The following is a 106,936-nucleotide window of genomic DNA, read 5'->3' on the forward strand; positions in this document are numbered from 1 at the left end:
ACAGAGAGGAAGGGAAAGAGATAGTCAGAAACATCGATGAGAGAGAAACATCGATCAGCCGCCTCCTGCACATCCCCCACTGGGGATGTGCCCGCAACCCAGGTACATGCCCTTGACCTGAATCGAACCTGGGACCTTTCAGTCCGCAGGCTGACGCTCTATCCACTGAGCCAAACCGGTTTCGGCTGCTCTTTATTTAAGTTCATGTACTCTTCATTTCTGACTGGTCCTTTTTCACACCATTGAGGTTCTCACTACATTCATTGGACATCTTTATAACCCACTGGAGGCCTGATGCATGAAATTCATGCAAGCATAGGCACTCACAGCCCCAGCTGTCTTGGCCCTTGCGGGCCCGGATGCTGCCACCCTCTGCAGGGTGATTGATCATGGAGCCCCCCGCCCCCATCGATAGCCCTGCAAAGGGTAGTGGCAGCCCCGTGGCCACGCCCCCTGCCCACTGGTCATTCCAGAAGGTCATTCTGGGAGGTCATTCTGGAAGGTCGTTCTGCCGCCCGGTCTGTTAGTATATTAGCTCTTTATTATATAGGATGTTATGAACTCTGCAACTGGTAGATTACCTGTTTCCATTTTGTTTTTCTGGAGTTCTGTTCTTTCATTTGGGACATATTTCTTTGTCTTCTCATTTTGGCATCCATCCTGTGTTTGTTTCTATGGATTAGGTAGAGCTGCTATGTTTCCTGGGCTTGGTAGAGTGGCCTATAGTAGTAGGTGTTCTATAGGGTCCAGTGGCATAGCCTCCCTTATCACCCCAGCTGGGCACTTGAGTGTGCCCCCCGTGTGGCTGTGTACCCCTTCTCTTATAGTTGAGCCTTGATTGTTGTTGGCATGCCAGTGGGAGGAATTTACCGTGAGGCTCATCAGCTGCAAGGACTAGCTACAACCACTTACCACCAACTTCCAACCATTGGATTGGATCAGCTGTGCAAGGGTCCACCCCACAGAACAGGACTTACTTCAATGGGGCTCTGGTGCCTACTCAGTCTGCCATTTGAGTGTATTGTTTATGGAGGTGGTTGGGTGGTGGTGCTTGACATGGTCTGAAGCTGTCTACTGGGTGCATTGGCTCTGGGGCCTCCCTGGAGGTGCAGGCCAAATTCAGTCACTGCTTGTGACTCACCTGGCATGAGCTACAAACAATATGCACATGGCTGCTACTTGTGCTGGGCTTGGAGGTGCCCAGAAGAGGCCAAGCTGTGAACCAAGGCCAGCTGCTGCTAGTGTCGAGCCTGGACCACTTAGTGAGAGGGATGGGGCATGGCCAGGCCAAATGCTGCTTGTTTGAGAGATTTTAGGAAAATCTAAAGCATGAGCCAAGACAGGCCATTTGTATGGAAAAGCCATTGGAAACAGCTTGGATGGGCCCGAAAGTTGGGTGTGGTGGGGTCTCAGGAAATCACCAGGACAGGGCTAACAGTGTGAGCCAGGTTGATGGAGTCTCAGATATGACACCCACCTCCAGCTCTTTGGGAGAGGAACAATGGCCTCTGCCAGCACTTGTGTCTGGGAGAAACCTGGCCCCCCAGCTCTCACCCTGATACAGGACAATTCAGTTCCTCCTTGTATGGCTCTGGTGCCTTTCAAGCTGCTGCCCCTGTGCTGTAGCTAGAGGGAGTGAGTCTGAGTAAAGATCATGTGTGTCCCTTTAAGAGAAATGCCTGGGACTTTAGCAGCCTCCATCTCCTTCAGCATCAGTCCCCTGTTTTTTACAGCCAGAAGTTATGGGGACCCTGGTGTGGGGCTGGTATCCCTTTCTCCTTAGGGGGAACTCCCCAGCCGAGATATCCATCCCAATTTTTATCTGCCACACAAGGCTGTGGGAGCAGCCTGTTCCTTGTCTCCATCCCTCCTACCAGTCTCAATGTGGCCTCTTCACCTTTAATTTCCTAGTTGTAGGACTTCCATTTGGCTAGATTTCAGGGGTTCTGAATCATGGTTGTAATTTTGACATGGTTGTGGGAGGAGGTAACACATTTACCTATGCTGCCATCTTGACCTTCAGAAGTTGTAGCAACACAATTTTGGAAGACGGACAAGTGATAGCTGATTTTGTAGCAGGAGGGGGTAAAGCCTGCAACATGACTGCCTGTTAAGGAGAGGGACAGAGAAACTAAGAAGTAAGCCATCTGACACTACAGAACCCTCGAAAAGATCAGGAATTAAAAGTGGGGAGAGTCTGCCAAGTGATAGTGACCCAGAGACTTGGTCATTGGGTGGAGCTCTGATTCAACCTGCCACTCTCAAAACAGAACATGCCATCATTGCCACTGGAAACAGTGCAATTAGAGAAATATTGATTTTTATTTGATCTTAGAGAGGAAAGGGGGAGGGGGGAGAGAGAGACAGAGAGAAACATCAATTTGCTATTCCACTTATTTATTCATTCATCTGTTGATTCCTGTATGTGGCCAGACTGGAGATTGAACCCACAATCTTGGCGTATTGGGATGACACTCTAACCAACTGAGCTACCCAACCAGGGCAATATTATTTATTTAAAAAATAAAAGATTGGCCAAAACCGGTTTGGCTCAGTGGATGGAGCGTCGGCCTGCGGACTGAAGGGTCCCAGGTTCGATTCCGGTCAAGGGCATGTACCTGGGTTGCGGGCACATCCCCGGTGGGAGATGTGCAGGAGGCGGCTGATCGATGTTTCTCTCTCATCGATGTTTCTAGCTCTCTATCTCTCTCCCTTCCTCTCTGTAAAAAATCAATAAAATATATTTTTAAAAAAACTTAAAAAAAAAAAAAAAAGATTGAGCCCTAGCTGGTTTTGCTCAGTGGATAGAGCATTAGTCTGCCGACTGAAGGGTCCTGGGTTCAATTCTGGTCAAGGACACATGCCCGTGTTGTGGGCTCCATCCCCAGTAGGGCATGTGCAGGAGGCAACCGATCAATGATTCTCTCTCATCATTGATGTTTCTATCTCTCTATACTTCTCCCTTCCTCTCTGAAATCAAGAAAAAATACATTTAAAATAAATAAAAAATAAAAATAAAAGATTGGAAGCAAATAAAGTGGAATGTTAAGATTCAACAGTATGGTAGGTACATGTTTTCTCAACTGTGTGATTTAAAGATCTCATTAAGAAATCTACTTGAAAGAATGAAACACATGTAACATTCACTCAGTCAAGCTTATTGAATTTATTGTGTGCTCAGCACTGTTCTAGGCTGTAACATGAGAAAAATTACAAAAGATAACAAGGGAAAAATATACTCCGCGCTATACTGATTTGCAGGCATTTCCATGTCGCTTTGTAAAGTGTTCCTAGGTTGTTTTGGGGTATGTGGTCTCCTCCTCCATGTCCCCCGAAAGCTTCCAGCACTGTTGAAGTATGTGCCACAATGGACGTCCCCTGAAGAACAGGGGGTGGACAGGAAGGGTGGCCTGCTGATGGGTCAGAACTGAGGTCTTCTAAAGGGGAGACATGTTGAGGGAAACCACCAACCCTGAGGGCTCAGGGTCCTCAGTGAATCACAGGAAGGCCAACGTGGGGAAGCCACAGAGAGGCCCTGGGACCCGCACTCCCCCTCCTAGGAGATGTGCTTGAAGTGCTCACTGTAAGAAAAAGATGCATAGCTACATGCTGTACCGGGTGCCGCCAGGCTCACCTTCTCCTTTCCTCCTGACTGTGCTAACACCAGGCACTAGCACCACCAGAGGCCAGCGGGGAAGTCTAGTGCCCAGTGAAGAAGTGGTAAAGGTCCAACATATAACCTATGATGCTCAAGAGAAGGGGGGACAGTGGGGACAGAGGTACCAGCAGAAGGGACTGGTCTGTGCTTGGCCAACGCCCTGGGCTGGGCTGCTCCCTGTGCACAGGGTATTTTATTTCTATGCAATGAGCAGGGCTCTAAATGTTCAGAGTGAGCAAAGCTACACAGCATGGGAAGGAAACCCAAGACATGCAGGCCTTTCTAGTCCCAGACCAGGCATGTCCCTGTGCCTGCTGTGCAAGGTGCTGAGGAATACTGGTGGGAGGCACAGAGCAGGCCCAAGTCACCAGGGCCATGCCACACGTAGATGCCAGATGACATCAGAACACACAGGCAAAAAGCTCTATCCACTTGGCACAGGCATCTCATGCAGGCCCCCAACCTGAATAAGAACAAGGGCTTGGGTCCAGCCAGCAGCCTTGCCAAGGATACCTGTGCCCTCAGGGTCAGATCCAGTGGAACCCTCCTGTGGATGACAGAAGCACCCCAGCCAGGGATGCAAGCACAAGTGGAAGTGGCATCTCACTGGCAACATGGCCAGGCAGAGGATGCCTAGGAGGGGAGGGTGCCCAAGGGCATGGCACCCTCCGTCTCACCCTCGGCTCAGAGCCAGATCTCCTCACTGCTCACACTGGACACTCGGTAGATGTAGCCCAGCATTGGGAGACGGATGAAGCCTGCCGGGTCAGAGATGCCCAGGAGTCTCAGTGACCCTCATCCTTGGAAGTCGGGAAGCTCCTCCCTGCCCCTAGGGACTCAGAGGCATAAGTAAAGGGCTGAGGAGCAGGGGAGGAGGGTACCTCGGCTGGTGAGGAGGCCGCCGGGCTCTGAATCCAGGAGCTCTGGCTCTGGCCGGCTGTTATTCCAAGCCGTCTGTCGGTCTGCTGGTTTCCCTGTTGGGTGACAAAGGGGGTGGTGCCAGGACAAGGAGTGTGCCTAATGGGGCCTTGCCCCTCCGAAGTACCAAGGTCTCTTTTTCTCTTAGAAGCATCTCTGAAGCTCAATTGATTAGAGCATCGTCCCAATACACCAAGGTTGCTGGTTCCATCCCCGGTCAGGGCACATACAAAAATCATCCAATGAATGCATAAATAAGCAACAAATGGATGTTTCTCTCTCTCGCTCCTGCCCCCCCTCCCCTTCCGCTCTCTCAAATCATTTAAAAAAAATAAAGGCAGCACCTCTGAAGATAACACGGGCCACAGAGGGTCCTGGCTGTACCTCTGGAGTCCGGAGCGAGGTCGTTGAGCTGAAGGTTGGACGGGAGGGACATGTTCTCCCGGGGCAGGCGCACGTTGTTGAGCTTCAGGTTGTTGGAGTCACTGCAGGGTGGACAAAGCCTGGGATGTGCCCTGGCTCCGGCAGGACGAGTCCTGCTTTGGAGCCAGTTCCAGGACAGCAATAGCTGCGCCTCCATTCAGCCCAGCTCCCCAGCCCAGGGGCAGTTACCTAGAGAGCAGAGATGGGCGCCGGGAGGGGCCTGAGGAGAGAAACCATACCACCACTTGAGTGTGCCCTCCCACACCGGCCTTTGCCCCCTGCCCTTCCAGGCCCAGGACTCTCAGGCAAGGAGTCTCTCAAACACCAGCCCTGGCTCTGGGACCAGAAATGCCGTTCCCAGTGCCTGGCCCTGCCTCCTGGATTACCCGAGGCCACACCCCGGAGACACCTGTCCTGCCACTTGTCAGACGACTTGTTCTGCCCGCCCCTACTTTCTGCCCTGCTGCTCACCCTGCCCTCCTCTCCACTCTCCCAGCCGCCCATCACCTTGGCCTTACCTTTGGTCGTCTTCTCTTTCCTGCAGACCAGGCAGGCCACTAAGGTGCTGAATGCCACCAGGGTGCCCAGCGATAGCCCTCCGGCTACAATGATGCCCAGCAGTGGCACTTCCACCCGAGTGGCCAGGAGTCCTGCAGGTGGTCTTTTGGTTAGGTCCCAGGAAGGCAGGGCCCCCAACTCTCAGATGCCACAGGTCCGACTCTGTCCTCCTTGCCCAAGGTGGCTGGGGACACTCACTCACAAGCCTCATCCCAAGGGCAGCAAGTCCTCCCGTTTCTGTACTGACGCTCATCGCTCACCTTGGGCTGGGAGCGAGGCACTGGTGACCCCCACATCGTTGGCAGCGACCACAGAGAGGTTGTGTGCCAGGTTGCGAAGCTGCAGCTGCACTGTGTGGTTGGTGAGCCAGGGGTAATGCTGGGCATCCAGCACCAGGAAGTCTGAGGTGTTGGCAGTCACCGGCCCATCCTGGTCGATCCAGGTCACATTGGCAGGCGGGTTGGCACGGACCAGGGCAAAAAGAACCACCAGGAGGCCCTGGCCCTGAGCTTCCTGGTACTTGGCCCCGACCTGGGCAATCTCCGGTTTAACTGGGGCAAAGCAGAGGCCAACATGCTCTCACCACAGCTCCTCGTACTCCTGCCCTTTCCTCCCAAACCCAGAGGGACTTCTAAGGGGACACTAGACACTAGGATGGCTATGTCCACCTCAGAGGCAGCATTTTGTAGTGATCAAGAGTACAAACACAAGGCCGGTCGGTGTGGCTCAGTGGTTGAGCATCAACCTATGAACCAGGAGGTCACAGGTTCGATTCCAGGTCAAGGCACAAGCCGGTTTGGAGGGCTCGATTTCCCCAGTGGGAGGCAGCTGATCACTGAGTCTCATCACTGTTTCCATCTCTCCCTCTTTCTTCCTCTCGAAAAAGTCAATAACATATTTTAAAAAAAGAGCATAAACCAGCCGTGGGCCAACTACGGCCTGCGGGCGGGCTGGATCCGGCCCGTTTGAAATGAATAAAACTATTGAAAAAAAAGACCGTACCCTTTTATGTAATGATGTTTACTTTGAATTTATATTAGTTCACACAAACACTCCATCCATGCTTTTGTTCCGGCCCTCCGGTCCAGTTTAAGAACCCATTGTGGCCCTCGAGTCAAAAAGTTTGCCCACCCCTGGCATAAACACTAGAGCCAAAATGTATGGATCTGAATACTGGCCGTGCTTCTTACCAGCTAGCGGTGTGATCTCGGCCAGATTGCTTAACTTCTCTGTGCTGTGTTCTAATTTGTAAAGTGGGGACAACAACAGGGATTCGCTCATGGGATTACTGTGAGGACTGAAGTTAGTTAATGTTTGCAAAGCGCTCAAATGTGTGTTCAATGTCCTGTCAGACCACCTGCTAGGTGGGTGCCGGGGTCCCCGGGCAGAGGACCTCGCCCCTGCCCGCCTCGGGGACACTCACATTGCACATTGAGGATGACCGAGGCGTTGGCGGCCGGGCCACGGCCCGGGTCCTGCAGGGAGCAGTTGAGCTCATGCTGGGACCGCTGCGCAGTGACAGTGAGGGTGCTGGTGCCCCCCGAGAAGGCCTCCCCGCCCACACGCAGCAGCCGCGAGGTGCTGGCCTCCTGCAGCTGTCCATCCAGGTACCAGGCCAGTCGGGGGGTGCCGGACACCCCCGCCACTCGGCAGGTGAAGGGGTGGCGTTCATTCTCCCGAAGTGCCCGCTCAGCCCAGGCCTGGCCATCGATTTGTGGCGCCAACTCCCCCCAACCTGGAACACGACAGAACGTTCTGGGTCGGGCTGGCACTGCTCTGTGGCCGAGGAGGCCCAGTTACCGAGGGGCAGCCGGCGGGGAGGTCTCCCACAGGCCGTGGCTGCACCGTGGGCACGTGGGTCGGGAAACCCAGCGCCGGAGCCCAGGGCCTGAAGGCGCCCCAAACCGAGGTGCAGGCAAGGAGGGGAGAGGAGGCGCGGCCCGGAAGTGCCTGCAGAGGGGTGTACCTGAGCTCAGGAGGGCTGGCAGGAGCAGCAGTGTGTGCGGGAGGGCGGCTGGGCCTGCGGGCAGCGCCATGGTGGCCGCGGCCGGGCTGCCAAAGAAGGGGCGGGCCTCGACACTAGCCAGGTGGGAGCGGGCAAATGTATTCCTCCGGAACTAGGTCTCCAGAACAAAAATAAACCACGCACGTAAGCCAATGTAGACCGACCCAGGGGGCGGAAGGCAAGGAGGCGAGCAGCCACGCGCCGAAGGCCGAACTGACTCGCCGGCGAGCAGGCACAGCTCCGCAGCCCAGCCCCGTGCGGCCCGCCCCAGGCGCAGGCCCCCCCCGCGCCCCTCCCCCGAAGGGGCCGCCGGCTCCAGACCCCGTCTCGCCCGCCCCCCACCCCATCCTTCCGGCTGCGGAGGCGAGGGTGGGCTGAGGAGAAGGCGGTCCCGCCCGAGGAGGTCGCGAAGAGCGCCCACCCCGCCTCCGGGCCCTCACCTCGCCGTCCGCCCAGCGCAGCCGCAGGCAGTGACGGACGCCAGCCAGGCGGTGCCGCGCTGGGCTGGACCAATCAGCGCCGGGGCCGGGGCCGCGGCCGCCTACTTCGCCCCGCCCCGCCCCGCCCCGCCCCCGGCCCCTGCCGCGCAGGCGCTCCCGCCCTGGGCGCCCGAAGCCCCGCCCCCGCCCCCTGCCGCCTCTCCCCGGCTGCGCAGGCGCCCCCCGCAGCGGCGCAGAAACGAGCGGGAGACTGGCGAGCCCGCAGCTTTATTGGTTCGGGCGCCCCTCCCGCCCGCGGGGCTCAGCGCGGGGTGCGCTCCCCGCGCAGCTGCCCCATCACGTCGGCCAGCATGCGGTTGCACAGCGCGGCATACGGGTTCAACAGCACCAGCTGGCGCCGCGCGAAGGGGCTGCCCAGCCGCGCCGCCCGCTCGAAGTCCCGGCGGGCGTCGTCGTCCCGGCCCTGCAGCCGCGCCAGCAGCCCGCGCTGCACGAAGCTCTGGCGGGCGGCGCGGCCCCGGCCGCCGCTCAGCGCCACGGCGCGCTCCAGGTCCTCCAGGGCCCCTGCGGACAGCGAGGACAGCCGGCGCTCAGGCCTGGGCCTGGGCGCGGGCCGGGCGGCGTGGCCGCTATTGCATCGCACAGATGGGGGGGACCCGAGAGCCCGAGACTCGCCCTGGCTCCTGGCCGCGGCCAGTGGTGGCAGAGCCCTCGCCCCCCACACCCAACACCCGCACAGCTGGGGCTTCCGGAAGTCACCTGTTCCTGAATCCAGCCCGGGGCTGGCCTGTGTCTTCCACGTGGTCGTGGTCCCCCACCTACCACGTGCCGGTGACCGAGTCCCACAGCCCCAAATAGTTGTAGTTTCTTACAAACACAGGCAAGTCCTTTTCTCTTTCTTTTTCCCTTTGAAGGCTTTTCGCTCCACTTTCCCGGCGTGTGACTTTTTTGACAATGAGGAAGGGTTCTCCTTCCGTACTGCCTTTTTAAAAGGCTGCCTCCTGCAGCCCCTGCAGGGTTGGAGCCGCAGCCTAGGCGTGTGCCCGGCTGGAATTGAACCTTCCCCGTGCACGCCGCGACCTGGAGGGTTCAATTCCAAATTTGGGCGTTTTGGAGGCAGCTGTCCCTGCTTAGCTCACTCCCCACGTCCCTGGCAGCCCACAGGCTGTGCCTTCTCCACTTCCTCCCCTCCATCCAGCGAACTCCTACTCATCCCTCAGCCACACCGGCCGGGCTCCATTGTGTGATTTTTAAAACAGCGTTCCTCCACTGACCGCCTTTCCTCATTCTTTATTTCCAGCGTCTTCACCATTTTGTATCTATTTTTTTTTTTTTGAAGGGGCCTTGGAGCCAGAGCTGGCCTGCCGCATTTTATTTTTATTGTCCTCATAAAATACTGGGCCTGTGAACTCCGCCTGGGGAGCCTGCGGCATCTGCTGCAGGGCCCACCGAGCTGCATTTCTGGGTTCTCATTTCACTCTTGTTCTCTGTAGTCCAGACGAGCGACCCCGCCAGGGTGGTTGGGGAGCTCACCGTCCTAGCAAGGCTGAGCTGCCTTCTGGCTGTTTTGGTCCCCGGAACCCAGCGGGGGCTCTGGACCTGGGCCTTTGAGCAGCTCCCCGATGGCAGCGTTTCTCGGTTTCCCTCAGAGGAGCTGGTCTGGGGGAGTGGCAGGCCTCCAGGCGAATGGCCTCTGGTCCTCTCTGGGGTTTTGGTCAGTAGGCTGTCTCCGGACTGTTACAGCCCTGCCGGACCCTGCCCTGCCTGGGCCAGGTGACACCAGCCTGGAGGAGGGACCCTCGAGGTTCTTCGCTGTTCCCATAATGGAGTCCAGACCCCCAGCCTGGCCGTACTGGTCCCGGGAGCACGCCCACCACCAGGGGGCTTAGCAGTCTACTAGACTTCGGTGGCTCACCACTGGTCGGCCTGCGCTCTGGTTCCTAGCATGGCCCCTTTTGTCCCACTGTCCCCACTCCGGCTAGAATGACCTAAATGCCACAAGTCTGATCCAGTCACTCCCGGTTAAAATCCTTTAGTGATTCCTGTTTCCTTCCAGGCCCTGCCCCATCCTTCCACCACTCCCTGGTCCAGTCAGCTTGGAGGTATGACATTCCCTGTACTTTTCTTTCATGCCTTTCTGGACCTCTACAGGCTGTGCCTTCTCCACTTCCTCCCCTCCATCCAGCGAACTCCTACTCATCCTTCAAAACCCACTCATCAGGAGCAGATGCTTCTCAACCTGTTATGGTATTGTAATCATGTCTGTCCTGGCGCCTGGTCTGCAAGCTTGAGAAGCAGTATCACTCGGAGCCCTGACACCTGGTTCCAATCCCAGTTCTGCTACTCCTCAGCTGTATGAGAGCAGCATGCTACCTGACCTCCATGCTTCAGTGTCTTCATCTGTAAAACGAAGGTAAGACTACGTACCTTCCAGGGTTGTGAGAATTAAATTAGTTACTACAGCTTACATGTAAAGTGCTTAGTGGCTGGCACATAGTAGTTGCTGTATCTTTTATCTTTGTGTCCTCAGCACCTGGCCCCTTATTACAATAGTAGATTCACATGAAATGTTAAATAAATAAGTGGAATGCAATCTAATCTGACTTTCACAATAGCCCAAGAGGTTAGCAGGGACCATAATATCTCTCTTATAGGTAAGAATGCAGATTGCAGAGGGGTTGAATGACTCCCCACCCCCAAACCCCAACCCTACAACCACTTCATCTCAGGTCTGTGCATGGTAGGGCCCCTTCTGTAGAGGCTCCAGGGCACCTCCCCTCACCTGCCACGTCTCCCTGCAGCCGCCGGGCCTGGGCTCGGTTGTTGTAGGCTGACGCCCTCTCGGGCAGCAGGTTGATGGCTTGGCCAAACCTCTCCAGCGCTGTGCTGAGGTCACCAGCCTCTGCTGCGGTCACTCCCTGCAGCTCCAGGGCCTTGGACTGCTCCAGCTGTGCTTGCGGGAAAACTCCACCTGTGCCAGGGAGGGAGCCAGGAGGGGGCAGGTGTGCAGTTGGGAGCAAGAAGCAAAAGCCACCTCAGGCTCTGGACACGTGAGCCGGAACTGCCTGGGCTGAGGGGTGGTCACAGCTGGAGTGAGATGCGGTATTTGGGACGGGGCAGCTGAGGTCACCCAAGGCTAAGAGCTAGCACTGCCTAAGCCCCAAAGGAACCTGGGAATGAAGCTCAAGCTCCTTAGCCTGCAGCTAAAAGGACTTGCTCAAGGCCACACAGCCTGTGAGTTGCACAGCTTGGATTTGAGCCCAGGTCCTTTCCTGAGTGTGCCCGTTTTGCTTGACTGCACTGCCTCCAACACTAAGGCCTCCGTGACACCCCCAGGTCATGAAAATCCCTCCCCACATATCCCCAGCTTTTCAGCCTGAAGTCTCAGTAAGGCTTAGGCGTCACCCCTTTAGAAACAAGGACATAAAAACCTCGATGGGGACCCCAGTCCCCAGTCCCCAGTCCCCAGTGGGGACCGACGGAAAGCCGGAGTGCACTGTGGGAGGATGGGCTCAGAGCTCTTGTGATGGCACGCGGCACTGAACGCTCGCTTAGCTTGGAACCTGCAGCAGAGCCCTGCCCTGCCCTGGTCCGCTCTTTGTGGTGATGTATTCTGTTACGACAGTGATGTGAGAGCTTAATGGCACCCTCCTACCCAACACAGTGAAGCTTGGATGATGGGGAGAATTGAGTGGTGAGGTACATTCAGAGGTGTGAGGGCTGAAGGACTGAGACAGGCCCTGGCCCTTTCCTCTTGGCAGTGACTCTTGTCAACCCCCCGTCAGTGTTCTAGGGATTTTCCGATCTTTAAGGCCAATTTCAATCATTGCCCAAGGGTCTGGGGCAAACGTGGGGTTTTGTAAGATCACCTACCTTGGCCTCCCCAGGAAGGCCCGCAGACCAGCCAATGTTGAGAGCTATCCTCCAAGGTCAAATACTCACCTTCATCTTCCTCAGCTTCCTCTCCCAGGTCCAACCCAACAACGTCTCCAAATGGGGTGTCGGGGTTGAAGATGGCCTGCAAAACTGCCTGATCGTTTAGCGTCCCCATGGCGCTCAACTCCAAACTCCAAAACGGTGACTCAGGACGAGGGGGGGGAGGGAGCAGCGGTGGGTGGGGCTGAGCTCTGCAGCCAGTGGATCGGAGGGAGGCTGTTTGAGGACCATCCCCATGAAGAGGAGTGTCCTGTTCTTTTGGTTACAGGGCAAACTGGACGTCCTCTGGCCCTGGGCTCGTGACCCTGGCCTGGCAGAACATTTACAACTATTTCTCAACCGCCTCCCCCACCAGCACTCCCGTCCCAGGAGAAACAGTAAATACATTTTCAGGCTTCAGGTGGAGGGGAGAGAGCCGTGCTTTTATTCTATTCAGGTCAGGAGGAAACCAACAGAAGCCAGGGCTTGACTACCCATGGGTCAGGGAGGGTATGCAGGCAGTAAAGGAACTGTTTCTTTGTCCTCTTGAGCCTTTCTTCAAGTCCAGAATTAGGTGAGAGTAGACATCTTTGGTAAGGAAAGGAACTGCTGTGAAGAGAGCCGGTGTGGGAGGCAGAGGACTGTGGCAGGCATCCTGTTCCCCTCCCCCAACCCTCCGCCCAACGAAGCCAAAAGAAAGGTCCACCACGTGCAGCAATAAACTTGACATGTTTATTAATTAAACTATCACTTAAATAAAAAAAAGTGCATAGAAAATAAACATGTTTAAAAACTCCTTTTTTTTTTACAACTATGTACACTTTTTACTTTTACATTCAGTCTTTCGTAGAGAGCTTTCAGCATTATTATTTTTTGAACTATTAAAGTTATTTTCCTTCATCCCTGTCACAGGGAGTTAACACTGATGGACTTTAGACACATTTTTTTCCCTTTTTTTTTTTCTTTTTTCTCTAACCAGAAGCTTGGAAGAACACAAGGAAAGAAAAAAAAACAACAACCGAAAGATCTGTTATACATGATAAAGGCATCAAGAAATGTCATTTTTAGAAAAGAAGCTTGTCATCTGTTGAGCTTTTGAAACAATTATTCAACTACCTGTATTCACTAAAGAGACTGTTAAAACTTCAATGAAAGAAACACCACGAGTCTATTTTCTTGGTTGAAAGACAGAACTAGAGTACCTGGGGGCAAGATACCAGGAAAGCACAGAACACAATTTTCCCCTCAATGCAGGTGGTAACCCCAACATTCATAACCAAAAATAGAAAAACAAGGAGTACAGATACTGCCTGGCAACATCCACTGGCAGAAGAGCATCCAGGTGGCACCTCCTGCGTCGCCGACCGCTGGGCCCGCTGTCCGCCTCCCCGTGTCCGGGCCTCCCCGCCCCCGAGCATCAGAAGGGCCAGCGGCTTTTCCCGCCGCCACTAGCAACTGGAACACACCCCTATCTATAGTGTTAAGAGAATGAAAGCCATGGACTGCACGAGGCTTTGTTACACGGTGCATTACTATATTAGTTCCTATATATATCATATTTATACTTATTTGAAAACCAAAACACAAAAGTTGCAAGTTTAGAGAGTGAGTCTTGACTGGTGTTCGTGATTCGGCATAAAACCATCTGCTCAATCACCTTGTATTGCTTTAAAATGGAGACGAAACAAAATCACACCCAGCCCTTTGCAATGACCCGCTTTTCCTTAAAAAAAAAAAAAAAAAGGAAAAAAATTTTTTAACCTAAAATACCCCAAATCAAACTTAAAAGTTATCATCTGACAAGGTTTGGACCTTTAGTAGTTTCGGATATTTGATTGAACGTCAGTCCTTTAGAAAGATACATTCATTAAAAGATTTGTGTTGTGTTGTTGTGTTTTGTGAAATCCAGGTGCCGCGTGGAACTCCGCGTGGCCGGGGATCTGCAGGCAAGCAGGGGGGGCCCGGATCGCGGCAGAGGAGCCTGGGCAGAGCAGACCGCTGCCAGGGCTGCCCCTAACTCGTTACTGGTCTAAAACCAGGAGGGGTTGTGCTGGAGGTGGTGGACAGTAACAGAGGGACCGAGTTCTGGTCAAGGGTCAGCGCCGCAGCTACTCTGGTGACACAGCCGTCTCTGCCACCAGGAGAGGCGGCCACAGCAGCAAAGCCGGTGGGTGCCCGTGTTCACAGAGCCACCCAGGTCGCAGCCTGTCACTCCTCAGGGACATGGGGTGACCCACCGCAGTACCGTCCACACTTCTGTGAGGAGACGCCTTAGCTCACTTTCAAAACAAATTTGGGCGTTTTGGAGGCAGCTGTCCCATCTTCTGCCTGCTTAGCTCACTCCCCAAGTCCCTGGCAGGTTGGCTGAAGTTTGGCAATGAACTCGAGGCTGAGCTGTGGGAGGGACTTCTCGTTTCCGTGGTTATAACCAGGGAGGGAAAGGCCAGGCAGACCACCTGCAGCCACAGGAGGAGACAGATTTGGGAGAGGAGGGGCTCACAGTACGCGGCCTAGCAGAGCAGTAACTGGATCTGCTCAGCTGAGTCTCCCCCACCCCAGGCTGGCCTTTGGTGAAGTCGTGACCCATCAGTGCATTAATCATTCCAGTAACAAATGCAGCTTAAGGTTTTCTTCTAAAAAAAAATTAAAAAAGTAATTAAAGGATTTACAAAAACCTCACACAGTGCAATAATAAAGGAAACCAGACAGTAGTGAACCCTCGGGCCACCATGTCTTGTTCACGGGCAAGAGGGAGGGAGGGAGGTCTGGGTGGAGTGCCTTCTCCACGTCCCAGGGCGGTCTCGGCACCCTGGCCACAGTGCTGGGCCCCGCAGGCAGGGGAACTGCAGCTTTCAGCAGAGCCACCACACGAAGTTCTTAAGGGCACGGGAGCCCGGGAGCCCAGGGCGAAGGCACAGCAGAGCTGTGAGCCGGCAGAGCTGGCGGAGTATTGCTTGGCTGGACTTCCCAGGGAGGGCTCCGGGGAGAAGGGACTACACGCTCTGAACCCTCGTGCGGACGAGGAGGAGAAACAGATCTGCTCCCTCGGGAGCAGTCAGGCTGCTTCAGCTTCAGTGGGGTCTCTGCAGGAGTGAGGGCTCAGCGGGCAAGGGGGGAACGAGGTGATCTACGAGGCAGAGGGTGATGGGGGTGTCAGGTGCCATCTGCTCGGTCGCTGTGAAGCGGGAAAGGAGATGAGCACGGGTCACCGCTCGGGGCCAGTGCAGGAAAGAAGAGGAGGGCCCCAAGGGGCTGGGTGACCTTCCTTTCCTTTTATTGTCGAAGAGCAAACCCAGGAAACGTTTATGTCAACAGGGCACAAACGAACTACACACGAAACAACAGAAACTTCCAGGGGGAGCTGGGCAGGAAAAACCAGACTTTGCATGTACAGCTGAATAGTTTCTTTAACTTCATCCTATGAAAATAAAAACTTATTTAAAACCGATCTTTTAAATTAGGATAATACCACGGTTTAAAAAATAGCCTTGTCATTAAGTGCTTCTCCCTATGAAGTGCTTCTCATAGAAAAATATACAAAATATATTTACATTTATAAAACCTTAAATAGTAAACTGTAAACAGAACAGAGTAAAATCTGATGACTTAATTTAATAGGTCGGGACACGGTCTTGGGGAGGGAGGAAGCAGAGGGTGCGGTGGCCACATCGGAGGGCGCAGGGCAGTAGTGTCATGAACTCACTTAGCCGTGGAGTTTGCATAGGTGGCAGTCCCCTCAATGCAAGGTGCTCAGTCCCCAAGGTTTGGGCCTTGAAATCTGATTAGTGTTGTGCCTTCAACTGGACATGGACCCTTTAAAGATCAAGTCTTCCTATGTCGTCACAAAGGGAAAACGGTCACCGTGGCCTAGGAATGGGGCCCAGGGGCACCCTGGCCCGATGCTCTGGTTGCTGCATGACTCGACTATTGAAACCACCTTTCCCTCGTCTCACATATCAGGCTCCGGACGTTTCTCTAAAACTCTCAGCGGAGTTTTGAGAAAACGCCTCATTCTGTCTGGTTCTGGCCAAGGCCTCCTGTCCACCTCCCACTGGGAGTGCCTCCAGGCTCAGGGGACGTTCGGAGGCGCACAGTATGCCCACAGGGAGTGTCCTTGAGCAGGAGTCACGGTCTCCTCCCCCCAGAGAGAATGGGAAGGCAGTGGAGGCCGAGCAGGGAAAACGAGGGAGGAGGCGTGAGGAGGGAGGGGGAAGCCGCTCCTGCGGTCAGGGAAGGGAACTGGCTGAGATAAGGCTCATGGGGACGGACTCCCACTTACAGCCACAGGCTCAGTGTCTGGTAAGTAACTGGCACAACCCCAACACAGCCTTCAGCACCAAAGGTGCTGAGCATCCCCTTTCCCAACCCGAAGCGAGTGCTCCCTGGGAAGGCAGGGAGACCACCCGCCTCCTGTTTGTTCCCCGACGGCTCCAGCTGGGCCCGCCGGCCAGCGGTCAGGGACCAAACCGCCCCCACCCAGGGCTCTGCCTGGCCCCTGGCTGCAGGGCCTGGGAAAGGGCCACAGAGAGGACGGCCACTTCTCTCTGAGGAGAGGCTCAGGCCCAACCTCCCAACGCAACGAACCCAGAGCTCCTCCCAGGCAAGTCTGCTAGGGACCCCTCCCCATTTCTGAACAGCACACAACCAGGGGGCCCCAGCAGAAGGCAGGTCCCGGATCTTCTCCGAGACCGCCTCTCCCCCCAGGACTGTGATCACATGTCTAATGTGAATACGGGACACGGGGCTCAGCCACCTGGGAGGCCCCGCAGGCCCCAACTCCGGGCTCTGGCGAAGGTGGCCCCGGTCTCGGCACTGGGAGAGCAGCTTCAGTTGAGGAACTTCCGGCATTTCTTGGCGCCGCAGTTGCAGGGCAGCTTGTTGCTGGCATCCTCGATGGGAAACTTGTAGTCGTAGGTGAGCTCCTCCCCGCGGTAGATCTTGCGCATCGCGAAGATGACGATGTGCTTCTGCCCGTCGATGTTGATGACCCGGGAGTAGCAGTTGGGCTCGCACGAGTGGTTGATGAAGCGGGCGGCGTTGCCATGCATGGTGGCGTCCACCACCTCGGAGTCGTCGATGCGGAACATGTAGCAGCCGATGCCCTGCATGCGAAGGCGGGCACCGGTTTAGTACAGCTCAGATCTGAGAGCATCTCCCAACCTGTTTCTTTTAACTGAGAAATACGTGTTTTTAAAATAATTTTTGTTAACCCTCACCGAGGAGATTTTTCCATTGCTTTTTAGGGAGAATGGAAGGGAAGGGGAGAAACACTGACATAAGAGAAATACATCAAACGGTTGCCTTCCACACTTGCCCCGCCCAGGGCCGGGGATCGAGCCTGCAACCAAGGTGTGTGCCCCTGACTGGGATCTAACCGGAGACCTTCCATCTGGGGGCCGATGCTCTATCCACGGAGCCAAACTGGCCAGGGCCCAACCTTTTCCTGATGTGATTTATAGTTGCTGCTGCTGAACATTTCTTCTGGTATAATTTCCAGATTCCTCCCATCTCTCAAGACACTTCCATGATGAATTCCTAGGTTATAGACTACTGGTGTCAGAACCACACAGCAACACAATGCCCAGGTTTCCCTTTCCTGTCGGCTGGAACATCACAAAGAAAAGAAAAAAAAGAAACCAGTAATGTTCCAGCCGACAGGAAAGGGAAACCTGGGCATCGTGTTGCTATGTGGTTCTGACTCCGAGAGCCATTCAGACAAACCTTCAACAAGTATTTTGTACACAAATCCTTAGAGTAGATTATGAACTTTTACTGGTCCCACCACAAATTTCAGAGGATATAGAAATGTTGAAAAAAAAAAGTGTCTTTGAATCAATAAAGTACTATTTTTAAAAAATTGATCTTTTGAAAGAGAAGAAGGGAGAGGGAGAGAGAAACATTGATGTGAAAGCACATCGATGGGCTGCCTCCTGCATGCCCCCAACCAGGGATCGAGCCCGCATCCTTTCCGTGCCTGGGACGATGCCGACCAACTGAGACACATCGGCCCGGGAAATACTATTTATTCTTTGATCTAGAGATAGTTATAGTTGGTGGGCACTTTCTATAACAAAACGAAAGAACAGGAGAGAAAGTGTGAGACGCACCTTGCTGTCATAGTACTTCTCTCTCTTGTCAGTCTGGATGGAGCGGATGACATTGCCGGCGTACTCGATCACCATCTCACCCGCATCGATGTTTCTCTTACAAAAGAGACCCCGGCCATGGATGGGAGACCTAGGACAGGAAGATGGACAAGATCAGCCACACGTCCTGCAATAAGGTTAATTGTATGAACACATGAACAATGAGTAACATCCCCTGTTAGTCCCCCAAGAGGGACCGACACTTGGGGAAAAAAGAACCTGGCCCCACCTGATCTGAGGGCAGGAACTTTCTGAGATGGCCAAGGACAAAAGTGCTCTCCATTCTGCATACAGCCACTGACGCAGCAGCAATGGGAAGCTTTGCTGGGTTAAATGCATTGTTCAGTGTAAGAACTGCAGGACCCAGGGCTCAGGTTCAATGGCTGTTACCTACAAACCCAGCTTCCCAAGGGGGGCACGCTCCAGCAGTGGGTCCGTTCCGATTTTGGAAAAGATCACTAGTTTCCTAGCAGTCTCTCTAGAATCTGCCATACCTGTAGACACCAACAGCCTCTTTAGACGTCTTCTTTAAGTGCCGGAAGCGCATGGGCATGGGCAGGTCCATGCTAGTCGCCCTCCTAAGGAGACAAGGGTGTAGTAATGAACTCCTCTCAGTTCTGAGTCAGACTGAAGGGTCCTGGAGCAGAGGCTCAGTGCCAAGCAAACAAGTACCTTATAAAATTAGGACTCTTTTAAATACTTTCTTTTTTTTAATCCTCACCTGAGGATATTTTCCAATTGATTTTAGAGAGAATGGAATAGAGAAAGGACAGAGAAATATCGCTGTGTGAGAAACACATCGACTGGTTGCCTCCTGCACGCCCCCTCTCCCCTCCGACTAGGGCCCAGGCTGGGAGGAGCCTGCAACCAAGGTATGCGCCCTTGACTGGAATCGAACCCGAGACCCTTCGGTCTCCAGGCTGGCGCTCCAGCCACTGAACCAAATGGGCTCGGGCTAAAACCTATCGTGTTTTCTGACCAGGGCGACTCCCGTGTGCAGCCAGAGCTGGCAGAGTGCACTACGGCCGAAGAAAAGAAAACGGACACCGAGAGTTACTTCCTTTCTCCGCGAACACGCAGTCCCTGCAGCGGCTCCTGCCACTTCACCGCATGACCTCAGTCCTCTGCGTGCTCCCGGGAGTCAGGTCCGGCCACACAGCGAGGAGCCAGCAGAGGGAGGCAGAGTCTGCCAGCGCCCACCCTCCCAGACTCACCGGGCCGACTTCAGCTGCACCTCCTCCTCCTCCTCGTCGTTGGGGTTGTACTCAGGCGGCTGCCGGTGCTTGGAAGCCAAGAAGTTAAACATGTCGAACGCCGACTTCCTGGAGCCAAGGGATTAGAATACATTTAGAGAAATAACTCAATTGAAGCAATAGAAGACGCAAACACTGAACATCTCCCGCTTATGTGGGAAAACAATTACATCGTCAGGTAACAAACTCGGACCCCAAGCTGCTTCCAGAAAAGGACGGGACTTGCCTCAGGTGCACCTCGGCCCGGGCTGAGCCGTGAGGGTTCAGGGGCGGCTCATTGGCCTCCTCCGGTTTGTGGAAACGGAACTTGTAATTCCTACAGTGCTTGGCGCCCGACAGCTGCTCGGTCAGGAACACGACGGCGTCGTGCAGAATCCCCAGCATCCGCAAGCCATTCACACCTGCGGGCAGAGGCACGGTGAGGAGCGGAGCAGGTGTGCACGGCGGCCGCCGGCCCAGCCAGGGAGCACCCGCGAGGCCGCTCACGGGCGAGCTGAAGACCAGCCAGTTCCATTAGATGGCCACTCGAATGATGCGGACACAGCCCTGGCCAGTGCGGCTCAGTTGGTTGAGCACCATCCCATGCACTGAGAGGTCACGGGCTCGATTCCCAGTCAGGGTGCCTGCCCAGCTGGGGGGGCTCAATCCCCAGTAGGGGGTGTGCAGGAGGCAACTGATCAATGTTTCTCTCTCTCTCCCTTTCCTATCCCCTCCCTAAATCAACCAAACGTTTTTTAAAAATAATTGATTTTCCACAGAAAGGAAGGGAGAGGGATACAGAGTTAGAAACACCAATCAGGTGCCTCCCGCACACCCCCTATTGGGGATGTGCCTGCAACCAAGGTACATGCCCTTGACCGGAATCGAACCTGGGACCCTTCAGTCTGCAGGCCAACGCTCTATCCACTGAGCCAAACCGGTCAGGGCCAATCAAACATTTTTAAGTAAAGTTATGCGAATACAGATCTATCAATATGGACAACATTTGTGACAGATAAAGTGAAAACAGCAAATGAAAACTATGGACTCTTATCTCTGCTCTGTGTACACAGAGATGCCACATGCATGACTTCACTTTATGGTCCTAGTGACCACAGGGGCCAGAGTCACTAGCTTCATCTCCAGAGAAGTAAGCCGAGGCTCAGAGAGCGTAACCACCACCCCCGGCCACGCAGCTGGCGCGGCAGAATCTGAGCCGTGGACGGTATCGCTCCAGCCAGGCTCCCTTTCTTTCTTTTTTAAAAACATGTTTTTATTGATCTCAGAGAGGAAGGGAGAGGGAGAGAGATAGAAACATAAATGGCAAATAAGCTTCCTATTTAAACCAGTCAGGAGGTGGGGTTTCTATAACTTGAGGGATAACGGCGACGGTGAGTATAGAGAAGAGTCGTCACAGAAGGCGGAAGTCTGCAAGGACTACCGGAAGGCCATTCCCGGCCGAGGGACCTGCAGGGCCCATGGTGTGCTAATGCGAAAGCACATGCACTGTCAGCAACGAGAAGTCCTTGGGGTACATGCTAACAACTCAGCCTTCACGTTCCCAAGCCCAGAGGTTGTGGTTCATGAGCTGGGGGTGGGAGCGGCCGGGGAGAGGTCAATGGGAGAAAAAGGAGACTCGCGTAATACTTTAAACAATAAAGAATTTCAGTTACAAAAAATGCTGCAATCAAAAGACATAGGGTTACCCTAGCCAGTTTGGCTCAGTGGATAGAGTGTTGGCCTGTGGGCTGAAGGGTCCCAAGTTCGATTCCAGGCAAGGGCACATGCCTGGGTTGCGGGCTCGATCCCCAGTGGGGGGTATGCAGGAGCGATCAATGATTCTCTCTCATCATTGATATTTCTCTCTCTCTTCCTCTCTGAAATTAATGATGATAATAATAATAATAATAATATATAATAAGACAGGGTAGGTGAATGGATACAAAAACATGACCCAACTATATGCTCTACACAAGAGATCCATCTCAGAACAAAAGACTCACACAGAATGAGAGTGAAGGGATGGAAAACATGTTCCATGCAAATGGGAAAGAAAAAAAAGCTGGGGTACCAATACTCATACCTGACAAAATAGACTTCAAAATGAAGGCTCTCATAAGAGACAACAAAGGTCAATACATAGTACTGAAGGGATCAATCCAACAAGAAGTTATAACGCTGGGAAATACATATTACCCAATGCAGGAGCACCTAATCACATACAGATGGAGTTAAGTGACATTTATGGAACATTTCACCCAAAGCTACAGAATATACATTTTTCTCAAGTTCACATGGGTCATTCTCAAAGATAGACCACATGTTAGGACACAAAACAAGTCTCTAGTTCAGGAAGACTGAAATCATATCAAGCATCTTCTCAGATCACAGTGGAATGAAATTAGAAATCAACTACAGTAAAAACACCCAAAACATTCAAACACATGGAGGCTAAATAGCATGTTATTAAACAATGAATGGGTTTATAATGAGATCAAGAAAGAAATAAAAAACCTTCCTTGAAACAAATGGAAATGAACACACAACAACCCAAAATCTTGGACATAGCAAGAGCAGTCCTGAGAGGGAAGTTCATAGCACAGAGGCCTACTTCAAAAAACAAGAAAAATTAACAATAAACTATTTAACCCTACAACTTAAAGAACCAGAAAGAGAACAAGAAAAGCCAAGTAGAAGGAAGGAAATAATAAAGATTAGAGCAGAAATAACTGACAGACTAAAAAAAAAATATCAATGAAACCAAGCTGGTTCTTTGAAAGGATAAGATTGAGGAGCCATTAGTCAGACTCATAAGAAACAAGGACCCAAATAAATAAGATTAGAAACAAAAGCGGAGAAGTAAGAAAATACTATGAACAACTATATGCCAACCAGCTGGACAATGTGGATGAAATGGACAAATTCCTAGAAAAATACAGTCTCCCAAAACGGAATCAGGAAGAATCAGAAAACCTTAATAGGCCAGTAACAACTGATGAAACAGAAGCAGTAACCAAAAAACTCCCAGCAAACACAAGTTTCACAGAGGAGTTTTACCAAACATTCAATGAAAAACTAACACCTATCCTCCTCAAACTATTCCAAAAAACTCCAAGAGGAAGGAACACTTCCAAGCTCTTTTTATGAGGCCAGCATTATCCTAATTCCAGAACCAGATAAAGTCACTTCAAAGAAGGAGAATTACAGGCCAATATCCCTGATGAACACAGCTCTAAAATCCTCAACAAAATATTAGCAAATTAGATCCAGCAATATATTAAAAAGATTATACACCATGACCAAGTGGGATTCATTGAGGGATGCAAATCTGGTACAATATTCGCAAATCAATAAACGTGATACATTGCATAAACAAACTGAAAGACAAAAATCACACGATCATATCAATAGATGCAGAAAAGCATTTGACAAAATCCAACACCCATTTTTTTAAAAGAAATGTATTTTACTGATTTTTCAGAGAGGAAGGGAGAGGGATAGTTAGAAACATCGATTAGAGAGAAACATCGATCAGCTGCCTCCTGCACACCCCCTACTGGGGATGTGCCTGCAACCAAGGTACATGCCCTTAGCCGGGATCGAACCTGGGACCCTTCAGTCCGCAGGCCAACGCTCTATCCACTGAGCCAAACCGGTTCGGCTTCACCACTCATATTCAACTGAAAATCCTAGCCACAGTGATCAGACAAGAAGAAATAAAAGGCATCCAAATTGGAAAGGAGGAAGTAAAACTGTCCTTATTCGCAGATGACATGATATTGTAATAGAAAACACTAAAGACTCCACCAAAAAACTACTAGATTTAATAAATGAATTTGGCAATGTAGCAGGATGCAAAATCAACACCCAGAAATTGATGTGTTTTTCTTTAATACACCAATAATGAATTCTTAGAAAGAGACACTAAACAAATAATCCCATTTACTATTGCAACAAAAAAAGTAAGATAATTAGGAATAAACTTAACCAAGGCGGTAAAAGACTTGTACTCGGAAAACTACAATTAATATTTGATAAAGGAGGCAAGAATATACAATGGAGTCAAGACAGTCTCTTCAATAAATGGTGTGGGGAAAATTGGGCAGATACATGCAAAAAATTGGAACTAGAGACCACCAACTTACATGATACACAAGAATAAGCTCAAAATGGATAAAAGACTTAAATGTAAGTCAAGTCGTGAAACCATAGATATCCTAAGAGAAACCAAAGGCAGCAAAATGTCAGACATCTCCCACAGCAATATGTTTACCGATACATCTCCTAGGGCAAAGGAAACTGAAAAAACAAACAAATGGGACCACATCAAAATGAAAAGCTTCCACACAGCAAAAGAAACCATCGCCAAAACGAAAAGGGAGCCCACTGTATGGGAGAACGTATTTGGCAATGATACAACTGGTAAAGGGTTAATACCCAAAATATATAAGAAACTCATACAACTTAACAGAAGGAAGATAAACAATCCAATTAAAAAATGGCAAAGGACCCAAACAGACATTTCTCCAAAGTGGACATACAGAAGGCTAAGAGACAGATGAAAAAAAGCTCAAAGTCACTGATTATCAGAGAGATGCAAATGAAACAATAATGAGGTATCACCTCACACTTGTCAGAATGGCTACCATCAACAAATCAACAAATGACAAGTGCTGGCGAGGATGCGAAGAAAAGCGAACCCTCCTGCACTGCTGGTGGGAATGCAGACTGGTGAGCCACTGTGGAGAACAGTATGGTGTTTCCTCTAAAAATTAAATATGGAACTCCCATTTGACCCTGTGAACCCACTTCTAGAAATATATCCTAAGAGACCCGAAGCACCACACAGAAAGAACGTATGCACCCCTGTGTTTATAGCAGCACAATTTACAATATCTAAATGCCCATCAGTAGATGAGTGGGTAAAAAGCTGTGGTACATTTACACCATGGAATACTACGCAGCAGCAAAAAAGAGGCATCTCTTACTCTTTGAGACAGCATGGAGGGGCCTGGAGAGTATCATGCTGAGTGACATAAGTCAGTCAGAGAAAGACAAGTGTCACTGATCTCACTCACATGTGGAATCTAATCAACAAAATATATCCAGAGCCAGTGAACAGAATGTGGAATCTCAGAGGGAAGGCGGGGAAGAGTGGGTGGGTGGGTGGGTGGGTGGGAGGTAATCAACCATAGAACTTGCATGCATGTCTGTGTAACCCATGGACACAGACAACATGGTGGTGAAGGCCTGGAGCGGGGGTGGGCTAGAAGGGCTCAATGGGGGAAATACTTTCAATAATAAAGATTGAAAAAAAGAGAAGATACTATAAAAAGTGCTAATATTCAATAATTTCCCTGAATTCGGTTCCAAATCCCTTCAGTCAGGATAATGCTCTTCACTGGCACATTAGGTACATTCGGGTACATAAATACATAGCTACATGTAAATGAAGAGCTGCCAATAATGCAAGACTCATTATATATTTTTTTAATATTCCTTTACTGATTTCAGAGAGGAAGGGAGATGGGGGGGGGGGGGGGAGAGAGAGAGAGAGAGAGAGAGAGAGAGAGAGAAACATCAATGATGAGAGAGAATCACTGATCGGCTGCCTCCAGCACGTCCCCTACTGGGGATCGAGCCCACAACCCAGGCATGTGCCCTTGACTGGAATCGAACCCGAGACCCTTCAGTCCGCAGGCCAACGCTCTATCCACTGAACCAAACCAGCTAGGGTAGGTTCATTATTTTAATTAATCCTCACAACAAAGATCGAAAGTTGGATTAATATTATGACCTTATAGATACGGAGAGCCAGACTCAGAGAAGTTAGTTAGCTGCAAACAATATAATATCGATAGCAACAGGGCAGAAATAGAGCTTGAACTCAGATCTATCTGCCTCCAGAGCTCAGGGTTTCTTACATTGCATATTGCAGCACAAGACATGGATAAACCAAAGAAATCTTTGTGCCACTAGAGAAAGAAAGGGCCAGACTATTCAATCTGAGGAGGAGAACACTGAGCCAAACCCTCCAGTAGAATTACACATTACCAATAACTAGTTCAGAACAACTAAGGACGCATTTAATTATAGTTCATCCAGTGACAACCAGTTGGTGAGAGCCAGACCCATGAACCCTATTTTCTTGCCCCCAAAATATCTCCCTCACCATCTGCAAAAAATGGGAGGACACTATCCATACAGTAAAAAGTCACAGAATGAGAGCAATTATTTGCAAACATGTATCTAATAAGAGATTAATATTAAGTAAGCCAAGTGTCCATTGACGACCAATGGATAAGCAAAATGTAAAATACGGACACAGTAAAATATCATTCAACCTTAAAAAGTAAATCCTGACATATACTACAACATGGATGAACTTTGAGGACATTATGGTAAGTGAAATAAGCAAGTCACAAACCATATGATTACATAAGGTGCTTAGAGTAATCCAACTCAGAAAGCCAAAAAACACAATGGTGGTGGCCAGGGGTTGGGGCGAGGAGAAGACGGAAGAGTGACAGGCAGCCACGGCTGTACAACACTGAGAACGTAGTCACCACCACTGAATTCTACACTTCAGAATGGTTAAGACGGTAAATTTTACGTGTGCTCTGCCAAAATTCATTTGTTAATAAAAAAAAAAAAAGATGGGAGTGCTGAGGCCACGTTACGGCAGAGCATGGTATTAAGTGAAGGAAGCCAGCCCCAGAAGGCCACATATTGTACGATTCCTTCTTTTTGCACTGGATGAACTATAATTAAATTTGAACAGTCGTTCTGAACTGGTTACCCCTCTAGTTGGACAGCCTAGCCCTGTCCCACGTACGAAATACACAGCAAACCCACCGACACAGAAAGTGGATTTGTGGTTGCCAGGGGCTGGAGCTGAGCAATGACTGCCGATGGGCACGAGGTTGCTCTTGGCGATAATGGAAATGTCCTGGCGTGACACAGACAGGACGGCTGCTCCTTGGTGAGCATACTCAAAGCCACCGAACTGTGTGCTTTAAAGGGTGAACATACAGTAAAAGAATACCGTCTCAATAAAGTTGTGAAAATTCATTTTTTAAAAAAGAATGTTGCTGTGGGTTTTGTTTTGTTTTTAGAATCAACTCTGTAACGTAGACCGAGCTACCAGCATATTCTGAGCAGGAGCAGAACGAGCACCCGAGCCGTTACCTGCAAACGACAGCTGCTTCAGCCGGGCATTGGATCGCGCTTCCTGGACTTTGTCTGTCAGCGACTTCCAGGCATCTGTGAGGAAAGACAGCGTTCCAGCAGCGTCTCGCACCCGCGGCGGCGCCGGCACTGCCCCCAGAATCCCGCGGCGGGAAGCGCACGCTCCTGCTGCGGCAGGTTTGGTTTTGTAGTTTCAATCCGTTCAGTGCATGAGAAGCTGAGAGGGAATGTCTTTCTCGAGAAAGGACAGAGGGAGGGAGGGGATCCAGACCGCCTGAAATGACGAGTCCCCAGAGCACTGCCACCCCGCGATGGCACCTGGACCCTAAACCCAAGTGCTGGTGTTAATTCTGTTCCCTACACTCTGACCGATGCAGTAACAATGAACAGCTGAACAAAGACTGTGGGGACACCGTGACCTCTCAGCGCCTTACAATGACGAGTTGTAACTGGAAGCCTGCACAGCCCCCCTCAGCTCGCCCCTGAGGTCCCATCGTCTCTCACTGTCACAGAAGTGAGTGAGGCGTGGTGGGGAGCAATCCATGTGGATTTCAGACTCAGTCTAGTTCTCTTAGCACCTTTCTTTCTTTCTTTCTTTCTTTCTTTCTTTCTTTCTTTCTTTCTTTCTTTCTTTCTTTCTTTCTTTCTTTCTTTCTTTTTTCGTTGTTAATCCTCACTCGAGGATATTTTTCCATTGATTTTTTAGGGAGAGTAAATAAGAGGGAAAGAGAGAGAGAAACATCAATGTTAGAGAAACACATCGATTATTGATTGATTGCCTCCTGTGAGTGCTCTGAACAGGGCAAGGGCCAAGGAGGAGCCTGCAACCAAGGTACGTGCCCTTAACTGGAATCGAACCCAGGACCCTTTGGTCTGCAGGCCAGCACTCTACCCACTGAGCAACACTAGCTCGGGCTTTCATGTTTTTTTTTATAACTCTCGCTGACCCACAGTGACCTTCCTTCCCCCTGAAACTCCTCTAATACCTGTTGCCTACAGCACATTCACTAGTCCTTCAACAGCTAATGAACAGCTACATGTTAGGGGCACAAAAATGTTAAATCTCTATATATGAAAGCCCAGCGACTATTACGGCACAACCAGAACTGGTCGCTATGACCTGCACTTGCCACCAGGGGGCAGATGCTCAACGCAGGAGCTACCCCCTGGTGGTCAGTGCACTCCCACAGCGGGAGCTCTGCTCAGCCAGAAGCCAGGCTCGCGGCCAGTAAGTGCAGCGGCGGTGGCGGGAGCCTGTCCTGCTTCCAGGGCAGCGCTAAGGAATGGCGAGCCAAGTGGTAAGGAGCGAGCAGGCAAGGAGCGAGCAGGTGGGTGGTTAGGAGCAAGGGGTCCCGGATTGTGAGAGGGCTGGATTGCAAGAGGGTGCAGGCCAGGCTGATCCCCACCCCCCCACACCCGCATGAATTTTGTGTATCAGGTCTCTAGGAAGAACATAAGCTTCAAGCCCTTACGGGAAGCTGCCTGCTGAGTAAGACATAAAAGTAAACAAACGTTTATAGAGGTGAGGGAGAACAGCATTCAAGATGTACAGGAAGGCCCTGGCCGGCTTGGCTCAGTGGATAGAGCATTGGCCTGGGGACTAAAGGGTCCCAGGTTTGATGCTGGTCAAGGCACATGCCCGGGTTGGTAGCTCAATCCCAAGTGGGGGGCGTGCAGGAGGCAGCCGGTCAACGATTCTCTTCTCTCATCATCAATGTTTCTTCTCTCTCTCTCCCCCAGCTCCCTTCCTCTCTGAAATCAATTTAAAAAAAAGAAGAAAGAAACAACAACAAAACAGGAAGTGGTAGGAGAAAAGTGAGAGACAAGCAGAGATCTCATGTGCTATGCAGGGTGTGTGTAACGTTCAAAACATAATCTGTATCCCTAACTTTTCCCATAAACCACGGACTGTTTCTCAAGAACACTAACTTCTAAGGACAAACCACATGCGCAAAGCCCCCCCCCACCTCCCAGCACAGCTGCACAGCGCTGCCCTGCGCGGGGGCAGCCCGAGCAATCCACTCGCCTTCAATGCTCTCCGCACAGATCTGGAAGCCGTCGTCACTGGAGATTTCAAACACCAGGCCTTTCTTGGGCTTCTTCTCAGTGATGCTTTCCTTGCGCTTCTGTTCCTGCTGCAGCCAGAGCATGAGTGGCGAGCTGAAGCCTCCGTCTTCCTCCTCCGCCGCCTTCGGGTCTGCAAGGGAGAGCGCAGAGCGTCAGCGGCTGCAGCAGCAGGCCGGGGAGCCCAGACTACGCACGCCATCTCGAAGCCAGCGGCATCCAGAACAGGGATTATCCCAGACAGGCAATCAAACGGAGTCTCAAGGAGGTGCGCTCGCTACTCAGGCCATAGCTACACACGACTGACTACCAGCAAAACCAGAAAGAATGGTTTGAACAGTCACGCTCTTTGTGGCAGAGCTTCTAGGATGACAATTGGATAGCTTTTCAGTAAGTGACTGCCCTCTGTAGGTTAAAGTAAAAAATAACACTGCTAATGTGTATGAAGCAGTGTGTGCCAGGCACTCTGCCACTCTCTCAGGTACGGTCCCTTGATTGTAACTCACCAGCCTCACAGAAGTCCGAGGAGTAGGTGAGGGAACGGAGGCAGAGAGCTAAGTGGCCGAGCGCCCAGGCTCAGGCAGCCATAGAGGGCAACGCCGCGCCTGAGCTCCTGCGGCTCAGAGCTGCACGGTCGGCCCCTGCTGTCCTCCCACACAGAGACCGACCCACCTTCTCGAGGATCAGCCAGGCAGCCGTGTTCCCACACCCCAAAGCTGGTGTCCAAGCAGTTTCCCCACCGGGTTCTCCTCTGGGGAAGACAGGCCCTTTAATGGAAACGGGCAAAGCCTGACCCCAGAGCTCCCCAATCGGAACAACATGACCTGCTGTTCACTGACCGATCAGCAGGACAGGCCGTGAGGGCTCTGGAGGCGTACCTGGTGGCACAGCCGAGTCTGGCTAGCTTACAGAGGAAGACTGCTTCCCGGCTTTCCTCAGTGACAGCCAGGGGTGAATGAAGTCAGGTTATCACGAGCTATTTATTTACTTTTTATTTTCATTATTATTTTTTAATTCTCACCCAAGGATATTTTTCCATTAATTTTAAAGAAAGGGAAAGACAGAGAGAAATATTGATGTGAAAGAATCACATCGATTGGTTGCTTCCTGCATGAGCCGCGACCATGGCACGGGCTGGGGAGGAGCCCGCAACCGAGGTACGTGCCCTTGATCGGGATCAAACCCGGGCCCCTTTGGTCTGCAGGCCGACACTCTATCCACTGAGCCACACCGGCCGGGCACACTAGCTATTTGCACCATACTGCTCCTAAAGCAAGTCGAGCAGGAGCATAGTAAAGGTTTCAGTCTGTGTCCTTTCCTGGACAGACGGCCACAGAACATGTAGTGGACGAGCACGGGACAGAGATGCTGTGAGGCTCAGGCTACAGTTTGTTCCCTCACTTCACTCTGTGTGACTGTGGGGGGGGGGGGGGGTTTAAATCTAGAAAAATCAGTAGGTAACGTAGGTGATTTTTACAGCACGTTTGGCTGTGAAATTCTGATTCGGACCAGTTGCCCACCCACATACCTGTGCTTTCTTGTTCATTTGCTGGATTTTGTGTTGTCTGAACCTCAGGAAGAACAGCCATTTGCCTAAAAAACACACACACACACACACAAACAACCCAAAACACAAGTGTGAGATTTATCAGCGAGGACTTCAGTTCAAAGCTAAAGCTGTGCCAGTCCCACAAAGCCCCTGCCGGAGACCAGCCCCTGAACGAGGACCACCACCCGCCACCGTGCGGCACCGACAGCCATCTTCTAGGCCGGCGGTCGGCAAGCTCATCAGTCAACAGAGCCAAATATCAACGGGACAACGACTGACATTTCTTTTGAGCCAAATTTTTTAAACTTAAACTAGGTAGGTACATTGTTTTTTGTTTTTTTTTAAAAATATATTTTATTGGTTTTTCACAGAGAGGAAGGGAGAGAGATAGTTAGAAACATGGATGAGAGAGAAACATCGATTAGCTGCCTCCTGCACACCCCCTACTGGGGATGTGCCCGCAACCAAGGTACATGCTCTTGACCGGAATCGAACCTGGGACCTTTCAGTCCGCAGGCCGACGCTCTATCCACTGAGCCAAACCGGGTAGGGCAGGTACATTGTTATTAACTTCATTAGGGGACTCCTAAGCTGGCCTTTGCTAAAAAACGTCCTCAATCTGATCGAGGTACGTTCGCTGAGGTCGACCCCTTCCAACTCTGCCATCCACACTCGTCTTGTGTATTTGTTTCGTCGATCTCCTTTCTGAAAACCGACTTCTGCGCGTGGGCCATGAAGTTTCAATCACACTGTACGTGCGCGCCCGCACGTGGTATTTTGTGGAAGAGCCACACTCAAGGGGCCAAAGAGCCGCATGTGGCTTGCGAGCCGCGGTTTGCCAACCACTGTTCTAAGAGATTCCCCCCCCAAATACTGACATTAAATTTTTATTTATTTATTTTGTTAATACTCAACCAAGGATATTTTTCTACTGATTTTTTAGAGTGGAAGGGGGAGAGGGAGAGACAGAGAGAAACATCGATGTGAGAGAGACACATCGATTGGTTGCCTCCTGTACACACACCGACCAGGGCTGAGGAACCTGCAACCAAGGTACATGCCCTTGACCGGAATCGAACCCGCAGGCCAATGCTCTATCCACTGAGCCAAACTGGCTAGGGCGACATTCAACTTTTACTTTTGGGGTTGTAGATTGTGTCCTTACATTTTTTCTCACCCTTAATATTGGGAAAAGGATTAAAGAACACTTGCTAGAAGCAGTTCTGGAATCACTTAAGAGCAGCTTAAGTTGGCTGCTTTCGGTTGCTTCCCACAATGGGCCCCAACTGGGGATTGAACCCGCAACAGTGAAATATATACTAAAGGGGATAGTTAGGTAAATTACTGTAGATCACACACGGGAGCCGGAGGCCGCCATTAAAATATAAAGTGCATCTATAAACACTGTACAGAAATGCCCACACAATTTGGTAAGCGATAAAACCAGGTAAAGAACAGTATGTATAGCATTACTCATTCTATGTAAAAAGAAGTATATACATGTCCTTATGTATGCCACATAGATCTGTGTATGCATACAATGGTCTCCCAGCCCGGCCGGTGTGGCTCAGTGGTTGAGCGGCAACCTATGAACCAGGAGGTCAGGGTCTGGTTCCCGGTCAGGGCACATGCCCAGGTTGTGGTCTCCATTGCCAGTAGGGGGCATGGAAGAGGCAGTCCATGTTTCTCTTATTGATGCTTCAATCTCTATATCCCTCTTTAATTCAAATCAATAAAAACGTATTTTAAAAAATGTCACCATGGATGAAAACGAATTGTTAGCAATGTTACCTCTAAGGAATAGATTGGGATGGGGTTGGGCAGGATGAACAGGGAACCATTATCCATTATTTAAATAGTCCTATACTGTATGACTTTTATTAAAGGAACTTTGGCACCCTGGCCGAGTGGCTCAGTTGGCTGGAGCATCGTCCTGTGCACGAAAGGGTGGCAGGTTTGATTCCCGGTCAGGGCACATGCCTGGGTTGCGGATTCAATGCCTGGTCGGGTAGTGTGCGAGAGGCACCTGATCATGTTTCCCACATGGATGTCTCTCTCTCTCAAATCAATAAACATTTTCTGTAGTGAGGATCAGAACACACCGGCCACGCAGATCCACACGCACAGGCTCCGGTGAGGATCAGAACACACGGGCCACACAGATCCACACGCACAGGCTCCGGTGAGGATCAGAACACACCGGCCACACAGATCCACACGCACAGGCTCCGGTGAGGATCAGAACACACGGGCCACACAGATCCACACGCACAGGCTCCGGTGAGGATCAGAACACACGGGCCACACAGATCCACACGCACAGGCTCCGGTGAGGATCAGAACACACCGGCCACACAGATCCACACGCACAGGCTCCGGTGAGGATCAGAACACACGGGCCACACAGATCCACACGCACAGGCTCCGGTGAGGATCAGAACACACGGGCCACACAGATCCACACGCACAGGCTCCGGTGAGGATCAGAACACACGGGCCACACACGCAGGAAGAAGGGTGTTGATGAGGACTTGGTCTTGGAGACCTTCCTCTGCTCACCCCGGGGGCTTCCCACACTCCTGTGCCGCCGGCTCCCCATCAGCCGTGTCCTGCTGCTCGGCCTCTGCTGCGGGGGCCCTGAAACAGAACCGTTAGCACGTATGCACCAGGGTGGGGGTCAGGCCACAGAAAGGACAGTCGGGCTCTGGTAACCTCGTGAGCAGAACCCCAGCCCATGGCGATGCAGGGGGTGTGGGTGCCCTGCCCACGGCACCAGGAGTCTGGAGCACTAGGGAGGTTTTCTATCTCGATCTGAATGGTGGCTCCCTGGGCGCATATATATGTAACATTCACTTGTGCACATCAGACACGTTACACTCTGAGCAGGAATAACCATCCCTCGGCCTCGGCAAAGAGGCAACAGCAGCCAAACAGCAGCCAGCAGCGGCACCGTTACATCAGAGCCGAGCAGAGAGGTGATTCTATGCGGGAGACCTACTGCTCACGAAGGCATTGAAGCTTGCTCTATACGTCACCACCGTGAGTGAAAAAACAATCATTTAAAACCCAGAACACACCTGAGCACTGCAAACGTGGCAGAAGGCTGTCCCTCTCACAGATAACCCCTTCCCCAGCCTCTGCTTGGGGCCCCGCCCCCACAGACCCAGCACGGCCGACACTGGCTCTCACCCTGTGGACGAGGTCAGGCAGGACGTGGGGGCCTCCTGGTCTGGAACGTGTGCTTCCGAGGAGCTGGTCCGCAGGTGGGAAACCTTGTGCTTCTTGCCATTCCCTTTGTCCAAAGGCAGCTGGATGCGCTTGCTTTTTGGTTTGGGGTGAGCGCCTGGCACGGAGGGGCTTGCGGACTGGGGTCCAGAGGGGGAGCCCGCAGGCGAGCCCTCAGGCGAGCCCGCAGGGGAGGCCGCGCGGGCCTGTCCGGCCGAGGAGGCCGCCCTCTTTGGCCCCAGCCCCAGGCCGTTAGGAGCGTCTGCTGTCTGCGCCAAGCCCGGCCCCTGGGTCCCTGGAGCAGCTCCGGGATCCCGCTGGGAAGGGAGAATTCCCGCTTTGCTGGCCAGGAGCTGGCTCACATGCTGAAGCTGATAGTGATCTTCGGCGTCCCTGGAGGGGGAGGCGGCCGCTAGGACCCCTGTCTGCGTCGAGGGGAGGACGCAGACGCCAGACGCAGCCGTCATCGCCGCGGTAGAGGGCGTCTGCAGCGACCCCAGCTGGGGAAATATTCCCGAGCTGGGCGGCAGGGCCCCGGGCTGGTCCTGGATCCCCAGGCCCTGCTGGCTGGCTTTAATCAACAGGTTGCTTATGGGGCCAGTGTCTGGGGCACCCAGCAACCGCGGGTTGGTCAATGCAACGTGTCCCGGAACCGACGCACTACTCGTAGGGGCTGTTGTCGTTTGCATGGATACGACATTCAAGACTGAGGAACCGGACGCCAAGCCGGCCACGGGCCCCGAAGCGAGGTGGCCAGTGTCCTGGCTCCCGGTCGACGTGCCCGTCGCTGTGGCAGGTCCGCCCACCGTCTGTGGTAACAGGGGTGCCTGTTCAAAATACATGACGCCGGACTTAGACCTTTTTATGATGTTGGGGACAGTCCGGTGAGATGACGTGTTAAGTGACCCCAAATCTAACAGGTTGGGGTGATTTGGAAGCTGGGAGGGTGTGAAGTTAATCAGTGTCATGTTAGAAACCACATCGGAGGGGGCAATGTTTGAAGGGGTGCTAGAGGGAGCAAGCTTCTTATTCTTTCGGGTCTGCAGGCGAGATATGGGTCTTTTCTTGAGTCCAGAGGATGGAGTGACTACTGTGGTGCTGAGGTCTGTCCTCTGGCTGGCTTCAGACACCAGAAGTTGGGGATCTGGAGGAGGCTGCACCCCAATGAGCAGGCCTGGAGGAGAACTGCTGATGGTGGGCGGGAAACTGCCCTGAGCAGCTGTGGGGAAGGGGTGTAAGTGCTGGTGGTGAGGCACGGGCAGCAAGCCTTTGCCAGCAGGAGGGAAAAGAGGCTGAGGTGTCTGCAAGCCTGGGTTTAGCCCCGTGGTGAGCGCGAGGCCACTGCCCATGGGCCCCAGCACGGAAGGGTTTGCCTCCATCACACTGGGAGCAGAGCTAACGGAAGAGGTCAGCTGGATTTTCTGGGTCACGCCGTTCGGCAGAGTCTGGAGCACGTAGAGTGGCTGCATGTTCTGGTTAACGACAATGAGCTTCTCGGTGGGCGGCTTCAGGTGGGGAGGCGTGGTCTGCACGGCCGCATTAGAGATCTGAGACGGGCCGGGGCTCTCGGCGGAACTGGGCCCGTATTTCTGGTTCTGGATGGGCACAGAAGGGGAAGCCGGTACCTGGAGGCCAGGGGTGCTGCTGCTCCGAGTTAAATCCTGACTGCTGCCACGGCTCTGCTCCACTGCGCCGCACGGGGGGCCGGCGAGGTCGGCGTCCATGTGTCCCTGGATGAATCGGTCGGGAGTCATGTGGCCTTCGGGCGCGGGGTCATCCTCGGAGGCGGCCACGGGCTCCTCCGGGATGGCGACTCTCTTCTCTGCCGCGTCGGCGATGACGGCCAGCCTGCCGGGGTTCTGGCCGGGGACTGTGGGGCTCCGCGTGGTCAGCACCGAGAGGTCGGACGGCAGCTCCAGCGGCAGCTCGAACTGCTCTTCGGCCGAGATGGACGAAGAGACGCTGCTGTCCACAGGCTCCGCGGTCGGCAGCTGCTGAGAAAACACTTCGAACAGACCCATGTCCTTCTCACGGTTGCTGTCGAGGCCCAGGCCCTCGCCCAGGGTCAGGAGTTCCGAGGACGAGGACTCCGGGCTCTCCCCCAAGGCCTGCATGGAGGGCGTGTTCTTCAGGACGAAGTCCATGATGTCCGAGGGCAGGATGTTGCCGCAGTCGTCGCTGTTGTTGTTGTCGGAGTCCGACTTCAGGAGCTCGGGGTTGTAGGTGTCCAGCAAGGCCTTGTCCGAGGGGGCGCTGGGGTGGACCCTGCGGCTGGACTCCAAGGAGCTGAGCTGAGCCTCCAGGGAGTCCTGCCCCTGGGTCTTCCCTCGGCTCACCGAGTGGCAGTTCTCCGCCTTGGGCTCGCTTTTGTGGCCCACAGAGCTCTTGATGACATGTTCCTTCTCCCCGTCTTCGGGCCGGTCCAGCTTGAGGCTCTCTGTCCCGTTCTCTTTCCCGTTTCTTTTTGGAATCTGGCCGGTCTTCCTCATGGTGGCCGTGACACTGGTATCGCTCTCTGTCCCGTCGTCAACGCCATCCAGCTGTGAGATTCTCGGGAGATCACGCTGCTCCTCCTCCCGAAACAGGTTGTGGGCCGCCAGCCGCTCCTCCGCCCCCGCCGCGATCACCGTCCGGGTGAAGTTGTAGTAGTACAGGTCGTCCTCGTCGGAAGTGCTCAGGTCATCAGCCCCGTCCACCTGCCCTTCGGCTGACCTCTTGCCTCGTTTCTTCCCCGTTGAGCTGCTGTAGAACGGAAGGTCTTCTTCCCCGTAGGACCGGACTCCGTAGAGGGGGGTGAGCCCGAAGAACATGTTGGAGCGGGCCCGGGCGCTCCGACGGGGGTACCTCCTTTTGAAAGACCCGTCCTCCTGGGGCTTGGGGCCGTCAGGAAGCATGAGGTTCCGGTCCTGGACGGGAAGAGTCTGGTAGCTGTTGCTCGGAGGCGCCTGGGAGGCGTTGCTGGGGCTTGGCTCGGCCCCTGGCCCGGCTCCTGGACTCCCGGAGGCTGACACGGGCTCTGCCGGCGAGGCTGACTCCATGTGCAAAGGGGAAGCAGGGCTGCTTTCCTTCAGGGCATTTCGGGACTGACTCTCACCTTCCATCTTCAGGGGTGTCAGTGTGACTTTGACCGTGCGTTTTCGGGGTGTCTGTAATTCCGTGGCAGGGCCTTCTCCTTGCACGGACGGAGCTTTGGGGACTCCAGGAGCAGCAAGGACTTTGTCCCCAATCTTATCAGAAGACACGTTGTTACATGGCCGTTGCCCTGGAAACTCAGGAGTCAAACCTTCACCTGCAAACTCCTTGAGGGGTCCTTCCTCAGCAGCGGCGACCTGGCCAGGCTCCAGGAAGGACTTACTGGAACGCTTTTCTCTGAAGGTTTCTTTACAAGACTTTTTCCCTTTCTGTCTCCTGTCTCTGGAGCTAGATCCCACCTGTTCGTTGACGATAGATGATCGGTGGCTCGCCCCCGACAGCTTCGAGGTTTTGACGTCCGTGTCGCCCTCGGCGGGGGGACTCCCTGCCTGGGTGGGGTCTGGACGTGGGTCCCAGTCACTCCTCTGCCCTCGCGGATGGAGCGGCGGGAGGGGGAGGGCCTCTCTGGAGGAAAACGGCACCGAAGAGAATTCCAGGAACGTGCCCGTTTGACTGACATTTGGTTCGCCACACGGTGGACTATGACGCTGCGGAGCTGGTTTGGGGAGGCCGGGGTGGGCCACGTCATGAGCGGAGCCCTCGGCACTCTTGGAACTCAGCACTTTGGTCTTCTCTCCTTTCAAAGAGGAGCTGCTGGGGGCCAGGTCTGAAGCGCTGGCATGCTTCATTTCTGAAGATGAAGAGCCATCCACGTGACTGGCTTTGGTGGCCACCATCACCACTGTCCTCTGCAGACTGGAGGAGGAGGGCGTGTTTTGCCTTAAGTTGGCATTTGAAGTCAGCGGCCCTAAGGCATGACCCACCGCTTTGGCACTTGGCTCCAGGCCCGTAGTGGCCCCCGGGGCGGAGGCGGAGGAGCCACTATTCTTGGAGTAAGTGCCCCCTGTTCTCACTGGAGACAGCATCCGGAGTCTCGACTGCTGGGGTGCTGAGGAAGGAGCGCTGTGCCGCCTGGAGCCGATGCTTCGGAGCCCCGAGGAGAGTAAAGGGTCGCCCACTGTGACGATTTCGTGAGCGGTTGGAGTAGGGCTTCCTAAAGGAGGGAGGGAAAGTGAAAAGCCTATTACAGGCAGAACTGTGGGCAGCCCCTGGTTTAAGTCTCGGCTATGTATGTTTATAGGTAACGAAAAACCAACATTTCCAGTAAGTGTAAGTCACTGAAATAAAACGGCCTGAAGAAAATGACAAATTCCCGTCTGAGCTGACCTTGGAGTCAATGAAACCCTTTACCTGCAGAAGGCAGTGGCCGACAGCCAGGGGACCTCTGTGTTGGAGAATAACTGGGTGTTCGAATCCTAGGAACCTTTGAGATGACATGATAAAAACAGGAACCAGAGGTTTGCGTATGAGGAGGTCGGTCTGGTGATGAAGGACTTACAATTTCAGCTGCGTTTTGACTTTCTTTAGATGACATTTCTGTGGTAGGATATAAAAACCCTTACTAAAAACAGTCCAATTAAGGTATCAAACAAATGGCCCAATAAAAAACCAGCTGTTAAGGAAATTTTCAAATGAGACCTCCCAAAGAAGTGACATTCTCCGCATGCTTCAATCCCAGGATTCCCAAAAGTCTCATTCAAGTGACACCTTGACTAAAGACCAACCTGCAAAAGATGTTGGGCTGTGGGCAATGGTCCTGTTTTCATCGTGCTCGACGGTGCTGTTGATGTCTGGCTCCACGGCCGGCGGGCGGCACTCCACGATCTTGCACGTGTACACGCAGCGCTTGCGGGCGTCCGTGGTGCTCCAGTACACTCGGGAGCACCTGTGAAGGTTTGTCGGGACCAGCAGAGGTGAGGGTCCAGAAGCAAAGACTAGCATTTGTCAAAACCTCTTCTCATCCTAGATCCCCTGGTCTCCTTGATTTGTAGAATTTAGCTTTCTTTCCTGGACTTTTACAGATTTCCCAAACTAGGATGTTCCAAGCTTTCTATTTTATTAAAAAAATATTTTTATTGATTTCAGAAGAAGAGAGAGGAAGAGCGAGATAGGAATATCAATGATGAGAGAAAATCACTGATCAGCTGCCTCCTACACGGCCCCTCCTGGGGATCGAGCCCCCAACTTGGCATGAACCCTCGACCGGAATGGAACCTGGTCCCGCCAGTCTGTAGGCTGACGCTCTACCCTCTGAGCCAATGTTCGAAGGCAGAATGTTCCAAGCTTTTGAAAGTCCTTTTTTCCTCGTCTCTCAGAAACCAACATCAAATCTTTTTAAAAAAAAGTGTATTGTAAGCAGGGGATGAAAGTAGTAAAGTGTCCTAAAATGCAGAGAAAAAATACTAACTCCTGCAAGAACCAGTATTGGCCCTCAGGAGGGACCCCTGGCCCACAATATGTACACAGTGAGGAAAGCGCAAGCCCGGGATGTTTCCTTTGGGAGAAACACCCCATGAGACAAGGGAAGTGTAACTGCTTCAGACGTGCTGGATGCTGAGGAAGCCTCGTTCACACAAAAAGTTTCCAGCTAAGTATGGAACATAAACTGTCGTCAGAATTGGGATGTAGACTAAGTTGAAGTATATATAGCAAAATAGGACTCGAAAGGGGGAGCGATAGAAAGGGAATTTTGAATTTATATTGTCAGCTTGTTAGAAGTTTAAACAATTTACTGCATATGGGAAAGATTATAAATTCCTACTGGAGAACCTGATTATTTTTGTGGGGGTTGTATTTTTAGAGGGACCTGGAAAATGTAAACCTGAGGACAGAGGCACAAGGTGTGTGTGACCCGTGACAACAATCTGGACTTTTGAACCCACATGAATGGAATCTCAAGAGACTGACACCGTGTTTTCTATTTAGATTTTATTTATAAACTAGAGGCCCGGTGCACAGATTCGCGCACTGGTGGGGTCCCTCAGCCTGGCCTGCGCCCTCTCACAATCCGGGACCCCCCCCACCAGGGGATGTCGGATTGCCAGTTTTGGCCCGATCCCCGTAGGCCGAGGGACCCCACCAGTGCACGAATCAGTGCACCAGGCATCTAGTATGTATATAAGATTTTTGGTTAATCTCTTTCCATCCTCCCTCCTCCCCCCTGAGATTCATCAGTCTGTTCCATGTTTCCATTCCTGTGCATTGAGCGTCTGCTCCCTGGTGTTCAGTGTGCATCATAGCTACTGGTCAAACAGTCGCTTAGGCTTTTATATACATAGATTATTCTGAAAAACAATTTTTTAAAAAAATTTAAATATAGTTAGCTGGTGTACAATAGCATATCAGTAATATTAGTTTCAGGTGTACAATATAGTGATTTAACTTTATTTAAAAAAAAATGTTGCCGAAACCGGTTTGGCTCAGTGGATAGAGCGTCGGCCTGCGGACTCAAGGGTCCCAGGTTCGATTCCGGTCAAGGGCATGTACCTGGGTTGCGGGCACATCCCCAGTAGGAGATGTGCAGGAGGCAGCTGATCGATGTTTCTCGCTCATCGATGTTTCTAACTCTCTATCCCTCTACCTTCCTCTCTGTAAAAAATCAATAAAATATATTTAAAAAAAAATGTTTAACTTTATTTTATTGATTTTAGAGAGATGAAGGGAGCGATAAAGAGAGAAAAACATCGATTTGCTGTCCCACTTATTTATGCATTCACTGGTTGCTCCTGTATGTGCCCTGAGCAGGGACTGACCCTGCACCCTTGGTGTATGGGGACAATGCTCTAAGCAACTGAGCAACTGGACCAGGGCAGTGACTCAACATTTTTATCCCTTACAATGTGACCACCCCATTTGTTCTAGCGATCACCTGTTACTGTGCAAACTTATCATGATATTACTCAATGCTTTTCTTCCATAACTGGATTTAGCTGACATAAAATGACACTTTAGTCCTCATCTACAAGAAGTAGCAAAAGAGTAGTTAATTTTTAGTCGCAGTTAGAAGTAACTCCCAAGAGTGGCTCTACACCTAACAACATGACCAGTGCTTCAGGGTGCTAAGGCTGTGGGGCGGCTGTCTTCCCCGCGCGACGGTACTTACTGGTATCCAATTGGAAACAGCTTGTCCTCACAGTCAGACAGATCATTGAGAATTCCCAAGCAGTCGATTGTCATGGAGCCTGGCCAAAGAGAGAACAGTGATTAGAGGAGATAATGATATATATATCAGTCTAAGTGACCGTTCAACCATCCAACTGGTAGCTATGACGCGCACTGACTACCAGGGAGCAGACACTCAACGCAGGGGCTGCTGAGCTGTGGTGACTTGGCAGTTGTGGTTCTCGGGTGATGCACTCGGAACCAGAGAAGGGAGCCCGATTCCAGGGTGCGTCACCTGAGAACCACCCTTTCACGATCCGGGACCCCTCGGGGGATGTCGGAGAGCCAGTTTTGGTCCGATCCCTGCAGGCCAAGCCGAGGGACCCCACCAGTGCCCAAATCCATTCACCGGGCCTCTAGTATAAAATAATTTCATAACCAAAGACTAAAAAGTACCCCAATGCTACAGCCAGCCTCCCCTACAACCGAGGCCCATGTCCTACCAATCATCATGTGAATATTTTCTGGTTCCAAGCCATTAAGGAACTTCCTCCTCAAGCTGATCCCTTCAAAGTCCACAAACACTCTTCTGAAGACTTCAAATCCATTCTCGGGAACCACCTAAAATGAAACCCCAGAGGAGCCGTTACTCGGCTTTCCCTTCGCAGGTTATGCTCACAATACTGCCTCTCTGAGGGGCAGGGCACAGCTCTGGAATCACCTCTTCCACCAGGAGAGTGCCTGCATCCCGCTAAGAGGAGCAGGTGCTAGGGACAGCTACAGAAGTAAAGCCAAATTACGACTTGCTTGCTATTTTCCATCTCTTCTCCCTGAATTCCCGGAGAATTCAAGAAGCAACGCAAGCTCTCTCACCTCGCCTTTGATCATATCGCGGTGCCGCTGGCAGTACACCTTCTTATCGTCCAGGAAGACACAGTTCTTGGCCCGGGAGCACATGAAGTGGTAGTTGCTGGTGCAGGAGGTGAGGCAGCAGCCCACAGTGGCGCCCGGCTTTTGGCAGAATTCGCATCGCTGACAATGCAGAACAAACACAGCCCGGGTCAGATGTTCAAATATTTCAAGCCATTTTCTACCTCCCCATTCCAGAGTTTCCTAGAAGCAATTTTGTTTATTGATAATAATCTGCTGACTCACAGGGAAGGGATAGGAGCTATAAAGTCTTCTCCACAAGCCTTCTTTCTCCCACAGTCCATGGGGCGCTATAACTACTAAAGTTCAATATTATAACTTGATTTAGAATTTGGACCAAAACAGTTTTTCCTCTAGGATGCAAGATGGATTTAGAGAAGAGGAAGCTTTGAAGATCAAGGCTAAAAACATCATCTCTCTAGAAAGCTATTCTATCCGAAAGAACTCCGTTCTAGAAAGAGCATACGAGCCTGAAACATAATGGTGTTCCAGTTACCAGGCTTAACAGACACACTTACCACGTAGTTAACATTTCCCTGTCACTAGGCTGTGCCACCACCTTATTCTGTCAGTCACAATCGGGGCGCTTCTCCAGGACACTGTCCTTTTTCGCCCATACTCCAAGGGTCAGGATAATCAGCTGCCACAGTGGACGCCAGTACTCGGTATGGCTGACCACCCGAAGGCAGATAGATGGGAAACAGCCGTGAGGCAGCCCTAGCCACAGACAGCACGCCTGGAAACCGAGGAGCCTCTCTGACGGCCTTCCCGTGTCCTTACCAGCTGCTTGCCCCGGATCACGGCCATGTGCACGTTCTTCAGTGACCCGTCGTCGTCTTCGAACACTTCTGCCGACCACAGAGCGCAGTTCACATGTGTCCACTCATTCTGGCCAATGTACAGCAAGCGGCCAGCATCCTGGGAAACAAAGAGGTTTCTTTTCTCTTTAAAGATTATGTCAAAGAAAGTTTTCCTTGATATTTGCTTTACCTCAGTCAAGACAACTTCAATAAACTAATTAAAATTCTTTAGGTGAACACACACATTAAAAAAAAACAAAAAAACCCATTTTTTTTTCAATGTTCCTGTTTCCACTTCTGTCCTTTCTGATCGCCTCTTCCACAGACAGGAGAATTAGAAATAAGCTATGTGCCAGGCAGGGCACAGGCCTTACACCTCACCTCTTTCGGTCCTCAGAACCACTCTGAGGTAAGGATTCTTCTTCTTATGCTCATTTTAAAGATGCAGCTGAGGGTCAGAGAGGTTAAGCTCCTTGCCAAGGTCAACAGCAGAGAAATGGACCTTAACCACTCTGCTCGACTACATTAAATAAATACAAGGTATTTAATGTGCAACTTATATTTTATTGACTTTCAAAAAGGCTTTTTGAGAAGATAGAAATTATAGACATCAGCAGGTTAATTTAAGGCAAATCATCTTTCAAATCAGTTATAGAAATAACCCCAAGTTCCAAAACACCCAGGAATCAGGTTTAGACACAAAGGTCACACAGTTCATGCTGAGCATCTAGCGAGTAGGACCCGTGGCGAGGTACTTACATTAGCACTGTCATCACCGTAAGTCAAACACAATGCACACTGTCTGTTATCTTCTATGCCTGGGGGTGGGTTCAGTTCTGGACTATCTTCTCGACTCCTATCAGTACCTTGGAACCCAAAGACACCCAATTAAAACTGGTGATACTAATTTTGATCTCTAGGAAAAAGAAAACAATTCGGCTCAAATAGCCCATAACCTGTAAAACAAACACTTTCAAAAAGTGTGCAAAGTTATGCGATCCTACCACTTTAAAATTAGAGTATTTCTATAAATTCCTTGTTAACATTCCAAGTGAAGCAAAAAAGAATGATTATTACATTTAAGGATCATGTGAAAATTTCTAATGCGCAAGGACATTAAATTTAGATTCACAAGTCAATCACTGGCATCCTTACTCAAAGCTGGCGGCGTGGGAGGGTGCGGGGGAGTGGGCGAGTCCGGTTCTCCAGGCCCTTTGGGTTTGGGAGCCGGAATGATTTTCTTCATTAAAGGAGGCTGCTCAGTGTGGCCGTTGTCCTCTCGCTCCTGCCACTGAGCATAATTATGGTCAAGTGAAGGTGGAAGCACTGCGTTGGGTAGCATCCCACTGCTGGAAATAATCGATTCGACAGGCTTTACTGACTCCATAGCGCACCCAGAACTGTATACAACAATGACATTCTTGATCTCATCGGGTCTTGGCCCGGGCACGAGCCAGTCACAGAACGTAAGCACAAGTCCCAGTCTGTAAACCGCCTCATCACACAGGACTTTATATTATTTTAAAAACATAATCTCAATGTATGACTCTTGATTACACTTCCAGAAGCAAGTGATAACTTTCTCAAAGGCTCAAAAGGATTCACCTGAATAAAAATGTAAGATTAAATACGGGGACTCAGAAGGTAGAGAACACCATTGGAAATGAATAATAGGACCCAATTCTAACAACAGACCATAACATACACCGTTGTCTCTAAGCCGGCACACAGAGCATTTCAACTGACTCAGTTTTTAATATTACAGCCTACTCTTGAGAAACCTCAATCTAGAAATGGATTATATGAGAAAAAGAGTAATACAGAATTTACTTACTTGCTTGATACTTTATTTGGTTCCCAAAACCTGGACTTTTTGACACTGAACCATGGAAAAACACGTTCCATTTGCTAACAGAAAAACAAACAAACAGCATGTAAACACGTGAACATTCATGTGGAAAACACATAAAAACCACGTCACACAAGCGCCCGCCGGTCCGAGCACGACGCGAGGCCGCGAGGGAGACCACCCACTCCGGGGCCTCAAAACTCCCCGCCAAGGAATCAGGAGCGACTACAACCAGAAGATGCCTTATCCACAGAGCAAAGCACCAGGCAGAAGAGAAAAGGTCTGCTCCACTCCGGGGCGACCCCCGCAGACAAGCACGGAGAAGGGGCTATTAAGGTTGTTCACCCGGATGAAGAAGGACTTGACCATGCTGTTGGCTTTTTTAACCTCCGGCTGCCCTCCATCTGCATTAATGGCTGCTTGGATGATCTTCACGATGTCATCACTGAACTCCAACTGCAGACAAAAACAAAGCATTAATTGTTCAAAGAACGGGGTGCTCGCAAAACCACTTCCTTTCCCTCCTAACCACCCAGCCCAGAGGGCCCACAGGAAGCTAACGCCTTATTTTCATACAGTGCAGTTTCTATTAATATTTTTTCTTTTTAAAAAATATATTTTTATTGATTTCAGAGAGGAAGGGAGAGGGAGAGAGAGATAGAACATCAATGATGAGAGAGAGTCATGGATCGGCTGCCTCCTGCACGTCCCTTACTGGGGATAGCCTGCAACCCGGGCATGTGCCCTGATCGGGATCAAACCCGGGATCCTTCAATCCACAGGCTGATGCTCTATCCACTGAGCAACACCAGCTAGGGCCAGTGTGGTTTCTCTTTAGAGGAGGCATTTGAGATTCAGTTCACGATTAACTTGTGAAAGTCAAGAGATGAAGGCTAATAAAGCAAGAATGCCAACAATTGAGTTGTATCACGGTAAGTTACACCCAACGGGGCTACGATATTTTATTTGGACTAAAATGAATTAATAACTAAAGAGCAAATATGGACCATGAGTTAACAATCGTTTCCTACATAGTTCAAAAACCATAAAATTAAAATGCATCTACCTACAAATGAATATCCTATACAGAAAGACATTGTTCAGATGTTATCTCAAAAAAGTCAAGCCAGTTAACGTCACACTGTCATTTTTTCCATAAAACTCTTTAAAAAGTATCTTTTTACTGGTTTGAGAAAGACAGAAAGGGAGAGAGTGAGAAAGGGGGGCGGGGGGGGGGGGGGAGAGAGAGAAACATAGATGACAGAGAACCACTGATAAGCTGCCTCCTGCACACCTTCCACCAGGGATCAAGTCTGCACCCGGGCAGCACTGCCCTGACTGGGAATAGAGCCAGCGACCTCTCGTGCATGGGGCGATGCTCAACCACTGAGCCGCACCAGCCAGGCCATCAACAGTTTTAATACAAAAATGACTTCAATATGAAAGTGATTTTCAGAGAACTCAGATGAAAGCCAAATAAAACGAACCACTTAAGACACTGATCTTCTGAAACAAAGGGCTAAAACAACCCACATCTTTTTAGGTATTTAAAGCCACATGACACTTCTAAATATAATACAAGTCATCTTTTAATGCTTATCCCGCCTCATCTTCCACCAAGAGCCCAGGAACTGACTTGGCGCTGGGAAAGCGGGTGGTCGGCTGCAGACATACCACAGACGTGTAGCTCCCTTGGTCCATCCTCCGCCTGACCCCTTCCAGATCTACAGGCTGCTGGTCCTCCTGCTTGCTGACCTCCGTGAGCACAGGCGGGTCCGGGCCCTCTGGGGAGCTGCGGGAAGGTAGGCTCTCCTCTGTCTCGGGGTTTAAGTCTGGAGGCTTGGCAGCCTGTTGCCAGGAAAGACAGGTTCACTAATCTAACACTGACAATGAGGCACATAGGCAAATTCTATAAAAATTAATAAAGATGGGACTGATTCATATTATAAAACGTAAAGAACATGGAAATAAGAGATTTCTCCAATTTCAGAAAAGGAGAAGTTAAAATGAGCCAGCTATCTAGGCTAATTTAAGATTTTGCTTGGTAAATTCCAAGCCTAGTATGAAGAAATAGAAACTGCCCGGCCAGCGTGGCTCAGTGGTTGAGCGTTGATCTATGAACCAGGAGGTCAGAGGTTCGATTCCTGGTCAGAGCACATGTCCAGGGTGCGGGCTTGACTCTCAGTAGAGGCCGTACAAGAAAAAGCCAATTGATGATTCTCTCTCATCAGTGATGTTTCTCTCTCTCCCCCTCTCTCTTCCTCCCTGAAATCAATAAAAATGTTAACCCCCGCCCCCCCCCCCCAAAAAAACCCCCAGAAACTCTCGTTGCTTTTGAGTAAGTCATAAATGGCAGCTAATTTTCTTTTTTTTAATATACTTTTTTTGTTTGTTTGTTAATCCTCACCTGGGGGTATTTTTCCATTGATTTTTAGAGAGAGTAGAAGAGAGGGGGAGAGACAGAGAGACACATTGATGTGAGAGAGATACATCGACTGGTTCCCTTCCACACAAGCCCCAACCAGGGGCCAGGGATCAAGCCTGCAACCGAGGTGCGTGCCATTATCCACAATCGAACCAGGACCCTTCAGTCTGAGCCAAACCAGTAGGGCACACCTAATCTTCTTGCTTAAAAAAACTAAGCTCTATTAAAGAGAGAGCAGCAGCCTAAGTCTGAATTAACGTTCCAGCGTGGTTCTGCCAACCATTACACCTGTGTTCCCAATGACTAGTATAGATGTACAGTCCACAGCTTGTATGGCTACATAGGAGCAGTTTTCAAACCGTACCCTGAGGAGCCCCAGGGCTTCCCCAGAGCTAAGGCATCTCTAGCCCCTTACCATCTGAGATGAGGCCACCATGCTCTCTCACACCTCGGTTACAGAACTGCCTCTTAACCACTCTCCTGCTTGGGTTCAGACGTCTCCAACCCCTTCCCTCTCTCCAGTCAGAATCATTTTTTTTCCTAAAAAGCAACTCTGATCAGGTTACTCTTTTTATTTTAATCCTCAGCATAGGATATGTGTTTTTATTGATTTCAGAGGGAAAAACCAGAGAGGAAGAGGGAGGGAGCGGGAGAGAAAGGGAGGGAAGGAGAAACAGCGAGAGGGAGAGAGAGAAACACCAATCGGTTGCCTCCTGAACTTGCTTCAACTGGGGATCAAGTCTGCAACCTGGGCATGTGCCCTGACTGGGTGGGTATATACCCTACAACTTTTTGGTGTGTGAGATGACGCTCCAGCCCACTGAGCCACCCGGCCAGGCTCGGTGACTCTTTTGGGTGAAGGCCTTCATTGACTCCCCATAGCCTTTCGAGTATAAAGTCCAAAGTTCTTATAACAGTAAGGCCTTTGAAATATGCCTCCTTCCTATTTCTTACCCCAAAGAAGGACCTATTCTTTTTTAAATGTTTTTATTTATTTCAGAGAGAGGAAGGGAGAGGGAGAGAATGAGAGAAACATCAATGATGAGAATCATCAATTGGCTGCCTCCTGCACACACCTCACTGAGGATGGATCCGGAAACCCCAGCATGTGCCCTGACCGGGAATTGAACGGTGACCTCCTAGTTCATAGGTTGGGGCTCAACTACTGAGCAACACTGGCTGGGCTAGAAGGTTCTATTCTTGGCTCTAAAAATGTTTTTAATGATTTTAAGGTCAAAACAAATCACCTAAACGACTGAATGAAGCAAAACTTTTTTTTAAAAAGGAAAAACTCCCAACCAACCAAAAACCATTCTGGAAGTAAAAGCCACCTAAGAACAAACTCTCAGCACCCAAACGGAGACGCGGGCCTACCTGTCGGTAGCGTAACAAATGGCTGGTGGTCCGAGAGTTCAACAAGGCCGTCAGCACCTGCTTCAGGGAGCTCTGCAGCGCCTTTTCGAGGGCCAGCCGCCACTCCGCAGGGTGCCGCACGGTACAGTTCACACACGTGTAGGCCACGCTTTCTGGCAGACTAGAGAGAATCTCATACATCTCATCTGGGAAAGCAAACACCTACCATCATAAGGCGCTCTGCAGAGCGGGAGGGAAAGAGGAGGCTAGGCCACTGCACTGCAGAGAAAGCTGTCAGTTAGAAACAGCACTAACTAATGTCCCCTGGGAACTCGCACCTATTGCGCTTCAAAGAGACGTTATCAACACTGATCCAGACTCTGGTTATCGCGGGATCAATAGGTCATGGTGCCCGCAAAGGACAGCAAGTAGCTATTTCAGAGGGACATGTTCAAGGTAAATGGGCACAAACTCCACACACGGCTGTTGAGTCTAAAGACCAAGAAATTAATTACAAAAATTCAAACCACACTGCCATGATTTTTACATCGGTAGGACTTTGGGGGCTGTCAGTGTAGCTATCAGAAGAAGGAAACGATAATAAAAAGACTCCAACCTTCTGTACCTGAAAGGTTCTCACATTTGGAATGGACCCAGCGATCACACTTCCCACACTGCATCATCTTGCTCTCATAGTCGTCATCGTCATAACACTTATCGCAGAGCGGGCAGAAGTTTCCTGAAAGGAAAGCAACGTGTTCCGCTAAGTGCTTTGGTTTACACACCACTGCGTCCCCAGGCCTGGACTTCTGTATGTGACCCTGACCTAACAGGCAGGACCCGCCCGGCCGGCGTGGCTCAGTGGTTGAGTGTCAACCTAGGAACCAGGAGGTCAGTTTGATTCTGGTCAGGGCACATGCCCAGATTGGCGGCTCAATTCCCAGTAGGGGGCGTGCAGGAGGCAGACAATCAATGATTCTCTCATCACTGATGTTTCTCTCTCTCTTTCCCCCACTCCCTTCCTCCCTGAAATCAATAACAATGTATTTTTAAAATAAAATAAATTTAAAAAATGCAGGAACTACTTAACACATGTCAGCATGGACCTACCAGGGAATGTGCACATACCTGGAAAGCAGTAAGAGTATCCTGAGCTCTTAGAACAGGCCACTAGTTCTATAGGCTCATTATTACAGGTCATGAGATAGATTTTACAGATAACGTAATAGACAAAGAATGGAAGAGAGAACTTTCTCTTAAACATTCCAAAGAAATGCTTAAATTTTAAAAAGAGATGAGGGTATGGGAGTAATTTACACTTTTCTTTATTCCCAGGGCTTTTATAGAACGCTTCTAAATTTCAGCACAATAAAGTACCTTCACTAATTTGCTTTATCCATGTATCCCCTATTATTTTTTCCTTAATAGACTATAGAGAACAAGACTCTATAGTCCTTGTCTTGTCCTTCTCAAACTCTTCCAAAATATTGAAGAAGAGGCAATACTTCCTAACACATTCTATAAAGCCAATGTAATCCTCATAACAAAACCTGGCAAATATAACACACACAAAAAAGAAAACTACAGACCAATATCTCTGATGAATACAGATGCAAAAACCCTAAACAAAATACTAGCAAATAAAATACAACAGTACATTAAAAAATAACACATTATGATCAAGTGGGGTTCATTCTAGGGGCACAAGGATGGTTCAACGTATGCAAATCAATGGAATACACCACATTAACAAAAGAAAGGATAAAAATCTTTTGTATGACCTTATCAACACTTGCAGAAAAAGCATTTGATAAGATACAATATCCATTTATGATTAAAACACTCAATAAAATAGGGATAGAAAGAAAGTACCTCAACATGATAAAGGGCATCTAGGATAAGCCCTCAGCTAATCTCATGCTCAATGGTGAAAACCGCAAGCTTTTCCCCTAAGATCAGCAACAAGACAAGGACGTCCACTCCCGCCGCTCTTTTCCACACAGAGCTGGGAGGCCCCACCAGAGCTATGAGGCAAGAGAAGGAATAAGAGGCATCCACATAATAGGGCAGGAAGAAGTCAAACTGTCACTTTTTGTGGATGACCTGATTCGGTATATAGAAAACCATAAAGATTCCACCAAAAAATACTAGAAATAATAAATAAATACAATCAAGTTGCAGCATACAAAATCAATGTGCAAAAATCCATTGCCTTCCTGTACACTAACAACAAAACTTCAGAAAAAGAAATAAAAAACAAAACCAAAAAACAATTCCTTTTGCAATTGTAACCAAAGGAATAAAATATCTAGGGATAAACTTAACAAAAAATGTGAAAGAGCTATATGCTGAAAATTACAACGCATTATTGAAAAAGATAAACAAAATGGAAAAATATCCCGTGCTCATGGTGGATTGGGAGAATCAATATAGTTAAAATGGCCATATTACCCAAAGCAATTTACAGATTTAATGCAATCCCTATCAAAATACCAATGTCATTTTTTAAAGAAATAGAACGAGAAATCATTGGATTTGTATGGAACCACAAAAGACCCCAAATAGCCAAAGCGATCCTGAGAAAAAATAATGAAGCTGGAGGTATCACACTAACTGACTTCAAATTATACTACAGAGCTACGATGATCAAAACAGCATGGCATTGGCAGAGAAAGACACACAGATCAATGGAACAGAATAGAGAACCCAGCTATAAAACCACATGTATATGGACAGATGATTTTCAACAAAGGAGCCAGAAACACACAATGGAGTAAAGATAGTCTCTTCAATAAATGGTGCTGGGAAAACTGGAAAGCCACATGCAAATGAATGAAACTGGATTAATTTGCCCCATGTACAAAAATTAATTCAAAATGGATCAAAGACCTAAATATCAGACCCAAAACAATAAGTTACAAAGAAGAGAATATAGGTACCAAACTTAAGGATCTTGGTCACAGAGAGTATTTTATGAACTTGATCCCAAAGGCAAGTGAAGTAATGACAAAAAGAAATTAATGGGACTAGATCAAACTAAAAAGCTTCTGCACAGCAACAGAAACTGACAACAAAACAAAGAGGCAGCCAACCAGATGGGAGATATTTGCAAACAGTAGTTCCTACAAAGGTTTAATCTCCAAAATATATGAAGAACTTATAAAACTCAACACCAAACAACCCAATCAAAAAGTGTGTAGAGGACCTGAACATACTCCCCTCCCAAGAAGACATACAAACCAGTAGATATGAGAAGATGTTCAAGCTCACTGGCAATGAGGGAAATGCAAATCAAAACCGCAGTGAGCTACCACCTCACACCTGTTCGAGTGGCCATTATCAACAAGACAAGCAACAACAAGCGTGGGAGAGGTTGTGGGAAAAGGGAACCTCGTTCACTGGTGGTGGAATGTGGACTGGTGCAGCCACTATGCAAAGCAGTCTGGCGATTCCTCAAAAAATTAAGAATAGAGCTACCATATGACCCAGCCATCCCACTCCTGGGTATAAACCTGAACAACTCGAAATCACATAATCACAAAGATATTTGCGCCCCTATGTTCATGGCAGCATTATTCATGGTGGCCAAGACATGGAAACAGCCAAAGTGCCCTGCGATAGAGGACTGGATGAAGATGTGGCCCATGTACGCAGTGGAACACTACTCAGCCATCAGAAAGGATGAAGTAGCGCCATTTGTAACAGCATGGAGGGACCGTGAGAACATTATGCTAAGTGAAATGTCAGAAAAAGCTAAGAACCGTCTGATTTCACTCATGTGTGGGATATAAAACGGAAACCTGTGAACACAAACAGCAGTGTGGTGGCTGCCAGAGAGAAGGGGACAGGGGGAGAAGGGGGGCTAATATATGGTGACAGAGGATGTGACTGTGGGTGGTGGGTACACAGTGCAATATACAGATCTTGTAACACAGAAACCCACACCTGAAACCTTTATGTTCATGTTGACCAATGTCACCCCAATTTAATTAAACATAAAAGAAAATAAAGTAAAATGGTTGCCTCAGTACCACATAAAATCACTTCTGAAACAATCAGATATCTATGTACCGCACTTTGGGAAATAATGGCTCAGAGAATTTCTTTGTGTTTAGTTAACTTTCATAAAAAAAAAAACTACAACTACTCAATTCTTCCCATAACCTAATGAAACCTGCCTCGCTGCTATAATTCTCTGTAAAAGAAAGACCAGAAACTTAGTACATGTGCCTAAATGGAAACCTTGAAAAGACGTGTAAGACATTTTTCTTATTCCACGTGAGTGTTCAGTTCACCTCCAAAACATCAAGAACAACATCCAAAATCCGACAAAAGTCTTCTGGGGGGTACCTTTAGCAAAGAGTTTGGCACAGTCGTGGCACAGTGAGAAGTCGTGGGACCACTGTGCGTCCCAGCCTTTGCCGGGGGTGGTAGACCCGCAGCTCTTGCAGCGCACACACTTGGTGCAGATCTGGAAAGGAAGGAAAGAAATGCAGTAGAATTTCTCATCTTTAGTAGCTCCTCTGATTAAAAAAAGATCACAAATATCTAGAGGTGACTTCTCTACTGGGATGGCTTTTTCTAATAACGAGGCCAAAATAACTGTTACACTGACATCCTCAAGCAAGGACATTCCTGTTATAAGTCACCCAAGCCCACGGTTGCACGACGATCCTCTCTGGAACAGCACACGGTGCACACTCACCCAAACTTTCTTTTTCTTTGTAGGTTTGGTGGGGTAGTTAGGTCCTAGGCACTCAGGGTGATAGCTGTTTCGGCACTTATTACATTCCAGCAGCTGCTGTAAGAAAAACATCAAGGCAAGAGGATGGGCGTCACCTCACCGTCACGAAGCACCTGTCGCTGCCTACCTCATTTCATCTTTATCTCCAAGTAAGTATGGCACATCCATCTAGCAGGCAAGTTTCCTCATAAATTATTTACTCCCCATTAAAGCCCATGAATTTATTTCCTGCCGAAGGCACTCAGTGGTGAATATCCTTATCGGGTGGACTTGCCTTATTTGGGGGATTTTATCCAATGCCACGTCTTATGCAATATCCCCAAAATTAAAACACAAAAATAGGCAACTGATTATAGCCAATCAAATAGTCAAAACAGACTAAGCCAAGAGAAAAAAATAGATGCAAAATCCTAAAGGAAAAGGCAGGAATGGAGACAGAGAGCAATCCTCCAGGCAGTTCTATTGCTTAGCCGTGTACCTTTGTGGCTTGATGCTGCCTTCCACACACGTGACAGAACTTGCAGCGACGGCAACACCAGTTTTCCAGCTGGTCCTCCAGGGGGCGCTCGTTCTCCTCCAAACAAAACCGATGGAAGGGCTCACAGCAGACTTGGCAATACACAAACTGGGGAAAGATGGAGAGAAATGTTACAGAATAGCATGCAGATATATCAGCCGAATCCTACACACATCCTTTGGGAGTTAGGAGTATAGTACTCTCCGTATTTTATTCAGCATATAGTCATTAAGCAATCAGTATATTTTTCAACAGCACAATACAGGGCATCGCAGGAGATTCAGGGAACTAACGTGGGAGTAACAAAATTATAAAGTAACAAAATAAATACAATTCAAGACTTCATATGATGTGCTAAGTGACATAAGATAGCTATAAACAAAGAGCTATAGGGATGGTGTTAAAGATTTTCTACAATATTCTAAACAGTTGCACACCCCACACCAGGGATTGAGCCCACAACCCAGGCATATGCCCTGACCAGGAATCGAACTGTGACGTCCTGGTTCATAGGTCGATGCTCAACCACTGAGTCTTGCCGGCCGGGCCAGAATTTTCTTTTGCCTAAAATAATTATTGGGACAACTGGTAAAACCTAAATAAGGTCCATAGATTATCAGGGGTGGGCAAACTTTTTGACTCGAGGGCCACAATGGGTTCTTAAACTGGACTGGAGGGCCGGAACAAAAGCATGGATGGAGTGTTTGTGTGAACTAATATAAATTCAAAGTAAACATCATTACATAAAAGGATACAGTCTTTTTTTTTTTTAGTTTTATTCATTTCAAACGGGCCGGACCTGGTCCGCGGGCCGTAGTTTGCCCATGGCTGGATTAGATAATAATAATGTACCAATGTTATTTCCTGTTTTTTAAAAAATATTTTTATTGATTTCAAAAAGGAAGGGAGAAAGAGAGAGAGAGACAAACATCAATGACGAGAGAGAATCATTGATCGGCTGGGAATTGAGCCCCCAACCCAGGTATGATCCCTGGCCAGGAATTGAACTGTGAGCTCTTGGTTCATAAGACACCACCCAGGCCTTATTTCCTGATTTTGGTAATTATAATATTTAGAGGTAAAATGGCACATCTCTGGAACTTGCTCTCAATTTTTTAGGAAAAATATGTCTACTTATATAAAAATGGATGTATATTTTATTTATTTTGTAAAATATAAATACACAAAGAGAAAAGAAGAAAGGGAATGGAAACTATTAACATCTGGGGACGCCAGGTGAAGGGGAGATGAGGGTTCTTTGTACTACCCTTGTGACATTTCTGAAAATCTGAAATCATGTCAACATAAACATTTTTTACAACGTGCATGGTGGGAGACGCCGCCAGGCACTGGCTATATTGTCGGAGGCAATGAGGCCGTGCGCCATCCATCCTCCAGTTCCGGCTTTAGGAATTCTGCGGGATTGCTGAGCGCAGCCGTGCAATTTAAATTAGAGCAACTACACTCTGAAAAAATCATGTTTTATCACAGAAGTTTAAGTCCCAGTGCTTAAGTGATTCCTGTGGGTAGCATATGTGTGAATACAAAGCATTTGATTAGGTTAAAAAAAAGAGGTACAGTGCCCCTGGGGACTTGCAGACGGAATGTTCTTGGTTTCAATGACATCTAAAGCAGCCCTAGCATAAACAATACTGAAGGAAACCCTTCTATTTATTATTTATATACATATAGAAAGGTTTGTTTTACATATGTACTAGTGGCCCGGTGCACAAAATTTGTGCACAGAGGGTGGGGGGTTACCTTAACCCAGCCTGCACCCTCTCCAATTGGAGACCCCTTGGGGGATGTCCGACTGCCAGTTTAGGCCTGATCCTGCAGTCGGACATCCCTCTTACAATCCAGGACCACTGGCTCCTAACCACTCGCCTGCCTGCCTGATCACCCCTAACCACTCTGCCTGCCGGACTGATCGCCCCTAACCACTCTGCCTGCCGGACTGATCGCCCCTAACCGTCTCCACCTGCTGGCCTTATCACCCTAACCGCCTCTGCCTCAGCCCCACCACCATGGCTTTGTCTGGAAGGATGTCCGAAAGGTCTCCGGGTCTAATTAGCATATTACCCTTTTATTAGTATAGATCATATATACACATACATACACATATATATGTGTGTGTGTGCATACATTTACATATTTGCCAATTTATCCAGTTACATTCTTGAGATAAATGCCTAGAGCACAACTGCTGGGTTAGAAGGTATTTAAAATTAAGTACATACATACTTCCAAACAGCCCTCAAGAGAAAGGCTGTAACTAATTCAGCTTTCCACCAAAGAGAGTGCCCATTTCCACAGGATCCTTTTTGTCATGCAGTTCCCCCTTTATTTCATTCTTTCATTCCCATAAGAAGGCTCAGCGCCTCCGCCCACAGTTTTTATTTCTCATTTCATGCATTATATACTCCTGTCCTTAAGCCTATTTCTAGCGGGTATTATTCCTTTTGTTACTAATTGTTAAAGAGCTCTTTAGAGACAAGGGGGTTTGGATATTCAATATAAAATCACCATCAAAAGCATCTCTTTTCTCGAGGAACACTGTATTATTTTTCTCCATGTTTAAGCATCTAGCAGAAAAACCAGGCCTCCAGTCAACAGTAAACTTTTCTCACTCAATATCTTTGTTACTGTACTATGAAGCAGATTCCTTCCTAAAATCTCTAAAACACTTCAAAAATACTAGCATTTCATTAACTGGTTTATTTTTTAATCTTCACCCGAGAATTTTTTATAAAGTTTTAGAGAGTGGGAGAGGGAAAGACAGAGAGAAACATCGATGTGATAGAAAACACGTCGATTTGTTGCCTCCTGCACAGGCCCCAGCCAGGGCCCTGGGCCAGGGAGGAGCCTACAACCGAGGTACAAGCCCTTGACCAGAATTGAACCCGGGATAAGGTCTGCAGGCCGACGCTCTATTACTGAGCCAAACCAGTAATTAACTGGGCTCATTAACTGGGTTAAACAGGGGGTGGTACCTGCTGCCTATCAATAAAACAGAATCCTATCTAATAAAAGGCCAGCGACCATAATGGCATAACAACCAGAACGACTGACTGACCAGTCACCATGAAGTAAACTGACCACCTCTTGGTCCCTCCCCCAGCCCGCAGGCTCCGATGGCTGGATGGCAACGGGGAAACCACGGGGTACCGGGGTGGGTGGTGGCGGGGCAGGACGAGGGACTGGCGAGCAGGCGGAAGGCAGACCTCGTGGTCCCTACCCCTGGCCTGCAGGCTCCAATCAGGGCGAATGGGGAACTACAGGGAACTCGGGTGGGCGGCGGTGGGGCGGGACTGGGGACTGGCAAGTGGGCAGCAGATGGCCCTGATCCAGGTTAGGCCTAGGGACCCCACCCAAGCAGTTTCGTGCTCTGGGCCTCCAGTGTGATGATATTTTCATCCAAGAAAACTAATCGACATTACACCTGCTACATTCACGCCAGGCACAAGCAGCAGCCGCTCACCTCCACGTGCCCGCTGCTGGCACAGAGGAAGCACACCACCCTGGGCGTGATGGGGAGCGAGGTCAGGATGCCCAAGCCGCCCATCTCCCACACGGTCTCGGCGTCGCAGTCCTCCTGCGGAGAGAGAACAGCCATTTACCAAAGTTTTACAACGACACAACTTGGGATTGAAAATAAGGTTAGAAACGGTGAGATGAGAATGCTACAAGAACGCCAAGCATACTTCCTTTAATGAGTTCAAAAACAACTGCTGCTTTAAAAAATTTTACTATCAGATGCAAACTGTTAAAACAGTCACCCCTTTATGGGTTTAGCTCACGCTAACTATAATGCAAAGTGACCCTGGGACTGAATCCCCGTTAGTTTTACTGATCCAAGCTATCATCATCCTTCGATAATTCCCACGGGAAAGAACAATTTCCTCAGACACGATTCTCGTGTCACTGGACTTCTCACTCACAAACAGGGGCCAAAGCTCTCACAACACGTGAACCTATCGCTGGTGGTGGTTCTTATTCATTTCCCCACTGTGTGCTGATGTCCTGGCTTTCAACGCCTCTGGTATCATCGTTATCTTGACTGAGTCAGGAACACTGGCTTCTGATCAAGGTCCCACGGCCGTGTACGGTGGTTACAAATCGGAAGGGCATCTCGGCGGCCAGGGGAGGCCCAGCCCCACACTAGGTGCCCAGCCCAGGGCTCCAGGGCTGGGAAGAGGAGTCCCGGTAACTTCTGGCTGTAAAGACCAGTGAGGACTGTGGATGAGGGAGCCCCAGCCTGCTGGAGACCCAGGTGTTCCTCCTAAAGGGCCTGCACACAGACTCATTTCCCTCTGAGCTCCAGCTGTGCGGAGTCCCCCACTGCAGGTGCAGGCGGTACCATATCTGACTCTCCATCAACTTGGCTAACAAGTTTGCCTGCCCCAGTGATTCCGAGACCCTTGCCCATCCAACTTGCAGGCACGCCAAGACGAGTCCAGGGCTTTTCCATACCAGCGGCCTGCCCTTGCTCATGCTGCAGACTTTCCTAAAACCTCTCAAAGGGTCCCACAAACCCCAAATAAGCAGCATCTGGCCTCAGCAGGCCCCGTACTTGCTGCTAAGCAGCCCCAACCTCAGCAATAGCAGCAGCTGAACTCAGCCTTCTCCCAGGCATCTCCATGCCAGGCACAAGTAGCAGCCATCAGCAGATCATCTTGTTGCTCATGCCGGATGGCTCCAGGCAGGGTAGAGGCAGCAGCTGACCTCGGTCAGCACCTCCCAGGAGCCCCCAACACCAGCACATCCAGGGGACAACCTCAGACCACACGGAAGCACCACCCAACCACCAGCACATGCAGGGGTAGGCCGGGCAGGCGCCAGAGCCCTGCAGAAGGAAGTCCTGATCCACGGGGTCGGCAACTGCACAGCAGCTCCTCCGCTGTGGTCTCCGCAGCCTACCAGTCAATCAGCCTGGGGGCACCTACCTCCCACTGATGTGCCAACAGCAACCAAGGCTCCACTACAACAGGGGGAAACACAGCCCGCACAGGGGCACAGCAGAGTGCCTCGCTCTGGTGCCCGGGGAGGCTGCACCACCGAGACACCCACCACACTGGGCCGTTCTACCAAGACCAGGAGACACAGCAGCTCTACCTCATCCACACACACGGGAGGCTGCCAAACGAGGAGACAGAGAAGCATGTCCCAAGTGAAAGAACAGAAACTCCAGGAAAATAAATTAATAAAATGGAGACAAGGAATCTGCCAGATGCAGAGTTCAGAACACTGGTTATAAGGGTGCTCAATGAACTTAGGGGAAGAGTAGAGGAACTCAGTGAGAAACAAAGAGATAGTAAACATGAATGAGATAGAAAATAGAAAAAAATACCAGTCAGAAATGTAGGATACACCAACTGAAATGAAGAATACATTATAGGAAATCAATAATAGATGAAGCAAAGCATCAAAACATAGATTTGGAATATAAGGAAGCAGAAAACACCCAACCAGAACAGCAAAAAAAAAAAAAATCCCCCCAAATGAGGATAGTGTAAGGAGCCTCTAGGACAGCAGTTCTCAACCTGTGTGTCGCGACCCCTTTGTGGGTAGAACGACCCTTTCACAGGGGTTGCCTAAGACCATCAGAAAACACATATATATAATTACATATTGTTTTTGTGATTAATGCTTTAATTATGTTCAATTTGTAACAATAAAAATACATCCTGCATATCAGATATTTACATTATGATTCATAAGAGTAGCAAAATTACAGTTATGAAGTAGCAACGAAAATAATTTTATGGTTGGGGGTCACCACAACATGAGGAACCATATTAAAGGGTCGCGGCATCAGGAAGGTTGAGAACCACTGCCCTAGGACAACTTCAAGTGAGTCAACAGTTGTATCACAGAGGTGCCAGAAGGAGAAGAGAGAGAATAAGGAATTGAAAAGCTATTTGGAAAAAATGACAGAAATTGGGGGCCATCTGTAACACTGTAACAATAAAAAGGAAAAAATTGACAGAAAAACTTCCTAACCTAGTGAAGGAAACAGACATACAAGTCCCAGAAGCACAGAGTCTCAAATTAGTTTAACCCAAGGAGGCCCACACCAAGACACATCATCATTAAAATGACAACGGTTAAAGACAAAGACAGAATCTTAAAAGCAGCATGAGAAAAGCAGTTAGATACCTACAAGAAAGCGCCCAAATGACTGTCAGCTGATTTCTCAACAGAAACTTGGCAGGTCAGAAGGGAATGATAAGAAACATTCAAAGTGACAAAAAGCAAGAACTCCACAACCAAGATTACTCTATACAGCAAAGCAGAATCGAAGGATAGACAAACAGCTTTCCAGAAAAGAAAAAGCTAAAGGAATTCATCACCACCATTGAGTATTACAGGAAATGTTAAAGGTCTTCTTTAAGAAAAAGAAGAAAAAGATCAAAGTTTGAATAATAAAATGGCAAGAACTATGTATCTATCAACAATTACTTTAAATACAAAGGGCTTAAATGCTCCAATCAAAAGACACAGGGAAGCTGAATGGATAATAAAACAAGACCCTTACATATGCTGTCAACACGAGACTCATGTCAAATGGAAAGACACAGAGAAAATAAAGAAATGAAAAAAGGTATTTCATGAAAATGAAGCAAACACAAAAAGCTGTGGTAGCAATACTTATACCAGACAAAAGAGACTTTCAAACAAAGATTTTAACAAGAGACAAAAGATTCAGCAATTCCTATTCTGGGTATTTTTCTGAAGAAACCCAAAACATTCAATCAAAAAGACATCCATCCATATGTTCACTGTGGCATTATTTACAATAGCCAAAGTATGGAAGCAACTTAAGTGCCCATCAACAGACAAATGGATGAAGAAGAAGTGGTGAATTTACACAATGAAACATGACTCAACCATAAAACAGAATGAAATCTTGCCAATTACAACAACATGGATGGACCTAGAGGGTACTGTGCTTAGTGAAGTAAGTCAGACAGAGCCAAACACCAGATGCTTTCACTTGTATGTGGAGTCTAAAGAACAAAATAAACAAACAAAACAGAAAGAGACTCATAGATGCAGAGAATATTTTGATGGTTGCCAGAGGAGAAGGGGACTGGGGGGATTAGTAAAAAAAGTGAAGGGATTAAGAAGCACAAATTGGTAGTTAGAGAATTAACACAGGAATAATACTGTAATAACTATATGGTGCCAGATGGATACTAGATTAATCAGGGTGATCACTTCCCAAGTTACAGAAATGTCTAATCACATGGTCGTACACCTGAAGGTAACATAATATTCAAAGTCAACTGTAAATTAAACATAAAAAAACTATTTTAAAAATATAAAGTCCATGGCTCGATATAAGTATGTGGTCACTCAACACTCTTACCTTGAAGTCCACTCTGATCCTGTGGACTCCATCTGCTGGAACCTTCTGCTTAGAGCTGCTGCCGTTGGAGAGAGCGCTGAGGATGTTCAAAGTGCCTGCGCTCTCCTGCTTGCTGACGGGAGGTGGTTTTTCCTACAGGGATAGAAAACAAATAAAAACAAAACCACACTCTATTTGCCTTCACTTTTTAAAAAATATTTTTTAAAATTGATTTTTAGAGAGAGGATGGGAGAGAAACATCGATATGAGAGCGAAACATCGATTGGCTGCCTCCTGCACGCCCCACACCAGGGATGGAGCCTGCAACCTTTTGTGCACAGGCCCACGCTCAATCAAGTAAGCCACGGCGGACAGGGCTTGCCTTCACTTTGCAATAGAAAATAATGCAAATGACAAATCTAATTAATAGAAGGGAAAACGTTCCCAACACAAGTATCCTATAGAAATAGTAAAGTACTTTTCAAAATTTTTTTCATGAAGGCATTTTATTTGCACGTATGTAATTACATTCCCAGAAAAAGAATCCCAGTATTTTTTCTCCTGTGTTTTCATCTTGCTTCTCTGTGGTCCATGATGCCAGACGAAGTGCTCGGTACAATGAAACCAAACTTACGGGAGAGGAGCAGGTTATTCTGCAATTTTTCTGGATCTCCCAGTTATACATCAAATTTGGGCTGATCACTCCGCATTTGTCCAACTTGCCCAGGAGGTTCACAGCAATTTTCCCAGCTCTGTGATCATCGATGATTTCAAATTTGCCAATGGAATCATGCTTCATCATCACAGGCAGAAACCGGACGATGACTCTGGAGCGTGGCCTAATAAAAACCTAGCATTTGGCCCTGGCGGGTTTGGCTCGGTGGACAGAGCGTCGGCCTGCGGACGGAGGGTCCCAGGTTCAATTCTGGACAGGGGCACATGCCTGGGTTGCGGGCTCAGTCCCCAGTGGGGGGCGTGCAGGATGATTCTCTCTCATCATTGATGTTTCTCTCTCTATCTCCCTCTCCCTTCCTCTCTGAAATCAATAAAAAAATAATTAAAAAAATAAAAACAAAAAACCTAGCATTTGCCTCCCTTCTTGGCATCATGGATGCTCTTTAGAGCATCAGACAGAACAAACATATGTATCATTGTGATGGCATGGAAAGAACCAGAAGATTCTTAAAGATCTCTATCCACATCATAAAAATAGTGCACACAGGGAAGGATGGTGACTACAGACAAATATTGCTAAAGGATGGCAAAACACTATTCCACCAAGCAGCCTATAGCATTCCCTTGTAGGGTCACAAGGGACAGAAAACAAGGGGAAAGAGACAAAAAAAAGGTACGAGCTAAAGCCTAAATTCCACTGCCACCTACGAAGAAGCAAAAACGTGGTTTCATCCACTGAATTACGTCAAGAATAAGGCTCTTTTCCTAAAGAACAGAACATACCCCTGAGAAATGGCAAAGAAACACAGCTCTCACCTTTTCTTTTGGTTTTTGTTTTACAGGAATACTTGGGCGAGGAGCCACTTTTTTCTGCTTGCTTTGCTCTGGACCTAAAAAATTCCAAGTAAATCGCAGTCAGAGGCTACTGCACTCACAGTTAATGTGAAAGAACACTGACTACTTTAGGACTGATTGGCCTGGAAGAAGAGGCTATTAGAAAAAAGGAAATGACTTAAACTCTAGGCCAGACGTCCTCAAACTTTTTAAACAGGGGGCCAGTTCACTGTCCCTCAGACATTCCACACATGCGCACCGCGGGCCCGGGACGAGTCGGCTGCTAAGCAGGACAGGCAGCGGCGGCGGCAAAAACACCCGGCGGGCCGGATACATGTTTTCGGCGGCCGCATGTGGCCCGCGGGCCGCAGTTTGAGGACCCCTGCTCTAGGCATTGCAGAGGAAATTAAGACAGTATCTCCAACTTAATTGTTTTTTGGCTTCTATTCTTTATTACTATGCAATGGTTAAAGCTAATTTTCTTACACTGAAGACTTAAACATATCTATTTCAGGTTTTGCAGGTTTCCAAATGCCGTTTAAGACATCGGTGCTTTTTGTTAGTCCTGGCTCGGCGGCTCCCTGCCGGCCTCACTCACCTGAGTCCGGCGGTGGGGGCTGCTTCTTCTTGGGCTCGCTAGGAGCTGCCTTGGGGACGTCTTTCCTGGGTGGCGCTGTGCTGGGTGGCGGTGGGGGGGGCGCGGGCGCTGGCTGGGAGGCCTGCTTGCTGGACTTCCTGGAGGCTGGAGTGGTAGCTTGTTTGGGCTCAGGCCCCGGAGCAGAGGCGGACCCGTCCTCGCTCTTCTCGTCTCCGTGCTTCCGCGGGGGAGGCTCACTGCTGCTTCTCTTGGGGACAGGGTCCTCGCGTGCCGATGGGGGCGGCTTCTGATTGGCGTCCGCCACACTCTTCACAACACTGTTCTCTTTACTGCTCTCTTTCTTTTCACTGGTCTTGGACTTTTTCTCCTTCTTTTTCACAGCTAGGGGAAAAACATGATTATCTATAAGCAAGAAAAATTTTATTTAAAATAGAAGTATAGGAATGTAACAATCTTATTCTCAATTTCCCGCAGCTAATGTTGACACTGAAGAGGCTCAAGAAAGTTAAGCTGGTCAGGTAAAATAGCTATACTTTCATTGCTCTAGGAAATGGAAGAAACTGTAATCTTTATATGAATTTTAAAAATGCTTTTTTCTTTTTAACGGAAAATTTCAAACAAACTCCAAGGTAAAGGGACAGTAAAATGAACTCCCAAGTACTCATCACCTGGCTTCAACAACCTCGACTCTCTGCGAAAGAGTACTTAACCCGACTGGTGTGGCTCAGTGGTTGAGCACCAACCTATGAACCAGAAGATCTTGGTTCAATCCCCAGTGTGGGGTGTGCAGGAGGCAGCCGATCCATGATTCTCTCTCTATTTTTTTAAATAGTAGTACTTAAAAAGAAACCAAACCAGTCTTCCCTTTACACTAGATGTGCACAACTATATGGCATTAAGGCAAGAAGCATGCTGGGGAAGAGCTCTTGAGATCACCTTTTGCTTGCTTCTGAAGATAGGCTTTGGAAGGCATCCACTGTAGATTCTGACACTTTCTCATCCTAGGAGAACAAGGGGATCATAAAGTGAGTGGCGCTTAGAAGAGAAGCAACTCGGACAAGTGTTAATTTGTCTGCAAGAACCAGGGGATCTTTATCCGGGGCCCATCTGAGAGCTGAAAAAAGGATGGCTCATTACAGATGAAACCGGAGCCTTCGACGCCTTCAATCAGTGGCTGTGCCTATCTTTAAGTCCTAAAAGGAGCAAATACCAAATTATGTTTTAAATGAGACTCAAATTTCTTAAAAGCTAGTACAAAACCATCGGTTGATATTTCTTAAACGCAAATCAGTTCTGTTCCCTTATGACAGCGGTTCTCAACCTGTGGGTCGCGACCCCTTTGGCGGTCGAATGACCCTTTCACAGGGGTCGCCTAAGACCATCCTGCATATCAGATATTTACATGACGATTCATAACAGTAGCAACATGACAGTGATGAAGTAGCAACGAAAATAATGTTATGGTTGGGTCACAACATGAGGAGCTGTATTTAAAGGGCCAGAAGGTTGAGAACCACTGCCTTATGAGATTAATATTCATTTAGAATAACCTGATTACAAAATGGACTAAAGTTATCCAGCAAGTCCTCTCTGCCACCACAATGCTATAGGTCTATATCAGGGCTTTGATATATATGTGTGTACGTACACACACACACTGGAAGCCCAATGCGCCACCACAATGCTATAGGTCTATATCAGGGCTTTGATATATGTGTGTGTACGTACACACACACACACACACACACACACACACACACAGTGGAAGCCCAATGCGCTAAATTCATGCAAGAGTAGGTCTTCCTTCCCCTGGCTGCCAGCACCGGCTTCCCTCACAGCCCTGGCTTTGTCCGGAAGGCTGTCTGACCTAATTAGCATATTACTCTTTTATTATTTTTCACACACACACACACACACACACACACACACACACACACACTCTCTCTCTCTCTCTCTATCCCTCAATTTAATGAAATTCAAACTTAATCTGAAGTATAAAATGTAACTGAGTCCATTTCACCCCCAAAATTTGGTGTAATTTTACCTGCTGATCTGTGAATTCTCGCTCCTTTACATGAATGAGGCCGAGACAAGATTCCTGCTTACAGCCAGACTGACTAAACCAAAGCACAGAACTACCCGCTGTCTCCTGGAAACTGCCTCCCCGGAAGTGAGGACGCAGCACTGCTCCCATCGGTTTTACAGAAGTCACTTCCACGTTATTCATTCAGAAAATGTCTACTGATAAAATCTACTCCTGATTCCAGGTACTTTGAGATGCTCAATTCCCAAAAAGTCTATCTGTGCAACTCTTCTGATCCACTTTAGACCAACTGCCCAGAGGGTGAAAGTGCACCCACAGACTGACCAAGAAAGGGAGAAAAGATCATCACAATGTCCATATCACAAACCCCACAGGCGTGAAACTATCCCGACACAGCCAAGAGACATGGGCAGATAGCACGAACACTTCCCGAAAGCCATAAAGATAAAGGGAATTTTGGTTAACCTGATAAATATGCCTAAATTTGTCAGTTTTCAAGCAGAAAGCCCTTCGAGCTGCACTGAGATGGGAGCCCCGAAGCACACGTGGCTATGTAAGTTAATTAAAATAAAATTTGATAAAAAATGTAGTTCCTCCGTCATTCACGTTTCAGTCGCTCCACAGCCAATGGGGCTAATGGCCAGCACAGCGCACTGAACAGCTCAGAGCACTCCCAGCGCTGCAGAGCACTCTACGTCAGCCTGCCCCAGAGAGCTTCTTATTTAAAGCACAGCTCGGCCTGGCCGGTGTGGCTCAGTGAATAGAGCGTCGGTCTGCGGGTTGAGGGTCCCAGGTTCCATTCCGGTCAGAGCACATGCCCAGGTTGCGGGCTTGATCCCCAGTGTGTGGCGTGCAGTAGGCAGCCGATCAATGGTTCTCTCTCATCGTTGATGTTTCTAGCTCTCTCCCTTTTCCTTCCTCTCTGAAATCAATAAAAATATATTTTTTTTAAAAAAAATAAAGCACAACTCACACCTAGCCACACTGCCCAATCCAACTGTGCGGCTAACCTTGAAACCCAAGAACTGAGTACAACCACGTTCAGTTTTTGGATTCATCTTTGCAACGAATCGAGCACAAGCAAACCCCTTCACGGAGGGGAGGCCGACCCTCCGAGCAGAGCCCACTCACTTGCAGCACTGCTTCTTTATGTTGCGGCCACCGAACTTGGGCTTGTCCAAGCAGTTAGTACAGACACCACAGTCCTCGGGCACCTGGCAGCCGGGACACTGCCCACACCGCCTGGAGCGCCGGCCCTTCTTCACAGGGGGCTCCTGGGGCGCCTTGCTTCTGGTGACCGGTTTGATTGGTTTGATGGGCGGAGCCAGAGGTTCGGCATCTTCTGAGCCAGCGATTGAGGACTTGTCTGTTAAAGAAACGCATCATTAGTTCTGAGAGAGGATCTGATTCCTTCTTGGGAGCAGAGGTGGAGATCTTCAAAATCAATTTATATCATTAGATACATTCAAACTTTGTTTTCACTGGGACTCCAAAAGTGAAATGGAATACATTAAAAAGCATCATATGCAGAACTCAAAGCCTGTTTAAATAATGATTTAAATGTTATTAAATGCCTATAAACATGTGGCTTTAAAAAAGCAGAAATCCAAATACTGAAAACAAAACATAGTCTAACCCCAAGTTTAAGAAAATGAACTGACTGCTTCAGAGGACTGCCTACGCCTCTACATTTTAATGAGCAGTTACCCATCATCTAGGAGCTATAGGGCGACCATGAGAATGAGCCTCACTAACCCCCAAACACATGAGTGACCCCGGCCTGAAAGCCATAGCACTGAGTCCTTCACCACGGGAGGCCTCCCAGGCAGTGAGCATGGCAGGAATGCTCAGACAGACCTGTTCCTGAGACACATTCCTCTAGCGGTGAGCTTTTGCTCAAGGACTGTCTTGCCAAACCTTTTCACACTGCATGGCCGTCTAGGAAGGTTGTGCCCAAAGATTCCCTCCCTCCTTCATTGACTGACAGCTCCCCCAGCCTTCCCTGGCTCCCTCCCCATTGTGCCTCACAGGCAGTTCCTCATAGAATCCGTGTTCATTGAACCCCACCCCTTGCCATCTGTTTTTAGAGGATCCAGACGAATACATGATGCTATTGCCAGCCTACAAGGCACCCCAAGAATGATCAGCAGATCACCTGGGTGCTAGGACTTCAAGGCTGACATCTGGACCTACCATCATTCCCCATGGAAGACAAGATCTTTTCTCGTTCTTCCCACGGTAAGGCACTCAGGGTGGGCATGTCGTCAGGAAACACAGCACGTTTCCGGCCAAGGGCAACGGCAGCTCTTCTGCAGACGTGTTTAATGCGGGGTCCTCGCACAGACGTCTCTGATGAATCACTTTCTTGACCCTAAATAGGAGGTGAGCCAAAACAACCACACATGTTGACAATATAACTAAATGAAGCCAGGGTATTTTGGGCTAACTTATACTCTGGACTCACTCTAGTTATTTCCAGCTGATAAGCCATATCAATTTGCAGGAACCAACTACCTCTGCATCCTAACATTGGCAGGAAAAAGAGAAATCAACTAAGTTCCTATTCCCAATTATACTACTTCTTGAATATTCCCCTCAAAATTCAAGTTGCCGGTATATTATCAAGAAGTTCAGCCTAACCACAATTTCCTGTATTTCCCTGATCAATAGGGAAGTAGGAGGAATAACCTATGAATGAAGTATAAAAGACTCCACATGGAAATGTCTCCCATCTTAAAGAGCCACTGCTCTTGTCACTCAGAGGCTAACCAAAAAACACCCACAATGGTGTCAATGCTTGAACTCTCAACTGGCAGAATTCGTAGAATATGCCCCAGGTTGAGTAACATTAAAAACCTAGGTCTGTGTTCACTGCAACCTAACTTGAGATGTTGGCATAAATATGCATCTACTACATGACAATTTTTTAAAAAGAACCTAAAGATCGGTATGCTTTCTCTGAAAAGACCAGTGCCTAGTTTACTGTGTAAAAAGAAAAAAAAAAACAAAAAAACCCCCACAATGCTGTTCTTTGTAAAAATATGTTTGTCTTCATCTTAGTAAACTCAATTCGACAGCTTTTCTGTCCCACAGCCTAAGGCCAAAGGCTTCTCAAGTGTATTCTGCACACACCCTCTATTCATGTATTTATTTATTGCTCTAAGCACCGCACCCCTTAGAGCAGCGGTTCTCAACCTGTGGGTCGCGACCCCTTGGGGGGGGGGGTCCGAACGACCCTTTCACAGGGGTCGCCTAAGACCATCGGAAAACACATATATAATTACATATTGTTTTTGTGATTAATCACTATGCTTTAATTATGTTCAATTTGTAACAATGAAATTGTCACCACAACCTGAGGAGCTGTATTAAAGGGTCGCGGCGTTAGGAAGGTTGAGAACCACTGCCTTAGAGGATGAGACTCCTCCCCATCCTGTTTTCTAGCGTAAACAACAGTGAAACAACTTGACTACAGAAAGCACCTTTGAAACTGCCACAGGTTCTAATCCACCAAATCCATTAAGTACAACCTCGCATTCTCTGTCCCGTGGCCCCAACCTACCTGCGGCCTCAGCTCACCGCTCTCCTGCCTGCGCAGCCTCGCTACCCACCGCCCCCCAAGTGTGTCCCTACCTCCCTTGCTCCTCTCCTTGCAACGCTCTCCCATCGCTGTCTACCTATCAGAACCCCGCCTGTCCTTACGGGGTCACTGCAGATGTCACCCCTTCCCCTGCCCTTCCCTGGCTCCGCGACTGGACAGGCCGGGCCCCTCAGCCTGAAGCTCGCTCCTAGCAGGGCTGGACATGACGGAGGTCACCAGGCGACACGGAAAAGAGTACCTGTGCTCTGGGCTGGTCGGTTTGTTTAAGACTCTTGCTCTTCTCGATCTTGCAGAGCTGGGCCTTGGCCTTTTTGAGGAGGCTGGCGACCCTCTTGTCGGTCATGGGGAGCTTGTCCGCCTGCGCCAGCATGGAGCCGATGGAGGACGCGGCATGCTTCACGCCGGGCGCGGGCGCGGGCGGGCAGGGCGCCTTCTCCTTGTCCAGCGCGGCGGCGGGGCCGAGGTCCAGGGCGGCCTTGTCCAGGCTCCCGCGCCCTTTCTTGATCAATATTTTGGTTTTGACAGCGGTTGTGTCCCCAAGGGTCACGGCAGCCGCCTCGGGCCCAGAATCGAGGGACGAAGACTTCTTCCGCCCCGTGACCTTCTTGGCAGACGACGGCGCGGCCCCCTCCTCCGCGCCCACCTTCTCTTTGGAAGCCCTGCCCGCGGGGTACAAGGCGGAGCTGCCCTGGGGCTCGGGCCCCTTCTTCCGCTTCTCTTTGCGGGACTCCCGCTTGTTCTCCTTCTCCCGCTCGCGGTCCCGCTCGCGGCTCCTGTCCTTCTCCGCGCTCCTGTCGGCGTCCCGCTCGCGGGCCGGCTCCTCGGGGGCCCGGTCCGGACGGTCCCTGGTCCGGCCCCGGTCGGGCTGCGCGCCGGGGGTGAACCAGGGGAAGAGCGGCGCCGGGCTGCCGGCGGCGAAGGGCTCCGCGGGGGCGCCCGGCGGCTTCCGCGGCCTCGGGGTCTTCTCGGCGGCCTCCCCGGGGGCCAGCGGGTGCGCGGGGAAGGTGAAGGCGGGGTTTAAGGCACTGGCGGCGTGAGGGCTCACGGAGAGGCTCAGGGAGGAGGCCACGGAGGGCGGCGGCGTGAGCGGCGACAGCTCGGCGGTGCTCAGCCGGCCGCTGCGCGTCCTCATGGAGTGCGAGGGCGACCGGGGCTCGGCGCGCAGCGGGCTGAACACCCTCCTCTTCCTCTTGCGGCTGGACGCGCCGGGCGCGGCCGCGGGGGCCCGGCCGCCGGGCAGGGTGACGGACTCGAAGATGCGGGAGTGCGCCTCGCTGGGCGTGAAGCGCGGCGCCCGCAGCAGCGGGCTCCTCTTGTGCACGTCGAACCGGGGCCCCGCGTGCAGCGGCGAGAAGAGCCGCGCGGCCGCGCCCGGCGCCGCGAAGCCCGAGGCGAAGCCCACGTCCTCGGGCGTGAGCGGCGGCGGCCGGAAGTTGTCGAAGACCGGCTTGCGGATGAGCCCCTCCTTGGCGTACTTGGCGGAGGAGAAGAACTGCGGCTCGGCGCGCGAGTGCTTCAGCGACGTCCAGCGGAACGTGGGCTCCCGCAGGATGGACTTGCGCTTGCCCGGCATGGGCGCGGCGGGCGCGGGCAGGAAGGGCGACGCCAGCGGGATGGTGGGGGGCAGCAGCCAGGGCGTGGGGTCCGAGAGGCCGGCGGCCGGCTGCAGGGGCGGCGGCGGCGACAGCAGCGGCGGGGGCGGCGAGGCGGAGGCCGGCGGCGGGGGCGCGCTGGGCAGCTTCTTCGTTGTGGTCGTCCTGGAGCTTGACCCAAAACTCCTCTCGGACACCGAGTACCTCCTGCCTCTCCGGTCGTTCCGGTCGCTTTCCGGGGACTGGGCAACGGGCAGCGGGGCGTGCGCTTCGGGGGCGTCGCTCGGCTCCTCGGGGAGCCCCTGGATCTCCTCGGAGGCCTGGGAGTCGGTGGAGGTGTCCACGCTGGGGCTGCTGGAGCGCGATGAGTCGGAGGACAGCTGCGAGGAGTGCTGCGAGGCGGCGCTCGACTTCTCGGAGGACCCGCAGGAGGCGGCGCCGAAGCGGCTGCTGGGCGCGGGATCCAGGCGCGCGATCTTGATGGGCGGGTCGTAGTCCTCGTCCTCGATGAAGCGGCGGGGGGTTTTGATGATCCGCGAGGAGATGGCGCTGACCACGGGCATGATGAACTGCCGGATGTTCTTGACCTGCGTCTTCACCTTCCGGCCCTGCAGCTGGGCCGCCTCCTTCTCGATCTTCTTCTGCGCCCCCTTCTTCGCCCGCTGCAGGAGCTGCTTGGCGATGGTGGCGTCCGTCCTTTTGGAGGAAGGGATGATCCTGACGGGCTTCACCCGCCGCGGGCTCTGTCTGACCACCGCCTTGTCTTCCTTGGCCAGGGCCGGGGCCGCGTCCGCCTCCCTGCGCACCTTCTGGGGCTTGTCCAGGTGCGAGTTGAGCAGGAGGCCGGCCGGGGCCTTGACCCTCTCGGCGGAGGGCGGCCTCCCGCGCCGCCGGACGATCTGCACCCCCTTCCTTCCGATCTGCAGCTTCCCCGCCTTAAACTTGGACTTGAGCGGGGAGAGCTTGCCGGCTCTTAACTTTTTGATCTTGGTGGCTTGCTGAAACGTGGCGGACGGGGTCCGTTTGAGCTTTTTCAGGCTGTCGTCTTTGCTGCCCTTCGGTAACTCGGCAATGTCCTTTCCATGCGTGATTTTGATTTTTACTCCAGGGAAGGTGGGAGGTCTTCCTCGCTTCTTTTCTAAGCTTTTAGAGTCTTTCTTCTTGATCTTATCCCCAGGTCTGGTCTCTGGTTTACTGAGCGGGGGGAAGGCGGGCGGGTCTGGGAGGAGCGGGGTCCGGTCGGAGCCGCTGCGAGGCCGGCCGCGAGGTTTCCGAGGGCTACTCTTAGCTGCGTGTGGAATCAGACAATGGAGAGCGGTTTAGCGATGGCGTTCAGGCTCACGACGCTGAATATACTTTAGCACAAGCCGCCTGGTACCGAACTCTAGTTGCGCCTAATGAGTCACTAGCACATTTTAATTGTGCTTAGTCTCTTCCCCCCAAAACTTGCTTCAAAAAATCAGCTAAATGACATTCCACTTAAAAGAACATTAAGTACTTTTTTGATTAAAAAAACCCCTAACATAATAAAAGGTTTTCAACTGAGCAAGTTATAACATCCAAAACTGATTTTACTACTTTAGGTGAGCAAGGTTTATCTTCTGAATAAACCTTCTGAAAAAATGGTAAAAAAGAAATCTGTGCTACCTTTTTCCAGATCTTCACCATCAAGATTAATACTTGTTCATAGCAACTCATCTTTTCAATGCAGAACTTTGGCTTTAATAGATTTGGACAAAGTGCTCTTCTATCAACGGCACACCAACTTCTACAGGAAGAGGCCCCGGGAAGCTCGAGCTGACTGTCAGCTGGCTTTGCCATAGTAAACTGAGTGCTCACTGAACTCAGCAGCATGTAAGCTAACCATAGAAGTGACCTGGTGACGTGCCCATTAGTGAATCCCCCACTTACAGGTTCTTGAACTAATTAGTCTCAAATTACAAAAAAAAAAATTTAACCTTAATTGATTGAAGAGCAAATTAACAACTTATTGAATCAGATTTCTTCTAAAAAAAAAGGAATTTGCCAATTTATAAATCATTTCAATCTGCTATTTATCAAGAGACTCAAGAAAACAAAATTCTTTTCCTAAAATTCTTTGTTATAAACCTGTATTTTCTAAATGTCTTGAGTTCCCTAGTCTATCATGTCTTCTTTTCCCACAGGAATTTTTAATGTTTTATATGACTCAACATTCTTCTAATACTAACACCTCTCCTAATAGGCACCCAAAGAGATGTATGCCATGGTGATGAACGTTTTAGACCATGGAACCAACTTTCTATCAGAACAGACATCAACAAAGAGCTTACTGTTGTGCTTTTGAAATAGAGAGGTTTCCCTGAATAGATGCAGGATTCACAAATCCATTCTCAATATGTATACCAATGACAACAAGAATGAAGAATATCCATATGGTTTTAAACAACCAAGACAACATTCCAAGCACACCGATCGCCAAGAACACTTCCAAGGAAACGATTAAAAAGTGAACTCCTACCAGAGAAGGACCTCCCCAGATTCCTGATCCGCCTGGTAGACTTGAACCTGGCCACCACAGGTCTGGGTTAATTCTGAAGACCTCTTCTACCCAACTTTTAAAAGAAGCTTTTGGTGAAGTAGAAAAGGCAGAGCCTTGCCCTGCCACCAGCTCCCACATCCACATTCACAGAACTCACAAACCACCTGCAATAATTGCTCATGTATCTTCTGGGCCTCACTCTGTCATTTACTAATGAAGGGCTAGACCAGTCGTGGGCAAACTACGCCGCGTTTCAAATGAATAAAACTAAAAAAAAAAAAAAAAAAAAAAAAAAAAAAAAAAGACCGTACCCTTTTATGTAATGATGTTTACTTTGAATTTATATTAGTTCACACAACCACTCCATCCATGCTTTTGTTCCGGCCCTCCGGTCCAGTTTAAGAACCCATTGTGGCCCTCGAGTCAAAAAGTTTGCCCACCCCTGGTCTAGATATTTTCTTGGTGAAAACAATGACAAAAATATTGCTTATAAATGGAGATACACCATATCATTTTTGTTTTATTTTAATACAGCCTTCCAAGAATCAGGCAAAACATTCACATTCACACAGTGCTAATATTTTGTTGTTAGTTCTTTGACAATAATAGACCAAACTTCATCTGTAAAAAACAATGGCCAAGTTATTCCCAAAGTCATAGATAGGGTGGGGCAAAAGTAGGTTTACAGTGTTCGTATGGAAAATAATATAATTATTACCGAAGAATAATATAAGAATAAACTGTTTCATGTACGCACAACTGTAAACCCACCCTGTATACTACCATATCATCCCAAATATATAAATCTGAGGTGCTGTATCAGGTTCCCTCACGCCATGGAAATCGACCTCCCAGGCCTCGTGGGTTCCCACCGAGAAGCCTGGTGGAGAAGTCCCAGAAAGAGGTCTGTTCCATCAGCCTTGTGTTACTTAGTGTGAGGGAAAAGGAAGGGTGTACCCCAAAACCCCTCGTATTTAAGACCATCCTTTCCATGCAAAGAAGGAAAGGGGAAGCCACAGTCTCTTCACAAACAAAACGTACAGGCGCCATGCGCATGCTCAGCCGTACCTGAAGGAGACCTGGTGGGACTTCGTACTCTGACTTCTTCATCTGAGCCAAAACCTAAGAACTGCTCATCCTACAACAAAGGAAAATCATTTTAAAGTCAGAAACCAAAGCATGAACATGCACAAACCCTAAAGAAATGCCCAGAGGAGACAAAAATAATTTTGAAAATTAGCTTTTATATATTAATCATCATCATTCACATGGATATTTAAAATAACTGTTGTTGAAATGAATGGACCCAGGCATTCCAGCTTCATCACAGACCAATGGGAGCTGCGTGTCACTGAGCAATGCATGGACATAGCATCTCTGATGCCCAGGACCCAAGAGACAATCCTACATTTCAATCTAGAGATGCAGCCCAAAGCAATTGAAGTCATCAAATCAGCACAAAGTCAATAAAACAAATCTCTTCAACAGGTAGTTACATCTACAAACATATAAAGAGTAACATAAACAATATCATAATCTCTGGTTTACTCAATATTAATAGAGACTGAAGTGGCCATGATTGTCAGTTCCTTAACTCAGGAACAGACATCCAGATGTGATTTCTGTTCATTTGAGATCCAATGATTCTCAACATGCATTTTGTAGCATCATTTTAAAATGTCCTGTGATGAGAGACGTAATGGTGGGCAGCAGCATCTACGAGAGCGATCATGAACTGACCACAGGGCGGTGAGATTCATTCAAAAAGAAGGCAGGAAAGCACCTTACTTTCAGTTCTACTTCGGGCAAAAACTTCTCCTTACTTCTCAGTTTTAACCTGCCCTTAAAAAATAAATGCCAAGGACTGAACCTATTTTGAACAAGTTCTCACAAAGGATGGTCTATTTAGACAAACTGATGAATAGAAATTCACTGAGTCCGAGAGTAAGAGTTCCTTCTAGAGAGAGATGAGAAAGAATTTCAAATTCCAGAAACAAAATCCACACAAAACAAGAACAAAATAAGGAAGGAAAGGCAGATATTCTTGAACCTCCAATGTCTGCTGATAAGCCCCGAACTTTCCTCTGGGGAGTGAAGACCACGGTGCGGACACCGGTGCACGCCCTGAAGCTGCTGCCCGGGAGCGTGAAGCCCGAGGCGGGTGCCGTCTGTTCACCCTGATTAGCCAGGAACAGATGCAAAGATACACGCAACCTTCTGGGCAAATTAGCAGGTTCAGTTCTTCAATTTAAATGCTTTTAAAGAGCAAATGTTTGGGGTCAAGACTTGAGATAAAATGCAACAGAGAGATCATTCGCATTAGAATCTGAAAGGGTTCTTGCTCTTAGACTGTTAAAATTCTTGAAGTATTTAAGGAAAAACGATAATTATCCTCTTCAAAGAGATTTCTTTGTACAGTACAGTGGGGCCTTGACTTACGAGTGTCCCGACTAACGAGTTTTTCGAGGTACGAGCCGAGCTGTCTCTCGGCCGATTTTTTGCTTTGAGTGGCGAGCTAAAATTCGGGTCACGAGCCAGCTTCAGATACCCCGCCGCTAGTTGGCGCAGCGAACGTCACAGTGAACGCCACAACATCAGCCCAGCATCACGTGTCTCACTCGTTCACTGTTGATTTGACATACGAGTAATTTGAGTTACGAGCTCCGTCACGGAACGAATTAAACTCGTAAGTCAAGGCCTCACTGTATTATAATTCTAAGAATTAAACCTAAATTTCAGGCATGCTAAAGTACTTTTTACACAATCTCTTCTTTAATCATTAAATAAAATTTAAAGTAAACTCTATTTGGACATCATTTGTGAATAAGAAAAAACCCTCTGTCTTCATCCTAAAACAAGTTAGGGCAATCTAGGCCATATGGGGCTTCACCCCAAATGCACTTCTTGAATGATTTTAAGAGTTACCCTTGTAAGATACAACATTATAAAAAAAGAAGTCCAAACTCAAAAAACAATTAAATAATCCAAAAATATTTTCACAATTATGGAAGTCCCATATTGTTAATTTTTAAAATGTACTTTTGGGCCTCCGCCCAGTGTGGCTCAGGTGGTTGGGCATCACCTCATGCCCTGAAAGGTTGCCGGTTCGATTCCTTGTCAGGGCACCTGCCAGGGTTACAGGCTTTATTCTGGGTATTGGGTATGCAGGAGGCAGTCAATCAAAGTTTCCATCTCTCACATCAATGTTTCTCTCTCCTCTCCCTCTAAAAAAAAAACAACCAATAAAAATATATTTTTTAAAAAGTACTTTTATTTTTTTAAATATATTTTATTGATTTTTTACAGAGAGGAAGGGAGAGGGATAGAGCGTTAGAAACATCGATGAGAAAGAAACATCGATCAGCTGCCTCTGCACACCCCTAGTGGGGGTGTGCCTGCAACCAAGGTACATGCCCTTGACCAGAATCGAACCAGGGACTCTTCAGTCCCCAGGCCGACACTCCATCCAGTGAGCCAAACCGGCTAGGGCTAAAAAAGTACTTTTAAAAAAGAGATTTAAGTCCTAGAGGGTTTTGCTCAGTGTATAGAGCATCGACCTGCAGACTCAAGGGCCCCAGGTTCGATTCCAGTCGAGGGCGTGTGCCCAGGTTGTGGGCTCAATCCCCGGTGGGGAGCGTTCAGGAGGCAGCCAATCAATGATTTTCTCTTTTCAGTGATGTTTCTAACTCTCTCTCCCTCTTCCTCCCTCCCTGAAATTAATAAAAATATTTTTTTAAAAAAATATATATTTTATTGATTTTTTACAGAGAAGGAGAGTGATAGAGAGTTAGAAACGTCGATGAGAGAGAAACATCTATCAGCTGCCCCCTGCACACCTCCCACTGGGGATGTGCCTGCAACCAAGGCACATACCCTTGACCGGAATCGAACCTGGGACCCTTCAGTCCGCAGGCCGACACTCCATTCACTGAGCCAAACCGGCTAGGGCATAAAAATATATTAAAAACACACACATTTAAAATAGTAATACTAACATGCATGTACTTTGAGAAAAAAGCAGACAAATAAAATAGGCCATGATAAATTGCCTCAGATGCAGTAAAAAAACACACACAAAACAACAACGGCAGTATGTTAGAATTTTCCGGGGCAGTCCCGTCTGCCATCTACTGCACATGACACCCTGAGATGAAGACCTGTCTGCGGTCTCAGCTCTAGCACATGCAGGTTCAGTGATATTAGTCACGTCACTCACTACTTCCATATCTTAATTTCATTATTGGAGTGCTGTCCCGAGTAAATAAAATGAATTAGGTAAGTTACGTAATTTATGTAGTCCTAATTACTGAAGTTTTGAGGGACCAAATGACTTGCCTAAGATCAGGTACAATGGACTTCCTACCATAATAGTTATAATTTAAAACTATAAATATTTAAAAGAATCAAATAAACCAGCTGCAGTACAAAATGTGCTATTCTTTCAGCTACTGATAAAGTAAGATGACGCCCATTTTCAGACCCTTACATTTCTGCTTTCGTTCATGCTTCTCCCGCATTATCCTATCCTCATGGAACAGCCTGCTAATGTGTGCATTTCGAAGACATCTGCGGACTTCCCAACACTTACCAGGGGACTGCTGTGCTAAGTGCATGAATTTCATGCTCCAAGTGCTGCCAGGGGAGACAGTCCTATCAACTATATTCACGACAGCCAACAGGCGAGGCAATAAAAGACGACAAATCTGGCTCAGCGGGTTGGAGTGGGGTCCCGTACACCAAAAAGTTGCGGGTTTGATCCCCAGTTGGGCACATGTGGGAGACAACTGGTGGGTGTTCTCTCTCTCACATCAATGTTCCTCTCTCTCCCTCTCTCTCTAAAGTCAATGAAAACCCATCCCTAGGTGAGAATTTAAAGAAAAAAATTGTAATCTATAAAGGGAATATAAAGATCCATATTGCTACGTTTATTATCAGCAACCGCAGTGAGTACACTTTCTATAGTTCACTTTCACTAAATGTAACGAAACTCTGATCCTAACTGCAATGTGCTCCAAGGCAGAGTATTACCGAGCTGCCCAGCAGTAACGTAACTGACGCTGCCAACGTTTAAAGTTTGCAAGTGCTCTACTTTCCAAAATGGCAAACCAGTAACTCGTTCCCTATGGCCGTGTAATTAAATAAGAAAAGAGTAGGCAGTCCAAAAAGACGGTATTTCCACCCAAGAACTTTCTTTTCACTTTAAACATTACCAGTTGACTTATTGAAACATGCTTAAAATAATAAGTACCTCTTGCTCACATAACCCAGACGGGTTAGCCACATTCAAAAGCCTCACAGAGCTGAAGAACCCCCTCCCTCTCTCTCCTGACTCAGAACTCCCAATGCCAGATATAAGAGCCCTGAAAACTGTTAAGGAAAGCCAAAGCGAGACAGCGCTGGGAACGCATGGCTGCAAGAGGTGCTGAAGCGAGGCCTTCCCCGCTCTCCTCTTGATCCCATCACCCACTTTAAACACTGGGTTCCAGAAAGACTTAGTAACAAGACAACAGTTCTGGATTCCAGAGGATGTAGACTTTCCTAGAAATTAAAGACGACTGCAAAATATCTACAAAAAACAGCAACAGAAAGAACCCCGATTAAATCCATGTTTGGTTCTGTGGCAAACACCATGGCCCTGGCCACCCTGAGGAGGCAGGCTGCAGGAGAGACCCATGCTGCACATAACGAAATCTTCCTAAGAACTGGGCCCAAACAGCCACTGATCACACACACTCCCTTCTAACATTGCTTCCTCTGATGAGCATAGCATTCCACAAGAGAGCATAAGCAAGAGCCATCCAACCTCAGAAACACCAATCAGAAAGGACATATGCACCCCTATGTTCATAGCAGCACAATTCACCATAGCTAAGATTTGGAAACAGCCTAAGTGCCCATCAGCAGATGAGTGAATAGAAAAGCTGTGGTACATCTACACGATGGAATACTACGCTGCTGTAAAAAAGGGAACTTTCCCATCAGCAGATGAGTGGGTTAGAAAGCTGTAGTGCATCTGCACAATGGAATACTACGCTGCTGTAAAAAAGGGAACTTTCACCATTTGCAACAGTATGGATGGACCTGAAGAGCATTATGCTAAGTGATATAAGCCAGTCAGAGAAAGATAAGTAGCACATGATCTCACTCATTTGTGGAATATATGAACAACAAAAACTGATAAACAAAAACAGATCCAGAGACACAGAAGCATCAATCAGACCATTAAACCTCTGAGGGAAGGTAGGGGAGGGCGGGGGTAAGGAGGAGAGATCAACCAAAGGACTTGTATGCATGCATATGAGCATAACCAATGGACACGGATACTGGGGGGGGGGGGCGGGTGAGGGCATACGTTGAGGGGTAGGAACGGCTGAAGGAAAAAAGAGACATATGTAATACTTTAAACAATAAAATTTTTTTTTCAAAAGCCATTCAACCTCTTTCTTCTAAACAATGATGGCCCTGGAGACTAGACCTCCCAGATTCTAACACTTTCCCATCTCCTTGTCAAGCGGAGCACGTAAAACGTCGTTAAATCGTATCTAGCTTCCAGAGATTAAGATGCAATGGAGGAGCGCCCCGTCCAGATGGCGGCTCAGGTAGACATGGTACTCCAAACCTCCACGACCCCATCAAAATCACAACTAAACAACGGAACAATCATCTTTCAGAGCCTCCTGAAATCTGGCTAAACTGAAGTCCTATAACTAGGACACAAAGAAGCCACATTGAGACTGGTAGGGGGTGGAGAGGCACAACGGGCTAGTACCCATGTGTGACAGTTAAAAATCAGAAGGGATGCCTTGGCTAGGTAGCTCAATTGGTTAGACTCTAACCATTAGAGCATCATTCCAAAACACTAAGGTTGTGGATCAGATCCATAGTCAGAACACACACACAAGAATCAAGCAATAAATGCATAAATAAGTGGAACAACAAATCAATGCTTCTCTCTCTCTCAAATCAATCAATCAATCAATCAACTGATCAATTTTTTTAAATCAAAAGGGATATTTTGGCTGTAGAGCCCCACAACAGGGCCAGGGTTCCAGTGCTGGGAATTGAAATCCCGGTAAATTTTGGCGGTAAAAACCAGCAGGGATTGAGGCTGAGGGAGACTCAGGCTGCTGGAGTCCCAGGCAGTTCCTCTTAAAGGATCCATGCACGGACTTATTTGGATTCACTCCCTCTGAGTTCCAGCACTGGGGCAGCAACTTGAAAGGATCAGGGACATACAGGGAGGAACTAAATTGTCTGGCGTTAGGGTGAGGTTTAAAGGGGCAGCTTTTTCCCAGACAGAAGTGATGGCAGAGGCCACTGTTTCTTCATGAATCTGGCTCACTATTTGCCCAGCCCTGGTGATTCCCTAAGACCCAGTCCTCCCCACCCCAACCTGCAGGTCCACCGAAGCCCCCTCCAGTGGCTTTTCCATAGAACCGGCCTGTCTTGACTTACGCTGCCGACTTTCCTAAAAATCTCTCATGCAAGCCACATCTGTCTTCAGCATGTCCCATACCTCTCTGGCTAAGTGGCCCCAGGCTCGCCACTAGCAGCCGCCCGTCTTGGTTCGAAGCTGGGCCTCTCCCAGGCACCTCCAAGCCCAGCGCAAGTAGCTCATGCCAAGTGGCCCTTGGCAAGGCACAGGCAGCAGCTGACTTTGGCCTGCACCTCCCAGCAGGCCCCAGAGCCAGCACACCCAGTGGACAGCTTCAGCCCATGTCAAAGCACCACCTAACCACCTCCACGAGTGACACACTCCAGGGGCGGACTCAGCAGATATTGAACCCACTAACCTGAGTCCTGCTCCATGGAGTGACCTGCACAGCTGACCCTCTAAAGTGGCGGCAGCCAGTCCCTGCAGCCGATCAGCCTGGGGGTAAATCCCTCCCATTGATGTGCCAACAGCGATAAAGGCTCAACTACAACAGGAGTTGCAACTACACAGGGTGCACCTGGAGCAACCTGCTCAGGTGACCTGGAAGGCTGTGCCACTGGGCCCCGCAGATCACCTGCTACATAAAGTCACTCTACCAAGACTGGAATACATAGCAGTTCTCCCTCCTACATAGAAACAAGCACAGGGAGGCTGCCAAAAAGTGGAGACAAGGAAGCATGTCCCAAATGAAAGAACAGAACAAAACTCCAGAAAAAGAACTAAACAAAATAGAGACAAGCCATCTACCAGAGCAAAGTCCAAAACACTGGTCATAAGGATGCTCAATGAACTTAGGGGAAAAGTAGAGAAACTTAGAACTTCAACAAAGAGATAGAAAACATAAAATAGAACTAGAAAACATAAAAAAGAACCAGTCAGGAATGAAAAAGACACTGACTGAAATGAATAATCTACAGGGAATCCACAGTGGAGCAGATGAAGCAGAGGTTCAAATCAACATTTGGAATATAAGCAAGCAGAAAACACCCAATCAGAACAGCCAAAAGAAAAAAAATCCCCCAAATGAGGATCGTTTACCATACTCGGGTAGCTCAGTTGGTGAGACCACTGTCCCAATACCCAAGGTTGTAGATTTGATCCCCAGCCAGGGTACATACAAGAATCAACCAATGAATGCTTAAGTAAGTGGAACAACAGCCCTGGCCAGTGTGGATCAGTTGGTTGGGTGTCATCCCATGCACCGAAAGGTCAGGACATATCTGGGTTGCGCATTTGATTCCTGGTTGGGTTGCATGTGAAAAACAACCAATCGATGTTTCTCAGATCAGTGTTTCTCTCTCTAAAATCAATAAAAATATATATTAAAAAAATAAGTGGAATAACAAAATCAGTGTTTCTCTCTCCCCCTCTCTACCTATATCTCTCTAAAATCAATTTTTTAAAAATGAGGATAGTTTAAGGGACCTCTGGGTCAACATCAAGTGTACCAATATTGGCATCACAGAGGTACTAGAACAGGGGAGGGCCAACTTTTTGACTCGAGGGCCACAATGGGTTCTTAAACTGGACCGGAGGGCCGGAACAAAAGCATGGATGGAGTGTTTGTGTGAACTAATATAAATTCAAAGTAAACATCATGACATAAAAGGGCACGGTCTTTTTTTTTTTTTTTAGTTTTATTCATTTCAAATGGGCCGGATCCGGCCCGCGGGCCGTAGTTTGCCCACGGCTGTACTAGAAGAAGAAGAGAGAGCAAGAGATTGAAAATGTATTTGGAAAAAATGACAGAAAACTTCCCTAACTCAGTGAAGAAAAGACACCCAGAAGTCCAGGAAGTGCAGAGTACCAAATAAGATAAACTGAAAGAGACCCCAAACCAAGACACATCAAAATTAAAATGCCACAGGTTAAAGACAAAGAGAGAATCTTAAAAACAGCAAGAGAAAAGCAGTTAGTTACCTGCAAGGGAGCTCCCATAAGACTGCCAGCTGATTTCTCTAAAGAAACATTTCAGGCCAGAAGGGAGTCCCAAGAAATATTCAAAGTGAAGAAAAGCAAGGACTTACAACCAAGATTACTCTGCCTAGTAAAGCTATCACTCTAAAATCTAAGAACAGATAAAGAACTTCCCAGACAAGAAAAAGCTAAAGAAATTCATCACCACCAAACCAGCATTACAGAAAATGTTAAAGGGACTTCTTTAAAAAGAAGGGGGGGGGGTAAGAAAGATTTAAAAATGTGAATAATAATATGGCAATAACGACATACCTATTAACAATTACTTTAAGTGCAAATGGTTTAAATGCTCCAAAGACATATGGTGGTGCCCCTAACTGGTTTGGCTAGGTGGATAAAGATGGGTAAAACGCTGGCCTGAGGTCTGAGGGGTCCTGGGTTCGATTCTGGTAAAAGGGCACATGCCCAGGTTGTGGGATCGATCCCCAGTAGGGGGCATGCAGGAGGCAGCCGATCAATGATTCTCTCTCTCCCTTCCTTCCTCTCTGAAATCAATAAAAATATATATTTTTAAAAAAAGACATATGGTGGCTATGTGGATAACAAAACAAGACCCTTACATATGCCATCTACAACAGACCTGCTTCAGATAGAAAGACACAAACAGACTGAAAGAAAAGGATGGGGAAAAAATATTTCATGAAAATGGAAACAAACAAACAAACAAACAAACAAATGCTGGGGTAGCAGTACTTATACCAGACAAAATAGACTTTAAAACAAAGGCTATAACAGGAGACAAAGGATCCAGCAATTCTACTTTTGGGTATTTATCTGAAGAAACCAAAACACTCAATTGAAAAGACATGTCCATCCATATGTTCCCTGCAGCATTGTTTACAATAGGGACTTCAGTGGCCACCAATCGATGGATGGGTAAAGAAGTGGTGCATATATACAATGGAATATGACTCAGGCGTGAAAAAGAATGAATCTTGCCATCTGCAACAATACAGCTGGACCAACAGGGTATAGTGCTGATTGAACGAAGAGAAAGACAGATGCCAGATGAGTTCGCTGACATGCGGCATCTAAAATAACAAAAGAAATGGACAAGTAGAACAGAAACAGACTCACAGATACAAAGAGCGCCAGACAGGAGAGGGTTGAGGGAATGTGGGGGGAAAGTGAAGGAATTGAGAAGTACAAGTCGGTAGTGCCAGAACAGTCATGGGGTGGTATGTTTACACAATGGAATACTACTTGGCTGTAAAAAAGGGAATCTTACCCTTTCTGACAGTGTTGATGGATCTGGAGAGTATTATGCTAAGAGAAATAAGCCAGTCGGAGAAAGACAAATACCACAGAATTTCACTTATATGTGGAATCTAAGGAACAAAAACAAAGCAAAACAGAAACAGACTCATAGATAAAGAGAAAGAACTGACTGCTGTCACAGGGGAGGCGTGCTGAGTGAAAAAGGTGAAGGGATTAAGCAAAAAAACCCGCAAGCAAACAAACAAACACACAACCTCATAGACAGACAATAGTCTGGTAGAGGGGTAGGGGAAGACAGGAGAGACTAACAGGTGGATAAATGGCGATGGAAGGAGATTTGACTTGAGATGGTGAGCACACAATATACAGATGATATATTATAGAATTGTATCCCTGAAACCTACATAATTTTATTAACCAATATCATCCCGCCCCCAAAAAACAAACAGTCACAGGGATCTAAACCACAGCACAGAGAGCATAGCTAATAATATGGTGATAACCATACGGTGTCAGATGGGAACCAGATTTGGCGGGGTGACCGCTTTGTAAGTTATATAAATGTCTAATCACACAGTGGTATACCTGGAACTAATATAATATTGTACAGCAACTGCAATTTAAACATAAAAAATTTTAAAGAATGCAATTAAACTAATGTCACTTCCTAAGTGAAATCTAATTATATAAACAATAAATGTATAGGATTTCTTTATTACTCCTATCTCTAACTCTAGGGCAACCAGTTATTTGAGAGTTTCTAAACATACCTTTATTTGTAAATTCTACTTTATTCATAAGTATCTTAAAATTTGATAACTTATATTTTAATGCAGAATTTTAATTCTTTAATAGCTGGTTATATTTGTAAGTGATGAAGCAATAGGAATATTTTTTCCACTAAACATAAGTGAGCCCAAAATAATTATTAAAGATAATGTTTACATACAAAATATAATGAAGACATTTTATGTTATTTTTATTTTTTAAAAATATATTTTTATTAATTTCAGAGAGGAAGGGAGGAGAGCAAGAAACATCAATGATGAGAAAGAATCATCGATCAGCTCCTCCTGCAGGCCCCACACTGGGGATGGAGCCTGCAACCCAGGCAGGTGCCCTGACCGGGTATCGAACTGGTGACCTCTTGGTTCATAGGTTGATGCTCAACCCCTGAGCCATGCCGGCCGGGCAAGATAATGAATATAATGAATATGTTTTAGAAAAATACATAAAATTCTGTTTAAAAAAAATTATGTACCACTAGTCAACTTTTCAAATAAGCGCTATTTCTTTTACTTGTTCATTCACTCAAAAACCATTCAGAATCTGTCAGTGGCACAGTGATGCTATCCGCGCCACATGCAGAGATCAGTAAGACATGGCTCCTGCTCCCAATAAGCACAGAAGGCAAGCAGGCCTGGGGCGTCTCGGCCTCCATTCACAACCAAGTGGCAGTAGAATGTCGGTGAAAATGCCCTGGCCCGTGTGGCTCAGTGGGTTGGGTGATATCCTGTGCACTGACAGGTGGCAGGCTGGATTCCTGTTGGGTCAGGGCACATGCCAGGGGTTTCGAGCTTGATCCCCTGTAGGGGGCGCATGCAGAAGGCAGCCGACTGATGTTCGACTCTCACATCAATGTTTTTTTCCTCTCTAAAAATTAATACAAAAAAAAATTTTTTAAATGTCAGTGAAAGATAAAGTACTATGTTATTCATATTCTGGAATTTAAAATTTGTTTAAATCTTGGGAGAGTTCATTCTTCCTCCTATGGTTTGTGGAGAAATATTCAACAAATTTCAAAATTCTTCCTAAGAATGGCACTATCTCCATCACTCAGTCTGTCAAGTAGGCACCTCTCCAGCATTAGAAAGCAGAGTTTAGGTCATCAAGATCTAAATCAAAGGCAGCGATCAGGTGTGACACACTTTCTAAGAGTACCGGTGACCTGCCAGACCTCAATGCCTTTTTCTCCCTACACCCAACCACATCGATTTCAGTTCTTTCCAAACATTCTTCCCAATGTACCGCAGTGAGAGCAAAACTCACCTCGAGCTCCTCGCCTGTCGGGTGAGGGCGGAACCCAGAGCTACTTGGAAACTCTTCTGCTCCATGAGCTGCACTGCTCTGGCCTCAGGTCTGAAAGGCCCGGGACACCTGCTCACACCCTTCCTTCTGTTTTAACAAGAGGCGCGGCAGCTCTCAGAGCCTGGAGTCGCGGGCAGCTCAACCACGCCCTGTGGCACCCTCTCGGCACCTTATGTCTCTACATTGTTCCGTCTTAAGAGTTTGACAAAATCAAATTTCTTCAACTATAAAGGTTTATTGATCAATCAACTGAAAGTAACATCAATAACCACACAGTGAAGTATCAAAACCACCCTGACACTGTTTAAGACTCTTTGTTCTGGAGACTTCTAGTTGTGGTATCATCATACATGGTGTCACCACAGGAGGGGGTCACAGGAGAACTGAGATTACTGAGGACAACCAAAGACGAAGAAACATGAAGACGCAGTGTCATCTCAGCAGCTCCAATTAAGAAAGAGAGCGTGGCGGCGTGGCTCAGCGATTGACGGTCGACCTATGAACCAGGAGGTCAGGGTTCGATTCTCCTCAAGGGCTCGATCCCCAGCAAGGGGCGTGCAGGAGGCAGCCAGTCAATGACTCTCTCTCATCACTGATGTTTCTCTCTCCCTCTCCTTCCTCTCTGAAATCAATACAGATATTTTTTTAAAAAAGAAAAAGGAACCCCTCTGCGTTGGGAATTTACTCCAGTTCACCGCTGCTGGCATATTTCCCTTTGTGTCTATTGCTACAAGCTCTAAAGGACCATGGTCTTGAGGTTGCATTTTAAAGACATAATAGTACACACACAATTACTAATACTTAATCAGCACAGGGCATTAAAAATGTGTTCACGTTTGTGTCCTCTAGAATGTCCCCTCTCCGAGGCACGCAGTTCCACTTACGCATCTTTGTATTCCTAGTATTCAGCACAAAGTTGGCACTCAATCGAAGTTTGTAAAATGAAAATAAAGGAAAAGCAATCCATAACTTTAAAAAACATTAAGTACCTACTGTGGTAACAGCACTGTAAGATATACTATGGGCTTCAAAGAATTAGACAATGTGACTGTCCATTTAAGAATGCATACAGCCGAGACCGGTTTGGCTCAGTGGATAGAGCGTCGGCCTGCGGACTGAAGGGTCCCAGGTTCGGTTCCGGTCAGGGGCATGTGCCTGGGTTGCGGGCATATCCCCAGTGGGAGATGTGCAGGAGGCAGCTGATCGATGTTTCTCTCTCATCAATGTTTCTAGCTCTCTGTCTCTCTCCCTTCCTCTCTGTGAAAAATCAATAAAATATATTAAAAAAAAAAAAAGAATGCATACAGAGCACGCTCAGGCTTGGAGGACAGACCCATTCATTCATTGACAGTGTATGTGCTCCATCTCAGGGTGAAGGGATAAACAGATAAAAGGCAATTTCTGCCTTTAAGGACCTGGTAGTCTATCAACAACAGGTGAATAAATTATATCTGTTACACAGTGCGATGCCCGCGATGCCAGGGACGGATCCAGATGCACAGCAGAGAGCTACCTACCCTGGTTAAGGAAAAGGGCCAGGAAACCCACTGCAGAAAAATAAAACCTCACCTAACTTTCGAAGGATGGCCACGTGGGGTGGTTCACGCTTGGCGCACAAAGCTGTTGTGTGAAGAACAGCCGTTGGTGAGGTGAGAACACAAGCGAGGAGATGCCCAAGTAGCCAAAAGACTGTAATGGCTAAGTGTGGGGGCTGGGGGCAGAACTGACGAGAGGTTGCGTTTATGGTACTCTGGAGGTCATGTAGAAACACTCTGCCGATGGGTTATTCGGAATAAAAGAGAAATCAGGGATAACTCTTACATTTCCTGCCTCAGCAACTGGGTAAGTAGCAAAGTCATTCCCAAGTGAGGAAGGAGAGAGCCGAAAACAAGACTCGGTGAGCACGCGAAGTCTAAGACGCCTATTGGATCTTCAGGTGCTTCGCTGCATACCTGTCCCCTTGCCGGGGAGACAGTGGCCACCTCAGGGGGCGGTCAAGATCAGGTGAATAACCCATGCGAAGTACTCAAAATACTGCTGGCCCACAATAAATACTGAATAAATGCTGACCATCGCCATTATTAGCCAAACGGAAATGTCAAGCAGGCAGATGGTTACACACGCCTGGGACTAGAGACAGACAGTGACAATCCTCGGCCCGGAGATGAGACCACGCAGCAAGAGCGTGCCTCCCCGCTTCTGGAGAAGCAAGCCGAGGGAGCCACACAGAACACTGGGAATTAGTAACGGCGAGTTGAGAAGAAAAGCAGGTTAAGCGCGGTGTTACAGAACCCAAGAAAGGACTTTCAAGAAGCCAGTGGTCAGCCGGTTCGAACGCTACCCAGGGGTTTGCTGGGACGAGAACTGAGAATGATGTACTCAGTGTGGCCAGAGAGAGGCCCTGAGGGCTTTGGTGAGAGATTTCTCCGTGGTCACGGGGGTAAAAGCCCAGCTGGAGTGATTGAGGACAGGATGCGCGGTGAGAGAGTGGAGACCGCATTTTCAAGAAGTTTTGCTGTGAAAAGCTGCAGAAAATTGGGTAGTAGCTAGAGGAGGACATGGGGTCAGGTTGTTTAAAAAGGATTAGAGCCCGCCGGCGAGCCTCAGTGGCTGAGCGTCGACCTATGAACCAGGAGGTCAGGGTTGGATTCCCGGTCAGGGCACAGGCCCGCACTGCGGGCTCCATCCCAAGTGTGGGGCGTGCAGGAGGCAGCCGACCAATGATTCTCTCTCATCGTTGATGTTTGGATCTCTCACTCCCTCTCCCTTCCTCTCTGAAATCAATAAAAGTACTTACTTTTAAAATGTACTTTAAAAAAGGATTATATTAAGATAGTTTTATATGTTGATGAGACCAAGCCAGTTGTGAGAAAGCCGATGCGGGAGAGAGGAGGTAGTGCAGAGACGAGCCCGAGTAGCTGAGCAGGGATGGGACGCAGACACAGTGGCGAGTGCAGAAGGCAGCAGAGGACATGATGGCACCTAAGTTCCCTTGTGAAGGAAGGGACAGCTACCACCTTAAGAACAGAAATCTACCTTGACTCCCGTTACACTTGGTGCCACTGCCCCAAGACTCAGGAAAGCAGTCGATGAGAGCAATACCTGAAATACTCCCAACACCGACTGTTAACATGCGATTCCCAAAGAATCTTGCAAAGCATCACACATAACCTTAGGACCAACAGCGTGCTGTTTCAAGATGAGCTCGGTGAGAAGAAATTACACAGTAATTTCCATATGGGAAGGGACTTGTGCAATGCCAATGCCCTGGCACTTGGTCCTCTATGAATGCCACTTAGGGGGAAGAGCAACTTCTTTGCAAACACTCTTTCGTCATTTGTTTTAAAATATATTTTTATTGATTTCAGAGATGGAGAGGGAGGAGATAGAAACATCAGTGATGAGAGAGAATCATTGACTGGCTGCCTACTGCACGCCCCACACTGGGGATCAAACCTGTAACCGGCATGTGCCCTGACCGGGAATTCAACAGTGACCTTGTGGTTCATAGGTTAATGTTCAACCACTGAGCCACACGGCTGGACCATCATTTGTTTTAAAAGAAAATATAGTAGCATCTGTATCATTTCCAAGAAGTGGAATATAACAATAATGGGGTTAAATCTATAAGAAGGAAAAATTATAATATAGTCAAGCATTGTCAAATATACAGGCACCAAGAGATAAACTTCTTAAGCTAAGATAGTTTTGAAACCCAAATGCTCAAGAAAGTTATGCAGTTATTGAACTAACATCTGTCTTGTCAACAGATTGGCAGGGGTAGGGCAAATCCAAATTCTCTGCTCTTGGTGCATGAAAACGAACAATGGTTGCTTGAATGCATAACAGATAGGGAGAGATTTGAACTGTTTTATTATTTTTTAAATATATTTTTATTGATTTCAGAGAGGAAGGGAGAGGGAGACAGAAACATCAATGATGAGAGAGAATCATTGACCAGCTGCCTCCTGCACGCCCCTAATGGAGATCGAGTCTGCAACCTGGGCGTGTGCCCTTGACTGGAACTGAACCTGGGACACTTCAGTCTGCAAGCCGACGTTCTATCCACTGAGCCACACCAGGTAGGGCTAGACTGTTTTCAATATAATTCCTGCCTGATATTGAGAAATGATAACCCCAAAAGTCACCTAGGATTGAATAGTACAAAGTCAAAATATGGTTCTTCAGTAACAATTGGTAAAATTTCCACCCACACAAGAATGATGTGTTTTCAAATATTTAACTGAATTCTACCTAGCAACTCTCACGTGCCCCTCACCCTCACTTCAGCTCAACAAGAACAAGAAGCAAAGACGCTCAAACAGGTAAGCGAATGGCAGCGTACTCTGCCCACCCTGCTTCAGAAGGGGTAGCTGTAAGCTGCTCATTTGTCTTGGGAAAAGAAACAGCAAAATAAACTCGTTACATCAGATAGTAAGCTATACAGGTTCTTGGCAATGCCCCAAATTACTTGCCAGGATCCTGAAAAACCAAAATGAAATAGCAAGAAAGGTGTATGTGCAGACTCCTAGGCTCCAAGCCTACGCTGGTCCATCTGCTGGCATCACCTTCACAGGCGTTCTTCTCGGTGTAATAGGAAAGGAGCAAAAATGCCCAGATCCACTTGAACAGGCGGGAAAATTAAACACCAGCACTGTTCTCAGGGATGGCTTTTATTATAAGAGGCTGTAATCCCCCGGATGCCAACTTTAAGGCGCTAACTTCATTTTGCACTATATGTTCATTCAACTACAAAGTTCGACTATAGATTTCTAATTTTCCTCCCAGCTTGCTGTTCTTATCCTGGAGCAAACTTAGATCGCATCTTTCCTTCTGGGAAGATGAGCTGTTGAATGACCAACAGCAACAAGAGTAATCCTGAGGAATTCACTTTCCTCTGCAGGTGAACAGTTCTCTGTCAGGAGTCGGTTTTCTGAAGCAATGGAAGTTAGATGACAGAAGTAAACATTCCCTTTGCCAACAAAACAAAGCTACCAAGTCAGCCAACACAATTTTCACCTAATATTTTTTAGGAATTAATGTTCAATGTATGAATTGGGAAATTTTATGTTCTTTTTAAAATTTATTATTACTATGTTTTATATTAGAGAGGAAGGAGGAGAGAGAAAGAGATAGAAACATCAGTGATGAGAGAGAATCATTGATTGGCTGCCTCCTGCACGTCCCCCACTGGGGATCGAGCCCGCAACCTGGGCATGTGCCCTTGACCGGAACTGAAGCCGGGACCCTTCAGTCTGCAGGCAGACACTCAATCCACTGAGCCACACCAGCCAGGGCTATGTTCTTAATATCTCAAAAAACCAACAGACTTCCTCTGACTACCAAATCATAGCTGGAAGTTCGCCGTCACGTTCTGAGGAGCTTGCATCATGGGCATTAACCTGTTTTTTCCAAGTCCCTGGTATTTCTTTTTTTACTCCAACACTAGTCCGTCAAGTAGAATAAAGAATCATAAGTTACCCTCTGCTTTCTGAATTACACCTATATGACTAGCCATTAAGTTACAGAAAAAGTATGAATCTTCCATATTCCCAATTCCAGGAGTTTCCCAAAGGACACCCAATTTTACAATTAGGGGATCAGCCGCCCTTCACTCTGCCGCCACTTGCAGAATTCCTGTACCAATCCAGCTTTGCCTTCGAACTCCATTTTATGAGGTTATCTGGTTAAGAGTGAGCAGCATTTCCTATCATGAAACTTAGAAAATATTCATTATATGTAAGTAACCTTAAGTAAATGAAGTATCAATTCACCAATAGAAGGAATTTATACACAATTCCAGTACTAAATTAAAAGGTCCTAAAGCTTCAATAACCCAAGGTTTCAGAACTAAGAGTTAGTAAGAAACAAGTTGGTGTTTAACAGCCGTCTGCCCAGACCTTTGGTAATCTACATGAATAATCCCAACTCCGTTTTCAGTCTGACTGTACAGGAAATGCGCTCTGCAACCCAACCTCTCCTCAAGGTTTCATTCTGAGTGACGCAGCCCTCCACACAGCCTCGGAGCTAAGGGTCAGAGGCCTTGGCAATCCTCATTCACAGGAGGCAAATTCACTTCGGATGGGAAAGGGTTTACAACGCGCTGGCTAATAATGCATCCATGAGCAGTGAGGGCCTTACAAGCACATCTCTCTAAACTACACCTGAAAATGGGCATAAAAGCTACAAGTGCTTACTCGTTTCCGATCCTGAAACCACACCGACTGTTCTCCCAGGTTTCTCCTAATGTTTAGGATTTCTCTCCTAGCCCCATTTACTAAAACCTATAAAACCACTATAAAATCATCCCATAGCCTTTCTCCGGCATTTACTACTGAAAACTCATTATTGCCATAAATGGACAATTCGAACAAATACTTCTGAGGGAGCCAATGAGGCCCAAGGACCCTTGGATCGGCATCAGTAAGTACAAAACCTGGTCCATGCCCTCTAGGACCAGAATAAAACTATACTTACTGACTCACAGAATGAGAAGTTAGCTTGAAAGGGCATTTTATATCATACATACATAGGCAGGACTGTACTTGAAAAATTCACCTCCAGAGAAGATCGTAAAATCTGGGAACCTTACAGCTACCATGGTTCCTATTCCTAATAATGGATCCATTCATGTTTTTTGAAGAGTTATGAAGCTGCCTCTCAACCTTCCATTCTCCCAACCGATCCTCCCAGGACTGACGTCCAATTACGTAGCCGTCTTTGGGGGTCTCCTCAGAACCGTCTCCGAGGTGTCCTCCCCATGGAAGCTGAGGAGCCTAGAGATGGAAGCAACACTCCAGGAGACTCGGTGCCAGTACCTGTGAGCGATGGTGCCATCCCATTCGGGCAGCACGACATCACTTTTAATGCCCCAATCAGTACAATGGCTCTAAAGACTTGCCTCTGATACTTGTCAGTTTACGATTGTTTAAAACTTTCTCGCCTTGGCCTGGTAGCTCAGTTGGTTAGAGCACTGTGCTGATACGCCAAGGTTACGGGTTTGATCCCCGGTCAGGGAACAAGAAGCAACCAATGAGTGCATTACTAAGTGGAACAACAAACTGACTTTCTTTAGCTCTCTCTAAAATAAAAAAACAAAAACATGTTTTTTCTCAAAATTACCCTGCTGCCCGGCCGTTGTGGCTCAGCTATTAAGTGAAGACCCAGGAACCAAGAGGTCACCAGTTCAGTTCCCAGTCAGGGCACATGCCAGGGTTGCAGGCTTGATCCCCAGTAGGGGGCCTGCAGGAGGCAGCCAATTGATGATGTTCCTCTCTCATTAATGTTTCTGTCTCTCTAAAAATTATCCTGCTAATAGACTTGTACAACATTATAGCTTATATTAATATGTCCTTACAATGTACTCTTAAAAGTTGTTAACGACATCAACTTCCAATTCAATAAACACTCACTGATAAACTTTATGAAATGTCACCATTGTAAACAATATACAACATAAATAACTTAGAAATGGCCCATGTCTTAAAGAAATCACAACCTAACGGAGGAACGACAGATATAATAAAACCCACCAGACGTTGTGGTTTGAGTGGGATCGATCCCCTCGGGCAACTGATCGGTGTCTCTCCTATCAATCAATGTCTCTCACACCGATGTCTCTCTCTCTTTTCCTTCCTCCCTCTCTAAAAATCAACTTTTTTTTAAAAAAAGAAAAATATCCTGAAGTAAATACTTTAAGGGTCCGTGTAAAGTACCAAAAACAAACAAGCAAATAAAACAGGAAATAAGAAGCTGAGTTTCAACCAGAAGTGGCATCTGTAAGACTCCACGGAGCTGGGATCTGTGGATCTGAGCTGAGTCATGAAAGCTAAATGAAATGAGCCAGAGGCAGGGCATGATGGGAAAGGCTTAGGGCCCAGAAGAGGCAGCAGCAGGTGTAAAGCAGGTACACACAGGTGTGGAGGCCACACAACCGACTGGTAGTCTGGTATGATGGAAGCACATAAATGTGAACGTGTGTTCAAAAGATAATGTTCCAAATGTACAACTGCAGGGCTGATCATTTTAAATCTTATTTTATATTCAGTGAGAAGTCAAAGGATTTTAAGAGGGAAGTGACATAATCAGAAGTGAATTTAAGAAAACCATGAGTAACACTGTGTACAGTGAAAAGGGAGGCAGCCAGATTATGGTAACAATCCATGCAAAAGCCATGGAAATTTAAAGTAGGCCAGTAAAAACAGAAAAGCATGGCCAGATTACATAAACACTCACAAACGTCAGGGACAAGCTCAGAAACTGACTGTACGGTGTGAGGAGAGAAAGGAGTGGAAGACAGCACAGTACAGAGAAGATGAATGAGCGCTCAAACAAACACAAGGTTGGATTTGAAGTCTAGCTCAGCCGCTTACTAGCCATATGACTGAAGGAAAGCTGTTTAACTCATCTGTGCCTCAGTTTCTTCCTCTGTAAAAGACAGTATATTAAGGGTTTTAGCAAACCTTTTTTTTTGAGAGATAAAGCAGAACTGTGTTTTTCCTTCTTAAGCATACTATCCGCTACTAGTTATTCTTAAACTTTAATCTGTGGGGATGTAAAGCACAGCATAGGGAATATCGTGGATAATAACTATTTATGGTGTCAGAGGGGGTACTAGATTTAGTGTGGGGATCACTTCTTAAGTTACACAAATGTCTAACCACTACGCTATATACCTGAAATTAATATAATAGTGAATATTGCCCTAGCTGGTTTGGCTGAGTGGATAGAGCATCAGCCTGTGGACTGAAGGATCCCAGTTTCGATTCCCGTCAAGGGCACATGCCCAGGTTTCGGCCCGATCCCCAGTGTTTGGCATGCAGGAGGCAGCCGATCAATGATTCTCTCTCATCATTGATGTTTCTCTCTCTCTCTCCCTCTCCCTTCCTCTCTGAAATCAATAAAAAATATATTTTTAAAAATAATAATAATATAATAGTGAATATTAACTGTAATTGAAAAATCAAAAACTTTAATGCTTTTGACTATTCTATTTGTGGTTATTTTTCTCAAATTAAGTTCCAACCCCCAGAAATTGTAACTGACAGCTTAGCATTTCCTCTGTAATTACACTGTTAATTGCACTGCTCTCTGTAGACTTACTCCCCGCAAGCAGAAACCTGAGAACAAATGTCAAATAGTTCCCAAGTATAGACGAATGGGTCTAAACCTGGGGACCAGAAACCCTGAAGCGCCTCAGGGTTGCTGCAGGGGGTCGTCAAATACTCACAACCGTAAAACATAAGGACACTATGAACATAGGGGTGCATATATCCTTTCTGATTGGTGTTTCTGGCTTCTTGGGATATATTCCTAGAAGTGGGATCACAGGGTCAAATGGGAGTTCCATTTTTAGATTTTTGAGGAAGCTCCATACCGTTCTCCATAGTGGCTGCACCAGTCTGCATTCCCACCAGCAGTGCAGAAGGGTTCCTTTTTCTCCACATCCTCTCCACCACTTGTTGTTTCTTGATTTGTTGATGATAGCCATTCTGACAGGTGTGAGATGGTACCGCATTGTCGTATTGATTTGCATCTCTGATATAATTAGTGACTTTGAGCATGTTCCTATGTTCATAGCAGCACAATTCACTATAGCTAAGACTTGGAAACAGCCTAAGTGCCCATCAGCAGATGAGTGGATTAGAAAACTGTGGTACAGCTACACAATGGAATACTACACTGCGGTAAAAAAGAAGGAATTCTTGCCTTTTGCAACAGCATGGATGGAACTGGAGAGCATTATGCTAAGTGAAATAAGCCAGTCAGAGAAAGATAAATACCACATGATCTCACTCATTTGTGGAATATAGAGAACAACATAGACTGATGAACAGGGACAGATCCAAAGACAGAGAAACAGCGATCAGACTATCAATCCCCAGAGGGAAAGTAAGGGAGGGCGGGGGTAAGGGGAAGAGATCAACCAAGGGAATTGTATGCATGCATATAAGCCAAACCAATGGACACGGACAACAGGGGGATGAGAGCATGAGTGGGGGGGGGGGGGAAGGTTGGGGGTTAATGGGGGGATGAGGACACATTTGTAATACCTTAACCAATAAAGAAATTAAAAAATATATATATTTAAAAAAAAAAACATAACGAAACAAAACATAAGGACACTGGTTACAGCGACCAAAGCAGCACTCCCACACAGCTGTCCTAACGGACAACTCCGCACCTTGTGGAGGCTCTGTATTCACAGGGTTCCACCTTCCTATTTACTGTCCCGTTCTTTCTCCTCCCTTTTGGCCTTAGCTCTAATTATGCTCTAGGTGGACGCCAATGTACAGTTACCAAGATGAATGGCTGGCCTTCAGTGTGGTTCTAGCTTACTGATGAACTTAATACTCAGACTAAAATCAAGAACATTCTAAGCCCGACCAGAGTGCTCAGTGGTTGAGTGTCAACCTATGAACCAGGAGGTCACAGTTCGATTCTGGGTCAGGGCACATGCCCGGGCGATCCCCAGTGTGGGGTGTGCAGGAGGCAGCTGATCCGGGATTCTCTCTCATCATTGATGTTTCTATCTCTCTTTCCCTCTCCCTCCTCTCCAAAATCAATAAAAATATATTTTAAAAAAAGAAAGAACATTTTAGCCCTAGCTGGTTTGTCTCAGTAGTTAGAGCGTCAGCCTGCGGACAGAAGGGTCCTGGGCTCATTTCCTGTTCAAGGGCACGAATCTCGGTTGCCGGTCCAGCAGGGGCATGTGCGGGAGGCAACCAATTCATTCGTTGGATGTCCTTCCTTCTCTTTCTCTTTCTCTCTCTCTCTCTCTCTCTCTCTCTCTCTCTCTTCCCCTCCTCCCTGCCTTCCACTCTCTAGAAATCAATGGGGGAAAATCCTCCAGATCCTCAGGTGGATTTTTTTTTTAAAAAAAGAAGATTCAAAAGTCATGATTATAGCACTCAAGTAGGTATACTAGTATCTGTATACCTCAAAGTCATGAAAACCAGTTATCTTGGTGAAAAAAAGATTGTAGCATTCATGTCATTTCAATCTCTGAATCCTAATAATAATGAGGGGTTTCTACCACCAGGCAAAATGCTAAGTACTTTGCATGCATAATTTCAACTGAGTTTCACAATAATCTTATTAAGCATGATTGCTGGTAATTTACAAATGAAGAAACCGAAGCATGGAGAGGCTAAGAAATTTTCCGAAGGTCATTCAACTAATCAATGGCGGAGCCAGGATCTGAACCTAGGCCGTCTAAATGCAGAGCCCAGGATTTTAACAGATCTCAACGAGACCAGTGTCATATTATCTCATACTATTGCAGATTAGATAATGAGTCTCCCCCTTTGCACAGGTATTTATATATGCATAAATAAGAAATCCTAGCTGGAGAGATTACAAAAGGATTTCCTCATTAACTAAGCTTAAAGAGATGCTATCCACACGGTTTTACTGCTTATAATTAAAGGCAATAATCTAGGGACAATGTTGCACGTTTGTGTTTGATCTAAAAATTCGTTAATACTCATGGAGGACAGAATTTGAATATAGGCGCAAGTAAATATTCATTCCTCTCAGTATAGATATTACAGATATTTGTGATTAATTTCTCCCCAGTTTTAAGAAATGAGATAGTACAAAGGAGAGCTTAATGAAAAAAATTTTCTCCAAAAACATTCCTCACAAGTAACATTACTCTCCTAGTTTAAGACAGAAAGCCCCAATTCCTGTAATGCCATAAAATAAGAAAGCATGGGTGCGAAGGGTGGCTCTCTAAAACAGCTCGCATGTTAGAGGTTCACATTTCTTAGCTAAAAGACATCAACAAGTCCATGCCCAAACATCCCCACCAAATACAAAAACAGAAATGCAAGGAAACAGAGATAATACATGGGAGAACCCGCAACTCCAGAAATAAATGTCTGTAGGATAAATCCTACCCCAGTACACACAAGGCACTGCTGCAGCAGTATGAAAGGTAAGCAAGCTATCTGGGGAAATCCCTTCCGTTTATTTGTCAAATAGAAAAACAACTACTCATTTCAAAGAAAGGGGAATTTTCATACAGAGCACAGAAAACTGTCAACTAACTCTTACATTTCTGGCTTTAACTGTTAAAACTCATTAGGGTAGTACAGTCAACATCTAACAAGTCAAACCAAGTCTGGCCTCTGACAAGTTCTGTACTAACCCTACGAGGGAGTTTAGGTCACCCAACACAACGTCAAGTCACACACCAAAATTCTCCTTTCAATGTCTTCAAAACGTCGTGAAAAGTCAATGTCTGGCAGAGGCTACCGCCGGTGGCTTCCCCTGCCGTGTAACCTGACAAGGTACAAAGCTCCTTGAAATATTTAACAGTGGTAGTATGGATTTCTTTGGATAGGTCAAGAAAAGCAGCTCATCCTTTTTAAAAACATAAAGAACCATTTTATGGGATGTCATTCCCTGGTCCAAGAGTCTGTGCCTTTCCTCAGGGCTTTCTAAGAGACCTGATTGAGGGGAAATGAAAAGAGTAACAAAAGACCCCTTTTCCCTCTCCGTTCCCAACGTAATCCAGCTCAGCCACAGGGCCAGGGGCATCCCCGGTCATAAATGCCAGCAATCAGAGGCGGCCATAAAGCCACCGGCTCAGGTGAAGGGTGCAGCCAGCTCTCTGTAAGGCATGCCATAAAGCTCCTGTTCTTCACCCTCCCAGCTTCTTCACAGCCAGGGAATGGCAAGAACAAAAAAGTAGCCCTTTGTCTGCCTGCCTCATCTCTCATCTCGATGTGATCGATGAACCATCTGGGCCCAGGTGAAGGCGCTAAGATCCCTTTTTCCGAGTAAGGGTGCGTTTCCTCCAGCCGGCCGCACATCGACCCATCAAAGGACAGGCTGTGTTTTGAGCACTGTCATAACAGAAATTAAAGTGAAGCTCCATTTTCCAGAAAATGTTTTTTGCCTATTCTGAACCTACGCTAGAAGCCTGTCCAGTTCCTGAACTTCCCAAGAAATATTGGAGCCTACAAGAGCATTAACAACTCAGTAATTTCTAGAACTTCCCAAAGAATTTTCTAATCAAAAAGTTCATTTAGCCGAAACCGGTTTGGCTCAGTGGATAGAGCGTCAGCCTACGGCCTGAAAGGTCCCGGGTTCGATTCCGGTCAGGGGCATGTGCCTGGGTTGCGGGCATGTCCCCGGTGGGAGATATGCAGGAGGCAGCTGATCGATGTTTCTCTCTCGTCGATGTTTCCGACTCTGTCTCTCTCCCTTCCTCTCTGTGAAAAATCAATAAAATATATTTACAAAAAGAAAAAGTTCATTCAAATCTCAGTTAACTTTCATTCAGTCTATGTTTTAAAACCTGATACAATTTATTTTTAGGAGCAAGTAATATTGCATTGATTGATTGTCTTCACAACCTACCAGTCCATAAAAATCACCAGTCTGTGATTTACTCCAGATAAGTTTTTACTTATCAAGCTTTAAAAACAAACTGGTTAAGACCCAAACAAATACTTTTAAACGTGAACTCTTCAGCCCCCTCTTTCCTCCTAGTGCCTACAGGGTTCAGAATCCTATTAAAATGTAGATGCCACATGTCAGAGTAATTGAACTTCCTTAATACCGGAAAGTAACATATGCATAAAAAAGGTCCCCCCCCCCCCCAGCAACCCTAGAACAACTCCTCCCCAAACTAGTGACAGGCCCAAGCTTCCCCCTCCTCAAAGTCTGCGCCCTGGACTCTCCACCGAGGCAGAATAACGGGAAGTGACAAGAAGGCTTCAGTTAAATCTAGAAAAAGTTCCCTGCCCACACTAGGGGAATGTGGGCAGGCACAGAGAGCTCTTAACTAGGAGACCTACAATTAAACACAGTCCCACAGAGAGGATGGAGTGAGGATGTGATGCTTGGGAGCAAGCAAAGGCCGAGGCACCCCTTCCAGGGCACCCCCAGCCTCGGGCCTGGAGGGGGTGCGAGTGGAGTCCGCACAGCTCGATGGACAGGGCTCCACGGTGAGTGGGCAGACGAGAACTGAGTCGGGGCCGGGGCATTTTCTTTTCCCAACTTCCAGGCAGAAGATGAATCAGGATTTTGTGAATAATGACTTCCTACAGGAGCCTGTGCCTTCAGGTAATTAGATGGAAGGTAAACTACCTCACGCGGTTCTCAGTGAGAGGGATGTTCTCAAGACCGCCTTCGGATGCTCAGTACCCACCAAAGCACCACCTCTCAGAGCACAATCACAGCCACCCCCTGGTGGCCATCACGTTGGATTCACAAATACATCCGTTTCGGGATTCTTCTTTTCATTGAGAAGCTCACACATCTAGACTCTAGGACACAACACCGAGTCTGAAAATAACTTCCCCTTCGAACCATGAATCCACAACACTGAACCATGAAGACAGACTTAACCAAACAAGAGGGACTCTAAACACCAGATGAATTGTTTTTAAAATTTGATCTTCGTTTTTCTTATACTTAAAATCAGTCAACTTCAGCAAAGAACTTTTTCCAACAGGTAAGTCCTTATATTTTGTTCACTCTAAGAAAACTTTCCTACCATTGATAGTTCCCCTCCCAATGATGCCAGTTAAACGGGCAAATGTACAATCTGACATTAAAAATAACCAAAGACCTAGCCGGTGTTGCTCAGTGGGTAGAACGTTGGCCTGCAGACTGAAGGGTCCCGGGTTCGATTCCCATCAAGGTCACATGCCCGAGTTGCAGGCTCAATGCCCAGTAGGGGGCATGCAGGAGGCAGCCGGTCAATGATTCTCATCATTGATGTTTCTCTCTCTCTCTCTCTCTCTCTCTCTCTCTCTCTCTCTCTCTCTCTCCCTTCCTCTCTGAAATCAATAAAAATATATTTAAAAACAAGAAAAAAAAATAGAGGCTCCCTGACTCTGACTCTAAATAAACTCAGAATAAGAAATTCTGACTTCACCAAAAAATTAAGATAATAGAAAGCAATCAGAGCACTGGGGTAGAAAAGGACTGATGAGCTGATACGTGAAGCTCACCTTTTCATTTCACAGGTCAGAAGTTCGAGGGTAAAATCAGTGAACTGCCAGAGGCCCCACGACTGCAGGAGATGAGAGTGAGGAGGGCCGTGCCCACTGGCTCCCACTGCGGCCCAGCGTCCTCGCTGCCTTCTCCTTCTCCCTGCGTAGCGTTTGCTGCGCGGGCAACGGAGGAGCCACGCCCACTCTTGCCCATGTGCCCGATAAACAGGGAAAGAACTGCAGAATTCTCCATCTTTCCGAAGCACACCCCAAGCGCGCACCTCAGTCTCTCTCAGATGAAAGCAAACACCCACAACGTGCGCACTGCACTTCAGCCTCCCTTCTCTGAGTGCCTACGGATCAGGCACAACTGCAATTCGGTGCCCGCCAATTTCTAATTAAGCTTTGCCAAATTTTATGAGCAGGGTGGAAAGTTTGCTTTTAATGTTTTGTGAGGTGGTAGGGGAAGTAATTGAATTATGAAGTTACTAAACAGAGACTCATTGTTGATAAACCATTTCTGGGGTTTATATCAAAACAGCTCCAATTCCAGCTGGCGGAGATGTGTCCTATGTATTAAGATGGCAGAGTAGTGACATTAACACCACCTGAGACAACCCTCAGTGCCGTGGGCCCTGACTCTGGGCAGGCGACAAGAAAGGCCCAAAAACACGGCTCTGGGATTCCTGCATGAGAGCGCTCAACAAACACCAAACTCCGGCCTGTATGGCTCAGGGGTTGAGCATCGACTTATGAACCAGGAGGCCACGGTTGGATTCCTGTCAGGGCACATGCCCAGGTTGTGGGCTCGATCCCCAGTGTGGGGGAGGGGAGAGGTGTGAAGGAGGCAGCCAATCAATGATTCTTTTTTTTTATTTAATATATTTCATTGATTTTTTACAGAGAGGAAGGGAGAGAGATAGAGAGTTAGAAACATCGATGAGAGAGAAACATCGATCAGCTGCCTCCTGCACACTCCCCACTGGGGATGTGCCCGCAACCAAGGTACACGCCCTTGACTGGGATCGAACCTGGGACCCTTGAGTCGGCAGGCAGATGCTCTATCCACTGAGCCAAACCGGTTAGGGCGCGATCAATGATTCTTATTGATGTTTCTATCTCTCTCTTCCCTTCTCTGAAATCAACAAAAATACATTTTTAAGAAAATCAAACTTTAATGCTACTTCCTAGCTGTCACACAGAAAGCTAGAACAGCTCGGCAACACCTATGTTCTTGTAAATAATCCCATTCTGGCAGAATGTGGCCCTCAAGAGCTCATGTGCAGCTGCTACCGAGAGAGCGACCGGCGGCGGGACGTTAGGAACACGCATCGACGAAGGACCAGCCGCCGGGGCTGAAGGAGTTTAAACAGGGAAGCGACCTGGAAGTTCTGTTCCGTCACCCACCTCCGCTCACTCGCTCTCTTAGTATTAAGTCAGGTTTTGTTGTGACCAAGTTACAATCCTGATTCATGGGTCACAAGCCACGTGTTCGGGAATCCGAGTGAGAGGACAGAGCGGCGCACGAATCCGGAAACGACCGTGGGTTTCTGCGGGGGTGCTGCCCAGGGAGCTCCCAGCACCCCCGGTCGGCCTCGCCATCGATCTGTGAGACCCTCTAACAAAATGCTTGGTTTCTACACTGAAGACGACGCGGTCAAAGGGCATCAGCATGACGGGTTAGCAATAAACCAGACTATGGGTCAGCGCTAATCCAAACCACCAACCCATGCGAGGGCGCCTCCACTATCACATGAAAAGCTTACCCACGAAACAACAGCTCATTTCAGCCCAATGCAGAAAAAGGACGGGCGTCTGAGAAAGCAGCTAACCACTCTTCTCAGAATGAAGGAGCAACTACTGTTCGGGCAAAAAAACCTTACTAATATGAAATAACTTATTTGAAACAACTGCAATTCCTGACACAGGCTTCCCTCACTGGATACTGCAGCGACGCACAATGCCGTAGGGGAGATGTGAGCACGGACGAACACGTGAGAGGGGGTACATCGAAGACCAAAGATGGAATATTCTGGTGCCCAGACATTAGGTCCCTGAACCCAGGTGGCTCTTTCTCGACAGTCTCTTACGATGCGTCTTTGGGAACTGTGGAAACCTGGTTTTGAGTATGTGATAACATTTGGGATGTGAGCTTGATCCTTCTGTACAAAACACATAAGCATGCTAAACCAGAGGAAACCGCTTCTCAGGGTCCCCTTACCATAGACTAACGTCTCCTATTAGGGACTTTCTTATCATACGCAAATATACATGGGGCTAAAATTCCACATATAGCCAGGCAAGTCTCCATTTTAAAAATAAGCAGGTAAATGAAATGTCTTTTTTTTTTTTTTTTTTTTTTTTTTTTGCTGCTGTATCTTTTAGAAAAGCAAAATCAACTCACATTTAAGCACCAACTCCATGCAAGTAACCTGAACGGTTCAGTCTTTTTGTCATGTATGAGGCCTTTGGTTCTCCAACTACATGGGATCTGTGTTGTTAGCTTAAAAAATACAGAATTGGCCTTTCAAAAAAAATAGTCATCTACAGCATCCAACATAGTCTCAAGCAACCCTGCTGACTACAGCTGCCTTCTGGAGGCTGGGAAAGGAGGTGGAGAGAGAGCAGAGAGGCAGGGAGAGGGAGCCGCAGCCAGCCACACAGCAAGGAACACGCCCCCATCATGTCCTCCTCGCTCCATCACCAGGCGGGCTGCAGTCAGCCTCCGGATCGGATCGAGCTGCCTTACAAACGTCTTTTAAAAGGAGGCAGGAAGGCTAACAGCTGGAAAAGGCCAGCTCCTTGGAGGGAGGGGCCGGGAGATCTGGGATCTCCTCCCCAGGGTCTGTGCGAAATCTAAGGGGTGCGGGGCACAGCCGTGGCCAGGGGTTTGCCCAGGATCCTCTGTGCGCCCCAACGGCAGGCACGCAGGAAATGCCTGGTTATCTTTCCCTTTCTGTTTCAATCAAAAACACTCGGAGCAGAACCCCATGCCCTCCTTCGTGTGAGCCCCTAGCAACTGCTCTTCTTCCTAGCCTCCCTCATCTTCTCCTCCCGCCCAACTCAGACTCCCCCCTCCTGCATCCAACGGAAAATAAATGCCTAAGGCCCTGGCTGAACCTGAACTCAACTTCCCCTCCCAGGGTAACTTTCTATTTTGCTGAAGGAGGCTGAGCAGCGCTCATCAAAGCTCCCCTATCCTCACCCCCGTCCTAATGGGAAGGGCAAGGGTCTCGACTGGGAGGGAGAACCCTAAGTCTTCCTAAGGAATAACTGTGCTTCCCAGCCCCGCTTTTCCCAGCGAAAGCCAACCACCACCACACACTGAAGGAAACCTGTCCCTTATCTCCTCTCCTCACGCCGACCCCGCTCCCCCCACCCTGCCATGCCCAGGGCTGGCCGGGGAAAAGGGGGGTCAATAAAGAAATGTCGGAGAGGAGCAGGCCCGGAGGGAGCCAGGTCGGAGGCTGCGCGCTCCCAGCGCAGCGCCGGGGGTGGGGCAGGAGCAGCTGCGTCCCCTGGGAAGGGGCTGCGGAGCCCCCCAAACACCTCCCCGCACAGGACCTGCCTCGGGGCCTCCTCTCGGGGGGGGGGGGTGAGGAGCCGCTCCTCTGAGCTGGGGACAGTGGACTATCTCCCCGCCAAGATGCCACCAAGCCTTCATTCTAGGGGAGGACAGCGTGGGGCGGAGGCAGAGAAGCCCCTGCTGCCACCGGCTGGCGCTGAGCTCTGCGAGGCGGGCAAGCGGGCTGCTGTGCAAGGCGGCACCGAGCAGAGGGAGGGGAGGGGAGGGGAGGAGCGGGGAGGGGGGCCGGGAGCAGGAGGCAAGGGCATGGATGGTCCCTGCTGGGGGGTGGGGGCGGGAGGAGGGTGAGGGGTGGAGGTGAGGGAAGGGGGAGTGGCTGGGAGCGCAGGACCTGGGCCGGGATGGAGCGAGGGTTCGGCAGGGGGGGGTCGGTAGGGGGGGTTCGGCAGGCTTTGGGAAGCGAGGTGTGGGGAGGGACGTGGGCCCCCCGGGGTAGAAGAGCGTGGCCCGGATGAGGCCAGCGCCGGAGAGATGCCCAAGAGAAGCGCTGCCCCGAGAGCAGAACATCTGCCCCAGAGGGAGGCGGGCGGAGGAGCAGGTCCCGGGGAGGGAGGGAGGAGGGAGGATCTGGCTGGATGAGGTAATCTGGGGAGGGGAGGAGGGGTTCAGCCCCGGGATGGGGAGCCCGGCGAGGGGTCCGTGCCAGGCATGCGGGCCCGGGTCAGGGGAAGGCGGGTGGGGGCGCGCGCCCTCGGCCAGATGGCTTCAGACCCCGGGCGGGCGCCGGGGAACCCACGTTCGGGCTCCCGAGACGGGAGGCCATGGGCCGGGTCAGGGTGGTCCCCGAGTCAGGATGCTCCCCGGCCCGGGTGGGGGAGGGGAGGCCCCGCAGAGGGTCGGGACCCCGGGCCGGGGTTCCTCGCCGCCTTACCTCTCCGCTGCCGCCTCCCCCGCCGCTCTCCCCGAACACCGCCCGGAACCGGCGCAGGTTGGTGCCGATGGCGGCCGAGACCTGCAGCGCCGCGTCGAAGCCCGGGCCGACCCGCAGCAGGGCCGGCCCGGCGGGGGCCGCGGACGATGACGGCGCCGAGGACGAGGCGGGCGCCGAGGGGGCTGCCGAGGCGGCGGCCGCTCCCACTGCAGCCGCGGCCCCGCCGCTTCCCGCCGCCACGGCCGAGGGGGAGGGGGGCGCCCCGGGAGCGCCGCCGCCCGCGGGCCCGGGGGGAAGCAGCAGGGCCGGCACACGCTGGCGCGGGGCGCCCCCCAGGCCCCGGCGCCCCCCGCCGCCGCCGCCCCCGGTGGTCCCGGGCCGGGCGGGGAAGCGCCACCGACAGCTGTGCGCCATGTTCGCCCCGTGAAGTGCAGCCGCGAGAGGGAGAGGCGACAACACAGGGGGCGGGGAGGGGGGCCGGGGCCCCGGAACCTGCCTACGCCGCCCGGCGCCGCCCCGCCGCCTGCGCGCTGCCGCCCGCCATGCCGAGCGCAGGGCCCGCGCGCCGCCCCGCAACCTGGATGCCCGGCCCCGGCCTCCGCTCCCGACGCGCCGCCGCTGCGCCACCCGAGGCCCGGGCCGCCTCCCGCCTGCCCGCAGCCCCGCAACCTGGATAACCGCGGCCCCGCCCTCCGGAGCGCCCGCCGGGAGGGGGGAGGAAGCGAGGCCCCGGCGGGAGCGCGGGTTCCGGGGGGGAGGGGTCGCGGGGATGGGGGCGGAGGGAGCCGGGCCGCCTCAGCCTGCGAGCCCCAGGCCGGTTACACTCGTTCCCGGGAGGCACTGGGGACCGACCCGCCCCAGCCGCTTCCAGGAGAGCGCGGCCGACGGGCCGGGGACAGCGAGCCTCCGCCCGGGCGCGGGCGCGGGCGCGGGCACAGGCTGGGCCGGCCTCCTCTTACGCCCGCGGGACAAGGGCCCCCGATTGTACTGCGTGCAAAACAGAAGCGCTTCCCAGTCCCTGGAGCGCGGGGCCGACAGGCCTTCAGTGCACGCGTTTTACAAACATCATGCGAGGAGCCCCTCCCCTTGCCGCCGCTCTCTCCCAAATGCGCGCAGCCAGCGGCCGGGCTCCCGCCGCCTCCCCCTGCTGGGCACTCGGGGCTGGGGACCCCCGTCTCCCGCGCCCCCTGCAGTGAGCGGGGCCATTCCCCCTGCCCGTGGCGGGCCCGGCCACCGAAGCGGTGTGACGACGTAGTGAAGTTGGGGAGCTAACGGGGCCCGGAGCGAAGGGCGGGCAGCAGCGCCCCGCCCCTTCCTCGGCTCCGCCGCCGCCGCGTGCATAGCGGACCCTGATGTGTGCACGCGGAGCGCGGGGGCCCGCGAGCACGTTTCTGATTAAGAGGGGGGAGGGCCGGGCATTTTGATCCCTGGGGCGGAGGGGAGCTCCGAGCGGGGCTTGGAGGGGGAGGAGGAGGGGGTCAGGGCGGGGGTGGATCTCCACCCGGTGTGCTTATTGCGGGCAAGCGGGGAGGGCGCCTCCAGCTGGGCGTTAAAAGCCTGCGAGGCTGGGGAAGCAGAGCCGGGAGGGAGGGGTCTGCGCCGCGAGAACCTGAGTAGGTTGAGCTGGGGATCGATCCCCAGCCTGCAGGCCCCGGGGCCGCCTCCATCCCCCCAGCTGAGATGGAGTTCGCGGGAAGGTCACGCAGCCTCCCTGGACTCCCGCACAGGCACAGCGCACAGCTTGTAACATTGCAGCCCGGGCGGCGGATTCGGGGAGGAGAGGGAGGGCCGGGGAGCAGGTTGCAGTCAGCTCGCGTCCTCTGGAGGGTGCCCCGCGCGTCTCCAGAGAAGGTCCAGGCCTCCTGGTGCTGAAAGCCGGCGTCCCTCCACCACGGAAACGTTCGTGCTGAGCGACCGGTGGGGTGGGGGGCAGAGAAAGGGCAGGCGACCGGCCAGCTCCGACTCCCCCCAACTCTTCCCGCATCGATCGTCGTTGCAACCGCGCAGGATGGAGCCCAGATGGTTTGCAAAGCGCGCGCACAGAACCAGAGTCCCTGGTTACGTCGCTGGTTGACTAGGTGCAAAAAGGGTGGGGGTCGTGGCAGAGTCTCTTGAACGGCAGCCCCCAGACGCCGCTAAGGGGGACAGAAGCACCCTGTTGTGGAAGGTTTCGCCATTGCAATAGTTTGGCGTGAGGCGCTGGGGGTCTTGCCTCAGGGTAGCTGCTCTGATCACTTACAGACCGATGACCACGTGGATTCCCTCCAGCGTCCGGATTGTTCGCTCTCTCGCTGATTTTTCTTTTGTATTTGCCTCCCCCCACCCCCTTTAATTTGTAAAACGGTCTGCAGAGGTAACAGGAGGGGGCTGAGTGGCAGGACTTATATAACTATGTCCGCAGGGTTCCTCTCGGTCCTGCACCGCTGAGGAAACACGCCAGCGCGGCTTGAGCAGCCTTCCCCCCAGCACACCTCCGCCGGCCAGGGCGGGGCTCCGCGGGTCTGGGGGCAGCAGGGAGAAA

General features: G+C 48.9%; 3 protein-coding genes and 1 long non-coding RNA gene across 15 annotated transcripts; 1 reads left to right on the forward strand and 3 right to left on the reverse strand.

Moving 5' to 3' along the window:
• Positions 1-461: 461 nt before the first annotated feature.
• Positions 462-7,817, reverse strand: TMEM25 (transmembrane protein 25). 2 transcript variants are annotated; one of them, XM_059707686.1, is made up of 8 exons: positions 7,524-7,817; positions 6,981-7,292; positions 5,818-6,108; positions 5,518-5,649; positions 5,189-5,219; positions 4,961-5,061; positions 4,540-4,632; positions 462-2,107 (listed from the first exon to the last, which is right to left on the reverse strand). In XM_059707686.1, the coding sequence occupies exons 1-8, from the start codon at positions 7,591-7,593 to the stop codon at positions 1,938-1,940; spliced, it is 1,200 nt and encodes a 399-aa protein (XP_059563669.1). In that variant the 5' UTR covers positions 7,594-7,817; the 3' UTR covers positions 462-1,937. The 2 variants fall into 2 exon arrangements, with proteins under 2 accessions (XP_059563669.1, XP_059563670.1); XM_059707687.1 differs by lacking the exon at positions 462-2,107 and adding an exon at positions 3,148-4,416 and having other exon boundaries at positions 7,524-7,813.
• A 436-nt stretch (positions 7,818-8,253) lies between these two features.
• Positions 8,254-12,053, reverse strand: TTC36 (tetratricopeptide repeat domain 36). Its single transcript, XM_059707750.1, has 3 exons — positions 11,876-12,053; positions 10,785-10,973; positions 8,254-8,566 (listed from the first exon to the last, which is right to left on the reverse strand). The coding sequence occupies exons 1-3, from the start codon at positions 12,051-12,053 to the stop codon at positions 8,304-8,306; spliced, it is 630 nt and encodes a 209-aa protein (XP_059563733.1). The 3' UTR covers positions 8,254-8,303.
• LOC132240501 (uncharacterized) lies at positions 9,238-12,069 on the forward strand. The gene is made up of 2 exons (XR_009454344.1): positions 9,238-10,415; positions 11,960-12,069. It is a non-coding gene; the product is annotated as an uncharacterized LOC132240501 (long non-coding RNA).
• A 566-nt stretch (positions 12,070-12,635) lies between these two features.
• On the reverse strand, positions 12,636-105,080 carry KMT2A (lysine methyltransferase 2A). 11 transcript variants are annotated; one of them, XM_059707701.1, is made up of 37 exons: positions 104,416-105,074; positions 102,363-102,461; positions 73,358-73,427; positions 68,415-71,056; positions 66,769-66,946; positions 65,707-65,941; positions 63,468-63,532; positions 62,532-62,933; positions 61,916-61,989; positions 60,446-60,577; positions 56,555-56,668; positions 53,035-53,181; positions 52,518-52,610; positions 52,163-52,283; positions 48,429-48,551; positions 47,834-48,018; positions 45,709-45,882; positions 44,380-44,490; positions 44,020-44,093; positions 43,341-43,534; positions 42,945-43,051; positions 42,166-42,303; positions 41,329-41,487; positions 40,959-41,076; positions 40,457-40,535; positions 38,079-38,239; positions 37,705-37,890; positions 33,286-37,507; positions 32,656-32,733; positions 30,076-30,140; positions 28,510-28,680; positions 26,484-26,558; positions 19,539-19,717; positions 19,278-19,381; positions 18,558-18,641; positions 18,025-18,154; positions 12,636-17,019 (listed from the first exon to the last, which is right to left on the reverse strand). In XM_059707701.1, exons 1-37 carry the CDS (start codon positions 104,827-104,829, stop codon positions 16,744-16,746), a joined length of 11,979 nt encoding a protein of 3,992 aa, XP_059563684.1. In that variant the 5' UTR covers positions 104,830-105,074; the 3' UTR covers positions 12,636-16,743. The 11 variants fall into 11 exon arrangements, 10 of the variants coding, with proteins under 10 accessions (XP_059563684.1, XP_059563682.1, XP_059563681.1 ...); XM_059707699.1 differs by having other exon boundaries at positions 19,278-19,385; positions 19,543-19,717; positions 52,518-52,613; XM_059707698.1 differs by having other exon boundaries at positions 52,518-52,613; positions 104,416-105,073.
• Between the last annotated feature and the right edge of the window lie 1,856 nt (positions 105,081-106,936).

This window comes from Myotis daubentonii, chromosome 9 (assembly GCF_963259705.1).
Source record: "Myotis daubentonii chromosome 9, mMyoDau2.1, whole genome shotgun sequence".
In the NCBI taxonomy this organism is placed as follows: Eukaryota; Metazoa; Chordata; class Mammalia; order Chiroptera; family Vespertilionidae; genus Myotis; species Myotis daubentonii.

Bases quoted from the DNA above. Each gene is read 5' to 3' on its own strand.
- TMEM25 (XM_059707686.1), bottom strand. From the start codon at position 7,593: ATGGCGCTGCCCGCAGGCCCAGCCGCCCTCCCGCACACACTGCTGCTC. The intron at 5,220-5,517 runs GTAAGGCCAAGG...TTCTCTCCTCAG, and splicing joins GAAAGAGAAGACGACCAAAG to GCCCCTCCCGGCGCCCATCT. The intron at 5,062-5,188 runs GTAACTGCCCCT...TCCACCCTGCAG, and splicing joins CGCCCATCTCTGCTCTCTAG to TGACTCCAACAACCTGAAGC.
- TTC36 (XM_059707750.1), bottom strand. From the start codon at position 12,053: ATGGGGACGCTAAACGATCAGGCAGTTTTGCAGGCCATCTTCAACCCC. The intron at 10,974-11,875 runs GTAGGTGATCTT...TCCCTGGCACAG, and splicing joins GCCTTCCTGGGGAGGCCAAG to GTGGAGTTTTCCCGCAAGCA. The intron at 8,567-10,784 runs GTGAGGGGAGGT...CGCTGTCCGCAG, and splicing joins GCTGCAGGGAGACGTGGCAG to GGGCCCTGGAGGACCTGGAG.
- KMT2A (XM_059707699.1), bottom strand. From the start codon at position 104,829: ATGGCGCACAGCTGTCGGTGGCGCTTCCCCGCCCGGCCCGGGACCACC. The intron at 66,947-68,414 runs GTACTCTTTTCC...CCTCCTATTTAG, and splicing joins CCGACCAGCCCAGAGCACAG to GGTCAAGAAAGTGATTCATC. The intron at 44,491-45,708 runs GTATGTCTGCAG...TTTTGTCTGCAG, and splicing joins AAGGGAGCTACACGTCTGTG to TTGGAGTTCAGTGATGACAT.